General features: G+C 50.1%; 6 protein-coding genes across 18 annotated transcripts in view; 1 reads left to right on the top strand and 5 right to left on the bottom strand.

Annotated features, from left to right (window-relative positions):
• Window positions 1–3,769, bottom strand: part of Stx4 (syntaxin 4) — a 7,628-nt gene extending 3,859 nt beyond the window's left edge. The window contains exons 1-5 of one of the 2 annotated variants that reach the window (XM_075972407.1): window positions 3,379–3,769; window positions 3,082–3,183; window positions 2,903–3,002; window positions 2,687–2,761; window positions 1,746–1,816 (exon numbers count right to left, since the gene is read on the bottom strand). In XM_075972407.1, the coding sequence (XP_075828522.1) occupies window positions 1,746–1,816; window positions 2,687–2,761; window positions 2,903–3,002; window positions 3,082–3,183; window positions 3,379–3,408 (378 nt within the window). In that variant the 5' untranslated portion in view covers window positions 3,409–3,769. The remainder of the gene's footprint in view (window positions 1–1,745; window positions 1,817–2,686; window positions 2,762–2,902; window positions 3,003–3,081; window positions 3,184–3,378) is intronic. The other variant, XM_075972408.1, reaches the window with a different exon arrangement.
• A 13,189-nt stretch (window positions 3,770–16,958) lies between these two features.
• Window positions 16,959–39,427, top strand: Stx1b (syntaxin 1B). Its single transcript, XM_075972393.1, has 10 exons — window positions 16,959–17,750; window positions 26,343–26,417; window positions 26,608–26,707; window positions 26,784–26,858; window positions 30,146–30,219; window positions 30,406–30,514; window positions 30,690–30,763; window positions 35,547–35,684; window positions 35,781–35,891; window positions 36,114–39,427. The coding sequence occupies exons 1-10, from the start codon at window positions 17,721–17,723 to the stop codon at window positions 36,192–36,194; spliced, it is 867 nt and encodes a 288-aa protein (XP_075828508.1). The 5' UTR covers window positions 16,959–17,720; the 3' UTR covers window positions 36,195–39,427.
• Window positions 39,428–39,523: 96 nt separating this feature from the next.
• Hsd3b7 (hydroxy-delta-5-steroid dehydrogenase, 3 beta- and steroid delta-isomerase 7) lies at window positions 39,524–42,747 on the bottom strand. 5 transcript variants are annotated; one of them, XM_075972388.1, is made up of 7 exons: window positions 42,617–42,747; window positions 42,094–42,265; window positions 41,726–41,881; window positions 41,379–41,487; window positions 41,209–41,308; window positions 40,913–41,075; window positions 39,524–40,510 (listed from the first exon to the last, which is right to left on the bottom strand). In XM_075972388.1, the coding sequence occupies exons 2-7, from the start codon at window positions 42,257–42,259 to the stop codon at window positions 40,095–40,097; spliced, it is 1,110 nt and encodes a 369-aa protein (XP_075828503.1). In that variant the 5' UTR covers window positions 42,260–42,265; window positions 42,617–42,747; the 3' UTR covers window positions 39,524–40,094. The 5 variants fall into 5 exon arrangements, with proteins under 5 accessions (XP_075828503.1, XP_075828506.1, XP_075828504.1 ...); XM_075972391.1 differs by having other exon boundaries at window positions 42,094–42,213; window positions 42,617–42,725; XM_075972389.1 differs by lacking the exon at window positions 42,617–42,747 and adding an exon at window positions 42,427–42,506.
• Window positions 42,748–43,208: 461 nt separating this feature from the next.
• Setd1a (SET domain containing 1A, histone lysine methyltransferase) lies at window positions 43,209–67,462 on the bottom strand. 7 transcript variants are annotated; one of them, XM_075972384.1, is made up of 19 exons: window positions 67,414–67,462; window positions 66,019–66,183; window positions 65,699–65,794; window positions 63,534–63,804; window positions 60,347–60,468; window positions 59,885–60,114; window positions 58,439–59,297; window positions 57,503–58,294; window positions 56,873–57,049; window positions 56,636–56,723; window positions 55,826–55,983; window positions 55,616–55,703; window positions 51,483–51,815; window positions 46,569–47,630; window positions 46,019–46,191; window positions 45,827–45,937; window positions 45,563–45,682; window positions 44,100–44,237; window positions 43,209–44,023 (listed from the first exon to the last, which is right to left on the bottom strand). In XM_075972384.1, exons 2-19 carry the CDS (start codon window positions 66,166–66,168, stop codon window positions 43,850–43,852), a joined length of 5,142 nt encoding a protein of 1,713 aa, XP_075828499.1. In that variant the 5' UTR covers window positions 66,169–66,183; window positions 67,414–67,462; the 3' UTR covers window positions 43,209–43,849. The 7 variants fall into 7 exon arrangements, with proteins under 7 accessions (XP_075828499.1, XP_075828497.1, XP_075828502.1 ...); XM_075972382.1 differs by lacking the exon at window positions 67,414–67,462 and adding an exon at window positions 66,981–67,116; XM_075972387.1 differs by lacking the exon at window positions 67,414–67,462 and adding an exon at window positions 66,981–67,116 and having other exon boundaries at window positions 58,439–59,294.
• A 1,757-nt stretch (window positions 67,463–69,219) lies between these two features.
• Window positions 69,220–74,818, bottom strand: Orai3 (ORAI calcium release-activated calcium modulator 3). Its single transcript, XM_075972379.1, has 2 exons — window positions 74,428–74,818; window positions 69,220–70,556 (listed from the first exon to the last, which is right to left on the bottom strand). The coding sequence occupies exons 1-2, from the start codon at window positions 74,653–74,655 to the stop codon at window positions 69,918–69,920; spliced, it is 867 nt and encodes a 288-aa protein (XP_075828494.1). The 5' UTR covers window positions 74,656–74,818; the 3' UTR covers window positions 69,220–69,917.
• Window positions 74,819–75,149: 331 nt separating this feature from the next.
• Window positions 75,150–96,285, bottom strand: Fbxl19 (F-box and leucine rich repeat protein 19). Of its 2 annotated transcripts, none has more exons than XM_075972377.1 (11): window positions 95,958–96,285; window positions 94,614–94,814; window positions 93,110–93,253; window positions 92,915–93,001; window positions 92,618–92,836; window positions 91,954–92,115; window positions 90,267–90,778; window positions 81,909–82,072; window positions 81,655–81,816; window positions 76,975–77,193; window positions 75,150–76,874 (listed from the first exon to the last, which is right to left on the bottom strand). In XM_075972377.1, exons 2-11 carry the CDS (start codon window positions 94,788–94,790, stop codon window positions 76,696–76,698), a joined length of 2,025 nt encoding a protein of 674 aa, XP_075828492.1. In that variant the 5' UTR covers window positions 94,791–94,814; window positions 95,958–96,285; the 3' UTR covers window positions 75,150–76,695. The 2 variants fall into 2 exon arrangements, with proteins under 2 accessions (XP_075828492.1, XP_075828493.1); XM_075972378.1 differs by having other exon boundaries at window positions 92,083–92,115.
• Window positions 96,286–118,379: the final 22,094 nt, after the last annotated feature.

The raw sequence follows: 118,379 nt of genomic DNA, 5'->3' as shown, positions 1-118,379 counted from the left end.
GGTGGCTACACCTTCAATTCCAGCACTGGGAAGGCAGAATAGAGGAGACCTGCAGGTCTGAGCGCAGCCTTATCAACATAGTGAGCTCCAGTCCAGTGAGATCTATTTAGTGAGACCTTGACTCAAATAGTAAAAAATAAAACACTGATTTAGTGACTGGTTTGCCCCACTAGAATGTAAATGTCTCAAGGGTAGAATTTTTAGTTTAAAAGTCTGGCACACAGTCACTCGGTGTGCATTGTTGAAGGCTGACTGAATGCCACTGCCGCTGTTTCAGAGGCAGGTACCCTCACCAACTCAAGGGCACCATGCTATTACCGTGGGCAACAGGACCCTCTCACACCAATAACCACCACAGGTGCCCTCTTATGGGTCCTGCTTCTCCCGATTCCTTCATAAGCACTTCTGAACTCCCACTTCTGTGTCCTTTCAAGACGTGCAAACCTCCCTCCTACTCCAGTCTTGACCTCCACAAATCCCAACCGCTCTTCACTCTGCACCCAGAGGGGCCCTGTCAGGTTGCGTCAAATCTCCTCACTAAGACACTGCCTGATATGACTTCCACTTCATCGCTGCTCCACAACTCCTTCCTCTTAAAAGTGGTTTTTGAAATATATATTTTCATATTTTTAATTATGTGCATTCATCTGTGGGTAGTGCCGGCGCCTGAAGAGGTCAGAGGCCTTGCCCTAGAGCTGACAGATGGTTGGGAGCTACCTGACTTGGGTGCTGTGTCAGGGACCAGCAACAGCTGAACTGAGTTCCCCTGCGAAAGTGGTACAGTCCCTACATTATTCGTTAATATAGTCCTTTAGTGTGTGTGCACGGAGGAGGGCATGTGTGCCATGGCACGTATGTAGACGTCAGAGGACAACTTGCAGGAGTCAGTTCCCCTTCTGCCATGTGGATCAGTGACTGAATGAGGTTGTACGGCTTAGAAGCAGACACCTTTACTCACCGATCCACTTTGCCAGCCCCTCTTCATCTTCCGAATTCTATCTATGGAGTCAAGGATGTCCTTGCTTGTCATTTTTTCTTCTTTTTATTTATTTTTTGGTTTTCCAAGATAGGGTTTCTCTGTGCAACAGTACTGGCTATCCTGGAACTGGCTTTGTAGACCACGCTAGCCTCAAACTTACAGAGATCTGCCTACCTCTGCCACCACACCTGGCTCTTTTAATTATTATTACTTTTTTTAAATTTATGAGCATGGGTGTTTTGCCTATATGTATATTTGTGTGAGGTGTCAGATCCCCTAGATCTGGAGTTACAGATGGTTGTTAGCTGCCATGTGGGTGCTGGGAATTGAACCAGGTCCTCTGGAAGAGCAGTCAGTACTCTTAACCACTAAGCTATCTCTCCAGCCCTGCTTGCCAGTTTTTGTTTGTCTCTTCCCTGAAGAGAGCAATTAGGGACCAAGTCCTACACGAGAAATATCTTTGTTCCCTATTCAGTCCAAATTCCCCATTTCAGTTTTAGGAAAGTGTGTCTCCCATAGCCAGGCCTACGTCACGTCTGACACAGCGCATTCTCTTCGAAGGGAGGAGGCAGGGTGCTATAATGGACTGAGCATTGGAGACCGGGATCCTCTACCTATATACCAAGTTCCTTCTCTCTGTTAAGCATAAGCTTCTGCATATAGAAGATCATCAGGACAGACAGAGATCTAAGTGCAACACGGTTACCACTCTGAAACCTAAGAAACACCTGCTGGAATGCCCTAGCTCAAGGAAAGCGAAACCCACCTGGGTTTTTTTCATTCTTGTGTTGACTGAGTTATAATTCTCATCAGCTTCTTCCTTCGGGGGCTCTATGGCTGTGGGAGAAACACAAGGGTTGCTAGAAACCAGGTTTTGCCCTGAGACTTCTAAAACTTGTTTGGGAGGCCAGCTGATTTCTGTCTGGGCTAGCATGATCTACATATTGTGTCTCCCAAAAAACAATAAAAGGTTTAAAATATATAATACAAAAATTTAAATAAAATTTTAAAAATTGTTTGGGGACCAGAACATAGGGCCACATCCAACTTTCAGCTACATAATAAGGAGGCTCTTGTCTTCACAGAATTTTTATTACAAAGTGACTTATGAGCAGGGACGTATATTAGTAGTGACACATAATGATGGCAGAGGAAGAGAGAGGAGGAGGGAAGAAAAAAAGAAGGAACTAGGAGGAGGAGGAAGAAAGAAGGAAGTGAGATCAGTCAGTCAGCTGGCATGGTTGGGGCAGGCCTTTAATTTAGTCCCAGCACTCAAGAGGCAGAGACAGACGGATCTCTGTGAATTCGAGGCCTGCCTGGATTACATAGAAGGGAGAAGTGGGGGAGGAGGAGGCTAATTCTGAACTTCTAAGAGAAGTTTCTCTTTGTATTACACCAGTGGGTTCCCACAAGTGTGAAGAGGTCTCCTAAGAAATCCCTCACCTGTCTGCTCAAAGAATACACACTGGACCAAGAACTAAAACAGTAAGGAGCTTTGAATTTAAATTTAAAATAATAATAAAGGAATCTGAGAGACCAGCACGTGCAATGAAAACTATCATGGCTAGGATGCCACAGGGCAGAGATCCTAGACCCAGGCCTGCTGTGTGACCTGGATATATCACTTGACTGTGTAGGCAACAACGCCCCAGCAACAGGGCTGAATCACAGGGAATGACATGGCCGAGGCCCTTGAAATTCATTCACCTTTTAGCTGTGCCCGGACCTCTCTCCCCAGCTGTTTGATCTCCTCGCGCAGGTTCTGGAGGCCCTGCTTCATGCCTAAACGAGAGAAGGTCAACACTTCCAAACCACAGCCTCTACCACAAACCACAACCAAACCCACCCTGGCTAGCATCTAATATAGAACTACATCCCCCATAATCCACCGGGCTGACGTGCATGAGCCCGGATTTCGCTTACTCTCCTCGGGAAGGGGCGTGGCCAGAATGGTGACCTGCTGTTTCTCCAACTCCCGGACTTTACTCTCCAGTTTGGCCATAGTTTGCCGAATTGTCTGGACCTAGGGAGGATCACCAAGGGAACTGAAGACATAAGTGGTACTGTAATCCTCCCTACTCCTCGGTCCCCCGGACCCTTACCTTCTGGAAGAACTCGTCGTCCGGGCTGCCCAGCCGGGCGGTACCTGGGTGCACCACCAGCGCGACTCGAACCTCATCTTCATCGTCCGAGCTGTTGTCCCCCTGCCAGGGCCGGAGTCATTGGCACTGCTTGCCTGCTGCGGTTCTCGTCCCGCAGGAACCATGGGCTTCCGGGATTTTCCTTCCTGGCCACCAGCCACCTCTCCCGGACCCCAAACCAGGAGTCCTCAATCCAGGCGCGCCCGCCCGGCCCCAGCTTCTCATTCCAGCACCGCCCTCCCGGCCCCAGTTTCTCACCTGTCTCAGCTCATGGGTCCTGTCGCGCATGGCGGCCGGAGCGCCCCGTCCCCGGACCTGAGCCCCGAGGGCCTCAAGGTTCTAAGTTTGGAACTCCTGCACCTCTCTCTCACACTTGACACCCCCTTCTCACCCTGCGAACCCCAACACCCCCACGAGCCTCCAAAGGCTCCGCCTCTTTCACCATCCACAGCCGCCGGGAGGAACCCGACCATAGGACCCCCAAAGTTCTATAAGTTGGAATTCCCTTCTCTTCCCCCCATCCTGCTCCCGCAGTTGCGGCCCCGCCCCTCGGCGGATGATTCCGAGCATGCGCACGAAGTCCTGTCTCTTCCTCGCTAGAGGGAAAGGCGGAGGTCGGAAAGAGTCGCAGCCGAACGGAAGCCAGGCTGCCTGGATCGAGAGCCCGCCCCCCCCTTCACCGGAACATCTCATATTAGAACTGAAATCTAGTTGCCCAAAGGGTTGGGAATGCGTCATTTGCACGCAGTCTGAGAGCCTCGTATCTCACATCACCCCATGGCGCCCCCTCATCACGTGACAGACCAGGCCCAGCTCCGCGGGCTGCGCTCCCGACAGCCAGTCACGTGTTCCGGCGCTGTCAGCGACGTCTCGGACTTCAGTCTCGCGACGTCCCCGACACCCCTGTGCCTGAGCTGTACCCCTAAAGCTTCTTGGAGGTGGGGAGGGGTACACTTCCCACTCTCCGCCACCTACCGAGGATACCCTTGTAGAATTCACTTTTTGTTTTCATCTTGGGTCCTAGGGCGTGGGCAAACCGCTGACTTACATTTGGGGGCTGTCAGTATCATGGGACCTTGAGAGTCAGAAAATAATGAGATCCGAGTCTACCGCGTCAGAAGATTGCAGGGTTTTGTAGGCAGAGAATCTGGGGGTGGGAAGTGACCTCTGCCAAGGTGGAGCTCCCACACACACACCCTGCGTCCTCCTGGCACAGCCTCTGACAGGTGGGCGGCCTACGCCCTGCATGATCACTGCAGTCCCGCTGAGCTCACCACTGTCAGAGCAGCTAGGACCTAGAGAAATGGATTGTTACCTCCGCAGCCCTGCCTGCCTTACAACTGAAGATCGAGCATGACTTGCTCTTCTTTCACGGACTCCCCAGCACCAGATTCGGCGCTTGGCATATAATAGACCCTCACAGAAGACTTGATCCGAGTGCTAGCCCTTCATGTATCTGAAATTAAAGCCCGTGGCTTCCTGATCTTAGGCTTCGCTCACTGTGCCATTTTCCCAGTTTTGTCTCTCTGGACATACGTTCACGTGACATATTTATTGGGTACACGCTATGGAACAAATACTGTTTTAGGAGCCAGTGACACATCAGGGACCAACAGACTAAAACCCGATGCACTTGTGGGGCTTCCGTTGTCTATAAGCCCCCCCAAAGTCCCTCAGCAGGTGTCAGCACAGCCAAAAATAAGAATTATATTTCTTGAGAGGAGGTTCAACAAAGGAAGCAACAGTGTGTCCCCCTCTAGTACGTTCTGATCAAGAAGCCTAGATTTCTGAGCCCGAGTTGCTATGGACTTTTGGAGAGTCATATTATGTCTCTGGGCCTTGATCTTCCATCTCTGTACTACAAGTGACTGCATACGATGGGGTGCTCATCAAGACTGGAAACTGGCAAGTGCGCTCTGATCCCATGCATGGGTCCCGAGCTTTGATACTTAATGTGGCTTGCCTGGAGCTGGGAATGAGAGAGCAAGGACAATATGGCCCCGACCACCCCGCAGAGGGAATGCAGCGTTGGGTTTCTCAGGAGGCCCAGCTCCACCTGGTGTGGTCCGCTGAAGATGATGTGGAGAAAACTGACTGCTGGGGGTCTGACGTCAGGGTCTCATGATGTTGACAGCCCCCAAATGTAAGTCTTCAGTCTTCCCATGCCCCTGGTGCCCCCCCCCCAAAAAAAGATAAAAATGAATTCTGCAAGGGTATCCTTGCATATTGGCTGCCACCTCTCTACCTGACTGCTACTTGCCTCCTACTCATCCCCTCCCTCGGATTCTCTGGTTAGAATTACAAAGAGGTGGGGCCGAGGTGACTCTTGGATACCTGTCTTCTAGCCCTGTTCTGTCAGATTCAATTTCCCCCTTTGACATCTAGGTCTTACAGTTTCTTCCCTGCTAAGGTAAGAACCGGATGGCATAGAGAACGGTTAAGGTGAGGAAAGATATGGTAGGGTTTTGTAGATTGCTAAGGCTTTGCCACTTGCGTTTGTGAGTTCTGTCTCTCTCTGTGTCCTTCGGTCATCTCTGCCCATTTCCCAGCCTCTTGGTCTCCAGCTGCAGTGTCGAGTATTTGGGGCTTCTATTTCGAGTATCTCAGGGTTATAATACTCATTATTATTTCATTTGTGGTCTCTGGGTGCGATCACAGGTATTAAGGTTCCAGGAGGCTGGGACCTCATTATTTTCCTACTGTCAAGGTCTCATGATGCTGACAGCCCCCAAGTGGAGTGATGTTTGGAGCAAACAGGCAATTGGTGGAGCTCCCCACCGCTGAATGCTGTTCCTCCTAGGCCCTTCCTAGCCTTGAGTCTGGGTTTCTATAGTGGGTTTTGGATATGTAGGTATTAGTGGGCTATATATCCCATTTGTCTGTCTGAAACTCAAGCTCTAATGGTCCTCAGGCTTAGCAACCTGTCCTGTCCTGGAACCAGGTGACCTGGGCTGGGCTCCTTGCTCATTCATTTAACCTCTCTGCTTTAGTGCCCATCTGAAAAGAGAGAGAGAACAGTAGCATTAAACTCCTAGTGTTTGATCAGAACTGAATAAGAAACCTGCTATGGGCTGACGTTGTGTGTTTGCCATTCTGGATGGTGATGATGATGGAGACTATTTCTCTGGGGATTTCAGTAGCCCAATGCCACTGCCAGAGATTCCACTCTTCCTATCCTTGCCATCTCCTGAGCCCCACTGTGCACCAGGTGTTAGGCTAGCAGTCTTGCCTATCCTGTACATTTCTTCTGTCTCCACCTGCACCTCTCAGGCCCTATATTTTGCTTAGCACTAGAATATAAAGTCTCTGAGGACAGGAATTTCCATCTGCCCTATACACTGCTGGGTCTCCAGTACCCACCATGGTACCTGGCACATACTAGCTGGTCATTAATGAATGAAACCCTTTCTTTTGCATTTAATATTTGTGTAACACATTTAATATATGCATGGGACACCAATATAAACATTTTATAATTTTAATTCATTGAGCTGGGCATGGTAACACATGCCTGTAATCCCAGCACTTAAGAGGTAGAAGCAGGAGGATGAGGGGTTCAAGGCCAGCCTCAGTTACTTACCAACTTTGAGGCCAATAGAAGTTACATGAAAAGCAAAGGCTGTGCATAGAGCATGTGAGACAAGCATGAAGCCCTGGGTTTTACACTTAGCACCACATAAACCAGGACAGTGGTACTCACTTGTAATCCCAGCACTCAGGAGGTGGAGCTAGGAGAATCACAAGTTCAAGATCATCCTAAGCTACGTAATGAGTCTGAGGTCTGCCTGGGCTACAAGAAAATGTAGGGGGAAAAAGCATTGGAAGCCACATGACACTTCTGTGAGATGGGGGTGCTGTTGCTGTCTTTTCCAGAACAGGAAACTAGAGTTGGTGTGCCTAAGGTCACGTGGCTAGTAAGTGCCCTTGTTAGGATTTGAAGCCAGACACGGCTCTAGGGTCTGCCCTTCATGTGTTGGTTTTGTTATTGGAGTTTCTTGCTGAGAACTTGTACAGCAGACAGACCTGGAGGGGACTTTCGCCCGTCCTCCAGCAGGTGTTTGGTTTTTGAGGTAGGGTCTTGTGCAGGCCTGGAGCTTACTGTGCAATGGAGGGTGGTTAGAGTGGTGTGTTGGGGTTACAGAATTGTGCCACCATCCCAGGACTGCGCATTGCTAGGGACTGAACCCAGGACTTTGTGCATGTGGTAAGCCCTCTGCCTGTGAACTACACCCCTAGCTGCAGGGTCTGTGCTATAACTAAGATCACCAGCTAGGCACTGGGACTCGGTGTTAAAATAATTTCCTCACATGCCCAAGGTCCTGAGTTCAAGTCCCAGCATTCCCAGCAATTACAAGGAAAGGGGGAAGAGGAGAACGGGGAGAAAGGAAAGAAGAAGGGCTGTCCCAGCATCCAAGGGATTCCACCTGTTCATACCCTACTTGAGATGTCTCCGTGGAGGAAGGGGCAGACTGTGCTGGATTGACCCTCTTCTCTGTGTTATGGGTTCTCTCTGCCATGCTTGCTGTGTTGGCACTGAGGCAGACCTTAGTTCCCTCTCTCTACCTACTTCGTCCCCAGGAGCCAAGGATAACCTTGGCTCTGTTAATGGCCTCTGTTCCCTCTGCAGACAGCACTCAGCCTGTGGTTTTCTCAAGCCCATAGACCACAGAGATGAAGCTTCAGCCTCAGGAGTGTGTTTGAGAGTTAGCACTTGGCCACCTTCTAGAGTTCCACCCAGGACCTCCCATTCCTCAAACTACCGTTGCTTCCATGGCTTTATCTGACATACAAGTCGAGGCCTCCCAGGCTATAGTGCAAATGTTCTCCGGGTCTGGAATCAATAGGTCTCCTAGAGGTCTCAGCCTGGCTGTCCCCTCCTGGACATGTATCAGACAGCAAACATTGCCCACTCTGATAGCCTCCTAAACCCAATCCTCTTCATCGCATGCATACTGTTCTTGTGGGTGACACTGGGTCACCAGGCACTATTTCGTCCTTGAACTCTAGTCTAAGGTGATAGAGGGGTCAGGTGAGCTGTTCAGCTGTAGTAAATATACACAAAGATGATGATAAAGGGATCAGGTGAGCTGTTCAGTGGTAGTAAATATACACAAAGCCCTGGATTTCACCTCCCTGTTGCCCTGGGCACTGAAAAAACAAACAAGCCGCCATACAGATGGGTCAAGTAACTTGTTAGAATGTTACAAGAAAAATAACACTGGCAGGCATAGTGGCTTCACTCTTTGCTACCAGTACCTGGGAGGCAGAGGCTGACAGACCTCAGTGAGTTCAAGGCCAGCCTGGTCTACATGGTAAGTTTCAGAACAGCCAGCACCATTGCTATGTAGAGAGAGAGGCCCTGTCTCAAAAACAAAACAAAAAACACAAAATAAAAAGAAAAGAAAGAAAGAAAATAACAACTGTGGGCAAGCATGGGTTTGTAAGCTTGGAAGCTGAGTCCTGAGGTGGCTAAAGCAGAATGAACATTCACGTTTGAAACCAGCCTGTGTTATAGATCAACAATCTGAGCCAGGCTGTGGTGGCGCACACCTTTAATCCCAGCACTCGGGAGACAGAGGCAGGTGGATCTCTGTGAGTTTGAGGCCAGCCTGGTCTACAAGAGCTAGTTCCAGGACAGGCTCCAAAGCCACAGAGAAACCCTGTCTCGAAAATTTAAAAAAGAAAAGAAAAGAAAGAAATCTTGGGAAGTCTTCTAAGAAGAGTTCCAGGGCTCAAAAGTTAAGAGCACATTCAAAAAGATTCAAATCCTCAACACCTAGACTAGTCACAACTGTGGTTCCAGTCATCCATGATAGCATACATATGGTGCACACACAGAGAGACAGGCAAAGCACTCACACACGTAGAACAAGTCTACAGACAGACCCTACAACCACTGCCATGCACTAGAGAATAGGAGAAACCTCCCCTGCGGTGCTGCATGGTAGTTAGAAAATTTGTTAGAGTAAGAGTTTTAATCTACAGAGTTTCCATTTTATATGTATACATGTAAAGTATGTGTATTTGGTTTTTTTTTCTGTGTGTGTGGGGGGGGGGCGCGTGCGCCCTAAGAGGCTAGAAGGGCATTAGATCTTCTGGAACTGGAGTTCCTGACAGTTGCCAGCTGCCAAGTCTCAGTGCATGGAACTCAAGCCCTCTGGAAGAACAAGAAGCATTCTTCCCCACTGAGTCATCTCTCCATATCCTATATCTGCTTTTTAAGACTAAGTCTCACTGTACTGGGGATTACAGACGTGTGCCAGCTTGCATGCCTCCTATTAGTTTGATTTTTTTAAAAAAATAATTTACTTTATTTTATGTGCATTGGTATAAAGGTGTGAGCTCCCAGGGAGCTGGAGCTACAGGAAATTGTGAGCTGCCATATGGGTGCTGGGAATTGAACCCAGGTCCTCTGGAAGAACAGCCAGTGCACTTAACTGTTGAGCCATCTCTCCAGCCCCAGTTTGACTTTTGAACCCTATAAAAGTACCAAAAGATCCATGTGATTTGCGCAACAGTGTTGGCACACACCTTTAATGCCAGCACTAGGGAGGCAGAAAGAGGCAGGCAGATCTCTGTGAGTTCGAGGCCAGCCTGGTCTACAGAGTGAGTTCCAGGACAGCCAGGGCTACACAGGGAAACACAGTCTCAAAAAATAAAACATAAGATTTGTTCTTTGTTGTTGTTTGTTGTTAAGAGCAAGTGTTCTTACTTCTGAGCTATCTCTCCAGCCCCCATATATACTTTTTACATATGCACAATCTCACCAGGAACGTTCCTCGACTAGACAGTCACCTTCCCGAGACTCCGTCACAGGAGGGAAGTTAGGAGTCAGAGAGACACTGAGCCTGGGAGATGGAGATGAGCCTCCGCTAGAAGGATAGAGTCTGACAGACATGATTCCAGATGGAAGGGCAGGAGAAACCTGGGTCATGCCTGGGGCTCTCATCCTGCCTGTATGTTAAGTAAGTTTGCTAGTGTAAGAGGAAAACTTTAATCATGTTTATAAGTCATAGCAATAAACTATGATGGAAATGTAGAAAATCCTATTTATAGAAATATAATATTCATAAATATGGAGTGCCTAAGAGTAAACCTTTCAGGCCAGGAAAAGGCTTAGTAGACATTTGCCTAATATGTACAAAAGCCTAGGTTCAATCTTAGGTTTTTGTTTTGTTCTTGAGGACAGGGTTTCTCTGTGTAACAGTCCTGGCTGTCTTGGAACTCTCATTGTAGACCAGGCTGGCCTTGATCTTCCTGTCTCTGCCTCCTGAGTGTTGGGATTGGATTAAAGGCATGTGCCACTATGCTTGGTTATTATTTTTAATGTAACATTTCTTCTTAATATTTCATATGTATGTCTGTTTTTCCTGCATGCATGTCTATTCTAGCTGTATACCTAGTGCCCATGGAGGCCAGAAGAGAATGTTGGATCCCCTGTACCTGGATTTTCAACCACTTATGAGCCACTATGTTGGTTCTGGGAACTGAACCCATGTCCTCTGGAAGAGCAGCCAGTGCTCTCAATTGCTGAGCCATCTCTTCTTCCCTTCCTCCCCCCAGAAAGAATTATTTTAAAAATAAGGCCTAAAAACTGACTCTCGGTTAAGAGTCCTTGCTGCTATTCTAGAGAATTACATATGGTAGTGCATGCCTTTATCCCAGCACTCAGGAGGCAAAGGCAGATCTCTCAGTTTGAGGCCAGTCTGGACTACCTGGTGGGGTCAGTGAGGGGGCAGGGAGGTGATCTTGCTAGTAGTCAGCTAGCCTCGAACTCTTGAACTCTTGGGCCCAAGAGACCCTCCTATTCAGCCCCTCATGTGGCTGGGATGACAAGCCTGTTCTGCTGAGACTGACTATAATTGTTTGATTTGAGACGAGGTCTAACCTCACCAGGTAGCCCAGACTACTTTCTAATTTATGGACTCCTTCTGCCTTGGTGTCTTCCATGTTGAGATTACAGACATTAACTGCCACACTGGCTAAATATTGCAGTTCAAGAAGGACTGGAAGGAAGTCCTAAGTTGGAGCTGCAGGGTTGGCTCAGGAGTTGGCAGGGTCTGTTGCTCCTGCAGAGCTCTCGCCGGAGTTCAGTGCCAGTACCAGCACTGAGTGCCCACGCCCACCTGCAGCCCTGGGCTCCGAGGGCACCTGCACTCTCGTCCACGTGCCCACACACAAACACAGGTGTCTTAGGGTGAACACCGTGACCAAAAGGCAAGTTTGGTTTACACTTCCACACTGCTGTTCATCATTGAAGGCAGTCAGGGCAGGAACTAAAAAGGGCAGGAACTCGGAGACTGGAGCTGATGCAGAGCAGGGGAGCTGCTTACTGGCTTGGTCCCCATGGCTTGTTCAGTCATCTCTCTTAGAGAACCCAGGACCACCAGCCCAGGGATGGCACCACCCACAATGGGCTGCACCCTCCCCCATTGATCATCCAAAAAGAAAATACCCTATAGCCAGAGGGTTTTTTGTCTTTTTTTCTTTTTCTTTGTTTCTTTGTTTGTTTTTGTTTTTCGATACAGAGTTTCTCTGTGTAGCCCTAGCTGTCCTGAAACTTGCTCCGTAGATGAGGTTGGCCTCGAACTCACAGAGAAATCGCCTGTCTCTGCCTCCTGTTACTGAGATTAAAGGTGTGCACAACTACCACCTGGCCTACAGCCGGCCTACAACTGAGTTTCATGGAGGCATTTTCTCAGTTGAGGTTCCTCCTTTCAGAGAACTCTAGTTTGTGTGTCAAGCTAACATAAGACTAGCCAGCACACAGATATACACGTAATTAAGAACAAAATAACTTTAAGAAGACATCCTAATTAGTGGTATCTAGACCATGTGAGTGGATAGGGAAAGTGGTTGTTGCGAATGATCAGAACACATCTAGAAAGGCAGGGCCATAATCTAGTCTCTGCTGTGTAACGGGTTGGTTTTGCTGCAAAGAAAGGCTGGATGGGCCCCTTTGGAAGGAGAGACCAGGTGACTAGGGAAACATTTGGCTTTATCTGGGGATTGATGGTCAGCTCCTGCTTGAGCAAGCTACTTCAGCTCCTCATACTCCCATTTCCTAAGCTGTAAATGGGGATAATAGGAGTAACCTCAGACAGTCACTGGGAAGAGTAAATGCCTACAGCGTACTTAAACAGAGCTCGGGGGGCCTGGAGAGATGGCTCAGTGGTTAAGAGCACTGACTGCCCTTCTAGATGGACTCAGGTTCAATTCCCAGCACCTACATGGCAGCTCATAACTGTAATTCCAATTCCAGGGAACCCAACAAAACACCAATGCACATAAAATAAAAATAAACTTTAAAAACCCCACAATTTAAAAGCAAAAAATAGAGCTCAGTGCCTGATGAGCACTATAAGAATGCTATGTTGGCAGCATCATTACTGTTTTAATCAGTAAATATTCTTTATTAATATTTAGGTTAGCATAGAAAGACCATCACCATTGTGAATAATATTATAGTCACGTTCAGGTTCATAATGGTTTGATGAGGCAGTGAATGTGATGAGGAGAGAGAAATAAACCAAATTCCAAGACCCTCTGGAATAAACCTGGAAACAGGCTGAAACAGGAAGGGTGTGCCCCAGAGTCACGGGCTCTCTCGAGGCTGCTTCAGCAGAGAGCCTCTTGTTGCAGCTGATGATCATTTTCTCAACAAGGGCTTTCTCTGTGTCCGAACAAGATGGTATCAGAGCTGCCTTACAAGCTTAGAAACTGAAGACCAGAAGAGGCAGGCACTCACTCCACCAGGCAGTCCTGATGTCCGCTTCTCTCTCCACTGAAGCATGATGACCACGAAGCATCTAGCGAATGGATGGTTGGTGGTTGTTTATCTGTTCTCAAGCAAGCTGTGGCGGTACTGTGCTGTGGTGGGACAGAGATTTAACCAGAAAGAGTTCAGCAGGTGATCAGCTGTGTATGTGTGCTCCACCCACAGCGCCAAGTCTTCTTTAAGAACAGAATCTCTGCACACCTAATCCCACCACTCGGGAGGCAGAGGCATGTGGATCTCTGTGAATTAGAGGCCAACCTGTTCTGCAGAGAAAGAAAGAAAAGGAGACAATATCTTGAAAGTAACCAAATCTCCATAGTCTGTCTCCGAAGCAGGGTTTCTCTGTGTGGCCTTGACTGTCCTTGGAACTCTGTACACCAGGCTGTCCTCAAACTCAGTGTGTTGGAATTAAAGGCATGCTCCACCACACCCATCCTACAAACCTCTAGAGTCTTAAATCACTCGGAGTTGGAGGGTTTCTTTTTTGTTTTGTTTTTGTAGCATAACCTGGCTAACCTAATATCCAAAAGTTCTCAAACTTGACTGCAAATAAATCCTCAGAGGTAATTGCTAAGAACTCAGGTTCCTTAGTCCCAGGCCACATCCATGGAATCAGAATTTCTAGGAAAGAAGCTAGACAATCTAATGGGCTTTCCGTTGAACTCCATAGGAGTTAAGAAAAAACTGGAGGGGGCTGGAGAGATGGCTCAGTGGTTAAGAGCACTGGCTGCTCTTCCAGAGGACCAGGGTTCAATCCCAGCACCCACATGGCAGCTCACACATGTCTGTAACTCCAGTTCCAGGGCATCAAACACACACGTATATACACATATTAAAAATAATGATAAATCTGGGCCAGGTATGGTGGTGCATGTTTCTGGACAAGTGGATCTTTGTGAGCTCGAGACCAGCCTGGTCTACATATCGAGTTCCAGGCCAGCCAAGGCAAGAGCTTGTCTCAAATAATAATATGATGATAATAATTTAAAAATAAGGTTTGAAAGTGTAGCTCAATGCTAGATGGGCTGTCTATCATACCCAAGGTCCAGGTTCAGTCACCAGCACCACAAAAATAAATAACCTGCTGGACAGAGACAGGAATTACGGTTGTTGTCGTAGCCGGTGTGTGCCAGTGTCCCTCCTCTCTAGTCACCATTGCCTTAGCAGACGCTGTGAGCTCACAGTGTTCAAGGACCCACAAAACCCCAGGGAAATTAGCAGTGGGCCCAGTAGACAAAAGGTGTGAGTCAACATGCCCTTATTCAGATTTCTGGTGAGTGTCACTCTGCTTGGCCTGCGTCTGTTCGTGGGGAAACATAGACAGCAGTTAGGCCTGTGCTATTCTGGTGGGGTGGGAACTGGGCCTCACACGCTGTGGTGGTTTGGATAGGTATGGCCCTCATGGACTCGTGTTGAACACTTGGTCCATAGGGAGTGGCACTCTTTGGAGGTATGGCCTTGTGGGGCAGTCTCCTGCTGCCTGCTGATCAAGATGTAGAACTCTCAGCTCCCTCTCCAGCTCCATGTCTGCCTGCCTGCTGTCATGTTTCTCACCATGATGATAATGGACTAAACCTCTGAACTGTAAGCCAGCCCCAATTAAATATTTCCCTTTATAAAATTGCTGGCCAGGCAGTGATGACACCTTTAATCACAGCACTCAGGAGGCAGAGGCAGGCAGGCAAATCTCAGTGAGTTGGAGGCCAGCCTGGTCTACAAAGCAAGTTCCAACACACAGCCTCTTGCTCAGAGATGTGTGGAGGCTATGATTTCTTGGCATGAAGGGAGGTGATGGGAAAACGAGGCGATGGTTGGCACAACCAATGACACAATAGGCTCTGTTTGTGTCAGAGGCCTCTTTTTATTTTATATAATGAGTATTTTGCCTGCATATATGTATGTATATGTACCACATTTGTACCTGGTGCACGAGGGAGGCCAGAAGAGGGCATCAACCCCTCTGGGACCAGAGTCACAAGATGGTTGTGAGTGCCACATGGGTACTTGGAACTGAACCTGGGCCCTCTTCAAGAGCAGCAACTGTAGATTCATCTTTTCAGCTCCTAATGATTTGTATTTGTGTGATTGTTTTGCATGTGTGTGTGTGTGTGTGTGTGTGTGTGTGTGTGTGTAAATGCACCACCTGGGTACAGTGCCTGTGGGGGCCAGAAGAGGGCATCATATCCACTGGGACAGGAGATACAGGCAGACATCAATGCCATGGGGGACGCTGAGCTCCGAAGCTTGTCCTCCGTATGAACAAGCAGTGCCCTTAACTGCTGAACTCTCTCTATGGCCCATTTGTTGTCTTCAATCAAAGTCCCACTATATACGCAGACTGGCTTCCAGCTTGACATCTGCCTGTCTCTGCCTCCTGAGTGCTAGAATCACAGGCACGTGCCACCACACCAGGTCTTAGATTAGCTTCTGAGTGCAATCCTGGAAACCGTGGGAGGTGGTGGTATGACAAGTATCATTAGCATATCCAGACAGCTTGGTGACGATCATACCAGAATTCAGGGAGAGGGACATAAAGGAAAGGGCCTTCCAGAGGGAGGACCACTGAGGCAGCGCCCCTGGTGATGCAGGTGAAAGGAAGGTGATGAGAGCCCAGACTGACTTGAGGTGGTGGGGACAGGAGGAAGTTAGGACGTGGCAAACCAGGGCTGAGAGTAGCTCAGTGTAGAGCATTTACCCAGTATGTGACAAGCCAACTTTGGGGTCCAGTGTTAGGAGAGAGACACTGGCAAAAAGAGCTCTGCTTTGGAACACTGGACACTGTACTGAGTCCTCTGAAGCCCCAGCCTGCTGACCCACACACTCGGAAGAGCACGAGTGACCATCCAGCGAGTGGGTCATGGTGGACACTCTTAACAGCAACGCTGTGGTGGGGAGGGTGTCAGGACAGAGTCGGCCCCCAGTGAGTGGCTGGGTAGACAGTGATATCGCCTTTGATGGCAAACAGGAAGACGCACTTCTAGCTGCCAAGGCCGACCCTGTGTTTGGGGTCCCCTCACCACAGTGCAGGCCTCGCTCTCCACAGGTGACTGCATGTTTTGTCTCTGTCCTCTTGTAGGGCTCCAGTAGGCTTCCTCTGAGGAGCTGGTTCACAGGTACAGGTGGGAACCACAGGATGAGGGTACAGAAAGGTGTGGTAGAGCACAGGGAGAACCTGGGCTCCGTGCACGATGTGTCCCTAAGTGCGGAGCCCCAGCATCACAGGAAAGCTGAGCATGACAGCACACATCTGTAGCCCTGTAAGCCCCAGGGGGACAGAAACATGAAGGCTCCAGGGGCTCCTGGTCAACAGAATAGCTAAAATGGTAAACTGCCAGCAGTGCACGAGCCTGCCTCAGAAACAAAACGTAAGGTGGAGAGAATCAGAAGCCACCCGACACTGACCTCTGCCCTGCACGTGTGCACGTGTGCACGTGAGCACACCTGCACACACGTGTCTACATAAAGTCCAAGGATTCAAAAGGAAGGTGAGAGCCTAGCCTGGCACCCAGGAGCCTTGGCTGAGGGTCACGGTGCAGAAGAGGGTCCTGGCACACGGAGGTTCTGTGGTGGAACAGCAGGGAGGCAAGGACACCAGCAGGGGGGCGGGGGTTACAAGAAGGCCACTGGGTTTCGGAACTGTTGAAGGTCATGGATGTTAAGCCCTGCCTGGACACAGAGAAATGGTCTCAGGGTAGTCACCAGGTATTTGGCAAAAACAAGGTCCAAGTCACCCCATTGGGGGTCCAAAGCCCACTACAGAAGAAAGGAAGACTGGGTGTGTTTTTAAGTGATGAGATGGAGGGGGCAGAGTGGGGGTAAAGGGCTCACTGGACCATCTGCAGCACTAGATTCAAGATTTCAAGATTCAGCAGAGATCTTCCTTCACAACCCTGGTGTTGGGGGATGGAACCCAGGGCCTTGCAGGCATGCTAGGCAAGCATATGCCACTGAAATTCTTGATAGGGTAGGATAAATGCCATTTTAAACAGAGTCATCCAAAATGCCAGACCAGGAGGTCTCAGCAGGTAGTGACCACCCTGTTCTCGTGGGTAGACAAGCTGCAACCCATGGGCACCAGGGCATTCCCAGGTAGGGTGACGAAGGATGTATAGAAGAAGCCCCGCGTTCTTTTCAGCAAGCAATAGCCACATACAGGGTCAGGTTTGTTATTTCTGGTCCAAAGAGCCTCCTGCAGAGCCGAAGGGACGGGATAAAAGTGGTCCTGTGTAGGCTCACGGAGACACCCATGCATACACTCTACCTCTCCTAGGTTATTCCCTCAATTCACTGCCTTAGCCCTTCTTTCTGCTGGTCCACCCCAACCGCCTTTCACTCAGCATCCTTGTCCCTGCCTCTGCATCTCTCCCTGCTTCTTGGGCTCTGCCCCCCCCCCCCGACTTCTAGGCTTCCCCTGTGCCCCTCCCGTGGGTGCCCCTCCCTGGACTACAACCCCCAGGCGCCCCCAGCCCGGGGCGCTGCGCATGCCCCCTGCTCCCCGCCCCCTCCTGCTCCCCCTCCCTCCCTTCCTCCTCACCTCCCTCCGCCCCCCTCCCCCGCGCCTCGGCTCCCGCATCCCTCCATCCAACCCTGTGCCGCAGCCGCATCGCCACCGCAGCCCAGGCAGAGCCCAGTCGGCCCAGGCCCCTGTCTCTGCCTGGCCTCAGCTCCCGCCCTCACCCCTCACGCCGCGCACCTTATCCGCACATCCCTCGGAGGTCTAGTCCGGTGCCCCCAGACCCCCGGCCTCCAGCAAAGAGGCAGGAGGCAGAGAGAAGCAGCGGAGGCGGGAGGACGAAGAAGGGGAGGAGGAGCCCGTCGCAGGATGAAGGATCGGACTCAGGAGCTGCGGAGTGTGAGCTAGGGGGTGGGAGAGGTGGGGAGGCGGGACCCTGTATTTGGGGAGCGCGTTGGAATGAAGTGGGGGAGATCCTCTGACATGGGGGGCAAATGATAAGACTAGAGGTTAGAAGCCAGGAACCCGAGCATCTCCTGGCACCTGATATCCAGTTACCCTGCAATTGGAGGACAGTGGCTGGAAGGAGTTGAAGGCCATTGAGACACAAGGGGGCAGGAGAGGTCTCAGGGGCTTGGGCAGCCCATATGCCCAGGAGGGCCCTGGGTCTAACCTGGGGATGGGAGAGAGCGAATGTCAAGAGCAGACTGAGGGGACACCATCCTCCCCGGAGCTGGTTTGTTAAATTGGACGGATGGAGGTGGTTACTGGCCAGGCCGGGTCCAGGAGGACCCAGATTTGGGGTGCTATGGAGGACACAGGTTGAGACTAGATGCCAGCACCTAGCAGTGAATGAAGTGTGTCGTGGTGTTGGTGATGTGTGTGTGTGTGTGCACGCAAGCGCACTAGTGTGTTGCTCTGTGGGGAGAGGGCACTGCTTACAGGGGGGAGTGTAGGGGGGAACTGAGTTCCCCTGGGCCAGAGCCTCAGCTGAGGTGACCCCCAAAGGTGGGAGAGGAGAGGCAGATCCACCCACCAGGTCACCAAATTGGGTTGTGTGACATAGGCCACATAGTGTTCAGGGGAACTGGGGCATGGGAGCAGCCAGGGGCAGGCTGCTGGCGACCAGGGCCTAAGCTCCAGGAGGCCTGGAGGGCTGGGGGAGGATAGGTCAGGAGCTTGCAGGGGAGGCTGTTCTTTGGAGGGACTGCAATGGCCCCATGAAAATGATTTCGGGGCAGGGAGGGTTCGGAAACATTTGGAGAATGACATGGGCCCGAGGAGGCTGAGGTGGCAGTCTGCTGTGTGATGGTGGCCACTGGCCCCTGTGTCCTGATGGAGTGGGTTAGCCAGAATTCCAAGAGACTGTTACTCCATCTGACAGATGAGGAAACTGAGATTCAGGGATGGGAAGGGATTGCCCCAAGGTCATCAAGAAAGTGTTGTGTGTGGTGCAGGTCAAATGGCTCAGGGGCCTCCGGGCTGACATGACCTCTCGGCTTCTGCGATACAAGTTGGAGAGTGGAGACAAAGCTCTGTTGTCAGGAAGCCTCTAAACTGGGGGACTACAGTTTACAGGGAGTACAGGGAAAGAACACAGAGGCAGGAAACTGCTTGTGGAGGCAGGAGGAGCCGACAATAGAGGGAGGAGAGATGAGGAAGATGGTAGTAGCAATGGCAACTCTAGTCTGCGTGTTTTATAGGAAATCACCTCTGATTACTGGCAATACTATGTGAGTCTGGTTGTTAGCATGATCTCATCTCACAGAAAAGGGAGCAGAGGCTCAGAGACGTTAAGGAACTTGGCCAAAGTTACATAGCTAGAAAAAGGGCAGGATTCAAACCCAGACCAACAGCCTTAGTAGCCACTAAAGTAGTAGTCCAGGTGGTGCAGTTTGCAAAGCAGGTTGTCATGGCAATCCCATCAAATTCCAACCAACTTCCTGGTAAGGTAGACAGAGAGTCTGCTATGTCTAATATTTGGGAAAATGAAAGCCCAGAGGGTTTAAAGAATTTCCCAAGGCTTCACAGCTAAGCAAGGGAGAAAACAGAATTCAAACTCAGATCCCTAGCCGCCAAGACCATGCCATGATTCCTGAACCTAGAGAAATGTAATAAAGTGGGGGTACAACTGTGGTAAAATTGGAGGGAGAGGGAGATGAGAATGGGGAGCACTCCTCTGAGTCAGGGCTCCCTGCCCAGAGGTGAGAAAACCTGTGGCCAGCGCTGGGAGCGGGGACCAGGTGGCAGGGGCTGAGGGGGCTGGGCGAACACTGATGGTTTTGCTGTTAGTCACAGCTTAGGCAAAGTGGAGGTTTGGGGGGGTGCGGGTGGGGTGGGGTAGGTAGGAGCTCCAGATGTCTGGAGTGTAGGAGTCTCTGCCAGAGTTGAAAGCCAAGCTCTGAGAAGGCAGGGGAGACTCCGCAGGCCTAGGCCAGGAGGATGTGTTGAATGCAGGGCCTGGTTGTCTTGCCAGAGCTCTGTAGTCTTCTGAGGAGTTTTCAAAATCTGTTTATCCTACAGAGGGTAAGGACCCAGACTTGGAAGTGAGATTGTCTGGGCTTACGTCCTGGCTTAGTTCCTTCATGTGTGACCTTGGGCAAGTTATTGACCTGTCTGGTACTCAGGGTGGTTTGCTGGTGGTGGGTAGGTTTTTGTTTGTATCCTGAACTGTGTGTGTGCATCTGTGTCTCTGTATGTTTCTGTGTATGTCTCTCTCTGGTGTGTGTGTGTGTGTGTGTGTGTGTGGTGCTGGGATTGGACTGAGGTATTGAATACACCAGGCAGGTACTCTGTCATTGAGCTCCATCCCAGCCTCAGTCTCTTCCTGCGTAATTTGAGTGTAACGGTACTACCTGGTTTCACAGGATTATTTGGAGAATTGAAAGTTAATTAATCCAGGTGCCTAAGATGGCCTGCTGCACAGCAGCGCTGTGTGGTTGCTATTCCCAGGTGACTTTCCAGTTTCTCTGGAGCATCACGTAAACCCACGCGGATGACACCTAAGTGATTCTGGAATTGCCCGAGGGCTACAGAAAAAGAGACAGACTTGCCAGAGGTGCCACAGCTGGTGGAGCTGGTGTTGAACCAGGGCTTTCTGTCTCAGGTTGCCCAACACTTTGGGTTGGGCACTGGGAGGTAGTAGGCTGGACATAGCTCCTTGCAGTGGGGAGGCCTCAGTTGAGTAGGTGTCCCGGGTCCAAGGAGGAAGCCAGCCGAGACAGAGTGAGAGAAAAGAGGAGGACATGTGCCAGCTTGGGGTGGGAGGGCAGGGGGAGGAAAGAGGGAGGGGAAGCTTGTAAGAGCAGGAGGAGACTAACAGATTCATTCCCTCCCCTTGCCCGGGACTTTTCTCTGCCTTGCGTTCTTTGTGCTTGTTTCTTTTGCCTGTGAATACTGTTCCCATTGCCTTAAGTCCAATTTCTCCTGCATGGCAGCACGATTGGACTCAACTCAAATGTCACCTCCCCGGAAAGACCCTCCCTGGCCACCTGAATAAAGTGCCGCAAGCATGTTTCCATCACACACACACACACACAATATGTACATATATGCACACACATGCGCACAGACATATACACACATATATGCACACACATGCACGCACACACGCGTGCGTGCACACATATGCACACACGCACACAACACATGTGCACACACATGCATGCACACACATGCACACACATATGCACACATACACACATATGCACATACACGCAGACACTCGCGCGCACACATACACACACACACACTGTATATCTCCGTCTGCTATTTCACACTTAGGCACTGTCTTACTCATTTGTCACTGTTTGCCGGTCCCCCCCCCCCCCCCCGCCCCAACACGCACCTGCAGCTGCTTGGAGCCAAGCCCTTCCTTCCCAGGCCCAGGCTTCTTTACCCCTAGTGCCAATCATATATATTCGTTAGTTGAATGAGTGACTTGGGGACGCAGGAGGATCAGGAAGGGAGCAGGTGGGCTCGGTAGCCTGATAAGAGGAAAAGAAGGAGCGAAGAGTCAGGCTGGACCAGGGAAGGTGGGGGAGGAGAGGCCCAAGCCAAGGAAGCAGATGGGCAGAATCGTGAGGGTGCCGGAGGGGTCTGATGACGTAGGGCTTGCACCTTGAAGAGCCTGGGTAGGGAGTACATGGTGGTGTGTGTGAGCATGTGTGCATCTAGTCCCCTCAGCTCAATCTCCAAAACCACACACATGCACACACGCGTGTGCGCACACGTGTGAACACACACATACACACACCAGAATGCTCTCATTGCTGATGTGAACACTTTTGACTTTAAAGAGCCAGATGGAAGCTAGGGGATTGGATCAAATGCCCCACACAGCCAAGGAGACTTCGGAAGGTGGCAGGAGCTCTTCCTAATCTCCTGAATCCTCCCAGGTGCTCAGCAATTGGTGGACACTGACAAGCAATGCCCTGCCACCCACCAACACCTGATTGGCTGATCACCTTCGGGCAAGTTATGTAATCTTCCTGTGCCTCAGTTTCTTTATCTGTAAAATGGGAATAAGAACGTCTACTTTGTGGCGCAATTGTGAGATTAAATGTGAGGAACTGCTGGACACGGGCTTGCTCCTGTAATCCCAACACTTGAGAGGCTGAGGCAGGAGGATTGCTGCAAGTTTGAGGCTACTCTGGGCCACATAGTGAGACCCTGGAAAGAAGTGGGCGGAGGGACAGAGAAATAGAGGGAAAGAGAGCGAGTCCAACAGCTCTCTTTGTAGCCAGGTAGAAATAGAGGGACTGCCACCTGTCCATGGGATGGATGGAAAAAGCCTTGAGATCCGATGGGTCCCCTTTCCGGCTCCACCTCCAATCTTGTTTACTATGAAGCCTCAGGCAATAGCCACCTGTCTGAATTGTCTCCTCATCTGCCACACAGTAGGCTCAGTCCACCCTCACCAAATACTCCCCACTTGCAGCATCAGGCATCTCCCTGCCTGTCTCGTTGCTTCCCCTGCCCTCCGTGGGAGGAGACTGCCATCTGACAAAGGAAGGTACGAGGCCCAGAAGGCGGAAGCTCGCATGCCAGTGTCGCTGCAGAACCGGTGCTGTTCATTGGCCTCTCTGCCTAAAGTTTTCCCACTTGTAAAAGAGGGCTGTGATAAATCTGTCTCAGGAGACTGTTGTAAGAATTAAACGAGCCAGGCGGTGGTGGCGCACGCCTTTAATCCCAGCATTCGGGAGTCAGAGGCAGGCGGATCTCTGTGAGTTTGAGGCAAGCCTAGTCTACAGAGTGGGTTCCAGGACAGGCTCCAAAGCTATAGAGAAACCTTGTCTCGAAAAACCAAAAAAGAAAAAAAGAAAAAGAATTAAATGAGTAAGGATAGTGTTGATGCAGTTTGTAACCCAGCACTCGGGGAGCAGACACAGGAGAATTCCAGGTTAGAGGCTACTCTGAGCTACATACGACTGTCTCAGAAAATACCAGGTGGTGGTGGTGGCTCACGCCTTTATTTAATCCCAGCACTCGGGAGATAGAGACAGGCAGATCTCTGTGAGTTCGAGGCCAGCCTGTCTACAAGAGCTAGTTCCAGGACAGGCTCCAAAGCTACAGAGAAACCCTGTCTCGAAAAACAAAACAAAAAGACTGTCTCAGAAAACCAAGAGCTGGAATGGTCACTCAGCAACAGAGTGTTGCTCAGCATGCACGAGGCCGTGGGTTCCCCCATCCCCCAGATCCATACTGAATTAAATGGACGAGCGTGTGCAGGATATACAGACAAGCACCCGGAACTCTGTAAAGCTCTGCTTGGCTGTGTGTCAGAGCTGCAGTTGTGTCATTGCGTGTCATTGCAGACAGAGTGTGTTATATGTTTGTTTGTTTTAGATAGGGTCTCACTACGTAGTCCTGTCTGGCTTGGGGCTAGCTGTGCAGACCAGCCTGGCCTTGAACTCACAGAGATTCACCTCCCTCTACGTAATTAAAAGTGTGACCATGCCAGGTAAATGTCTGTTCTTGAGACAGGATCTTATTCTGTAGCCAGGCTGAGCTAGAACTCACTTGCTTCAAACTCATGGCAATCCTCCTGCCTCGGCTTTCCATGCTGGATTGTAGGTGTTTACCACCGTGTCTGTCACCTCACAGAGTTGTTTATTTATCTACTATGTGTGAGTGTTTTGTCTGCACCTTCACCACAGGCATGCCTGGTGCCCCCAGAGGCCAGAAGAGAATGTCTGGACTGTCTGGGGTTGTTGTTCCTGAGGGTTCTGAGCTGCCTCATGGGTGCTGGCTTGGAGCCTGGAGCCTATGGAAGGGCAGCCAGCTCTTCACCACCGAGACATCTCCCCAGACCCTGGTCTTGTTTTGTTTTCAAGATTTTTAAAGTAGATTTTATTTATTTTTGTTGTTGTTTTTGAGACAAGGTTTCTCTACTAGCCTTGGCTGTCCCGGAACTCACATGCTGTAGACCAGGCCAGCCTCGAACTACTGCATCACCACACCAGACTCTAAAAATATTGTGTCTGTGTGTGTTTGCCTGCACTCGTGAGTGCTGAGTGAAGGAGCCTGCAGAGACCAGAAGAGGGCATCAGATCCCTGGAGTGGAGTTATATACAGGTGGTTTTGTGAACTACCCAACATGGATGCTGGGTCCTCTGCAAGACCAACACACACTTTCAACAGCTGAGCCGTGGTTCCAGCCTCCTCTTACAGAGTTTTGAAGAAGGTCAGACGAGATGAGGAGAATGTGAGAGGCAGTGGCAGATGGCCCTGTGGTGGGGTTGCCGGGGTGCAGCAGGAGCCAGCCTGGGAGGGAAAGGAACCAATGGCAAACAGTGGCCTGGGCAGCAGCTCACTAGAGCCTTGGGGAAGCAGGCCGTGTTCCTGGATCATGGTGTCCTGTTCCTACTCGGCCTTGGGCAAATCACTGCCCTTTGCCCACCCTGGCCCCGTGCTCCTTCATCCATGAAATAGGAACAGTATTTGTTTAACTGATCTCACTGGGCTGTGGTGGTGAGGATCAAAGGGGATTATGATTGTGAACATGTTTGGACACCCAGAGGTGTAATTATTAGCCCAACCAATACTCAGGTCCTTCTCAAGGGCAAGTAGGGAGGTAACTTAGATACTCTAGAAAGAGTCTAAGGAAAGAGGTGCTGAAAACAGCAGGAGAAACTGAAATCAGACTCTAGGAAGGACTTCAGGTTGGCACAGGAAGGGAAATAGTCAGAGAAGAGGAAGGTTCCCGGGTACCTAGACCTGCATGAAGCTGGTGGAGGGTGGGCGGGTGGAGGACGGGAAGGTCAGCAGGAGTCTGTGACCCTGGAGGCTGGGAAGCTGGAAAGTTCCATAAGAAACTAGTGCATCCTAAAGATGAGTCCTTCTCTCAGAGGCCTGCAGGGCCAGCATCTGCCAGGGGCAGTCCTGGGGCAGAGAGAGACTGGAAAAGCCAGAAGTCTCAGAAGGGCCTTTGAGACCCTCAAGTTTGAATAGAGCAAGACCTGGGCAGAATCACGTGACTTTCTGGCCTACCACAGAAGGTGTCTTCTGGGTTGTGCTGGTCCCAGAGTTGCCCAGGATCTGTGGATCCCGAGTGATCTTGGTGTCTTGGTTGCATCTTGGTCCCATTTGGCTCTGTGCAGGTTCAGTCTGAACGGATGCATCTGAGCCAAGTGCTGTTCCTTCTTCTGTCGTCTGATCTGCTCCGGGCGGGTCAGTTCGCTGCTTCAGGTCCCAGAGGCTCCACTTCCAAGCAGCTGCTGCCTGGCTCCTGTTTTGATCTCATGCAGGCTCTCTTGGCTACATTCTGTCTGAACTCTGGCTCAACCTGTGTCAGGCTGACCCCCTTAACTTTCCACTGGGGTTGATTAGGGCTCCATACTTAATGTCTGTCGATGGCTAAGTTCAACTTTGCCTTTGGGAATTCTGTCCCAAGCAAAGAAGAGTGGGGATCCCAAGGGAGCCCTTTTGTGCCTTCTGCCTAACTGGGTGAGAATGCCGTCCTGGGGCTCAAAGAGGTTGGCTGAAAAGGCAGTACTGTCCTCCATGCCCCAGGGATGTGGCTGCAGGTCTGTGCGTCCACACGTCAGTAAAGCAGCTCTGCCTGGGTCTGTATGCGGTGGATGTCAGCGCGGCACTGAGGCTCCATGTGGGTGTTGGGAGCCTATTTCTGTGTGCCTGTGTGTCAGCTCTTCTGTCTGTGTCACCCGTCTGCCTGGAGATGGCAGTGTGGGTGGGTATATCCCTTTGTGTCTCTGAGCCCTGAGGGTGGAGGGTTGAGCAGCTGCAGGTTGCAACTGGGAAATCCAAGTCAGAGAGAGTTGGTGGGTGTGCGGCTGGAAGGGACTGGAAGAGAGCGAGCGAGTGAGAGAGCTAGCGACTGGTGTGGGGGAAGAGGGGGTCTCCAGCAGCAGAGTGCAGTGGGAGGAAGCAGGTCAGAGTGCTGCCGACCGGGCTCAGCCAGCCCTTGCTGGGCCTGGCTGTGCTCCCTCAGCTTGGCACCAGCTACTGGCAGTTTGGCAGCCATGTGACCTTCCATAAGGGAATGAATGGTCAGGTCGGGGCAGGAAAAGGGGAGACCGGAGCAGGCGCTGCTAAGGGATGGCAGAAGGGTTCAGAGCCCGGGAAAGCATTCTAGAATCCTCATCAGAGACCAGAGGCAACCATCACAAATGTGACAACTAGTTGGTTGCTGAAGTGTTGCCATTTGTGTCTAGCAGTGAATAGCGACACAGCCTCAACTAACTCTCTTTCAGAAAGACTGAACACCTGAGGCTGTTCCTATCTCAGGGAATGCCTTTAGCTGACTCCCTTTAAGGTACCCTGGCATCCGAGACATTGTTCTTCAAGTTACCCAGTGCTGGCTCTGACTGTTGTCCTTGCCAGCCCTCCTGACTAGGACCCTTCCTAGGCTCTGAGCCTAGAACTGGTGCCATCCGTGTGTGAGGCAGGTAGAGGACCAGAGGGCAGGCACATCAACCTTGGGGAGTGGGGTAGGACTGCTCAAGGGTCTGGCCTTGCTCTGCTCCGCAGGCAAAAGACAGCGATGATGAAGAGGAGGTGGTCCACGTGGATCGAGACCACTTTATGGATGAGTTCTTTGAACAGGTAGAGCTCCCAGTAGCCCTGGCCCAGAACCATGCCCCTCCCCAGCAACATCCTTTGCCCTGTGCACCCCTTTTCCTGCACACTCCTTGGCCTTCTGGATTTGGCCCATTTCACTGAGCACTGGCTAGTTGTCCTGATCCCCTCATCTGGCCCACCAACTTGGGTGAGGTGGCACTGAGTTCCTGCCCAGGTGGAAGAGATCCGAGGCTGCATCGAGAAACTGTCTGAGGACGTGGAGCAGGTGAAGAAACAGCACAGCGCCATCCTTGCAGCCCCCAACCCGGATGAGAGTGAGTGCCACTTCAGGGGGACTCGGGGGCTAGAGCCCCGTCCAGGTTCTCACTTCCCTGTTTGCCCTCCCCCCAGAGACCAAACAGGAGCTGGAGGACCTCACAGCAGACATCAAAAAGACTGCGAACAAGGTCCGGTCCAAGTTGAAAGGTGAGTGACTGAGTGACGCAAGCTTGAATCTGCGGAGAAAGATCTCCGCTGCACACTGGACAAAACAGGTCCCTGTAAGCAGTGCTCACAGGCTTCTGGGGACCAGATTCCTATTCAGGGAGCTGACAGGGAAGTGAGCTGGGTAGGGTTTCCGCCTGAACTGCACCTGAAAGCCATCAATCAGAGGAATGCAGATTTCCAGTCAGTCACGGTGGTGATGACCTATAATCCCAGCACTCAGGAGGCTGCCGCAGGAAAAGTCAGAGTTTCCGATGAATGTGGGCCCTATTTCAAAAAATCCAGGGAGAAGGGGCGGGGGGAATGAAAGAAACATCCTCCTCCAAGGTTTTAATTTTGTTCAGTCCTCATTTGTCCTGAAGAGGCTCTGAGCACGACACTGAGCACCCAGTAGGTGGCTCAGCAAATGCTTCTGAATTAGTATCCTCAGCTCAGGACAGATTGGACCATGTGGCTGACATCAGGGGCTGGCACGCTTTCAGGAGGGCCTTGCCAAAGGCTCATGCATCCACTCTAATTTAAGGACTTGGGTGCTGGTAATAATCACCTTCCCCCAAAGCACTGGGGCTGGGAACCTCCTCGTCGGCTGATGCCAGGGGAAGAGCAGTGTTAAGGAGCTGCCACTGGCGTGCCGTGGTCATTGAGCAGCAGAAGACAGTTACCAAGTGCCTGCAGCCCTGAGGCCCGTTGCTGAACTTTAGACAGGCTTTATCAAGGGCCTGTCCCCCAAACCATTAGCCTTCCCTGGGGCGATGAGGAAACAAGCTTCATGTCCTTTTGGACTCAAGGGGGGGCCTTCTGGGAACCTCTGATGCTGACCTGTAAAGATAAGCCCTTTGTGGGTGTGCTCTGGGGTCATGGTCATGTAATCTGCATGGGAGGAGTTCAGCCTGTGAGGTCCACTCACTGCGGACAGTCCCTGTCTGTGTCCGCAGTTTGCTCGTCAGTATAGTAGGAGAAACTGAAGCAATTATAAAATGTTTTTTTCCCTTATATTTTTGACAGCGAAATATTTTTCTCCAGATGAAGTCTTACCAAGAATCTCAAATAGAAAACATAAAAGTTGCCAGATGTGGTGGCGCACACCGTTAGGCTCAGCGCTAGGGAGGCAGAGGCAGGTAGATCTCTATGAGTTCGAGGCCAGCCTGGTCTACATAGTGAGTTCCAGGAGAGCCAGAGTTGTAAGGTGACATTTTCAAAACAAACTCCATAAAACTCAGGTTGCAGAGAGGCATAATAGTGTGCCCCTATAATTTTAGCACTCGGGCTGAGGTGGGTGGGAGGGTCACAGGTCCAGGACTCCATGGTTTCTTCAGACCCATTGTGTCCTGATCTAGAACACGTTCTAGAAGGCCACGAGGAAAACATTGTGGTCAGGGGTTCAGGAATAGTTCCAGACAGGGGACAGGAAAAGTGAAGATCGTTTAAGAAATTGACCAGACACAGAGAGGTGGTGGTGCATGCCTTTAATCCCAGCACTCAGGAGGCAGAGGCAGGCGGATCTCTGAGTTTGAGGCCAGCCTGGTCTACAAGAGCTAGTTCCAGGACAGGCTCCAAAGCTACAGAGAAACCCTGTCTTTAAAAAAAAAATTGACAAGGAAAAAAAAATTCCCATCTTTTCCATTTTTTTTCCAGTTGGTGGCAATAAGATGACCTTAAAAAGTCGTCTCAGGAATTCAAACCCCAGTTTCTAGAGTGAAATACCAACCAGTATCACTCAGTTCCCAGAATCATTGTAAAATACCCCTCTACAAAGAGTTGGCCCTAGCCCCAGGTCTTATAACATGGCCAGCAGGACGTAGGTCCCTGGATCCCTGGTGGTGTACGCCTGGTGCTTTCTCTGAGCTGGCCCAGCCAGCAATAGCACTCAGTCGTTCCTTCTTCTGCCTACAGGAGAGTCTTGAGGTGCCATCTAGCTCCATTCCTCCCGACTGCCAGGAGGATAGAGAGATGGCATTCTCAGGACTGGCCCAGAGGTCCCGAGTCTCAGCAGCCTGGGTGATTCATCCCTGCTGCACTTTCTGATCTTAATGTGAAGAAGCTGTTCCTGCAAGCTCTGCTCAGAAAATCTGAGTAATGGAGTCGGGAATCCACGGTCCAGAAGCAGTACAAAACATCCTTTACAAGTGGAAACTCAGCCGGGCAGTGGTGGCGTACACCTTTAATCCCAGCACTTGGGAGGCAGAGGCAGGCGGATCTCTGTGAGTTCAAGGCCAGCCTAGTCTACAGAGCTAGTTCCAGGACAGGCTTCAAAGTTACAGAAAGAAACCCTGTCTTGAAAAATCACAAATACCTACGTAGGTAGGTAGATAGATAGAAGTAGGAACTCAGCTAGGCAGTGGTGGTATATGCCTTTAATCCCAGCACTTAGAAGGCAGAGTTGGAGGCCAGCCTGGTCTACAGAGCAAGTTCCAGACAGCCAGGGCTACCTAGAGAAACCTTGTCTCAAAAAAACAAAAGATAAAACAAAAAAGAAGTGGGAACTGACAAGACAGGCAGGGCAGGAGAGCTATGTTTTCTCTGTTAGAACATCTACCTGTAAGCTACAGAATTCTCATGAAAGGATGGCCACCAAAAAGTCGGAAGGTAGTGGGGGTCTTGCCTGTAGGAGCAGCCACTCAGAAAGTTGAGGCAGAAGTGTCTTTGAGTCCACAAGTTTCAGGCAATGTAAAAACCACACCCTGCCTTTAAAAGCACACACGCACACAAAGTGCTGGTGGGTTTTGCTTTTTGTTTAGAGGTAAAAGGAACTGGAGACTACTTTGGGGGGTGTCCCCTCTAGCGAACGGACTATATTCCCTCCAAGGCAAAATTCTTCCATCAAAACAAAGCTTCTGTCTGGTGACCTTTTGACTCTGTCTCTTTCCCTACCTGCCTTAGGAAACTCCCTCAGATTCCTGCCTGTCTATTTGGCAGCCTGCAAAACTAGACCTCCCCACAGTCTGTTTCTTTCTTTCTTCCTTTTCATGGTTTTTTGGTTTTTGCTTTGTTTTGTTTTTGGTTTTTCGAGACAGGGTTTCTCTGCAGCTTTGAAGCCTGTCCAGGAACTTGCTCTGTAGACCAGGTTGGCCTCGAACTCACACAGATCTGCCTGTCTCTGCCTCCCAAGTGCTGGGATTAAAGGTGTGCGCAACCATCGCCCAGCAACCATAATTCCTTTCGTGGAGCATGGTGTCTCTTCCCTTAGCCTGGACCCTACCTCTTCCTACACTCCAGATCCTGGTCCCTTTCTCCATCTCCAGCCTGTAACTGTGCCTTTTCTCCCGTAGCGATCGAGCAAAGCATTGAGCAGGAAGAGGGGCTGAATCGTTCCTCCGCTGACCTGCGCATCCGCAAGACTCAGGTAAGCTCAGTGTGCAGGGGACCAGCCCAGGCAGGAGTGGTCTCTGTCGGGGGGCCTCTGGACGGGGTTGTGCCAGACAGCAGAGCGCAGGACGGAGATGCGGTTTTGAATTCGTGGGAAGCTGCTGCTGCATCCTTCTCAGCCTTCTGTTCATGACACCCTGCTGTGTCTTTCCCGATTCTCTAGCACTCCACTCTCTCGCGGAAGTTCGTGGAGGTAATGACCGAGTATAACGCAACCCAGTCCAAGTACCGGGACCGCTGCAAGGACCGCATCCAGCGGCAGCTGGAGATCAGTGCGTGTTCCCCTCCCCATCCCCAGACTCCCAGGACTTGACAGGCCCGCTCCACGGGTTCCTCCCTGGAGCCAGCACCTGGCCTGAGCCTGGAAGGGTGGGTCCTGGGTTCCTGTTTCCTTCACCCCACCACCTCAGACCTAGTTCCTGAGCAGGAAGTTCTTTTTCTCCACAGCTGGCAGGACTACTACCAATGAAGAACTGGAAGACATGTTGGAAAGCGGGAAGCTGGCCATCTTCACGGACGATGTGAGCCCCTGGGTCGGGTCAGGGTCTGTCGGGAAAACATTGGCCTCTCCTCCATGTCCACTCTGGAATCTTAGACAATGGACAACTTGGACTAAGAACTGGGAGATTCCATGGGGGCGGGGGCAGGAAGGCACCTCCGTGGAAAAGGGTCAATAGCGCTGCACGAGGCATTTTTTCACACTTGCAGGGTTTTTGTTTGTTTTTTGAGACAGGATTGTTTCAAAACTCACAATCCTCTTGGCCTCAGCAGGAAGTACAGGGATGCACCACTGTGTCTACCCTCATTTAATCGTCTCCAAAATCTTAAAGGTAGCTCCTTTCTCAGATGAAGAAACTTGAACCAGAAGGTGAAATAACTTGCGAAGAACTTGACTCCAGTCTTAATTTCTTTTGGTTTTTTTTTTTTGCATTTCTTTTTTTTTAATTGATATTTACTGAGCTCTACATTTTTCTCTGGTCCCCTCCCTGCTCTCCCCTCCCCCTTCAACCCTCCCCCAAGGTCCCCACACTCCCAATTTACTCAGGAGATCTTGTCTTTTTCTACTCCCATGTAGATTAGATCTATGTAAGTCTCTCTTAGTGTCCTCATTGTTGTCTAAGTTTTCTGGGATTGTGGTTTGTAGGCTGGCTTTCTTTGCTTTATGTTTAAAAACCACCTATGAGTGAGTACATATAATTGTCTTTCTGGGTCTGGGTTACCTCACTCAAATTTTCCTGCTCCATCCATTTTCCTGCAAAATTCAAGCTGTCGTTATTTTTTTCTGCTGTGTAGTAGTACTCCATTGTGTAAATATATCACGTTTTCCTTATCCATTCTTTGGTCGAGAGGCATTTAGGTTGTTTCTAGGTTCTGGCAATGACAAACAAAGCTGCTATGAACATAGTTGAGCACATGTCCTTGTGGCACGATGAGCATCCTTTGGATATATACCCAAAAGTGGTATTACTGGGTATTTATTTATTTATTATGTATGTAATATTCTGTCTGTGTGTCTGCCTGCAGGCCAGAAGAGGGCATCAGATCGCATTACAGATGGTTGTGAGCCATCATGTGGTTGCTGGGAACTGAACTCAGGACCTTTGGAAGAACAGGCAATGCTCTTACCCACTGAGCCATCTCTCCAGCCCCTTACTGGGTCTTGAGGAAGGTTGTTTCCTAGTTTTCTGAGAAATTGCCACACTGACATCCAAAGGGGTTGTACCAGCTTGCAATCCCAACAGTAATGCAGAAGTGTTCCCTTTTCCTCACAACCTCTCCAGCATAAGTTGTCATCAGTGTTTTTGATTTTGGCCGTTCTTACCTGTGTAAGATGGAATCTCAGAGTTGTTTTGATCTTCATTTCTCTGATGACTAAGGATGTTGAACATTTCCTTAAGTGTCTTTCAGCCATTTTAGATTCCTCTGTTGAGAGTTCTCTGTTTAGGTCTGTACTCAATTTTTTATTGGATTATGTGTTCTTTTGGTGTCCAATTTCTTGAGTTTTTTGTTTATTTTGGAGATCAGCCCTCTGTCTGATGTGGGGTTAGTGAAAAATCTTTTCCCATTCTGTAGGCTGTCGTTTTGTCTTGTTGACCATGTCCTTTGTTTTACAGAAGCTTTTCAGTTTCAGGAGTTCCCCTTATTGTTTCTCTCAGTGTTTGTGCTGCTGGGGTTATGTTTAGGAAGTGGTCTCCTGTGCCAATGCGTTCAAGTGTACTTCCCACTGTCTCTTCAATAAGGTTCAGTGTGGCTGGCTTTGTGTTGAGGTCTTTGATTTATTTGGACTTGAGTTTTGTGCATGGTGATAGATATGGGTCTATTTTCTTTCTTCTACATGTTGATATCCAGTTATGCTAGCACCAGTTGTTAAATATGCTTCTTTTTTCCATTTGATATTTTTTGCTTCTTTATCAAAGATCAGGTGTTCGAAGATGTGTGGATTGATATCTGGGTCTTCTATTCGGTTCCATTGGTCCTCCTGTCTGTTCTTATACCAATACCAGGCTGTTTTCAGTACTGTAGCTCTGTAGTAGAGTTTGAAGTCAGGGATTGTGATGCCTCCAGAAGTTCTTTTATTCTACAAAATTGTTGTGGCTGTCCTGGGTTTTTTGCTTTTCCATGTGAAGTTGAGTACCGTTCTTTTGAGTTCTGTGAAGAATTTTGCTGGGATTTTGATAGGCATTGCATTGAATCTGTAGATTGCTGTTGGTAAGAACACAGTCTTAATTTCTGAGTCAGAGCTCTTCAGTGTGGTGACTGAAGCAACAGCATTCTCCCCTCCCTGGGCCCACAGGACCCACAGCCCTTCCCCCTCCCGAAGCATGCCATTCTCTGTCGCTCATTTTTGGGGGCTTTTCATAGGGCCCTGTTCTGTTATATGTGAGCACAGGGGCTTCCCCCAAACCCAGGTTCTCTTTTTCTTTGTGGACGTGTGCTCTGGCCTGCCCCGTCCTGTGTCCATCTCTTCCTCTGTGGCCAGATGGATTTGAGAAATGGGTGTAAGCAGATATAAAGTGTTCACTGTGGTTGTCTAAGAGTTTGCAGTGAAATGTGATATTTGTTGAGTTGACCCTGGTGGGCCAGTGGGACACCCCTCCTCCTTCCAATACAGCTCTCCTCAGGCTGTCTTGTCTGGTGGGCAACTCCAAGAGGTCTTACTTTAGTGGCAAGAGCTGGCCTCTGGCCAGGCATGGTGGTACACACCTTTAATCCCAGTGCTTGGGAAGATCTCTGGGAGTTCAAGACCAGCCTGGACTACATAGCTTCCAGGGCAGCCAGGACTACATAGGGAGACCTGCCTCAAATAAATAAATAAATAAATAAATAAATAAATAAATAAATAAATAAATAAATGGGTTGATCTCTGCCCCCTGGCATTCCATTGTGGCCATGGAAACCACCTTTATGGAATTCACTCAGTTTCACAACGATGTCAGTGGGGTTGGGAACCTGGATGGGCTGAGGAAAAGGCAGATGAGCCCTGGATGGGCTGAGGAAAAGGTAGATGAGCCCTGGATGGGCTGAGGAAATGGCAGATGAGCCCTAAGTGTTGGCTAGGATTATTTTTTTTTAATATTTATTTATTATGTATACAATATTCTGTCTGTGTGTGCCTGCAGGCCCGAAGAGGGCACCAGACTTCATTACAGATGGTTGTGAGCCACCATGTGGTTGCTGGGAATTGAACTCTCCAGCCCGGCTAGGATTATTAATACTGGAGTCAAGGAAAATGTTAGGAGTTGTCATTGAGATGGATTTTAAGATCCAACAGGATGGGGCTGAAGAAGTAGCTCAGTGGTTAAGAGCACTGGCTGCTCTACCAGAGATCCTGAGTTCAGTTCCCAGCACCCACATAGTGACTCTCAACCATCTGTAACTGTAGTCCCATGGGACCCAATGCCCTCTTCTGGTGTGCAGATGATGTACATGCAGACAAAACACCCATATATGGAAATAAATAAGTCTTTAAAAAAGACAAAAAGAGCCGGGCACTTTAATCCCAGCACTTGGGAGGCAGAGGCAGGTGGATCTCTGTGAGTTCAAGACTAGCCTGGTCTACAAGAACTAGTTCCAGGACAGGCTCCAAAACCACAGAGAAACCCTGTCTCGAAAACAGCAGAAAAAAAAAAGACAAAAAGAGACACCAGGATCTGGGGAGAGATGGTTTAGTGGTTATGGCGCCAGAGTTTAACTGTGTTGGGCTCACAACGTCCTGCAATTCCAATTCACGTGGGCAGCTGGACTTACATTCTAGTGTAAACACGTACACATTTAAAAATCTAAGCTAAAGAGGAGAACCAAATGAGTGTTTAGATAATGAGAATATTGGTGAAGAGCAGTCAAAATGTAGACAGGAGACAGGGACACTTGCAGGACAGCTGCTGGGTGACCTTGGCGCTTACAATAGGGGCAGGAAATATGGGTAGAAAGGGTCTATTTTGGGAGTGAGCTTGGTGTAGGTACAGAGGGAAAGCAATTGCTCACTGTGTTCTAAACTCAGTAGGAGCCAATGTCTGGGTCAGGAGCTGAGGGGACGCTGTAGCTGTGAGCTGGAATTTCTCCTCCTGATCTCGAGACCGATGTGCATCTTGTTCTTATTTATCCCCTGCTTCATCTCACGAGGCTCCTGTTGACTTGCGGGCACACTGCCTCCACATCTGAGCCTCTGCCTTTGCTACTTTCCCACCTGCTGTATCTTGCCATTGCCCGTCAGCTTTGACCATCTCTCTTCCCTGGGCTTCCCTGGTGTGTGTTCCACTACAGGAAGCCCTGGGGCCAGATTGCCAGCCTTCTACAAGCTTTATTTCTTGTAATTCAACAAACTTCTTTTGATGCTTATGGTGTTCCAGGGATTGTCCAAAGTTACATACACAGACACATTCAATTTCACAACAGTCTTTTGAGATAGGTGCTATTATGATCCTTCTTCCTTCCTTCCTTTCCCTCCCTTCCTCCCTTCCTTTTCTTTTCTTTCTTTCTTTCTTTCTCTCCCTCTCCCTCTACCTCTTTTTCTCCAGATAGGGTTTCTCTGTGTAGCCTTGGTTGTCCTGGAACTCACTCTGTGGACCAGGCTGACCTCAAACTCACAGAGGTTTGCCTGCCTCTGCCTCCCGAGTGCTGGTATTAAAGGCATGCACCAGCACACCCAGCCTATGACCCATATTTTCTAGGTGGTGGCTAGCAAGGTCCAGAGAGGGTAAATAATTTGCCCAAGGACTTGTACCCAGCCCCTCTAGCTGTTAAGTTGAAACTGTTACATGGACAAAGGTTGGTCACAGCCCATTCTTCCTCGCACCGCCCTAGATCAAAATGGACTCGCAGATGACAAAGCAGGCACTAAATGAGATCGAGACCAGGCACAATGAGATCATCAAACTGGAGACCAGCATCCGGGAGCTGCACGACATGTTTGTGGACATGGCCATGCTCGTGGAGAGCCAGGTACAGGCTGCACCAGTCTGGGGGACCCCACGAGCCCCAAGGGTGCCTTTTCCAGCCGACCCTCATTCTCCCTTCTTCATATTCCCCCGTCTGCAGGGCGAGATGATTGACCGCATCGAATACAATGTGGAACATTCCGTGGACTATGTGGAACGAGCTGTGTCCGACACCAAGAAAGCTGTGAAATATCAGAGCAAGGCGAGGAGGGTAAGCCAGTGGAGGTGGCCTGACGGGGGTAGGAGATCAGTGGGCGGGGTGTGGCAGTTACGAAATGGGTGAGAGGCCTTATCTCTGGCTCTGACCTCTTCCTGTTTCTGTTTTCTCTCCCCTCTTTCCTCATGTCCTATATCCCAACTCTCCCTTCATTTGTCTGTCTGTGTATCTGTCTCTCTCTCTCTTCCTCTTCACCCCTCATCTTTGCACCTGCAGAAGAAAATCATGATCATCATTTGCTGTGTGGTGCTGGGGGTGGTCTTGGCGTCATCCATTGGGGGGACCCTGGGCTTGTAGGCCCCTACCCTTCTCTTCCCTCAGTCCCTCTCCACTCATCGGGAGCAATCCCCGTCCCTCACTTTCCCCTGCTCCGAGCTCACTCCCAAAACAGACCCAGGCAGTTTCAGCTCCTGCCACCCTCACGCACACCCTGGAATCCCTGGCTCTGACTTTGCCATGGATCCCCCCTCCACCTTGCCGCACATAGATAACAGCAGGCGTGATCACACATGCACACTAACATGCATGCCGCGGGCACATGCTCAAGACGTGTGGACACCCCAGCGTGTATGTACTTGTGTAGATGTATGTAGATCCCCTGAACCTCTTTCTGCCACCTCCATCCTGTGTGGTCTGAACTTCCCTCTCTCCCGTTGCTGTGCAGACTGTGGCCGAGTAGAACACAGCAGCCCGCCATACCCCAACCTGTCTTCTGTGAACAGACATGTGTAGTGCAGGTGTGTGTGTGTGTGTGTGTGTGTGTGTGTGCATAGATCTGTAGCCATACAATGTGTGTACATGGAGTTGTCTAAGTGTGAAAACCCAATGCAAAAGCAGCTCCTCCACTGACCTCTCTCCTATCTGCTCCATCTGGAGTGGGAGGTACGTGTGAGGGTAATTCCAGCCTCCGAGGATCCAGGGAGGCCCAGAGACCACTGCACATGTCTCCTGTGATGTAGAATTCACAAACTCTCCTGGCTCAGTTACTGCCAGGGGTTCACTTAATGTCCTGGGGACTCCCCCCACCCGTGTGTGTGTGTGTGTGTGTGTGTGTGTGTGTGTGTGTGTGTGTGTGTTGAGCCTTGAGTTCAGGGGAGGCAAGTGGAAGCCTGTGTGTAAATGATAAAGATCCTGACTTAGTTTGTATGAGTGTGTACTTCCTAATAGATGGTGATGTAAAGGGCTTGTGCACAGGACTCTCTCTCTCTCTCTCTGTCTCTCTGTCTGTCTGTCTCTGTCTCTCTCTCTGTGGTGTAGTGTTGATAATCTTCTCCTAGACAGAGCCATCCATGCTGTGAATCAGACACTAGTTTTGAATGGGTAGAGATAGCTGTCACTAAGCTACTGGAAGACAACTGTGTACGTGTGCACCCTTATGGACTTTCTACATGTTTCTGCTTCTGTGCATCACGCGCACACACGTTTCTCTTTAAGTTCATGCTCCCCAGGTTTGTTTCTCCAGACTTAGTTGCTCCCTCCCTTTCCTCAGAACAGCGGCTCACACTGCTCCATCAGGAGTGTGCCAGTGCCGTGTCCTCCCTCTCCAGACCATCTGACGGGAGCACACACCCAGACTCTTACCTTTCTCTTTCTGCCTGACAGCAGTACTGAGCCTTGAACAACTAGCATGTCCTAGTGTGTTCATAAATGCCAAGGCTGAGGAAGTTCCAGAAAGGTGGTCACACACAGGGGCTGGGGCCTCACACACAAACAGCATGGTGCCCATCCTGGGCCACACCAGTTTGCACACAAACTGTCTCCTGGAAGGAGTGTGGTAGGCCTAAGGAGGTAAGATGCCAAGGGTTGCTCCAGACAAGTGGGAAACCATGGCATTTACCCTTCCTGCCTCTCAGACTCACCTCGAAGCTCGTTTGTCCTCACTGCCTCAGCCAATGCTCTGAACTCTTCCTCGAGGAACTTGTGTTTGGGCAGCTGGATTTTACACACACTTGAGTGGCTACTTAGGGCCATCCTTGAATCTGTCCCTCAGACACATGTACTGCTGAAGCATCAGCCATGGCCACTACCACAGCCGGGTGACAGGGAGGTTGAGACAGGGAGCATCCTCCAGCGGTGAGGAATGGAGAAAGCCCTTCCACTGTGTGCACAGCTATGTGTGCACTTTGTGGGCTCTCTGGGAGCAGGCAGGATGTCAGCGGGATAAAGGACAGCACTGCAAGTCCTGTGAACGTGTAGGCACACAGAGGCACATGTGTCCTGGCCTGCAATCGGGTAGCCATGTGAAGTGTGTGTGAACACAGGTGCATGCAGGACGAGGGGAGAGGAGGAGTCCCTGAAAATATGGCTTTCTAGATGGAAATGTTCTGAGCAAGCCCTGACAGCTCATCTCTTTCCTGCCTGGCTGTTTGAGCTCTGCCCACCTGGTGTGTATGCGTGTGTGCATGTGTGCATCCACATGTGTGTAACCCCCAGGTTAGCTGTGCTGAGGAAGGAGCCTGACTATCCATTTCCAGAATACTCTTCGGCAGGACAGGAGTTCGCCCAGAGCTTCGTGCCCCCATCCTTGACTTCTCTGGAGATGCCAGAGGAGGCCCCAGCATCCTCCCACTTTTTCCTTCAGCCCAGCCAGAACCCCCTTCAACCTAGGTGTTTCTAGCAGCCTCTCTTGACACCCCAGTCACGGTGTTCCCAAGGACAGACTGTGGCTGGCATGCTGCTTTTGCCTCTTTGAATGGCACTGGGCTCAGGGCTGCCCACCACTGGGCCTCAAGTGGATTAGCAGTCCTGAGTCTGCTGTAACCCAGCTTTCTACAAGACCTACACATCACATGATGGACAAGCTTGTTGACCGTTGTCCATATGTGTGTCCTGGATGATTGTCTGGGGGCTGGTGTCTTTTGCATGTTCTCAGATAAGTGTGTGCCGCCTGCCCTCCACACACCTAAAACCATCAAGCCCAAATGTGCCCCCGTGGTGGTCCTAGGCCCAAGCCAGGACTCAATGCTTCCATTGTCCCTTCCTTGCCTCTTACAAAGCCCACTATGTGTCCGTCTCCTGTGCCCGTGGGTCATCACGCTCTTGTCATGCCTTGAGCGTGTACACATGATGTGTTCTGTGAACTCACCCTGCCCTGCCCACCTCACAGAGGACAAGATGGCTGGTCCCTAGCTCCCCTCTCCCCACCTCGCCTCTCCCCACGCCCCGCTGTGCAGCTGTGTGCGTTGGTGTGTTTCTGTGTTGCTGGCGTGTCACGTGATGTAGCCATGTTTGCTGACATGAGCCCCTGCCCCCTTTTTTTCTCCATTGGTTTCTAGAACTCTCTCCCTCCCCTCCCCTGAGGGGACAGGACTCCTGGGGCCTGGCTGGGGGCCCAGAGCCTGGCCACCCTCCTGTTAGCCCTCAGAGTCTTATTTCTCTCTATTGGTGATCAACTTGCAAATGGATCAAATACAGGAAATTTTGACCCCTGCCCCAGACCTGCATGTCCTGTCCCCAGAGTGCCCGAACCCCATCCTGGGCCAGGTTGGGCCTGGTGGGACGGGAGAAATAGCAACCAATCCAACAGCGGGCTTGCTGTGTGCTCACTTCCTTCTGTCCCCACATGGGACAGGCGCCGTGGTGACGGGAGACACTTGGGGGAGGGGAGACAACAGGTAGACACAGACTTGGAAAAGGATTTTAATCCAGGCTTGGCCTGATACTACATGGTTGGCCCCCTTGGCAGAAAGCTAACAATATCACAGGTACTGAATGTGGTTGGAGAAGACATGGAAACTCACTGATTTCTTCAGCTTTCTTTAAAGCAAATTAAAAGATAAATGTCTAATAGAGATACACATTTAAATAATGATAGAACTATAACCCCTTAAGGAGAGCCAGATGTGGCAGAAGCCAGGTCTGAAGACCACCTGGAGTAAGCAGACCAGCGTGAGCCCCTTCCTGCTTGAGAAACCAGAAGTGGGAAAGGTAGTGAGACCATTTAGAAATCAGTTTTGCCACTCAGCTGGCAGGCCTCAGGACCAAAGATAGGCCTGTTCCTAAACCCTGTTAGAACTTGGAGGCTGGGATAGCACCCAGGCTCAAGATCTATGTAGTTAAAACGTGGCACGGTTCCTACCACCCAGTCAGGCACCACAGCCCCTAGCTTCAGAAGGCAGTCGTTTCTCTCCATCCAGGCTCTGAAGGTTCAGGACCTTGAGTGTGTGCCACAGTGGCCTCCAGTCCCTGGCCCTGCTGTCACCAGGCCGAACCCTCCAAGGCCTGCACCCAGTGAATGGTGCGGGCCTTGCTCTCTTCCCATGAGAAGAGGGGCTTGTAGCCAAAATGGCGCTGTGCCTTGTTGGTGCTGACAGTAAAGGTGGTGTTGGCCACGGCCAGAGTGTAGGGATTCAGCAGGGGTGTGTACAGTACCAGTGGGCGAAGCAACCACTGCAGCAGGGCATTGAGAGTAGCCAGCAGCAGCAGCAGCCAGTAGGGCAGCAGTGGCTGGGTGCCTATCAGCCGAAGTCCACAGGGACCCAGAAACTCCATGTTGAAGTCCTCGTAGCTCTTATAAGGTGATTTATCATAGCAGAAATACACCTGGCCACCCATGAGTGCTGCCCGCTGCTCCAGCTCTCGGGCCACCAGCACGTGCATCCAAGCCACATTGCCTACCAGTAGGGAGGGAGGCAGATAAGCCCCTGAGGACCCTTGGTCCAGGCCCCTGTTTGGCCCAAACCTCACTACCAACTGGTCAAGGTGGCTCTCCCCCACCCCTGTAGCCACCCGCCCTCCCGGATATCCCGTAGCTACTCGGTTCCTGTCTGGATGCTGCCCTTGTCTTTCTCTGGAGAACTGTCCTCACCCTGCTTCAGTGCTCGGCATAACCCATGACATGTCAGCCCTCCCAGCTGGCGTGGAGACTTTCTCTTGCGATCCATGCAGAAAGTGCCCACATGATCACCGTCTGCCTGAGCCCTCACAGGGCCAGGGGGACACTCGTGACTCTGCCACCTTCAGAGCCAGCCCCCTTGCGCTGCTCTCGGGCTCCCTTTGCCTTGCTCTGTCCTTACCAACATAGACTCGACCGTGCTCCACAGAAGCCGGGACAACTCGAAAGAGCCGACCCCCAAAGCGCAGTCCTTGGTTGTAGAAATCTCTTATGACCTGATGACCTTCACCGTAGATGCCCGTGGGTCGAAGGGCACATGTCACCAGGGGTAGCCCTCCGTTGACCTGGTGGCAAAGGGAAAATGATGGAGCACACGCTTCTATCCTGGCCACCATGGGGCGGAGATGAATGCAAAGAAGCCTGGGGGTCAGGTTCTCCTCTACCTTCAGCACCCCAAGCCCTGTTTTTGCAGCCTACCTTCCTTCCGTTGGCCTCCAGGACCAGTTGCTCAGCAAGGGCTTTGCTGCAAGGGTAGGGGTGCCTGTGGACTGCTTCATATGGGGTGTCCTCATTGCCCCTAGAGGGGGAGAAAACAGATTCAATGCTGGAGGTAAAGGGCCTCTGACATTCGGTGGGGCTGAGCTCACCTGTAGAAGGGGTGGCCCTTGATATTAGGCCCCACAACTTCCATGCTGCTTGTGTAGACCAGGAACTGAGTTCCAGTCCGTATACAAGCCTCGATCACATTCTGCGTGCCTGTGAAGGGAAGGGACAAATGTAAGCTGTCTTCTTCCTGCCTCGACATCTTTTTTGGCTTCACCCTGTGTCCAGGGTGAACCACCACAGGTTAGGAAAGGGTGGGGGAGCAGTGACGGGGCCCCGTGATCAGCAGGACAGGCTATCACAAGAAAATCACAGGATGCCCATGCTAAGGTCAGGCCACATGCTAAGGAATGACGGTGTCACACGGAAGAACATGTAGGTAGCACCTCACCCTGCACGTTCACTTTGTGGATGGTCTTTGGACTGGCCTTCCCAAACACATCCACCAGCCCAGCTGTGTGGATGACCACATGAGATCCAGCCACAGCAGCTGCCACCTCGTGGGCCTGAGTCACATCCCCCTGGATGGCGGTCACCTGCACAGGCCCTGGTGGAGAAGCCCAAGGCAGTGTCAGAGCTGAGGACTTCGCCGGCTGCAGAGTTTGGCCTGCATGCCCCTAGGGGACCATGTGTTCCCTGTGACTCACCCATCCCGCCTGCGTGAGCTGGAGGACAGACATAGGAATCACCTTTTCCACAACTGCACAAATCCCAGTTTGGGGAGGTTGGGGCGCCACACCTACTGCCCCACTCAGTCACCTGTTTTCAGCTCCTCCAGCCAGGAACTGAGGTGCAGGTCAAAGACACGCAGCTCCCGAAGCCTGGGCTCCCGCTCCAGCAGCATTCGAACAATATGCTCCCCGAGGAAGCCACAACCACCTGTGACCAGGTAGACCAGTGTTGGCACCTGTGCAGATTCTGCCATGCCCAGCTGTGGGAAGAGAATTTAGCTCACTAGAATTGCCTGACACCACTTGCTTCAACTATGTGTTTTTCCTAGAAGGGATCTAGTAGGTGGGGCGATAATCTAGGTGGAAGAGGCTTAGTAGCTGTGGGTTGCAGTTGTGTGCTGGTAGCAATCAGACTGCCTACCCTCTTACCCTGCTAAATCACCCGGATTGGATGCAGAACGGGCTAGGGATTGAGGTGGATGGAAAAAATGACTGGGGATACTAAAGAAGGGAAAAAAGGTAAAGAGTCGTTTAGAAAGGGTGCAAGGAGGTGGTAAGGACTGAGCGAAGTAAGAGAAGGGCCCCTTGGGCTCAGTATTGTCTCTGCCTACCTGTAGCTAGTCCCAGGGAGTCCAAACTGGCCACTGGGAGAGGCTGTGTCCTGGGCTGGTGGGCCAGCTAGCTGCACACAGGCTTCCTTCCTTCCGTTTGCTCCTCCTCCCTGGCCCATTCCAGGAAGACCAGCCTAGCCTCCACCCCTAGGGGCGGGCAAGGGAGTTTGGAGGAGGAGGGAATTCTCTTGCCAGAGTGCCCCCTGGTGGCCATTCCACTCTCTGTGGCAGAGGACAGAACCTGCCCACTTGCTAAAGACGTATTTAGGGATAATGGGGTCGAGACAGGGTGACCTCATCACTGCTACGAGACCTTGCTTCTTCCCTCCTGCTGGGTTTCCCAAGAGGCTGGAGTCCCAGCACCAGCTGTGGTTCTGGGGAGAGAGAGGAGGGAAGCCTGATCTTGGTACAGCTCTGGCTAGCATCCCTGGGGAGATACGGGCTGGTTGTTGTAGTCCTTTAGGTGGTTGGTCCACAGCAATACTGCTGTCCGCAGGCCTATTCACCCCAAACTTCAGGCCACCCACTTTCGTCCTCTCACTTCACCCGCATCCCAGCCTGCTCTTCCCAAAGATATTGACCAAGCATTTTTGTACAATAAAGTTTAATCACAATTATAAAAATGTGGCGTTGGGTTTTCACTATTAACATTATATACAATCCAGCCCAACAAGAAGGGCCTGCCCCCCACCATCCTGGCCCACTGAGCCAGAGCTCTGAGACACCAGGGTGGGAGGGTGACCCACAGGGTCTGGCAGGAACAGATGAGGCAGGGTTCCAGGCACAGAGTTCCCAGGACTAGGGGCCAAAGGCCCCCCCAGGGGGAGAACATGGCCACTGCCCCAGAGACCCCTAAATTGGGGAGGGGTGCATATAGGACAGAAGGGGAAGTCCCCACTAACATGAAGCAGAGGGCTCTTCAGCCCCCAAGAATAGCATCTATACAGGCTGGTACCCCAGGTTTCCACAGGAAACAGCTGCTGGCAGCTACACAACATTTACAGCTTCTTCTCCGCAAAGAAAAAAAAATTAAGAGGGTGGTTGGGCAAAGGGTACGGGGAGTCAGAAGTTACCTCAAAGGACTGAGGCTCCCTTGCTGGGCTCAGGGCCCCTATCCCACATGTGGAGATGGGGACATGTGGGCCCTGCTGAGCCCACTAAGGCTGGGGGTGCTGGGAGCTTAGGGCACCAAGGGGGAATAAATAGGGGTGAGGGCACCAGTCCTGCCCCACCTCAGTTGAGGGAGCCACGGCAGCTTTCAGTGCCGCACAGACACGGGATCTTGTTGTCCTCTAGTGGGAACTTGTAGTCGTAGGTGATCTCCTCATCCACGCCAATGGGCTGCTTGGAGTAGATCACAATCTTCTTCTGAGACTCGATGGTGATCACTTTAGCGTAGCAGTTGGGCTGCAGGAGGGGCAGTGTAAGCCGCAGCCCCACCTCACCCTTGCCCAGCCCAGCCCTGGCCCAGCCCTGAGCGCACCGTGCAGCAGTGGTTGATGAACCTGGCGAGGTTGCCACACTTGGTGGCATCAATGATGGTATCGTGATCCACCCGGAAAAGGTAGCTGCTGCCAATGCCCTCCTGAACGTAGCGTTTCTCCCGCATGTCAGCTACCATCTGGGAGGATGAGATGCACACGTCATGGACATCAGCCACTGCACGGGCTAGACTTGCTCCCAGCAGCTACTGGGGTCACACTGATTGGATAAGCACCTGGGTCTACCTGCTCCCACCTATTCTGACCCAAAGTCAGCCACAGAAAGACTCTGGAGAAACCAGTATTGGCTCTTCGGAGAACCTGTGGCCACAGTGGAGCCAACAGTATGCTGTGGGCTTGGGGCAGCTTCTGAGATGACAGTGCCATGCCTTCAATTGAATCCTCTCCTAAGACTATCCTTCCCAAATAGACACCTATGGGCAGCTGGCAAGAGCAGATGGCAGATGGTCTGTGCCAGGACAAAGGCTTTCAGCAAGGGGCAGCCATTCCTAGGAAATAAGCAATGCATTCTCCATTCTCACTGGGTGACCTTACCCCTTTGCAGAGTTCTAACCAGCAGTTCTGTGGTGAGGACTCCTCCAGGCTTCAATCTCCAGCCAAGTCCACCTCAGTAGGACTGTGGGATGTCATCCCTACAACCCTAGGACCCTGAGCCTATGTCTACACTGGGACAATCCTGATCTTATTTCTGTTCCTTCTGCTGCTCCCAATCACATTCCTAGAAGCTAATGGGAATACCTTGAGAAAGACCTCAACACCTTACCTTCACCCTCTACGGCCAACTACCTGGTTCTGTCAACCACTCTGGACCCACAGGCTAGACTCCTGTCATCCCTGGGCCACTACCTCTTCCATACCTTGGCTTTGATCTGCCATTAAGCCCCACCGAGACCAGCCTACACAAGCTCTTTTCTACACAGCCAGAGGGAGCTTATTAGCTTCTCAAGTCCTTGCTTGCACAGCTTCCAGGACATTCCCCATCCATCCACAAGGTCACACTTGACTGATATGGTTCCAGCTCTGAGGAGTTGGCTCCTCTTGCATTTCCAGGCTCACATCTCTGTCACTAGCCCTGAACACATGCACTGGCCACATCTTCCTAAGAGGATGCAGCTTCTAAGCCTTTGCACATGCTGTCCCCAGAACTGGAGCACATGTATCCTGCTGCCCCAGGAGTTCACGGCCCTTTAGCTTCCAGGGCTCTGGGAGGCTCTGGGTCCCGACATCTACAACTCCCTGGTATCAACACCATTCTTGACTATCATTGCTGCCCAGTGTTCCTGGGAGGCTGGCCTACTAACGTCTACTTTACTAAGTAAGTCTCAAAGCTGAGCAGTGGCAGTAGCAGTAATGAGTGAGGCTTTGTAAAAGCCTCAGATGATGGCGTGAAATCTCATGCTGTTGTACAGTCAGCAGCTAGGCTGATGCTGGAGTGGAACCTTACCTGGCGGATGTTCTGGCCAACATATTCTATCACCATCTCATCAGCTGCGATGGGTTCCATGGCAAACAGACCCCACTCATGGATCCGGCTCCGGCCAAATCGGAGTTTCTTCTTCCGGAACTAAGAGACAGAAAGTAGCTTTAACGGTTTGATGCTCCCACAAACTTGCACCTTCTCCTGTCTCACAGGATCACATCAGGGGCAATCTCCTTGTTGTGTTTTTTTTCACTGGGTCTCCTCCCTCCTCCAGTTTCCCCTCCTGACCTTGAGCTGGTTTAGCTTTAGCAGATCACTATCCATGATGGCTGAGGTGCCAATGGCGCTCAGTAACCGCCGCTGCTCTGACCGTCGCTCAGAAAGCACCCGATTAGTCCCCTGTGAACAAGATTAAGGTGGTGGTGAGTGCTTGAAGGACTGGAAGGAGGAGGCAAGCTAGGGCTTGGGGCAGGGCTCTACCTGAGTGTCCACGCCTTCCAGCTGTCGGGCTGAGACAGGGCACACATCCAGGTACTTGTCCTTCTCCTTCTTGCTGATGGGATAGTAACCTTCGCTGCGTGCAGAGCCTGTCTGATGCTCCCGGGGCCCATCTTGGGGCCGTCGCTTGCGCTTTGGAGTGCTTAGGTTGGTGAGTGCAGGGTGTTAAGGAAGAGAACAGGTTCCCTACTGGCCAGTCCCTTGGGGCCCACACCTCCTGTCCATCCCAAACCCAGCCTATCCGGTAGCTGGTCCAACGGTGAGAACATTCAGGAGACAGACTGGATAAGGCAAGTCTAGACCTTACCTGTTCTGTCAGAAAAGACACTAGGCAGAGGGAAAAGAAAGCTGGCAGCTAGAGAACCCCAAAGCTAACCAAGGCACAGTGAGTTAGACAGATAGGAGACCAGTATACAATCCTAGGAGTGACCGGAGGATGACATTTCTGGCCACATGACCTCAAGGAAAGCTGTCCCCACCCCAACCCCGTGTCTTGCTCTAGGGAATAAGCAGGCTCTGTGGCTCAGGATATTTGTGTGATGGACCCAGTGGGTATCATTAAGCCAGTCGGCCCCACTGGTCTGCTGCAGCAGCCGCTCATATGTGAGTCGCAAGTAGCTCATGTCTTCCAAGTCCAGGCCTGAGTTCCAAATGTCATATAGGATGGTCATCTGCTCAAATTCACTCCTTGGTTCAAAGGATGGAGGCGGTGGGGGTGGGGGTGGGAGTGGTGGCCGTCTTCGTCGAGTGTGGGAGCGGAGGCTGCGCCTCCTGATAGCTCCTTCCTCGTCACTGCTGCTGCTGCTGCTGCTGCTTTCTGAAGACTCGGACTCCTCTTCCTCCTCATCTTCCTCCTCATCCTCCCCCTCCTGCTCTGGATGCTGCTGCTGCAACTGTTGCTTTGACTCCTCTGCCTCAGCCACCACCACCTCAGGGGCCTCCAAGACTTCATCAGCTGGGGAGCTGAAGAGTGCATCCAGGGCAGGAGCTGGCTCTAAGGGCCGAGGTGCTGGTGTGGCAGGTGGAGGCTTGATGGCCAGGGCATAGTTGTGTTCTAAGAGGATATGGCTGAGTAGAGGACTTGGGCGCTCAGCCTCGTCTGAGGTCTCTGTGGCCTCTGAGTCGTCACCAGTGGGTAGGATAGCTAACCCACGTCTGGCTGGGGTCAGGGCTAGATCGGCCAGCACTGCCAGGTCCACTTCTGTCCCTGACTCAGTGGCTTCTTCTTCTTCAGTAGAGCGGACACGACCTCCAGCCCGATTCCGACCCCCTCGGGTCACCTCCTCAGGCCAACTCTTAACCAGAGATGCATGGTCCAGGGGCAGGTTCCGAATGGTCCGCTCCACAACCCGGGGAACTTTTCGAGAGACTGGACCAGGAGACTTGGCCTGCAGTGGGGCAGCTGGGGGAGGCTCTGGGGTTGGTGTCTCCTCAGCGGCAGAGAAGGAGACAGTTTTCCGGCGTTTCTTAGGTGGGGGTAGGAGAGGGATAGGAGAAGAGGGACGCTCATCCAGGCGGGGGGCAGGGTCTGGAGGTCCAGCTGGTGGCTCTGGAGGAGGCTGTGGTATATTAGGAGGTGCTTCCTCAGCAGTACCTGGGGATGGAAGCACGTGGGCAAAGGCCAACTTCATTAGACAAAACTGTCAGGGCTGGAAACCTGGGCTCAGCTATACTAGCGTGAAGCAGCCTTACTTCATCAAGTTCTACTCTATTCTGCCTCAGCTTCCATATAAAGTTTTGTTTTGTTTTTTTTGGGGAAAGGGTTTCACTGTAGCTTTTGGAGTCTATCCTGGAACTAGCTCTTGTAGACCAGGCTGGCCTCGAACTCACAGAGATCCAGCTGCCTCTGCCTTCCAAGTGCTGGGATTAAAGGTGTGCGCCACCGCTGCCAGCCAGCTTCCATCTAATACACTCATGATGATAAATACACATACCTGCTTACACAGTGGACACTCCTGCCTGCCTCTCTCCTGCCCATATCACTCTCAGCCCTGTGTGCTCCCTGAACAGGATAGGGCTCTGTACCTATTCATTATTCCAGCTAACAAGCATCTACTCTGGTCATGTCAGGCATGGAGAAAACTCAGAGGAGACAGACAAGTGCAGGAAGCTTTCATTCAAATGGGATAACTGACCAAATCAAATGTCTAGTCAAACTAGAAAAACCAGGGAAGGAAGGGCTGCCACAAAAAAAAAATTGGGTTTCTAGATTATTTATAAGACCGTTGGAAAATAATGACTAGACACTTGTGGGTTTATAGCTTTTACATCTCACTGTACCATTTTCTTTCTCTCTTTTTTTTTAAAGATTTTTATTTTTATGTATACATGGTTCTACAGTACAGAAGAGGGCACCAGATCTTATTACAGATGGTTGTGAGCCACCATGTGGTTGCTGGGAATTGAACCCAGGACCTCTGGAAGAGTAGCCAGTGTTCTTTACCTCTGAGCCACCTCTCCAGCCACCGTCACTGTACCATTTTCAATACTAAGTGGCAGCCAGTACCACATCTGGCTGGGCAGGCAGCAATCAGCTGAGCATACTGCCTTAAACTGAGTGCTCCTTACTTGGGAACACTAAGTAAGGCCCTTCAATGTGTTGTGTCACGTGGGTATCACGTGGGTCTCAGACAATGGCAAAGTACACATCTTAGCATCCAACTCAGCTTCTTCACACAGGTTTCTTCGGTCCCTCACTTCCACAGGCTTTCATTTAGGATACAATTTTTGGGTTACCTGCTCAGGCAGTACAACTACTTTTTTTCTGGGAATTGCTCGTCCATGACCTCAATTCTTAAAGACAAGGCCCTAGAAGTCAGTGTCCCCCAGCTTTCTCCCTCAGAGCCATCACTAAGTGATACCACAAAGACTGCACCTGATCCAAGCTGGCCCAATCACAGACTTCTAAGAAGGTCTAAGATAGTAGGTTGGTTGGCCTATTGCTAGCCTGGTGGTTGGTGAGTATGAACACTGTACTGGAATGAAGAACCAAAGGAAACAAATTTCCCGGGGAAAGCAAAAATAAACCAAGCTAAAAGACAAAAGAAAGACAAGACCACTGGGCTGTGGTGGCACACACCTTTCATCCCAGCACTCAGGAGGCAGAGGCAGGCGGATCTCTGTGAGTTGGAGGCCAGCCTGGTCTACAGAGCACGTTCTAGGACAGGCTCCAAATATACACAAAGAAACCCTGTCTTGAAAAACCAAAAAAGAAAATAAAAAAGGCAAGACCAAGATGTTCTACTCGTCTCTGAATTCTCCCAGTAAGCATACCATGTAAGCATATCCACACCCACCCACTCCATCTTCTGCTTTTTGAATGAGGTCTCATGTAGCTCAGACTAGCCTGGAGCTCAGTGGAGTCCAGGATGAAGCTCATATCACCGGCTGCTATATAAACTGACTGAAATTGGCTGCTATATCTAGACCCTCAACGTCTTTTCTTTAATTAGGCTACTAGTTAGTTATTAAGCTGACAATTTCCAGAGGATCGTGTGAACTACCTTTTCAGGTCTTCCCCAATTTCCTGGTAAGCCACACAGCCCTCCTTGTATACCATACCCTTAGAGGAAACTAGCTATCGCTGTTACCTTCCCTTGTCCCTTATTACTTGCTTTCAGCCTCAACTATTCATCTGAAATTTGTAATTCTAATGACCTGTCACGTCCAAGGCACTTCTATCTTATTATAACTTCTCCTGTGCACAATAACATAGTCTAACCCCGCCTTTTCATTTTTTATTTATTCAGTCAGTTAGTATTGGACACTGTACCTAGGACTTTTGCATGCTAGTAAATACTACCACTGAGCTAGACAGCTGGACCTTTGTAAAATTCTATTTCGATAGAGGGTCTTGCTAAATTGCCTAGATTAGGCCTGAATAGTCTAAAATGGCCTCAAACTTTATATCTTCCTGCCTGACTCCAAAACCTCAGCTCTATAACCCAATTGCCAATGTTTTCAACTCAAAGTCCAGAGGCCACAACTCAACTCCAAATCATCTGTGCCTATAATCCTAGGTCACTTTACCATCTTTTTGTGGCATGTAGTATCACCAAGTTATTTATCCTCTTCTTCATCCTGATTTCCACTTATTTTCTGTCTCTGACCCACAACCTCAAGTGTAATTCTTCAACTGTCTACCCTGGTTTTTGAGATATGGTCTTTCACTGGGACAAGGAGCTCAACCCAGGGATCTGTCTCTGCTTCCCCAAACCTGGTATTATAAGTGCAAGCCACCACACCTTTATGTGGGTGCTAGGATCAAACCCAAAGGTTCTCTGGTTTGTGTAGGAGAAGCACTTTACCTGCTGGGCTCTATCCCCAATCCAGGAATTGCATTTTACCTGTGTCCCCTCTAATGCTACCCTTATATCTCCTTCCCCTTTTCCAAATCCCTCTTCCAGCCAGAATGGTCTTTTGGGAATGTAGATGTGGGCCCAGAAAAATCGAAGGAGAAAAATGCCTCCTAAGTGGTCTTTTCTTGCCCATAGATTCAGTATACAGTGTCAGAAGAAGTCTTCATCTTATGGATGTTGAAATTTTTTTAAAATTTAATTTTAGCCGGGCGGTGGTGGCGCATGCCTTTAATCCCAGCACTTGGGAGGCAGAGGCAGGCAGATCTCTGTGAGTTCGAGGCCAGCCTGGTCTACAAGAGCTAGTTCCAGGACAGGAACCAAAAAGCTATGGAGAAACCCTGTCCTCTTTGTAATGTATCCTTTCAAATCACTATTATCTAGTAATTTCCTTTCCATGGCAAAGAAAAAAATTTTTTACATAGATTCTGCAATTTGCATAGGAGGGCCTCAGTCACTTCTACAGTTTTGGCCACGCTTCACCCTAAATTTTCAATATACCATAGGGTGAGCTTTCTTACAGGTGTTCCAACTTGTATTCTGTGCCTTATGCAGAGCCTATATATCTGCTAGTTCCTCCTCAGTGTCTGCTATTCAGACCACTGTGCCTCAGCAGGATGATGTGCCCAGACCCAAAGACACTCTCAGGAATCTGAGTTCCTTGCATCTTCCCTTCATAATATTTAATGGTTTAAAATCATAGTTATTTTATGCACTTATTGCTTGACTGGTCTGTATCTCCCTGTAGACTGAAAGCTTTATGAGGATGAGAACAGCTTCTGTCAGACACACCATCATGTCTTTGTACTGCTACTGGTAGTAGTAGTGCTCAATAAACTTCTACTGTATGAACGCACAGTCCCTACCTACCACAGGACCATCATGTGCATGTGCTACAGAACAATAAGGACCATACACATCTGCAAAGGAAAGCAAAGGCAAAACTCAGACATGAGTTAGTGTTAGCACGTGACCATTTAACTGCCTCCACATACACACAGCACCTTAGGTACGAAGTGTAGGTAGACACCATTCTCCAAGACACTGACAAACATACATCTTAGTCACATGACCTGTCTGATGAAACCTACCTGTAGGCCGTGTGGGTGATGTCTCCTTTTCAGGGAGAGGCATAGCAGGGGAGTCTATCACCCTGTCTGTCTCAGGCTTCTCATCAGGTGCTGGAAGGGATTCTGGGACTTCTCTGGGGGTTGGTGACACTGGGGGAATGACTGCTGACTGTTCCTCTTCTTCAGAGGAAGACTCTGATGAGGAAGATGAGGAGGAGGAGGAGGAGGAGGAGGAAGAAGAGGATGAAGAGGAAGAGGAGCTGCTGCTCTCGGAGTCTGACGTGCTCCCGTTTTCACCATCTGAGTCAGCATACAGAGAGCACTGGGAAGATGAGTCGCTGTCCTCATCCTCACCTGGAAATCCAGAAGAGACAATCAATGGTCAAGCTGAGGGATCATTCACTAAATACTCTGGCTGTGTGGCTCTAGGCCTGGTGCTAAAAGTCCAAGAAGTCAAGAGGTTAAATAAGCAAGTGTCTGCTTACAGTGACTAACATTAGCCTAAGGGACTGAAGAACACAGGAAAGAAAGCCCTGGGTTCTGCTTAAAAGAACAAGTCTGGGAAGGCCTCCCTAAGGAGGTGCTAAAATCAAAAAGGAGGAAGAGGAGCTATCTGACCACAAAGAAATGGAGATAAATCAGGAGTATCAATAACAACAAAAAAGAGAGACCTAAAGACTGCCATGTAGTCAGTTTGGACCAAAGTAGGTTTGTAGAAGACGGACTCAAAGAATTCTGCAATAAACAGTATATGCGTTGAACATAGAAAGGACGCTGGGGGTGGAGGGGGAATAGAGAGAGGTTTAAAAGAGAACAAGAAAGGTCAATGAATGTATGTGGATTAAAGCAAAAGGAGGGACAATTCAGGAGAGGGTACCAGCAAACAGTAGGAAAGGTATGATTAGTGTATGGCATATAAATGTATAGCCATAATGAAAATCCTACATTGTATACTAAATTGAAGAAATTAATTAAAATAAAAAGTCAGGGGGCTGGAGAGATGGCTCAGCGGTTAAAATCACTGGCTGTTCTTCCAGAGGTCCTGAGTTCAATTCCCAGCAACCACATGGTGGCTCCATATAATGAGATTTGGTACCATCTTCTGCCCTGCAGGTGTACATGCGGACACTCTATACATAATAAATAAATATTAAAAAAAAAGTCAGTCAGCTGGGCGATGGTGGTGGGACGTCTTTAACCCTAGTACTCGGGAGACAGAGGCAACGGATCTCTAGGAGTTTGATGCTAGTCTGCTACACAGAGGGAGTTCCAGGACAGCCAGGGCTATACAGAGAAACCCTGTCTTGAAAAAACAAAAATTTGCTGGGCGGTGATGGCGCACGCCTTTAATCCCAGCACTCGGGAGGCAGAGGCAGGCAGATCTCTGTGAGTTCGAGACCAGCCTGGTCTACAAGAGCTAGTTCCAGGACAGGCTCCAAAACCACAGAGAAACCCTGTCTCGAAAAACCAAAAAAAAAAAAAAAAAAAAAAAAAAAAAGATTTAAAAATAAACAAAAAGCCAAATAAATTTAAAAAACATAGAGCTGGAGAGACGAATCAGGTGTTACAAGCACTGGCTATTCTTCCAGAGGACCAGGGTTCAATTCCCAGCACCCACATGCACATGAGCTCACAACTGTAACTCTAGTTCCAAGAGATCTGATACCGTCACACCAATGCACATAAAGTTAAATAAAAAGCTAGTCGTGGTGATAGGCACATTTGTTCTACAGGTGGAGGCAGGAAGACCAGAAGTTTAAGGTTTTGTTCATCTACATAAGTTAGAGGCCTGCCTGGGCTATGTGAGACTCTTCCTCAACAAAACAAAACAAGGGCCCAGCAAGATGGCTTTAGCAGGCACCTGTTGCCAAACTGATGACCTAACTTTGAACACTGAAATTTACATGGTGGAAGGAGAGAGCTGACATACATATATGTGATACACACATATATATAAATACCACACTTACAGAAGATCAGTACTGGATGAGAGAGAGCACTAAGAAATCCTGAAGAGGTATGATGGAAAATTCCTATAACCCCAGCACTTGAAAGGCAATGAGGTCAGGGAGAGAGGAAGCGAGAGCAAGCAATCAGATGCATTTATGAATTCCATAATGGAGTAAAATTAGAAGGTCGTAGTGGTAAACTGGAACATGGAGAGACAAAACTGAAAAGAACATATGAACAGGGGCTAGAATGACTGACTATACAAATGGCCTATAATGCCCACTTTGGTAGAAAATAGGGAGTCAGGCAAAGACCTTCTAGAGAAGTGAGTACATTTCCCAAAATGCATATTTTAGTAAAGAAATTACTATTAGCTGTTTGGAAAATGGATTGAAATAAAAGGAAGGGAGAGACACAGAAATCAGTCAAGATTGCAGCAGAGGAGTTGGGGGATGCAGGCCAACTGGTAGAGTACTGTTTGCTCCCTAGCACCGCACACACCAGGCATGCTGGCATGTTTGTAATCCTAGCACTTCACTTAGGTAGAGGCACAAGAGGACTACAAAAACAGTTGAGAAAGGCAAAACAGCAGGAACAAAGACAAATTCAAGATACACATTAAGAGATACAGCAGATAGACAGGAGCTGTCTTCATTCTTAGCAGGTCAACCAGTCCTTTGCTTCTTCAGCAAAGACCTCAGATCATTATTGCTACCAACCCCAGCCACTGCTGAAACAGTACCTTAGAGAAATTCCTGACTGACATCCAACAGTGGCTCTTTCCTAGGGTCCAGCACATTACCAGACTTGTTACCCTATTTCTATTTCATTGTTCCTTAAAAAGTAACAAGTGTGTCCCCATAACAAGTTGGGTTTTCTTTTCTTTTTTTTCTTCCCCTTTTGGTTTTTCGATACAGAGTTTCTGTGTTCTGCTCTGGCTGTTCTGAACTCATTCTGTAGACCAGACTGGCCTCAAACTTACAGAGATCCTCTTGCTTCTGCCTCCTGAATGCTGGGATTAAAAGCATGCATCACCACTGCCCAAACTTCAAACAAGCTCTTAAAAGCAGTAACTACATCTGTCTGAATCAAGACTTTGTCTAAACTTCATAAAACAAGTACAAGTATGCACAGATTTTCAATGCATGTTTCTTTTAAAAAAAAAAAAAACAGGCAGTGGTGGTCTACAGAGCAAGTTTCAGAACAGGCTCTAAAGCTACACAAAAAAATCCTGTCTCAAAAAAGAAAAGCAAAACAAAACAGTATATTTATGTGTATATACATACACCACATGCCTGTGGAGTTGGGAAGGCATTGGATCTCCTGGAACTGAAGTTACTAGCAGTTATGAACCACCCTAGGTGCTGGACCAAACATGGGTCCTCTGTAAGAGCAATAAGTGCTATTAATCACTGTGCTACCTCTGCAGGCCCTTCATACATACTTCTGAAGTATGTACAACCCATGGAAGATGTGTAAGTGGATAGAAAAGTGTCTGGTAATCGCACAGGAAGGGAAGAGAAAGGAAGTCTGGTGGCTGGGCCTCACAAGAAGAGCAGTGCTCGGCCGGGCGGTGGTGGCGCACGCCTTTAATCCCAGCACTCGGGAGGCAGAGGCAGGCGGATCTTGTAAGTTCGAGACTAGCCTGGTCTACAAGAGCTAGTTCCAGGACAGGCTCCAAAACCACAGAGAAACCCTGTCTCGAAAAAAAAAAAAAGAAGAGCATTGCTCTAAGATGAAAAGGTCTAGTCTGGTAGAATCAAGGTGCAAGAAGAGAATACAAACCGCTCACCTCTAGGACCTGAGAAAAGACACAGACTTTGCTGGACTGTCCAGAGGGAGACTAGCTTCAGAAGATAGAACAATCTGAACTAATGGGGTTAATGTTCCAAAGGACGCTGCTAAAACAACTGTCTTTGCTAAGGGCAAGACTGGCCAGAAGTAGGCCCGGCGGTGGTGGCGCACGCCTTTAATCCCAGCACTCGGGAGGCAGAGGCAGGTGGATCTCTGTGAGTTTGAGGCCAGCCTGGTCTACAAGAGCTAGTTCCAGGACAGGAACCAAAAGCTACGGAGAAACCCTGTCTTGAAAAATCAAAAAAAAAAAGACTGGCCAGAAGTCCAGCAGGAGAGCTCTATGAGGTCAGAAAAAGACAAACTAGATACTACAATCCCTTCTCCGCCAGACCTGAATCTACTTAACTTACCATCCGATGCCTCTGCCTCCTTCTTGGTGGCATCCACAGCTTCTTCCCGCTCTTCATCTTCCTCATCTTCGTCATCATCATCCTCATCCTTAAAGAAAAGGAAAAATTGAGATTAACAGGGAAAAAGACAAGTTTTCATTCTTGAAACCCTGCTAGCTGCTTGGGTTCCAGCTAAGTGAGAAGCTGGCTCTCTGGTGCCCAGCATCTTACCTTCTCTGAGGAAGACTCCTGGGATGCTTCTTCCCCTTCACTGTCCAGAGCAAAGGATTTCCGGTGCTTGCCTTGGGTCTTCCCTCGTTCTTCATCTCGCTTCGGAGGCTTGGTCCCTGGACGTCCTGGTTCCCCAGCTTCCTTCTCTCGCTCAGGATCTGCAAGAGAAGTCAGAGCAGTTGCAGTTTATCGGTAATTACTGCTCTCCTACGCCAGATGCAAGGAACTTTACACACACTATTGCCCACTTTACTAACAGGCCAAACTTACAGGCAGGAAAGTTGAAACTCAGCACACAGACGAACACACTAACATATTACACAACTTAAGCTACGTCCCACACATTTTCTTTCATCATCTTCTAAGCTGGGTGAAAGAGGATGCTAACTTATTTTATTTGGCTCAAGAAAACAATATAGGACTGAGGGTTCTCCAGAGAAGCAAATCTGACTCAATAAAGAAGCTTCAAATCACACAAGCTGCCAACCAACAACCCAGACTTCAACAGACTAGGAAGACTGTACCACAAAAGCATTAGGTGGTAAACTCCAGATGTGAATTCTTTCTTTGTAAGTGGAAAAACCAAAACACAGATTCATTGAAATCAGCATAGCCATAATTAAACCCTAACTCTGGGAGAGGTCTATCTGATGCTTCCGATGCCTTTTAGAATTCCTTTCATTTGTTTTAATTCTGCATAAAGGTCTCCAATTGGTGCCTGGTTCTCAGAAATACCTTGGCCCCTTCACTCCTCCTCTCCTATCAGACTCTGAACAGATCACCTTTCTCTTCTGCTGACTGTCTACTTACCATCCTCATCTTCCTCAGCTGGAGTAGAAGGCCTGGGCCTCTTTTCCTCACTGGCCTCGGAAATTTCTGATGGCTCTTTCCTCTTCACCTGGAAGATGCAGAAAAATGGGGCCCATTTACAACTCAATCAGGGAGAATGAGAGGGAGGGAAAATTTAAAAAACCCTCAACTCCCAAGCATCATTTCCCCAAGGAAGGGAGGCCCACCAGCTTTCCCCGCCACCACGTTTCTGGATACCTTAAATGAAGGCAACCGCAGGGCCCCTCGTAGCCCTGACCCAAAGGCAAAGGCCTCAATGCCCGTGATTCCGCCACTCTTGGCCCAGTCTACAAGGGACAGCATGCCAGGCTCTTTGAGTTTCATCTTTTCTTTATCTTCCTCCTTGGCTTGCTGTTTGGCTGCATTCTGGAAGGGCTGCAGATAGCAGGGAGACTTAGCTGCAGACTCCAGAGCACAGTTATTCCTTCCTGCCCAAGAACCAACAATGGGCCTCAAGAACACAGACATCCATTAACCGACACTATCTCTGGCCAGTTAAAGAGATTCTCAAGTCTGATACTTTAGGCCATCCACCCTTAGGAAACAGTTACTAATTTCTACCCTGTGACAATTGGTAGAACTGAAGACAAGCCCAGAAACACGTAAGAGTTCTGTCCACTGCAAGCAGCAGAGGCACCAGGACAAAGCTCTTGTGACCTAGGTCTGTGCTTACCTTTTGCTCTCTGTCTGATTCCCCTGCCCATAATGCCCACATTCACTTCATGTTCTCTTATCCCTACTTTGATCTGGGCAATCAGGGAAAGTCAAAGGTGTATCTCCTTCAGCAAGTACTCAAGTGCCCAGCGTCCCTGGACTAGACCTCCTCACCTTGGCCTTTTCTTCCTTGCTCTCCCACCACTGGTCAAAGGCTCCAAAGGCCACATTCTCCACCATCTTGCGGTTGAGGTCTCGCTGCATAATGCTCTTCATCTCTTGGACAAGGGTGGCTAGCACACGACCCACAGTGCCCGCTGAAGGCAGGGCCTTGCTTTCTGCCATCTCGGCTTCTTCCCTGTGAGGCAGGCGGGTTTCTTCTCCAGAGACTGAGGAAGAAGGCAGGGGCTCTGCTGCCATGGGCAAGGGCAGGTGATAGGCTTCCCGGGAGTATGCCCCACGACCTTCTTGCCCTTGTGTGTACAGAGCATAGGGCAAGCCATAGGCTGCCTCTTGTGGGGGTGGGAAAGGGAGGAAGGCCTCGCCAAAGGCCCCACCAGGAGGACCAGCTGAGGCAGCAGTCAATCCCTTGCCCTGCCGCAGCTGGTGGAGCCGAGTTAACATCTGGGTCTGCATCTGGAAGGACATGGGCATCCCTCCCCACTGTGCTCCAAGTCGATCCATAAGTTCCAGGGAGTTCACAAAGTCATAGATGTGGGGTGGTGGTGGTGGAGGCGGCGGAGGGTACTCAGGGGGGGGTGGTCCATCTGGGTGGGGTGGCAGGAGGTAGGCAGGTTGATGGGGAGGATAACCCAGAGGAAGGGAAGAAAGGTAGGGAGGAGGAGGGGGAGGTGGTGGTGGCGGCGGCGGTGGCGGTTGCTGGGGAGGCGTTGGGGCTGGAGGAGGCGAACCACCCCTGTCATCATCAGAGATCTCCATATCTTCTCCGGAAGAACATGGAGAAGCCTGTAGGGTATGGAGGAAAGTCACAGACAGCTCCTACCAGAGCTTCCTGAGCATCCCTCTCATTTGTTTCCTTGTCTGAGCACGTTCCCGCTCCCCTAAGACCTAAGCTTCCTTCCCCAATCCTATGGCTGGCGGCAGGCTCACCTGATTCTGTCCATTGGCCTTTGGTGACTCCCGGGCAGCCCCTGGCTCTCCACTCCCTGCAGGTGCTACATCTTCAAAGTTGGCTGGGGCAGGAGGGGGTGTGCAGGGCCCATGACCTGCCCCAGAAGGCACCTCACCCCCTGCATCTCTAGCCCCAGGGCCTGCACTGTTGCTCTCTTCTTCTTCCTCTGTATCAGAGGCCAGGAAAGAAAATTTGGAGCGCTGTTCCTTCAGCAGCATTTCAATGCGGGAGTCTAAGCTGCTGTGCTGAGCAAAGGGGACACTCTCATTGGTGGTCTCTGGGGCTGGGGAGCCAGAACGGGCAGGTGAAGGTGGGCGTGGGGAAGTCCGGGCTTCTTCTCTCTCAGGGCTGGGTGCCCCACCACCACTACCACTACCACCACCACCACCAGGTTCTGGAGGCTCTGGAGGTGGGGCCTCTGAGGCAGGGGGCCGGTAGTCTTGGTCAGTGGATCGGTTGGGATCAGGGGCCAAGTAGGAGGTATAGGAAGGTGGGAAGCGCTCAGGTGTATTTTCAGTAAATGGGGCCCCAGGAGGATCATCTCTAGTTGCCCGGCGAGGTGGGTAGGAACTGTGACGCTGGTAGCGATTCCAGCTTTCATAATATGCTGGGTAGCTAGAGTCAGAACCACGAAACTGAGAGGCTGAGGAAGATGAGGAGGAGGACGATGATGAAGAGGATGAAGATGTGGAAGAGGAGGCTGCAGTGGCTGCAGCAGTTGCTGAGGTGGTAGTAGAGGTGGTTACAGGGGCTGAAGATGTGGAGAAATGGCGGCGAGAAAAAGAATCTTGATAGCTGTTCTCTGACCGCCGGGGTTTGAAGGAAGTTGAAGTGCTGCTGAAGAAGTCAGGGAGTTAGCTAGGCTCCTCCCTGGGTAACCAAAGCCCCTCTAGACAGAGGTTCGATCCCAGCACCCACTTGGTGGCTCAAACCATCTTTCACTCCAGTTCCATGTGATCCACTGCATGAGTACTAAGAACACTGTATGCACACACATACATGCAGACAAAACACTCAGACACATAAATCTAAAGATGAGCTATAGAACAAAGTTTAGAGGTTAAGAGCACAGACTGCTCTTGCAGAAGTTCCAAGTTCAAGTCTCAACACCCAGATGATAGTGGACAACCATCTATAACTTCAGCTCCAAAGTATCTGTCTCCTTTTAGCCTGCTTGCATGCAATAAACATACACACATGCAGAGACACATACAAACACACATAAAAACAGACAAATCAAAACTCCCCAACATTTGCTTCTATGATCATGTCCCAAACTAGTATCCCTGAAAACAGCAATTTGTTAGTTGAAACTAAACACTAAAATAGTTTCTGACTCCTTCTCAGAGACCTAGGGCTCATTCTTCACAGCTATAGCTCCCAGAATCAAATGGCTCAGGCGAAAACAGGTGTGCCTTCCATACCTGCTGGAGTAGGCAGAGTCCTGAGAGTAAGGGGTGCTACCCCGAGGTGTGTAGGGTGTTCCTTGGGAGGACTGAGGGGTGAACTGGCCAAAGGAAGATGGGGTATCTTGTCGACTGCTGGAGAAATTTGTATCTTGGGAGCAGGGAGTGCCATTGCCAGGGGTGCCCCCCACAGCAGTGCCTGCGGGGTAGGCTGCCGTGTCTGAGGAAGATCGTCGGCGGGCTTCAGTCTGGAGAGAAAATGAAGCAAGGAGAAATAAAAAAAGATCAGGAATAATTTAAAAATGTGTCCTGCCCCAATCCAAGAATCCCAGTTTTTTGTTTCTGAAAGCATCTAGGCATCATTCCTTTGCCTTCCTATACTTAACAGTAAAGTTTAGGGCTTTCCCAGATGGCTCCTGCTCCTGGTGACTAGGCAATGTGTCCATATGCCTAATACCACAGCAGCCACAAGCTTCTCACCGTCTCAGTGGCTGCACCAGAGCTCTGGAACTTTTCACTCAGGGCCTTGCCTCCAGTGGGCACAGTCTGAGGAGTGTAGGAGCCATTGACAATCAATTCATAGTATTTCATTCGTTGTTGTCCTAGATGGAGAGAAATGGAAATCAACAGTCAGAAGGAAAAACAACCTCCCTGATTCGGCAGTCTTTTTTCTTCCTCAGGCTTCAAATTTCCTATAATTTTCCTAAATTGTACGTTTTAGAACATCAATCCCATACTTAACTCAATCCTTGGGAATGTCTACCTCATTTCTACCTGCCTATGGTTGCTTTGACTGGATCCTGTCTTTGTATTTTTTTGAGACAAGATCTCATATAGCCAGGTTGGCCAAACTTGCTATATAGAAAACAATGGTCTTGAATTCCTGATACTACTGCTCTACTTTCCAGGTTAGGGATTACCAGGTATGTGCTACCACATACTACTCTTTTACAGATTCATAGAACAAAGCCTGGCTCATCTTTACCTCCTAACTATTAGAAAAAAAAATTAATATGGGTAGGCCACAGTGCTTGGCTTGGCATGAGAGAGGCCCTGGGATCAATCCAAACACCCTGTTTCGTAAACTCATAGTTTATACACATATCTCAATTAGAGTATTTTATAAAGTTTAAGGAAAGTACTCTGCAAAGTAGAGATCTATCTGCTGCTAAGCCCATTACCCCTTTATGTTATAAACTAAAGACTGCAGAATTGCAGCTGCAAAGGTCAATCCAGCCAGGAGGTGGTGATGCATGCCTTTTCATCCCAGGACTCGAGAGGCAGAGGCAGGCAGATCTGTGAGTTCGAAGCCAGCCTGGTCTACAGAGTGAGATCCAGGAAAGGGTTCAAAGCTACAGAGAAATTCTGTCTCAAAAAACCAAAAATAAATAGAGAGATAAATCATTAATGAATAAAAACAAAGAAGTGCCAGTATAGTGGTACATGCCTGCAATCCTCATACTTGGGAGACTAAGTGAGGCCAAGGACCCATCCAGCTCAACATGAGCTGTACAGTGTACAGGTCAGTCAGAGACAGACAGCAAGGCTGACTAATACAGGAAACTGGAATGTAGAGCATCTTCACAGTATGCACAAAACCCTGGATTTCATCCCCAGCACCAGACAAGTCAAGCATAGTGGCACAAGCCTATGATCCAGGATGAAGGAGAAGTAGAAGTCAAGGTCATTCTTGGCTATAAAAGAAATTAAAGCCCAGGCTTCACAACAGGAGACCCTGTCTCAAAAAACAAAAACAAGGGCCTGGAGAGGTTCAGTGGTAAAGAGCATCTTGTGTTCTTGCAGAGGACCTAGGTTAGGTTCCTATGACTCCAATAACAGAGGATCCAGCATCCTTTTCTGCCCTCTGTAGGTGAATACGCACGCACGCACGTACAAAAATAAATCTTAAGGCAAGGCAGTGGTGGCACATGCCTTTAATCCCAGCACTTGGGAGGCAGAGACAGGTGGATCTCCGTGAGTTCAAGGCCAGCTGATCTACAAGAGCTAGTTCCAGGACAGCTAGAACTGTAACACAGATAAACCCTGTATCAAAAAAACAAAAAAAATAAATAAATAAAAAAATAAATCTTAAGAGGCAAAACAAAACAAAAAAAAAAACAAATCAAAAATAACACCTATGAGGTCAAGTGTAGAATTCAAGGACAGCCTAAGCTATAGAGTGAAACCTATAAAACAAACAAAAAAGTCACAGAAACTATCATATGCTCTTTAATCTCAGCACTCAGGCAGCAGAGGCAGGAAGATCTCTGTGAGTTCAAGGCCAGACAAAGTTACATAGTGAGATTCTATCTCAAAAACACAAAAAACAAACATAAAAGCTGTGCAATCACATACAGCAGTCTAAAGACAGAAGGACATGAGTCGTCCCCTCACCTGTAAACACCGACTAACAGCTGCTTCCCTTAGATGGCCCCTGTAACTAGTCTGCCATGGGTCTCATCTCTCCCTGCAATTCCTTGAAAGCGGTTCAAAATAGCCCCATCTTTTTAAATTTTGTTTATTTGTGTGTGATGAACTTGTGGCTATCCAAGTGCATACACATGGAGGCCAAAGGAAGACATGGATATCTCCAATTATTGCATTGCCTCGCTCCCTCAAGACAGGGTCATGCTTAAACTGAAGCTTGCCATTTCTTAGGCCGGTTGGTCAGCGAGTTTCTGGGATCTGCTTGTCTCTACCCACCATTACTGAAGCTACAGGCAAATACAAATATACCTGGACTTCATGAGTGACGGAGATTAAAATTCAAGACTTTATCATTACACAGTAAGTACTTTTATCCACTAAGTTTTCTCCCACCTCCTCTCTGGTTTTTTGAGACAGGATCTCATTATGTAGCCCCATTTGGCCTGGAATCATCTTTGTAGACAGGCTAACCTCAGTCTTCCCATCTCTGTCTCCAAACACTAGGATTATCAGCACATGGCACCATGAAACTCTGCTTTATTTATCTTTATCCTCATAGATATGTTTTTTTTTTTTTTTGGCAAGCCACGAGTATGCTAGGTATGTCCACCACTACTGATCCAAGACTCCAGTTCCTCAGTTATCTAAAATTTCAATCATACTATATGTGCTACTAAAGCAAGCATAAAATATCTATAATTTCAAAACAAAAAAAGAAAAACCCTCACTGAGCCGGAGAGATGACTCAGCAGTTAAGTGTACTGGCTGCTCTTCCAGGACTGAGTTCAGTTCTCAGCACCCACGTGATGGCTCACAACCAACAAAACTCCAGTTCATCCATGGGCATCAGGCATACATGCTGTACATAGATATACATGTAGACAAAACAGTCATACACAAAAACATAAATAATAGAACCCTCCTGAAATCTTAGTACTTTGGAGAAGCCAGTATTAAACTTACTACATATAGTTCAAGTCTTACCCTAAGTACAATTTCTTAGAAGCAGAAAAGTATGATTGACAGTGGGGTACTGCCATTACCATGCTATCAATAACATAAAATACCTTGCATGTACCTTAATTTTTCTCTAAAATTTAAAAATTTTAAGTTCAGAAACACACCTGGCCTCAAGAATTTGGGTAAAGAATCATGACCCTGATTACCTTGGCTGAGCCCAATAGGGCATTTACAGATATAATCTCTGCCAGAGAGCAAGCAAGAGACAAGAGAGCCTCACCTTTGATATCAAGCTGGGCATGGATGATATTGCCCATGACAGAGGTGAGGTGGAGGTTTTTGACAGTCTCCTTGGCACCCCGAGTGCTGGTGAAGAGCACACGGGCCAGGCCCAGGTGCTTGCGAGTGCGGGGATGAAGAAGGATCTCCACTTCTTCTACCTCACCATACTTCCGGCACATATCCTTCAGGAAGGTTTCCCGCACATTGTCATTGAGCCTTGCAAAAGTTACTTCCTTCAGTGGGATCTGTCCGATATAGAATTCATCCAGCTGTGGAAAGAGGAGTTAGTCTGGGGTTTCCATAATGAGCGTAGTTCCCTTACCATTTGGGAAACTTCAGACTCATGCGATCAAGACAGGACTGGGAGACTTTGTGATAGGCAAGTGAAGTGGGGATCATGAACCCTACTGTAGTACAGACCTCTCTCTTTGACTTCTGCTTATGACAAGACAACAATAAGGGAAAAAAGACACATAAAATATAAGAATCAACACACACAAGAGAAAGCAGTAGGAAGAAATAAATAATCTATTAGCTCAGGTCTGATGATCACAGGTTAGATAGTAGAAACACAAAGGTAGAAAAATTTTTTCCCATTCAGAAGAGACAAGACAGTTCTGAGTGTAGTGTGCACTTCTCTAATACTAGCACCTGGAGGCTATTGCACAAGGATCCTCAGTTCAAGGCCAGTCTGAGTTACCCAGGGAGACCATGCCTCAAAAAAGAGAAAAAGATAAGTCAGATATATATATAAAATCTGAAATGATGCAGTGGTAGCAGAGGTGTAGACAGGGTGCCTGGGAGCCAAGAAAAGGATCATTCACACAGAGAAAAGTCAGGAAAAGATTCACAAAGATGTTTCCTATCATTCTCAAGGGGCTTTGTAGAAAACTCAAAGTTTACCAAAACAACAGAACCCATCTTGACGTTTTCTAAACACTGAAAAGGATCTGGTCTGGTTTGGATATAACAAGGGTATAGAGTCAAGTAAGTGATTAGGCCTGCCCAGATCAATAACCACACATGCCAACGCTCCAAAACAGACCTAGCATGTCAACAAGATGGCTCAGTGGATATAGGCACTTGTCACCAAGCCTGACAAGCTTGAGTTTGATCCTTGGACCCCATGGTGAAAAATCAGTTTCTACAAGCTGTGCTCTAATTTCGACATGTGCACAATGGTGTGTGCAAGCTTGAGTGTGAACACATGTGGGTTCCAGGACAGTCAAGGCTACACAGAGAAACACTGTCTTGAAAAGAAAAATAAAAAAATTTAAAAAAAAAAAGAAAAGGGAAAATACATACTTGTAAAATAAGAACAGAACCTGAGACAAATAACAGCAAAGGAGCATAAAACTGAGGAGGAAGCCACAGACAGCAAGTGCAATAAACATAAGACTCCGCATGAAGAGAAAGATTAAGATGAACAGGAAAAAACTACCAGGTGACTCCTAGGCTTCTACGTTGTGAGCCCGGGTATCTGGTGTTGTAATTTATCAGCAGAGGAAGAATGAAAAGGACTGAGAGAATAAAGATAATGTGTTCAGGTCTCTGGAGTCTGGGTTTATGAGGCTGGAAGTAGGTATGGGAAGTAAACATTCAGGCCAATAGAGCTTAAATAAGACTGCTCAAGGAAAGGGAAAGAGGGGGAAACACCCCATAAATTACTTTAAAACTCAGTGGGAAATAAAACAAAGAAACAAAATTGGAAGGAAACAAAGATCCACCAACGTTTCTAGGCTCAGTGCAAAGCTTGCAGAGTATCTACCGTGGGAAAGGGAGCCACTCTTACAGACCAGCTGGGGGAGGACATACCCAAACGACAGTGAGAGACAGAGGACACCAAGCGGGCAGTGACCTTAGTGGTACCCTTAACTGCTTAAGAACTAGGGTATCCCAGTCACGATGTCTCTGAACATCCACCCATACCTCATGCCTCCAGACATCAACACTCTTGTCACCAGCGACATACTAGAGACACCTCAGCTATTTAAGTACACCTCCTGTCTCAGACATCTTAGCCTCACAGACTCAAAAGCAAGGAAATGTGGTTGCCAGTGTTGCACTGGGACAGCCACTCAGGGAGGCTACGCAAAGAGCAAGGTGCTAGGACCCTTGCCGCGCTCCAAGAACCAGCATGCTGAGAGAGTAGCAGACACGTACCTTAAACTTAGGGACTGGGAGGGAGAAGTCTCTGTTCTTGGACCTGACATGGCAGCGGGGATCTTGGAGGTCTTCCACTGGTGTGTACTTCGAGTCCTAGCACAGAAAAGAGAGCGATGTGACCAGGACGAAAACTTAGCAGGCTGTCGACTCCGGGAAGCCAGTGGAGACGCACATACGGAAGAGCTGCCATAACCTGCTCCTTCTCAAAGGACAAGCTACAGGTCCCGGAGGTCTAGGTGCTGAACACCGGGAAGGGCGGAGGGAGGAGGAGGGCAGCCCCGAGGTCCAGGGAAGTCCGGAAGCCATGAGGCACTCACGCTGACACTGAAGTGGACTCCATCGTAGCGGTACACCTTCTGGGAAGGCCTGCGCAAGGCAGGGTCCAAAGCCGGATCCACGATGAGCTTGTAGTTCCGCCACTGGAAGCTCGGGGCTTTCTGCCCATCTCCCCCACCTTCCTGGTCCATCCTCGCTCATTTACACTGTCAGGAAAAGAGGGATACGCAATGGGGGTCCAAGCCTCCGGCCTGACTCCCTTGCCGTCCCCCTCCACGGCTAGCCCGGATTCCAGGTCCCCCCCATCAGTCCAGTTCCCACACCTCGGCATGACCCACGGCTCCCTCAGATGGGGCCCTGAGGACCGGGTTCACTCTAACACTCCGTTCCCCCTCCACCCCCCAAGTCTACCCTCAGGGCCCAGGCCCAGCTCGCGCCCCCAGACCTTCCCGCTCTCCCTAGCGCGCCCCACTTGGCCTCCACGCAAGACCCCTCCCCCGTCCCCTGGCAGGCCCCGCCCCCTCCCGCCTCCTCACCGGCCAGCGGCCCGGGCCGAGCCCCGCTCCCGCTCCCACACGGCCGCTCGCGTCCCCGCGCCCCAGTCCTCTGGACCAGAGGTGGCACCTCTCCGGGGCGTTGGAAACACCGCGAGACCGAGCCTGAGCCCCGGCTTCGGTCCCTGAATTCAGGCGGGGGGGGGGGGTCGGGTAACGCGCGCCGCTGCCCTCTCCTCCCGCCCGGGCGCGTTCGGTGCCCCCCCACCCCGTCTCCGCGCACGCGCGTCAAGGCCCTACTCACCCGCTCGTGGCGAGCGGCTCACCCTCCCCCCACCGCGCGCAGCACCTCAGCGGCGTGAGGCGGCGGCGGCGGCGGCGGCAGCGCGAGACCCGGCCCCGCAGCGGTGGCGGCGGCGGCGCCCCCCCACCACCACCTCCCCGGCGCGCGCACCAAACACCACCGCCACCTGCACGAGGCCCAGCGGGCGCGGCGTCTGCATTCGCACTTTCGCTACAAGGACTGCGGAGCGATCCACGGGGCCGAGCGGAGCGGCTCTGCCTCGGCCGGGGCCCTGTAAGGCTCGGGAGTCGTAGCCCAGGAAGCCTGAAGATCGGCCGCATCCCCCGGAGAGTGGACTGTACCACCCTCATCCAGCTGCCCCGGCCTTGGGGTTCGTGACGAATCGGCGGCGACGAAAGCTGCGACGAGCCCCTGAGGAAAGAGGGGCGGAGCGAGGGGGAGGCGGCCAGCCGGAGCTCGGCAGATTTGAGTGGTGCGTCGAACGACGCAGATTCGCGAGGCGGGCGGGGCAAATGAGTGAACAGGATGCGCGCTCCTTTGCTGCTCTTCCCTGCCCCTTCCTTGCGCAGCTCGAATGCCTACGAGGCTGCAGTGCAGATTCGCCACCGTTCTGGGCTTTGGCCGTCACCTCCTCTCACCTGCGCTGGAGTCGAGAAAATGACGCCCGGTTAGCCAAGCCCCGTTGGCAGTGTCGACTGCTATTCCTGCCTCTTTCTTCCTAGCCCAACTCAAGTAGCAGCCCACTTCCGACTTAGGGCGAAATGGTTACAGAGGAGAAGTCTTCTCGGAGCTTCCTGAAAAATTTCAGACCAGGGAAGGTGCCCAAATAATCCTAATGTGTCGGGTAGCGAATCTGCGGATCCCGTTGTGGGTGGGGCTAGCGCGCCGCGCAGAGAGGCGTGGCCAGGCGTGCGGAGCCCGGCGTAACGGGCTGCTTCCCGTAGAATCCACCAAAACCTGGGCGGGATGGGAGGTGGAAAAATACAACCAGGAGCGGTGACTCAGGCACTTTCCCTGCCCGCGCACATGAGGTGATCGGTTTCTTGCCGCTCTTCTGCTCGGGCCCCTGTTATATTTCGGACAGCAAACCTGCTGTGCACCGGAGGATGGGCCCGAACTCCTGATCTTTTTGTCTCTTATCTCCTGAGGGCTGGGATTACAGGTGTGCGCCACCATAACCGGTTTATAGGATGCTGGAGAGCTAACCTAGGACTTCTTGCATGCTAGGCCAGCACCCTAGTTACACCTCCCTTGGGCCCGTTTTAAAATGTCCGTTTGACAAACGGGGACGAACAGGCCGAAGGGAAGTGTAACTAAATCTAAAACTGTGTTAGGGTTCACTCTGATAAGTTTAAGAGAGGCCTAAAGACCCTTAAGTGCGTCCTATGAAAGTAAAAGTCTCGAGGCAGGCAGATCTCTGTGAGTTCGGGGCCAGCCTGGTCTGTAAGAGCTAGTTCCAGGACAGGCTCCAAAGCTACAGAGAAACCCTGTCTCGAAAAACCAAAAGAAAAAAGAAAAGAAAGGAAAAGAAAGTGAAAGTCCTATAGCCCAGTTAACCATAGGCACTTCAGAAGCCTAACTAGGGCTTCACTTGGGAGCCTGGAGCTGAGATTGCCCCAAGGTTGAACACCCTGGCATTCCCACCGGGTCTACCTGGAGCTGAGGATGCCCTAAGTGGCCTCTCTACAGCAGTCCCTCATTAATTTGACCTCCCTTAGTGTCAAGTTATCCAAGAATGGATGTCTATTGATCATAAGACTGCAATCCTCACGATAGTGTAGGAAAACTATTGGAGTCTAGTTTTACACATTTTAATTAACCAAATAATAAAGACTGTCCAAGGTCTCTCACCGGAAGTCTGACAGGAATTGTGCTCTAAAATTATTGGGCTGCGGGGGGGGGGGGGATTTTTTGTTTGTTTTTTGAGACAGGATTTCTCTTTAATAGTCTTGGCTGTCCTGGAACTAGCTTTTGTAGATCAGGCTAGCCTTGAATTCACAAGCTATCCACCTGTCTCTGCCTCCCAAGTGCTGGGATAAAGGCGTGCACCACCACCGCCTGGCAAAGGAAATCTTTACATGAAAGCACAGGAGATGATGTTTCTTTTTTTGACCCAGTTGAAGGGTACCAAGTCCTTTTTCTCTTTTTTTTTTTTTACTTCTCATTTAGCAATCCCTATATAATGGTAATCAAGGCACAGACTATGTGACTAGCCTTCGCTGCCTCTCTGAAATGGGAAAGACAGACGTGTTTATTGAGATGGCTGTGAGGGCTAAACCAGATAATTTATGACTAGGCCCACAGGATTAGGTGATGACTGGAGTGTAGGAACCAGTTAGAGGCTTGGTCTCTGGGTGACTGTCCGCCCCTGATGGACCTGCACCTGGCCCTTAGGACACGCAACCTTACCCAAGGTTTCCCCTCCACCCATTCACAGCCACAGAAACACGTGAAACAGTTTATTAACAAAAGGTGCGTCAGAAATGCAGCATCTGGAGCGCTCTGCGTTCTAAGGGCTGAACTGTCTGCCTTACCCTTGTCAAGGAGTTGAGGCGGCAGCAGTCAATCTTCAAAGGTTCCTCCTCCCCCAGCTCTGGCCAAAGAGGGTGGGAACAGATGAGTCTAGGGCAGTGGGACAGGCACCACCACAAGTCACCAAGTGGGAAGTCCTAGGGACAGACACCCAGGTCACCTACAGCAGCCCAGTCGGGAAAGGGGAACCCATCAAAACCATGACCGGCAAAAACCCCTCCCAGGATGTCAACTGTGAAATAGATTATAATAGATTACACATAAGCAAGGGTTGACTGCCTTGGAGGACAGGTGTGCAGGCATGTCACCTTCCTGCAGAGGAGCAAGCAAATGCTCAGCACCACTGAAGACCCCACTAGGGCCTCCTCTACTGAGACCATTCTACTTCCTCTCTCCTTTCTCCAGCCAGGCAAGGTGCAGCTTACAAAATCCACTGGACCGTAGTAACGGGATATCCCTGGGAGTGTGGGACGCTGTGCAGGAATTTGGCCTCTTCCTGAGAGTAGTTTACAGTACGTGGCTCAAGTCTGGGGCAACGAATGAGGTCTGTAGATCCCTGGGATCCCTTGCAAATATGGGGCATTAATGTTTCCAAGAGTCTAAGCCAGGCTCACACAGCCTGCAGCTCCCCCTGCAGGCGACTGAGTTCCTCCAACTCCTGCTTGTGACGGTCTGTCTTGTGAGCCACCAAGGATCGGTAGAAATGCAGGGCAAAGGCCATAAACACAAGTCCCACAGGTACCATGATTGCTGTGGAGGCCATAGCTGCCTGCCAACCTGGCCCATGGGCACCACCACACACTTGTCGGGGTGCACAGGCTTTGGAAGGCTGCTGTGGTGTGGCTACAGAAGCAGAGGACGGAGTGAGGTTGGAAGGTAAACTAAGGGTCACCGGTGGCACCTGGGACATAGGTACCACAGGAGCTGGTTTGTTCATGGGTGCCCCAATGGGCATAAACTTGACCCAGCCCACCAGAACAACTTCAGCTAGGAAGAGAAAGGTGCCCAGGGCAGTGGAGAAGCCCCAGGCCAGCTCCACATATCGGTGGAGTCGCTGGTGCGGTGACTGATGGACAGAGTTGAGATTGTGGATGTTGCTCACGGCTTCGATGTGGGGCAGCAGGCACGTGGAGACCATGAGTGCAAAGAGGTGCACGGCTACCAGCACGGTGGTGCAGGCACTGAAGGCCACCAGCAGGCCTGGCGGGTATTCATGGTCACTCTCCAGCTGCACCTCCACCATGGCCACCTGTGGGCACAAGAGGGAGACATGAGTCCCTGTGACAACCTCGTCAGGTGTTCCCTTTTGCCTGGTGAGCAAACTTAGAACAGTGCCTAGAAGATACTCAGCTGCCCCTGCCCACCCCACCCCCTTCCTTTGAGTAGGGTCTTACTGGTTGTGTGTGTGTGTGCCTATGCGGGTTTTTGGTTTTGTTTCATTTTGTTTTTTGTTTTTTCAAAACAAGAGTATTTCTGTGTATCCTTGGCTGTTCTGGAACTCACTCTGTACAGCAGGAGGCTGGGCTCAAACTCAGAGATCCACCTGCTTCTGCCTTCCAAGTGCTGGGATTAAAGGCATGTGCCACCTCCGCCCACCTGTTTGAAATTTGCTAGGCAGGGCTGGAGAGATGGCTCAGAGGTTAAGAGAACTGACTGCTGTTCCAGAGGTCCTGAGTTCAATTCCCAGCAACCACATGATGGCTCACACCCATCTATAATGAGATCTGGTGTCCAGAACACTATATATGTAAAATAAATTTAAAAAAAAGAAATTTGCTAGGCAGCCCAAGTCAAGCTGAAACTGATCCTCCTGCCTCAGCTTTCCCAAGTGCTGGGATAAGCTACCATGCCTTTCAGTTACTCACAGCCCTAACTAAAAGGCTCTGCTGTGTCCTGTACTTTGAGCTCTCCACCTCACCATCAAGCTAACATTTTTCTGAGTTTTTACCTGGTTATAACATACGGGTTAAAAAAGCACAGATTCAGGTAGGAGAAATGGCTCATCGGTTACGAGCACTGGTTGCACCTCTAGGGGACCTGGGTTCAATCCCCAGCACCCACATAGCAGCTCACAACTGTAACTCCAGTTCCAGAGGATCCATGACATCACGCAAGCACATGGTGCAGGCAGACAAAACAGCCATACACATGAAAAAATCTTCAACAACAACAAATCATAGACTCAGAGGCTGGGGATGCACTTCAGTGGTAGGGCCTTGCTTAGCACTCACAAGACTCTAGGTTCTGTCCCCAACCCACAAAAACTGAATGAATGAATGAATGAATGAATGAACAAAGAAAGCGGACTCAGGCTGTGTGGTGACACATTTATTAGCTCACCATGTGGGAAGCTAAAACAGGCCGATCTCAGGCTTGAGCAGTCTGTGCTACATATTGAAACTTTGTTTCCAAAGAATCCAAAAATGCCTTTAAACTCAGAGCTAAAGAGGCGCACCTGGGGCTACTCAGAGACCCTATCTATATCAAATAAATAAATAAATCAGCCGGGCAGCGGTGGCACAGGCCTTTAATCCCAGCTCTCAGGAAGCAAAGGCAGAGAGTCAGAGGCCAGTCTGGTCTACAGCATGAGTTTTAGGATAGCCAGGGCTACACAGAGAAACCCTGTTTCAAAATCTCAAAAAGAAAAAAAAAAGTTACAAAAGCCCCAAACAAAACCTCTCTGGGCTGCTCGGATCCATTCTTAGCTCTACAATCTGTAATCCCCACATAGACTTGCCTCAAATTCACTATCTTCCTGCTTCAGTGAGTAGGATTACAGTTATGTGCTACCTTGGCCAGCTGTGTAATCTTTGAGCAAGTGCCTCCCTCAATTTCCTACATGGAAAAAAAAATGTGGCTAGTATGCTCGTTGAGAATGTTCAGATAATACACATTAGCTGCCACAGAGAGAGCCAGGCACGGACTGAGCTCTATTAGAGCTGATGCTAGCCTCCAAGGCATTCAGAAAAAAGTTACCAACTCCTAAAACTGACAAAGCTTCTTAAGTTTCCAAGTCAATCTAAAAACTTGGCAGATCCAGTGACATCAGGTCCACATTCAAAAATTTCAACTATCCAAACTGAATCACAGCTGCTCATTTCTGACAGGTCAGGGGTCGCCTGGCCGTGTGACTCCACCCAGCAGGCCTGGGCTTTACAAATATTAGAGCTGATGTACAAATTTGGGCTCTAAAGCCAGGCTGCTGAGTCCAAATCCTGTCCCTAGCTGGTTGGGTCCCAACATCTTGGACCTTGTGTCAGCTGAAAAGCTGGCAGTCTAGTCACACCTACTCCACACACATTGGACCTGCTAGAGTGTTGAATGCTTGTTGAAAAAGGATTTCGTGGAGCCCAGGTTAGCCTAGAAACTCTCTGTATAGCCCAAAGCCTTGCTTTTCCTCTCTACCTCAAGTGCAGGGATTATAGGTGTGTTCCACCATGTCTAGTTTCTGCTGGAGATTGAACCTAGGGTGCCCTGAAGGGTAAACACTCTACCACCTAGGCTACATCCGTAGCCTTTGGATACAATTTATATACTGTTAATCTATCTCAGGCCACCTGGGGGTTAAGAGGATTTCCCCTCATTTCTGTGTAAGGATCCGGAGATTTGTACTGGGCCTAGAAGAGAAGGTGCAGGACAGCAGTGGCGTTAAGAAAATAACGTGGAATATTTTGGGAAATTGGGCCATGGCAGACAGTAGGCAGGGGTTTTCACACACAGGGATCTGGGCCAGCCTTAGTTCTGGTTTCTCCCAGGGGTCTGACCCAGTCTTCTCTCCGCAGGACTTGGGCAAGTCCCTGCTCCCAAACCCACACATCCAGCCTGCTGATCCTCAGGGAAGGCCCTGACTCTTCGGCTGCCATCCCAGTGATCTGTAAGATCCGCAGACTGAACTGTTCTCTAGACAAGGGCTGGGCTCCCTCAAATTTTCCAGTAATGACGGGGAGTCGATTCCTTACGTCAAATGTCATCTTCACCAGACACAGTGGGCTTCTCTGGGGAGTCTGAGCCCCTCAGAAACAGCACAGACCAAGAACAACCTTTAGGTTAGATTTTTCATTCAGTTACCGAGGTTGCAGAACAAAGGGAGGTAGTAAGCCAAGTTACTTCTTACATGACCTCACCTGAACTCCCTCCAATGTCTTACACAAGGATACATTGAGGATGCCCTCCCTCCAGGCCGGCTCTCTCCTCCCCGCCCCTCCAATCCTGTGAAGAAAACCTAGAAGAGGTTCACTCTACACCTTTCCCCTGCTGAGTGCCCTGTCAAAACATCAGCTTCCCCCCAGGCCACTTAGCACGTGGCTCTGAAGTTCCTCTGATAAGTGGAGCTCGTCCCGACACACCTAGCTCTAGGGGGTCTCCAGAACACTTCCAGCTCCTCCTGGACAAGTTTGGCAAACCAGTGGCAGCAACCTCAATGATCTCACAACTTCCTACCGACTGCGACTGGAGTGGAGGTCGGCTCAGGGTCGCACAGCTGGCCCGAAGTAGGGAGGAACCAGGACACATCTGTGTTCTGCACCCTGGAATCTTCTTCAGTCCCACTTCCTGAGGCCGCTGCTGGGACCGTTAGTTGATATTATCCTCCCACACCTGCGGTTTATCAGACTCCATTCATCGTTAGCTCCCTGACCAGCTTCCTTCCCCAGCAGCTTCCTCGCCGGCTTCTTACTTTTCGGGGCAACTCTAGCATTCCTCGAGCCTTCTGAGAGGTGGGGGCACCTTCCATGCCCCAGCCCTCTTCCCCTGACCTGGCTGATAACAGCTCACATTCAGCTCGACTTGCCTTTCAACTCTCGCGGACTTGGTAACTAAGCGACTTCTGTGAGAACAGACCTTTTCCCCCACGTCTACTCTCGCAGACCTCTTCGTTCCCTTCTTCCGTGACACCCCTGGGATCGATCTTCCTCAGCCGTTTATATTCTTAAGGCCGTGCCTACAACCCTGTCCCTGACATAAAGGGCTTTTTCCAGTCTCTTGAGATTTCGCTCCTTCCATGACGCTAAAGAAACCCTTCTATTTCGTCCCGCACTCCCTTGGGATCCGTTCTCTTGGCTCCTCGACCGGGAGCCCACCCCGTGCCTCGCCCACCCCGTGTGCCCCTTCCCGCCCCTCACCATGGCGAAGCCCGACAGCAGAGCAGACGTGCGGCTGGAGGCTTTGAGTTTAGCCCGGCTGAGGTAGAGGCGGCGCCAGCTGAGCGCCCGCAGGGAGTGCTGGCTGGCCCCCATAAGATCCAGGTAGCCGCGGTGCACGAACTCCCGGTATGTGGCCGAGCCCGCGGGGCTGTCCACCTCCGGGTTCAACGGGGCCTGTTCGCCCGTGTCCCCCTCGCCGCCCTTCATCCTGAGAACGGCTTACTCCACCCGCGCCGACCGTCACGGAGGAGCCAAGGCGCCTTGGGACCCCAAGAAGGGCTGGTCCAAGCGCGGGCGGGACCCCATCTCTACCAGCCCCAGCGGGAGCAGAAGCGGGTGTCTATAAGGCCCTGGGACCGAAGCAGGAACTGGGGCAGGGGCGGAGTCCCACGACCACATGATTGGGTGGAGCCGAGACCGAACCCCAAGCAATCTGGCCCGTGGGCAGAGATCCCGAGGGAACCCCACGACCCAGGCCACCAAAAATAGCCCAGTGCCTTCGAGCTACCAGGGTGAACGCCCACAGCTTCCGTCTGGGAATTCGCCGACTTCAGACCACCCAAAGTACACCTGGGCAGTCCCAGGTTCCCAGACGTCCAGTCTTTCCTTGCACGGGCATCTCAGGGAAGCGAGCCCCTTCCGTCTTCCTAACCCACCAGACTCGACACCGCAGACAGACACAGGAAGTCAGCGGCCCCGGCTAGAAGATTTTGAGTTTTATAGCAAACCATATTGTACAGACTTGGGGGTTTAGGGGGGTCCAGCCCGGCTGGGTACCCCACTTGCCCCTTGCCGGGGTGCATCCTCCCCTCCCTCAAGCTGCCCCATCGTCAAGCCTTTCTCCAACCCCAGGCCCCCCTCCCTCCTGCCTTTGGTCCGCCCAGCCCCCGCCCCCAACCCGCGCACCTTCCTGTTACCTGAGGTATGTGGATAGATTCCCCTCCCCCCACCCCCATGTGGTACAATCCAGTTCCCCCTGGCCTAAGTTGAGTGGGACCTGGACCCGACTCCTCCCTCAGGCTCTTGAGACCCCACCCCCACACTGAAAGAAGAAAAGGGGTGGGGAGAGGGGAGGTGCCAAGGGTCTGTTACTAAGTTCCCACAGCAACTAAGAGGGACCAGTTCCAGTCTTAGCACTGATTTCCGGAGGTGTCCATTGGCTGCTATTTCCACGGCAACCAGGAGTGGCAGTTCCCTGGACAAATGGGACACAGTTTTCATGACGATGAAAGAATGGGAAGAGCCAAACTGGAGAAGTCCCATCTTGCCCATCTTTAAGCTGAAATCCCCCACCCCAACTCAGGTCGGAGGGGTGGAGCTGTTCAAGACAGTAAAGCAAGAGAGCTGGGGGTGGGAAGTCCAAACTCGGTACCCACTAGCTCAGTCTTGGTCAAGCCGGTCCCCTCACATCACACTCCCCCAGGTCCGAGGTTCCCCCGGTTCAAGTAACACTTCAGTACAGATGAATGTTCAAGTATTGTGTAGAGAGCCAGGCAGGGGTCTGGGCTACCCCTCGCCACTCCTCTGGGCCAGAGCAGAACAACAGGTAGCTCATGGCCCCTACTCCTTGCAATAGCTGCCATTTTCAGTGACGTTCAAGGAGTCAGGGCGAGGGAAAGAACTAAAATCTGGGTGGAAGGAAGGGGCGAGGGGTAACCCCACAGAGAGGGTACTATCCCCCTATCTGCTCCTCTCCCAGGCCCATGTCCTGGCCTTTCCTGGCTTCTAGAGCCCCCTATCCGATATCTGGATCCTCAATTGCTCCTCTGGTTCCCCTTTTTGGCCCCCCATCCCACCCAACTGGTCTTTGTTCCATGAACCATTGTTGGTCTGCTTTCTGCCCTCCCCACACCTATTCTTCACCTCCCCCAGCCCCCTGGCTCCCAGTATCCTGTGTGCAAGATACCATTTCCCTCATTCTTCCCTACTTGCGCCTTCACGGCCCCCCACACCATCCCTCTGGCTCAGCACCTCCCCAGTACCCCTTGACCCACTCCCCCAAGGGGACGGACAATGAAGCAGGTGGAAAGGAGAGATGGGAAGCAAAGACCCCCAGAGATATCAGTGCAGGTGGGAGAGAAGGGGAAGGCTGGCTCAAGTCCCTGGGCAGGAATCCCAAGTCATTAAACTTAGCGGAGAGCCAAGTCATGAAGAAAAATAACCTGGTCTCCCAACAGGGGGTGAAATGAAGGCGCCAGGTCCAGGCGCTCGTGTGGAGTCCTGGGGGAAGGGAATATAGGCACCCAACTAGCTGTCCTTGAGAAGTAGCTTCTCTTCTGGGCAGCGAAAGGGGCCAGGGGGTCCAGCAGCTGCCAACCGGGCACAAGCTTCAGGTGAGAGCTGGCGGCAGGAGCGTAGGTCCAGGCGGCGAAGACGTGGGCAGCGACGGAACAGTGGAAGGCAGTGGTCCGTGAGGCGGTGGCATCCTGGGATAAGGCGGTACCGCTGAGACTAGGGTCGGTAGTAGGCAATACACAGGGAACCCACACCGCCAGGCAAGCAAGGCGTACAGGGGATCCCCCTTACCAGCGAGATTGAGGTGCACCAGTGTCTCTCGGAGAGGGGAAGTGGGAGCCGTGAGGAGGTGGACACTTGGGTCCCCGACATGGGCGCAGTGACTCAAATCCAGAGCACTGAGCTGGGGAGCATGGCGCAGCAGGAGCCTCAGGGAGGCATCAGTGAGCTCCAGGCCAGCTAGGCGAAGTTCTGCCACTCCCTGCAGCCGACCTCGGCTCTCCGTTTGCCCTGGGCAGACAAAGTAGAATTTAGTGCCCAAGGTTCCTTCTGCCCTGGCCATTACCCTCATGCTCTCCACTGTCTGCCCCACACCTGCCCCCAGCATGAGCCCCCCCTGCTGCTCCGCGTGACCTGCTCTTCCCAACACCCACTGCACCCAACATCAGATGACCCGCTGCTCCTATCTCCCCAGGGAGCCTCCCGTGAGAGCTAAGTCTTAACATTCCTCTCATGACCCCCACCCCAGTATCTGATGCACTGAATACATTTTTTTCCTCAGGGATCTTTTTCTCCCTACATAAAAATGTCAGTTCCAAAAAAGCAAGAACTTTTGCCCACTGCTCTGTCCCCAGTAGGATGCTCAGCAACTTTATAATAATCCAACCAACAGCACCCCGCCACTCGCCCCATGACCAGTGAGGTCAGATTCTGGCTCAACAACAGTCGCGCTTCAACTCCTCTCATTTCTTCTCCACCAAGAACCAGGTCTGAGGGCAGACATCCTCCCACACCCTTGCTGTGTGTCACTCTGGCTGGCCGGACCTCCCTGGCCTCAAGCTAGCAAGATTCTCCCGCCTCTACCTCCCGGATGCTACTATGCCTGATTTACTTTCTGGTATCAAGGAACCACTCTCAAACACAAAAGGGGTAATATTGCTCTCTCCTCTACTCGAAATCTTCTTGGAGGTATGTGCTGGTGAGGTTTTTTTGTTTTTATCTTTGTCAGCTTGACACAAGCTAGAATCGTCTTCAAAGAGAGACTGTCAACTGAAGAAAGCTAGAATCGTCTTCAAAGAGAGACTGTCAGCTGAAGAATGGCCTCCATCAGACTGTGTGGTGTGTTCCTGTGAATGGCTGATGTGGAAGGACCCAGCTCACTGTGGGCGACACCACCTGGGCAAGCAGACCTGGGTATAACAGATGCAGGCTGAGCAAGCCATGGAGAGCAAGCCAGTAAGCAGTATACTTCCAGCGGCTCTGCTTTAGTTTCTGCCGTGAATTCCTACTCTGACTTTATAATGAAAAGAAATGAACCCTTTCCTCTTCAAGTTCCTTTGGTCATGATGTTTTATCACAGCGATAGGAAACTAAGTAGGACAGGATAACTTCCTGATAGAACACTGATTCCTATCTTTGCTTCCGCTTTGAACCTAACTCTATTACCGCACTCAGAAGCTACATTCCAAAAATGGCTCTGTCTACAAACCCTGATGAAATGACCTATGCTCAAAAGACTGCAGGCCACTGCAGAAAGAGCCCAGAGGCCTCCTGTTCTTCTGTCTCCAGGGGAGAGGTTAGTGTTCTCCCACTCCACACGGCTGCTGGCCCCACCCCAGAACTGCTGCAGGTCTAGCATGAGGCCCAAGATTTCAGGTTTACTTTTCTTTCAAATTCTCTTGTGGTAACACTGCTGGGCCTGAAACTACACTCTAAGAAGTCAAGCCCTGGTCAGGCGGTGGTGGCACAGGCCTTTAGTCCCCAGCACTGGGGAGGCAGAGGCTGGCAGATCTCTGTGAGTTCAAGGCTAGCCTGGTCTACAGAGAGAGTTCCAGAGCAGGTTCCAAAACTACAGAGAAATCTTGTCTCAAAAAACCAAACCAAAACCAAAACCAAACAAACAAATGAAGAAGCCAAGCCTTGGGACTTCAGAGGTGGCTCAGTGGTTAGGCATACACACTGTTCTTCCAGAGGACCTGAGTTCAATTCGTAGCACCCACATCAGAAGGCTCCCAGCCACCTGTATCTGAAGCTCTGGGGGCACCTGACACCCCTGACCTATATGAGCGTCTGCACTCATGTGCATATACCCATAAACATATATATACATATAATTTTAAAGAAGAAAAATGAAAAAGCTTTAAAAAGGAAGCCAAGTCCCTATTTTGATCACCTCTATCACCAGGTGAGAACCGTAGGGCTCGGATCACAACATCACCTGTCCAAGAGCACATGCTTAAGAAGTCACACGGCCAGGACCCTGATCACAAGGCCATCACCTGCCAGGCACCAGCCTGACTCTGAAAAAAACATCTTATGTCGCAGACTAACAAGGCAAGTTTCCAAAACTGTCCTGTGGCATCTGCACACTGCTGAAAATTGTGTGTGTGTGTGTGGGGGGGGAATCAGAATCAAACCTACAGCCTCATGTAAGCTAGGTGAACATTCTCCGCTAAGCAGTGGGGGGGGGGGATGTCAGGGTCGAACCTACGGCCTCATGCACACTAGGTGAACGTTCTCCGATAAGCAGTGTCCTTATTTACTTTCTAAGACCACTTTCTAAGCTGCCTAGGCTTGCCCTGAATTCCTGATACTCCTGCCTCAAATTCCTGAGTAGCTCAAATCACAGGAATGGACTACTAGGCTTCAGTTAGAATTATTACTCTTTATTTAAAATTTATTTTTAAGATAGAATCTTAATTTTAGCTTAGGCTGGCTTCAAGGGTACATTATTCCCTGCTTCTGTCTCAGAAGCTAGGACTACAAGGTGGGCCAACACACCCAGCCTGGCTTAAAGCTGTCAGAAAATGACTAACAATACGAAAAGGATATTTTTTGTTGTTGCTGTGTTGTTTTTCAGACAGGGTTTCTCCACGTAGCCCTGGCTGTCCTGGAACTCACTCTATAGACCAGGCTGGCTTGTCTCTGCCTCCCGGTTGCTGGGATTAAAGGTATGCACCACCACTGTTCAGCTAAATGGTTTAATAAATGTATGGGTATTTTGCTTGCAGGTATGCTATCTGTGTACAGTGCCAAAGGAAGTCAGAAAAGGGTACTAGATGCCCTGGGACTTGAGTCACAGATGGTTGTGAGCGACTATGTGGGTACCAGGATCCAAAGTTCCTGTGGAAAAGCAGTCACCGAGCCATCTCTTCAGCCCCTAAAAGTAACATTTCAGTATAGATCAGAGGGTTTTTTTTTTTTTTTTGTGAAAACCCACGCTTACTTCACCCTGACAATGAACGGCAGCATTAAGGCTGTTGGTGCCACTAAGGTCTGGCACCCAAACATTGCTTCCATTACTTCCTCTGTGGGCATTCAACTCAGCAAGCCCTGAGTTCTCCCCTCCAAATAGCTCACAGCCTAGAGAAGGAGCACATTTACAGACTGGCCACAGGCCAAGTCCGCCAGAGGGAAGAAAGGTCATTTAGAACTTGTGGGGAAAAGGGCAGGGCCCATTAGTGTATGTCATAGAAGTGAGCCTGTTAAGTAGCTAAGACAGCTCCTGAAATGGAAGAAATGATCAGAAAAAGAAGGAAGACGAAGATTAAAGAATCTGGGTTCCAGGCTGGAAAGATGGCTCAGAAGTTCAGAGCACTCACTGGCTGCTCTTTCAGAGATCCTGAGTTCAATTCCCTACAACCTCATGATGGCTCACAACTATCTGTAATGAGATTTGGTACTCTCTTCTGGTTGCAGGAATACATGCAGAGAGAACACTGTATACATAAGTAAGTAAATCTTTTAAAAAAAAAAAAAAAAGGAATTTAGGTTCCATTGAAGACCCAGCCTGCCCTGCTCTGCTGAGAGTCAATAGAAAGAACCTGTGTGTGCTGAAACCTCTTCCCCATGAATTCATGGCTTCAGAGATGTAAAATGTAAAACAAAAATCATGTCTTCTCCTCTAAAGAATTTTGAAAAGACGCTGTTAATTAGATGAAGAACGGTCCGGCATAAGAGGTGAAGATGACAGGGGAAGGAAAAGGCCCCAGGATTGGAGAGAACTTGGCCAGGCTGAAGTAGCCAACATACAGGGATGGTATGAGGCAGGAGATCAGCTGAGCCAGCCCTCAGCTACCACAGTGAAAATACTGGTTTTATGCAAGGATGGTGATCCACGTGTATGAACCCAGTACTCAGGGGGCAGAGTATCACAGGTCCAGGCCAGTCTAGGCTACAGAACAAAACCTGTCTCAAAACCAAAAACCAAGAAATGGCCAAGTGTGGTGGCTCACACTAATTCCATCATGGGAGACAGAAGCAAGCTGGTCCCTTGTGAGTTTGAGGCCAGCCTGGTCTACATAATAAGACACTGTGTAAAACCACAGTAACAACAAAAGCTGTAAGCTCAGTGGTAGAGTGATGGCTTAACATGCACAGGGTGTTGTGTGCCCTAGGCATGGAAAGCAAAAAAGTGGTCTTTATTCAGAGCCAGAGAAAACGAGTTAGAGCATGGGACACAAACAGATGCCCCTCTGGGTGGTCTTCTTGGCTCTGGTATGAAGAGTACTGGGGCGGGAGGATGTCTGAGCACCACTACTCTCATTGGGCCTTTCCTTCCCTGTGCTTTTGAGACTTAGCTCCTGGCACACAGCAGCATCTCGAGGGAATGAAAATGGGAAGACAGGCCTTCCTATTCAAAGTCCTCTTTCCTTCCATTCCTGTGCTAAGGCTTGGCATGTCACAAGGGCCTTCAGAGCTACCCCTCCACTTTACCTAAGCCATCTACAAAGGAACACGTGCTGGTCAAACCTGGTTTAGTGTCTGGTGGAGGCAGCAGCAGCTCACGAAGCTGGGAGTCCTTGACATCTTCAATCCAACGGAGATCCAAGAGCCGCAATGCCGGCAGTGGGGCTGAGCCCAGGGCAGAGACGGAAAGCCAGGAGCACCCAGAAAGCACCAACTCTTGCAGGCCTAGAAACAAGGTCAGGAAGCAGGTGCTGGAACTCCATGGGCCACCCCGCTTTGTACTCACCCCGTCCTGACTCACCACCAGCCCTCCCTACCTTGCAGTCGGTTCAGAAGCCACATGAGCTGCTTTTTGGAGACACCTGTCCAGCTGAGGTCCAGAGCTCGGGGCTGGCGGCGGACAACCCCACTAAGCATGGGTGGGGTCAGCGACTTCCTCCTGCTTAGGTCCATCCTAGGCCACAGACGCTTGTCATAGCACCTGCCAGCCACAGGGAGGAGACAGAGTCCTCAGCCACAATTATCAAGGAACCCACAATGTCAACACTCACCAGAGTTAGTCCCATGGATGACAAGAATCTTCTGGCTCCAGCCAAAGGACTGGACTTAGGACCCCACCTCATTGCTAACTGGAAGCAAGACCCTGGGCAAGTCCACTCCTCTCCCTGAGTTAGGAAGACTTCAGTTACAAACTGAAGATAGTGATTCAGGCTGCTTGCAGGGCTGAGATCAAATGAAGTAATTACAGTTCATGGACTAGCTACAAATTCCATACACATTATTTGATGTAATTAATGCCAAAGAGATCTGAGAGCAGCCCCCAGACTCTACCTCTGGGCTCCTTGACTTCTCTCCCTAAGTTATGATAGCTCATAGGAACTTGGCAGCTCACTCTGTCTGGACTTACAGCCCCGATATTTTCCGTCTGTTGGATTATGGAGTTTGCCTCACTAGGATGTCAAGGCACAGATTTGGCCTTTTTCACCTCTGGACCCTAGCATCCAACGCACTAAAGGCAGGTGTGAAGTCCAGGTTAGTTACTGCACGTGTTGACATCAAGCCAGGCTGCACTTCGTGCGCTCCCGCAACAACTCATCCGCCATTCTGCATTTATTCACTGTTTATGGAAGGCCTGGTGGGTCCCAGGCACCGGGAAACAACCGCAAACACACAGACTCCGAAGGCAAACAAGTCCGACTCCAGCATTGCAAAGACTCGACGAGTCCACCACACAGCGAGTGGAAGGCTCGCCAATTAAGTAACCTTCCTCAGCTCTCCTGAAGCTCCTCCACGAGACTCCACTGTCTTCTGTAGTATTCAAAGGCAAGCCAGGGAATTCCCACTGAACTAGATATGCAGGCAGAGCCGCAGGCTGGGGATGAGCATTGGGAGCCTTAGGCTGGAAGAGGGATTACTATGTCCTTGATCTATCTTGCTATCTGTCTATTTCTGTGTATAACATGGGTTTACCTTTTTAGGTTTGTTGAGAAAAGATATCACACTGTAGCCCAGGCTGGTCTGAACTCACTTTGTAGCCCAAACTGGTTTGGAACCCACTAGTCTAGGCTACTTTAGAACTAGAGGTGGGCCAGGCATGATGGTGCATGCCTTTAAGCACTCAGGAGGTACAGACCGGTGGACCTCTGTGAGTTTGGTCTATATAATGAGTTCCAGGACAGACAGGGCTTTGTAGAGAGACCCTGCCTCCAAAAACAAAAGAACATCCAGGCAGTGGTGGCATACACCTTTAATCCCAGCACTCAGGAGGCAGAAGCAGGTGGATCTATGAGTTCGAGGCCAGCCTGGCCTACAGAGTCAGTTCCAAAACAGCCAGAATATAAAGAAACCCTGTCTCGAAAAACAAAAACAAAACCAACCAATGTTGTGCTGGGAGTAGAGATGCAATTCTAGCACTTAAGGTAGGAGACAAGACTCAGGAATTCAAGGCTGGCCTCAGCTAAACGAGACCCTGTCTTAAACAAAACGCAAACAAAAAACAAACAGCAGACAACAGTGGCTCACAGAAATGTGTAACTTAAAATAGACACAAAGGTTACAGCTGCTTGGTCAGTAAAATGCTCGCCACCCAAGCCGGGTGACCTGCTGAGTTCTGTCCCCAGAACCCACGTGAAGGTGCAGAGAGCTGACTTCAGTCATCCTCTGAAACCACGCCTCTTCCCAAATAAGAAAACATTTAAAGGCCAGTGGGACACTGTCACCAACCAGTGACTCAGAAGGTAAAGATGCTGGTGTCAGGCCTGATGACAGAATTTGGGTCCCAGCATGCCACCTCGTCTACTTCACCCACCTCCAGCCCCTCAAGAGACAGACACACCAAACACACACACACACACACCAACAGATAAATAAATATTATGAAAAAGTCAGTAAAGAAATGAAATTTAAATAAATACAATGAAAACTATTACATTCCAGTCAGGAGTTGCTATGACTGTAAAGTACTTAAAAACTATAGCCAGTTAGCAAGCAGGTGTTGAAGGATGCAGCGGCACCCAACAGACTTCCTTTGGAAAACCCAACCGATTTAGTTTTGCTTTACTTAAAGGGTCAGATAACTGGGCACAAAGCACATGCTGGTAGCCCTAGCTGCTCAGGAGGCTGAGGCAGGAGGATCACTCAGCTAAGGAGTTTGCGGTCACACTGAGCAGTGGAGCCAGAGCCTGACTCAAAACAATAAAAACAGAAAACAAAACCTTGCCAGCAATCCACAGCAACTGCATTTCAGCAAAGGCTCCAGTCGGTCCTCCACCTCCCAGTCTTTCCTCTCCTCCCCAGCCTCAGCCACGAAGCACACCCCTCCAGTTCTAAGAAGAAACCAACAGCACATCCATCTTCTAGCCAGCCTCTTCCCCTGCTGCTCTGCCCTCCTGCTATACCCGAAGCCTTGAGTCCTAGCTCAACAGCTCCTCTCCTTGAAGGCCTCCTGGACTGACAATGCTTGGAAAGAAAATCCCAATTTGAGGGTACTCAGAGGTCCCCAGTTTTGGTTCTGTATTATATTCCACAAAAGCCAGCCAGCTAGGGCCAGCATACTCTGGCACCTTCTTTGTTGCTAGAAAGCCAACTCTCCCAGGCCCTTCAAGGCTCAACTCTGAACTTCAGGAAGTCTCTTGGCTGGAGTCAACTCATCCCCCTGCAGTAAGGCCCAGGGCACTGAGACTAGACCTCAGTGTGGCAGCCAACAACTGCTGAGGACCTATTGATAGGAGTATCCACTGGGGAAGACCAAGATGGTAAGGACATATGGCACCTCAGCCCAGAGACCAGGAGCAGGGAACATCCCGTAAAGACAATGCTGGAGCTGAGGCTGTGAAGAAATATTCTCACTCCAGAAAGGGGAAGGTGGACAAAGGCAGGACGACACGGCAGCTCTGGAAAACTCCAGAATGAAGAAAATTCCCCCTAACATAATGGTGCTGCTGACTACAGGCCTGACAGCAGGTGTTTATTCAAGGATTACTATGTATCACCTTCTGTTCTTTGCACTATGCATCTAAGTCCACACCATCCCTGGGAGATGATTATCACCCCCTTTGTTCTGTTAAGAAAAATAAGTCCCAGAGAGGTTAATAAATGTACTCCAGAGCCAGAAAGAGGGCTTAGCAGTAAAGAGCACTTCCCGCTCTTGCAGAGGACCTGGGTTTGGTTCTCAGAATCCACATGGCAGCTTACAACTGCCTGAAGCTCTGGTTCCAGGGGATCCAACACGCTCACGCATGCCTTTAGAGCATATAAAGGCACACAAGCACACACATACACATAAATAAATTAAAAACAAAAACAAAACCTCGTTCAAGGACTCACAGGTATTAAGTGAATGGAGCCTGGATCCTGAATGGAAAAAGTCAGGATGGAGGCCACCAAGGAAGCCAGGGTGGCAGTAGGGAAGTCACAGGCACAGAACCAGAGGTGAAGTGTTTAAGCTGGGGAGGGCTAAACCCCGGGCCTTCCACCTCCACACTTGGGAAGACCTCTCTGGGCCTCTATTTCCCAAGCCATAAAATGGGGTAAGAGTTCTGACTTCAAAGGCTTGTTACAGCAACAAAGGGAGCAGCACAGGAAGGGTTCCCTGGGGCCCGGCATGTGTCCAGTGGAACTGTGGGCTGGTTGAAGGTGACGGACAGCCATGGATGTCTTTCACGCTGGGGAGGTGGCACTGAGAAAGGTGACACTTAAGAGACGAGGCGCACACACATTCTACTTCTTTCTCCTTCTCTTCTTTGAGACAGGGTTTCTCCGTGTAGCTCTGGCTGTCCTGGAACTCACTTTGTAGACCAGGCTGGCCTCGAACTCAGAGATCCACCTGTCTCTGCCTCTGGGATTAAGATTAAAGGTGTGTGCCACCACCGCTCAGCTGAGGACTCTTGAATAGGTAAGCATGGATATCCCTGTTTTGACTCCAGCCCAGCCCACACCCCCCTGTCCTCCACTGCAGTTTCAAACTTCATCTTGCAGAAGGTCCTGGGGATAGTGCTGGGCCAGCCCCAAGTGCTCTCTCAGGGGACACAGGCCACAGCTAGCTTTCCCTTTCTAAGAGCTTTCTGGGATTCCTAAACTCCACTGTCCTCCAGTCTCCCACCAGCCAGCCTTGACCACGAGCCAGTCCTTCCTACTTCCTTCTCTGCCCACGTCCTTGAAAACTGCAATGTCTACCTGGTACATCAACACCTCCTCCACAACTCCCCTGCCCGCCCCTTTGCCTCCCAGTTCTAAATAATCAAAGCCACCAGACAGGAAAGCCTGCAACTGCCTGCTCTCCCGCTTACAACCCTCTCCAGCTACACCCTCTCTACTTCTTCCCACACCCGTTCTTCCTTTATGCTCATTCACTCCGTGCTGCCTTAGCAGCTAGGGAATGCCAGATGCCTTCTGGGAAGCCAGGGGCTAAGCAGGATCACTAGACCAAGTCCCTCACTTGAAGCTAATGGCAGACTCTGGCTTTGGCTCTTCCGCTTCTAAGCACAGTCAGGAATAGCAAGGTTTTGTGTGTGTGTGTGTGTGTATGTGTGTGTGTGTGTATGGCTGGAGACATCCAGATCTTTTGCATATTAGGCAAGCAGTCCACTAGCCCTTCTGATAGCAAAGCCAATTGTCACCTTTGGTCACGGATCTCCCGTGACCTCCCATTAACACCCACCACTGCTCGGCATCCCTTCCTTCCTGGGTCTCCCTTTCTGTAGGACCCACCTTGATCTCCCAAATTCTTGGGTTGTTTTCTCTAGCTCACACTCATGTCCCGCCTCTTGCTCCCTATCACAGCAGATCTCAACCTGTGGGCTGAGACCCTTTCGCAGGGGTTGCTTAAGACCACTGGAAAACAGATATTTACATTGTTTCATAACAGTAGCAAACCTACAGTTACGAAGTAGCAGCAGACATAATTTTATGGTTGGGGGTCTGCAGCTTCAGGAAGGTGGAGAACACACTGCTCTATCTAAACTCTCATGGCAGCACCAGACCTTACTTCCTCAGCAGTGGCCTCTGACTGGTTCACAAGTTTTTCAACCAAAGAGATCAAATCTGAGTTCACTCTCCACTGAGATACCAAGCTTCAGGAATCCCACTGCCTCCTGCCCAGGCTTCTGGGTCACACTGAGTTGGCACTCACAATGGCGTCTTCACAGCCAATGAGTCAGCACGTCCAAGCCGCTCTTCTGCAGTATGAAGGCTTGATCCAGGACCGCGATAAGCAAGCGCTCTACCCTAAGTCACAACTCCACACTGCTGTCCTCTGCCAGAGCCATGCACGCTCTTAACTCAGGAGCCATCTCTCCAGCTGCTCCCCCACCCCCCTTGTTTTTCTGATACAGGGTCTCTTCCCAGAACCAGGGCTTGTTGATCAGGTTATGCTGGCTGGCCAGGAAGCCCCAGGAATTCTCTTGTCTCATGCTGGCCTTTTACATGGGTTCTGGGGATGGAACTTTGGTCTTCACAACAAATACTTTACTAACTGAACTATCTCCCCAGCCCCCACCCTTTCCTCCCCACCCCTCTCTCCCCCTCTCTTAAACGTAGGCTGTTCTGGAACTCACTGGGTAAACCAAGCTTGCCTCAAGTTACAGAGATCTACCTGCCTCTGCCTCTGCCTCCCGAGGAGTACCCCACCACACTCGGCTTTTCTAGTCTTTTTATCTTGAGAAATGTCTGATAAATTGCCAGGGCTGGCCTGGACATTAGTCTTTCTGCCTCAATCATCCAAGCAGTGGAATTACAGACCTGCACCCCCAAGCCCAGGTGCCATTCCTTCTCACTTAGGTCAGGCATGTTGGTGCAATACAGAGGCAGGAGGATTCTGAATTGACGACAAAACTCTGTCTCCTCACCTCTTCCCCAAAGTCTCAATCTGTACCCCTCTCCCTACTGCTCCTGCTTCAGAGCCCGGATCTGGCAGAGCTTCCTGATAAGGCCCCCACTGTGGTCCCCACAGGCCTCTGCTCTGTCCTTACAGGTTTTTCTCACCTGAAGGCACCATTTGCTAAGGCTCAGTCCCCTCAGGCACTCTGCTGAGCGGTCTGCAGGAACTGCCTCATTAAGTCCCACAGGGTAAGCAGGACTTGGCTTCTGTATCTGAGGTTCCGCATCTAAGGAGTCAACCACCCACAGATGGAAACATTCAAAACAGAAATTGCTTATGTATCGAAGGAGACATGTTTTGTTATTCCCTAAACGACACAGTAAAGTAACTATCTATATATTATTCGCTTTGTATTAGATACTGTAAGTCATCCAGAGATTGAATAGATTATATACAAAGAGGGAGCTGTTTGGATTTTGGTATCCTGAATCACAAGGGCATCTTGAAGCTGATCCTTCTTGGGACCTGAGCTCCAACTACGTTAAAATATACTTCCCAGACTACAAGTGAGAAATAGAGGCCATAAGACATATAAGTCACCATGGACCAAAGCCATGGGCTAGGCTGCAGGGCCCAAGATGGGAAACACTATGACCTCAATGGCCCCCCTGCTTTTGTCCATTTCCAGCTACAGGTCTCTTTATGGATCCCATGTCAGCATAGATTCAGTCAAAAAGGCACGACAAGCAAGTACCACCCCAGTAACTACATCTCAGAGGGTGTGGGTACCTTCAGCAACTCCTGTGTCTGCCTGTAAGCAGTCTATGGACTCTTCCCGAGCAATGTTTTTTTTTGTTGTTGGTTTTTTTTTGGGGGGGGGGGAATGTTGAGACAATGTTTCTCTGTGTAACCCTGGCTGTCCTGGAACTCAACTCTATAGACCAGGCTGGCCTCAAACTCACAGAATTCACCTACCTCTGCTCCCCGAGTGCTGGGACTAAGGGCGTATGCCGCCACCACCCAGTTATCCTGGTTTTATACAAAAAAGTGAAGAAAACGACGCCAGGCCTGGTGGTGCAGCCTGGTAATACTAGCTACTTGGGAGTAAAGGATCATAAGGCCAGTCTATGCAGTTTGGAGAGCTCGTCTCAAAAATAAAAAACAGGATGGCTCAGCGTATAATTTGGTGGTGGAGGACTGACCTATGAGCCAGTCCCTGGGTTCAATTCCTGCTGCAGAGAAAGGAGGGAAGATAAAAACAGAAAACGAGGCAGGCAGGCATGAGGAAGTTAAAGAACTAGCCCGAGGGCATAAACTCAGTGGAGCAAACAGTCGACCAGAGACATTTGCCTCGGGCTCTTGCATACCAGCCTCTCTGGCTCCACAGACACCAGAAGGCAAAGTCCTAGCTCTCCAGATCCTGCCCTAAAGGAAGAGGGTGGGATTTTTAATTTAGCCCCTGACTTAACTTACAAGCCTCAGTGAGCCTCAAAACGCCAGGTTTGAGGTTTGGTGCTGCCTGGCCACGCTTTTTTTTTTTTTTTTTTTGAGACAAAGTATTATTATGTAGCCAAGACTGGCCTCCAACTCAGGCTCCTCCTGCCTCAGCCTCCCAGGGCTGGAGATGCAACATTGTTGAAGCCCCGACAGGAATCCGAGTCCTGGGAAAAAGTTTGAACTTACTCACTTTGTAAAACATCTCTTGAACATCAATCTATACAGCCTTTTTGTACTGTGCTGGGGATATGGAGATAAAAATCAATATTCAGTATGTGTCCCCACCCCCAGAAACTGATGGGAACATGAAAATAAATAATGAAAGGTTGTCCACTTGCCAAAGGTCTCTTTGTGTTCTATTAGGGAACAGCACGCTGTGGGAGCCTGACGGAGGAGGAAGCTTGTTGAGAGAGGGTCAGAAGGGGGGTCAGGTTTTGGAGGATGGGGGGGCTTAAGAGGGAAGGGATGGGCTGGTTCAAGAGGCCCAAGTGTGGCTGCTTTAGAAGGCAAGGGCTACCTTAGTAAAGCTGGGAACAAATTAAACTGTTCTCAGGAGACGGATCTCAAATCGTGAGAAGTGGACACCGCTGGACACCACACTTGCACATACTAACTCTCAACGTATGTAAAAGCTAAAGGGAAACAATTGGAGTCACAAGGTCCAGATTCACACTAGGGCTCCACTATCTCTTCTCCATTAAGTCACTGGGGGAGGGTTAAAGGAGCTCAGTCCCGGTGAAAGGATCACATTACAACAGACACCAAGGAAGGGCAAGATTCAGAGAGAATCAGACCTATTATAGGACACCCAGCAAGCAAGACGCATGGCAGCAAAGGAACTCAGGCCTGTCTGGACACTCACCAGCGGCTCCAAGTCCGGCAGACTCGCATGCAGACACACAGCTCTCGGGGTCCCAGGTGCTGGAAGACACGAAGCCAGGCAGCCCGAGGCAGGGGGTGGTCGGATCCAGCAGCCAAAGGCAGAGTGTCAGGCTCAGGACTTCGAGGAGGGGGGCGTACCACATGCCGCTCCAATTGTGGAGGCCGTGGTGGTGGAGCAGGACCCAGGGGCCAGCTGAGTAGTGGTCCCCCACTGCCAGGGCGTATAGCTCGCCGACCCCCACGGTTCTCCTTTTCTCCGGAGCTACCCCGGGCTGGCCTCCGCCCGTTCCGGGCCTCCCCCGGAGCTTCATCCTCACTCAGCGAGGTGCCAGATGAGTCTGAGTCAGAATCCGAGTCCGAGGAGGAAGAGGAGGTATCAGGCACCCGCTCCAGCAGCTGGCACATTCGCTTAAAACGCTCCAGTTTCTCCCTCTGTGGTGATGGGGATGGCGCTGCGGGTCCCTCAGTCGAGGCCATAGGTGGCTTTGGTTTCTGCAGAGAGACAGGTTAGGCTGTACAAGGGCCCAGAATGATTCTCCCAACCACTCACCCAGAAGGAGTCACCAGAGGATAAGGAGCCCGGGAGACAGCCCTGAGTTCCTAATTGTTCCCAAACAGTCCCTCTCTGGACTTCAGTTTCCTTATCTACAGTGGGGATTCAAAGTCCAGGCAGCCTGGTGGGTTAGTCAATGGCACATGAACCTCCCAGAGGAGACCCTGTGTGGAGTGCTGGCTTGCCTTCCCATTCTGTGACATGGAAAGTCAGTCCTGCTGCACCATCTACAGCACAGAACAGCTAGACTAGACAAGTCCACAGTAATTCTTTCTTAGTGTAGAGTCTCCTTGCTCTCTGAGTCAGGTCCTCACGGTGACCTAGTACAGAGACGACTTATACTACTCCTTTTAGACAGGAGGAAACGGAATGAGGTTCAAAAAGACTAAGTAGCCGAGCAGTGGTGGCAAGTACCTTTAATCCCAGCACTCGGGAGGCAGAGGCAGGTGGATCTCTGTAAACTCAAGGCCAGCCTGGTCTAGAGGGAGTTCCAGGACAAGCTCCAAAGCAACAGAGAAACCCTGTCTCGAACCTCCCCGCCACAAAAAAAGACTAAGTGACTTGTCCATGGTTACAAACTGATGTTTGGTAGAGGACCTGGACAGTCAGGCAGAACCTTATGTTCAGATTACCAGAGCAGAGTAGTATCAGAATTTTAGCTTTGCCGTGTGACCTTAGGCCCATCTTTTAACTTCTCTGGGCCCCATTACTTTTATTTGGATTTATCTAGTGCTGAGGGATGGGAGAAGAGGCAAGGTAAGTAACTGTCTTCATCTCACAAATTAGAAAACTCATTTGTTAGCCTAGAGCAGCTAACGAATTGCCAAGACCATATAAAGAATCAGTGATCTGATAGAAATATAAATTCAGTTCTTTACACTTAGGCTTAGAAAACTGAGAAAAATGGGTCAGATGCCAGTCCAATGGCTGCTGGAAACCAGGGGTTCCTATGACCTGGACCCAGTCTATTTTCCCACCACCTCTTTCCAGGGGTCCATAGGGACCATGTGGGGTTCGGGCAAGAGAAAGTGAGTAGGAAGGGACAGATCTTAGTCTCCTACAGAGAGTGGGGCAAGGAAGGGTGGGAGGGGGAAGGAGGAGGTCCCCGGCACACCTCCCAGTTCTCGGGAGGGAGCCCAGGGTGGCAGGATGAGAATGCCTGGCTCGGATTCAGAACCCTGGGGGGCAGAAGGCCGGGGCTGCCTGGGTCCGCTCCTCGGAGGAGGCAGGCATCTCCACCCACCTTCTTCAAGTGCCTCTCTCGGCCTCCTTTCACCTACCAGGGCAAGGAGAGAGACACGGGGAAGAAAGAAACTCCATTAGAAACCATTACTGACTACCAAACTAAGGTCCATGACCTCTTCTTGGACCACAAATCCCAGAAGCCCCCATCCCAGGAAGACTGCTCAGCACACTAACCTTGTAATCAGTGTGTTAGCTTACTGAGCATGCTCCTCAGCTCCTTTCTTCCCCCTCAGGCTCTTTCGGGCCCTTCCCTCCGCCTCTGTAGTAGTTTGAGCATGCTCTGTAGCTCCTCCCTAATCCTGCAGGTCTCTCAGATTCCTGGCCTGTACCAGTTACCCCATCTAAACTTGCGTTTCTTCTTCATAGTGAACATGTTCCACCCACAGCTCCCACTACAACTCCCAAACATCTCTGGGGGAACCCACAAAGCCTCGCTTCCTGGTCAATCAGGGCCTGGCTCCAGAACCAAAGCACATACCAGACTACAGCTCGTAGAATCCCATGTGCTGGACGGACCTCACCCTTCCGCTCACCTTTTTCCTTGGGGTTGGGGGCTCATTCCCCACCTCCCTCTCCTTCCGTTTGGGGGGCCCAGGCACATCGTCAGCGGGAGGGCCAGCAGGTAAAGGTCCCTTTCTTCTGGGCACAGGTGGTGGCGGTGGTGGCTCCTCTGTCAGCTTCCATCCACCCCCTAGGTTTGCGCCTTCCTCACCATTGTCAGCCCTACGGCGCCCTGGCCCCTCACCTGCATCCTGGAAGGTGTAAGCTGGGGATGAGGCCCCACCTAGCTCCCGATCCCCCACCTGCCCTTATCCCAGCCCCTGCTTTACCTTGCTTGTCCGTCCTTCCTGGGTACATCGGGGGCACTCCCAGCAGTTGGGAATTTCTGAATTGATAACACCCTCAGCCTTTCCCATCTATAGGCAAGAGATCAAACAATGAACAGAAGGTGCCAATATACGCCCAGAGATATACTGGCCTACCTCTTTGCTCCCCGATAGTTCAGCCCACCCCAGAGTTATCACCTTCAGGCAGCCAGGGTGGACGATCTCGTTGCAAATTGTACACTCCATGAGGCTCAAAGCAAATTTCTCTTCCTCTCCCTCCACTGTATCCTCCTTTCCTGCCTCCCCACACAAGAGGCATACAGCTGTGTGTGGGAGCACGGGCTGTTGGGAAAGAGGAGGCATCAGAGACCCCAAAACCAAGCCACAGGGTAAACTTTCTTTGGTGTCAGCTGTAGGTAGGTTCAGATCCTACAGCCAAATCCTTAACTTGGTCCTATTGCCAGGATGACCTTTAGCATCTTTAATATGAAGTGAGGGAATCTTTCCTTTGTAGCTCATTGTAAAAAAACAAGACAAAGCATGAGGGGGTTGGAGACACAGCTACAGCCATTATTGGAATTTTCAGCACAGGAGCCAGACCAAGTGTGATCCTGAAACTTAACTGGCCTGGAGCAGAAGAGGCCACAGGCAAATGACGATGCTGGGAATGGGTTACAGAAAACAGAACAGTAGCCTGGGGGTAATTCTAAGGTTGTTCAGTGGGCAGTCCAAAGAGTGATCTGGAGCCCACAGTGAGACCAGATCAGGAATGAAGGGGAAAAGGCGGCAGTCTCTAGATAATGTAACTTCAGGGCGGACACTGGGAACATTGAGGCCTATCAGGGATGCTGAAGGCGGTGGATCCAGATCAAGGAAGAAGGATGAGAAAGTGGGGCAAAGGCTTGGGGGACAAAGGAAGAAAAGGGTGAGAGTGCAAGCCGGAAGCGGCTGGACCAGGAAGAGAAGGAGCAGGGATGTGTGCCGAGGATGAAGCCTGTTCTCGTGGCTCCTGAGGTATGGCCATTCTGGTGCCCAGGGCTGCTTCAAAGGTGAGGGAGGCATGGAAGACACCACGTTTCCCAGATAACTGCTGTGTCGTGGGCCTTTCAATAGGGCATTCACAGCACACTACGGTCTAATCTGTACAACTGGGCAAAAGAAACATTTTACAGAGAAGGTACTTGAAGTTCAGTGATTTGCTCAAGGTCACAAGAAGGGGGTCCTGGCCTCAAGTTCAAGAAACTTGCGGTGTGTGAAAGAGGCCAGACAAAGGCAAGAGCTATTCTCTGGCGGTAGAGATGGGTTCCTCTTGCACAGATACCCAGGCAGGGGTTTACAGCAGAGGTTCAGCTTTCTATAGACCTGAGGCAGATTTTTCCGGGTACCTCACTTTGTGAAAAAGACAAAATCAGACATTTAAATAAATTGGTGAAGGAAGACAGGAAGTGGCTGAATGAGCAAATGGCGCCTCTAAGGTACATTCAGAGATGCAGCCCAGTAGACCACCTCTGGGTCTATATCTGGGCTCCAAGATACCAGGAATGGGGGGCAAGACTCACCGCGTGTACTGTACATCCCGGGGGGCAGTCACCAGACACCCCAAGAGTACTCGGACCAATACTACTAATGGCGCTCTGGGGAAGTATGCCTGGGGTTCGAGGTACCCGGCACGGGGTGGGGTGAGGGTGGGGGCAATACTCACCGCAGTGCACTGCCGAAGCAGGCACGACTGCTTCATGCGCCCGGGCCCCCCAAACTTCTTCATGTCTCGGCAGAAGTGGCAATCCCCGCACTCAGTTCGCACACAGGCCCGGCAGCGACGGCAGCGGGTTCGGCGTCGGCGCGCTCCGGCCCCCGGCCCCCGGCTGCTCGACGACATTGGGGGCGTCAGCAACGCCGAGGGCTGTGGGCAGATGAGGGTAAGGTCAGACAGGCCCGCTTAAGCTGGCCTGAGAGAATCCTGGACGCAAGCTCCCTGCACTTCTGGAGGGGCAGAGCTTCTATTTCTACCCTCCAAGAAGGTCAGCCCTCTAGTGCGTGTCCTGAGCAGAGGGCCCTCCCACTCCTCAAGACCTCCCTCCTCTAACATTCCCTCGGCCTTACTATTCCCAAGCCCTGGAAGGAGACACACTGGGGCCCCTCCTCTAACCTCCCAAGCCCAGGTTCCCGGAAAAGGCTTTCCGTCTGCAGCATGACCTCAGGGAGCTTCCAACTCATACCTGTTAGCCACACATCCCATGCTGTCACAGATTTACCTCCAGATGGCAGGGGGCAAAGACCACACTTTTCTTTCTCCCTCTCCTTTCTCTTTCTCATGGGTCCCAGTCATTCAAACCTTTCAAATCTCGGTACTCTAACGAGATTCTCTTCATTTCTAATGACCCACTGTGTTCTCAACTTCCCAGGGCTGGCACCCCAAGATGCTTAAGTGAACCTCAGCCAGCACAGAAAGCCTTCTGCTCCAAGATATCCAAGAGGATCCCTCAAGCAGCCTGGGTAATCTCCCGGGTTCCCTGGGATTCTACGAGCCAGCCTAACATCTCAACAAAATTCAAGGTGGGTTCGGTTTTAGATACCCCCCCACACACACATCTTACCAGGCTGCTTTTCATCCCTAATTGTCTGGAATCCCTGGGGCTCTCCTGCCCATGGAAACCAGATCCTCTGAAATCCCACATGGACTCTGCAAGCCTGGAGGGGTCTCTTCCCAACCAGTCTTAGACCTGCTTCCCCCAGGCTTCTCCCTTTCCAAGGACTTCCAGACCATCCACAGGGTAAGGGGCCCTCCAGCACTCCAGGGGAGGGGCCTAGAGGGCGGCGATGGGAGGCGGGGATGGAGGGGGGAGGTCTGCAAGGGGCAGCAGGGTCGGGGAAGGAAGGCCAGTTCCCTAGGGTTGGGAGGTTATAAGGAAGAAGGTTGGAGAAGAGTTTGGAGCAAAGGGAGGGTGAGGCTGGGGGCGGGGAAGGCAGGGAGAGGCCAGGCTGAGGATGAATGGGAGTGGGAGCTGCCCAGGTCTGGGGGTGAGGAGGAGCCGCATGAACCCACCTCACACGTGTCCCGGGAGCCATCTCTCCCTTCTCGGCAGCTCCCGGCGGGTCGGCGGCCATCGGCGGCGGGGGGGCCGGGCGGCGCGGGGCGCGGAACGCTCAGAACGCCGGGGTCCACGGCCCCCCGAGGGCGCTCGGCCCCTCCCTCCGGCGGAGGCCGGGACAGCAGCGAGTGGAGATGGGGAGCGCCGGGGGCGAGGCCCTCCCACGGACTGCGGCGCGGCCCTTCCAGGGGGAGGTCCTGCTCTGGGGGGCTCAGTCCCTCAGCCCCCCCAGGCCAACGGGGGCTCCTCGGGCGCAGGGTGCTCAGCTTCTGCCCGGGCCCCACTCAGTCCCGGGTACGAGTCTCAGCTCCCCACCCCCACCTCTCCCCAAAGCCCCCGACCCTTAACTGGCCCCTTCCCAGCTCCAACTGACCAGGGGTCCAGGGACAGACCCGGGGCCCCCCACCGTTTCCGGGGTTCAAACCCCGCCCACCGCCGGTTCCCGGGGAGGGGGGGGTCGCTGCAACCTGCCCCCCTCCCCTGGGTCCGCCCCTGTACTGCGGCCCCCTGACCTACAGAGACAGGGCACGCAGAGGGGGGGGTGAAGGAAGCTGCTCCGGCCCCGCCCCCCCAGCTTGCGCGCGCCCCCGCCCTCCCCCCTTCAAACGCGCGACCCTCAAGATATAGGGATTTAAATAAAATTTGAATAAATCCTCTCCTAAAATGGGAGGGTGTAAGGAAAGGATGAGACAGAGACAGAAAAGGGGTGGGGGCAGTTGGGGTGTCTCAGCACCCCTAGTCCCCTAGCCTCGCGCTGCTTCGGCCCCAGGCCCTGGTCGCCGCTCTCATCCCTCCTCAGCTCCTTCCTCCTTCCTCCTCTCCTCCCTCTCCCCTCCCTTCTTCCCACCTCCTCCTTTTTACTCCCTCCTTCTCCCAAAGGAACCCCGCCCCCTTCTCCCTCCTTCCTCCACCAGCTCTACTTTCCAGGACAAGCACGTGCAAAGCACGACGGGAGATGTAGTCCTGTAAATTCTGGCGCTATCGTGGGAAAAATAGGATATTGGGGCTAGCCGGCACTACAACTAAGATGGCGAAAGGCATGCCATGCTGGGAGCCGAGCATGGCGGGAATTATAGTCCAGTTGACCAGAGACTCCCCGTGGCAGGACATAGAGAAGGAGCGGGAACGATGACTACAAACAAGATGGCCTTTTCTCCCGACCCGACCTCCTTTCCAGGCACTCACACGCCCTCTGGTCCACAACCCTCCGCGTGTGTGGTACCTGACGGGAGTCGCAGTCCATCTGCTGCCTTCCCGCTGCCATTTCTACTCGTCAGGAACAATGGAAAGGTGAAAAGGAACAAGGACTACAAGCAAGATGGCGAACGAGGGGCGTACACCTAATAAGTCGGTTTTTATGAAGTGGGATGGGAATAGTAGTTTTCTAGCCTTCCTGTATTCCTTAAGAGTGCCAGAACCAGGAGGATAAAGAGACTACCATAAAGATGGCAGGCTACCTAACCTTTCCTGGTCGCTTCATTCTACCACTTGGAGCGCCTCGCCTGCCTGAACTATCAAAATCCCGCACTCGGTAGTGCAAAGCCTGCCGGGAATTGTAGTCGTCCCCGCTCCCCTCTTTTATCTTCTGTCGAGACAATGGAAGCGAGAGGGGCGGGGACTACCGCAAAGATGGCCGGTGTAGGAGCCGACGATGCTATGGGACTTGTAGTCCAACCGCTAAGGCTAGTCTCTGCCGATAAGTAGGAAAGGACTGCTGTAGAGATGGCAACCTAGTCACTTTCCCTCGGTGCCAGTACCTGCTGGGGTATGAAGTCTCTTCTTTAGCTGTACAGAGAAAGGACTCTAGCTGTTGAAATATGTATCACCGTGAACACGCCAAATTGCAAGCGAACGGAAACGGAAAGTCTTATTTCCTTCTGGCTTTCTTTTCCAAAGGCTTGCAGGGAAATGTAGTCTCAGGCTTTCATTCTCCCGTGGAGAATTGATGTCACCTGTGGGAATCAGTGCGGGTGAGAGAGAAACATCGGGGTGATCAGGGAGTCTAGAATGTCGGCCTTCTCGGATAGTGAGGATTTCAGGTTTTAAAAGAAAGCAACCGTAACCAATATTGTTGCGCCAAGGGAGGCGTGGTTCTCCCCGGAAAGTACACCCACGCTGTTGTCCCTTAGAAGCCTGGGCTTCTCACACACGATGCTCCTTCTCCCAGACCTTTGCAAATCAATACCTTACACGTCAGGCGGACCAAAGGAAGAAGACTTTGGAATGTACAAAATCTCCTTCCTGCCTTAGGAAGTCAACAAACCTCAGTTTTTTACCCGAAAGGGGGTATGATAATACTCACCTCCAAGCAGAGTTAGCGTTAAAAGTGTTCAAGAAAGTAACCAGCTCTGGTACGGAGCATGTGACGGCACTTATTTCTTCGAGGCCCCTTCCATCCCCGTCGTTTAGGAAGCCCAGGAATCCACCATGCCGGACAGTTAGCTTCTGTGGGAAGAAAACTGACGAGTAGATTACCCCCATCTTAACCCCCACCCCTCTCCTGTCCTCGGCTGGGTCTTCCCACCATCTCTACCCAGCACTGTTCCCAGGGGGCGCCCTCTCTCCTTTTAACAGAGGACGCGCACACTGACCAAATTTCCTCAACCCGAACTGGTAGCGTTTGTGTGCTGTAAAGCCTCGTCTTTTCAGCCTGGGAGCCTCCTCTGAACTCTCAACTGCCAATGGGTCTGCTTTATGCCATCCTGATCTTCCTCCTGCGCCCTGGAAAATTCGCTACGACGAACCCACGCCAGTCCCACCGCTTCCTTGTCTCCTCCGACTTTCCAGTCCTGCTGAAGACTTGGTGGGTGTGGTTTTTCTGGCTGGGAAGTTAACTCTGGCCAAAACTGTGTGAAGTAGCAGTTAGCCAGGACTACTAGCCTTAGGGTAAAAAGGCTCCTTGAAGCTCACGCTTTGCTCACTGTTCCCTTGGAAGTGTCCGTCCAAAATCTACTCTGCTTTTACTTCCGCTGGCAAGGACTACTGTCTGGTATTTTTCTAGTCCACACAGGCTGCAAAGTTGCACTTTTTCACCATCCCGCGTCTCTATCCCGCTGTTTATCCTTCGAGTTCCTACTAAAATCCCACTGCCCCAATAAATAAAGCCTTCCAGTAATTCCCAAATGAGATTTCATTTATTGTCCTTTCCACTAACTTGTAAACTGAATCCACCTCACAGGTTTTGTTTGGTTTTGCTGTGCTAGGAATCAAAGCAGGGATCACCGGTGCGAGGCAAGCATTCCACCACAAGCTACATCTCAGTTCTGCCTCAAATACTGCTAAATGCTTTCAGCGTCTCATTTGATCCTCTGAGAATCCTGTAATAGTCGAACCTGGCAGCCCGTACCTTTAATCTCAGCACTCCTGAGGTGGAGGCAGGCAGATTTCAGAGTTTGAGTCCAGCTTGGTCTACAGAGTGAGTTCCAGGACAGTCAGGGCTACACAGAGAAACCCTGTCTCAAAAAAACAAGAAAAAGAATCTTCTAAGAACTCTTATGGGTGTGGTAGTGCAAACCTGATCCCCCAGTATTGGGGAGATTGAAATAAGAGGATCTCACATTCAAAACCAACCCTTGCTACATATGAAGACATTGTCTCAAAAATAAACAATGTGAGTTATGGGGCTCAAACCTTTAGTTCCAGCACTTCCGAGGTGGAAGCAGGAGAATCAAAAGTTCAAGGCCATCCTAAACAGCGTGAGACTCTTAAAACAAAACCACTAAGTGAGAATCCCACTTTATAGATGGAGGTTCTCAGTGTTGGAAATAAGCTCAGAGTCACAAGGAAAGGCAAACCTTGTTATTTTCACTCGCCACCCAGTCCCCAAATAAATACAGAGTCTTATTATTACTTATAAATGCAGGATCTTAGCTTGGCTTATTTTTAGCCAGCTTTTCTTAAGCTATGCCGTCTACCTTTTTTCCTCCGGGCTTTTTTTTTTTAAAGATTTATTTATTTATTTATTTATTATGTATACAATATTCTGTCTGTGTGTATGCCTGTAGGCCAGAAGAGGGCACTAGATCTCATTATAGGTGGTTGTGAGCCACCACGTGGTTGCTGGGAATTGAACTCAGGACCTCTGGAAGAGCAGTCAGTGTTCTTATCCTCTGAGCCATCTCTCCAGCTCCTCGTTCTCTATTTCTGAATACCTTACTTTCACTCTTACTTCGTGGCTGGCTGGGTGACTGGCCCCTAATGCCCTTCTCCCCTTCCTCTCTTGCTTCTTGATCCCTGCTTCCTCTTACTCTCTCTTTTTCTCCTTCTGTCTATTCTCCCTACCCACAAGCCTTTCCTATCCTTGCTCCTTCCTGCCTTGCTATTGACCGTTCAGCGCTTTGTTAGATCAATCAGGTGTTTTAGACAGGCACAGTAGCACAGCTTCACAGAGTTAAACAAATGCAACATAAAAGAATGCAACATGGGCTGGAGAGATGGCTCAGAGGTTAAACGCACTGGCTGCTCTTTCAGAGGTCCTAAGTTCAATTCCTAGCAACCACATGGTGATGTACAACTATCTATAATGAGATCTGGTGCCCTCTTCTGGTGTGCAGGTATTCATACCAGCAGAACACTGTATACGTAATAAATAAATAAATTTAAAAAAAGAATGCAACACATCTTTGCATCACTACACAAATGTTCCACAGCATAAACAAATGTAACTCATCTTAAAATAGTATTCTACAACAGCTCGGGCCTTTAAACCCAGCACTCGGGGCAGAGGCGGGCAAATCTCTGAGTTCCAGGTCAGCCTGGTCTACAGAACAAGTTCCAGGGCAGCCAGGGCTAACAGAGAAACCCTGTCTCCAAGGAGGGGCGGGGAGTATGGGGTAGGACTTGAAAGTGCAAACAAACACAAAAAGAAAGGTTTGGGTTTTTATTCTAGTGCATATGGTGACTGTGTCTTCCCCATTGGCTGGGATCTGGCCTCACAATCATATTCAGTTAGCTAGTCTGAAAAGAATTGGAGCACAGGAAATGGGGGGCAGGGAGGAATCACTGCTTCAGGCTATCAAATTCCTAGACTAGAGTAGTGGGCCTTTGTGTGAACAAAGGTTTTACAGGGGAGGGGCAATGAAAACATTTTGCATAAATATCTTTCTTGGAGAGAGAAATTAAAAGTATTTTAATTCCTTGTCCTAAACACATTTTATAGTAGTTGATAGAGAAAAATCACATTTGGTATTTCTTTTTGTTTTGAGTTTGTTTTGTTTTTGTTTTTGTTTTTGTTTTTTTTTTGAGACTGTATTTCTCTGTAGCTTTGGAGCCTGTCCTGGAATTTCTCTGTAGACCAGGCTGGCCTCGAACTCACAGAGATCCGCTTGCCTCTGCATTCCGAGTGCTGGGACTAAAGGCATGCGCCTTACTGCCCGACTCATTTGATATTTCTTTTTTTTCTTTTTTTTCTTTTTTTTTTTGGTTTTTCGAGACAGGGTTTCTCTGTGGCTTTGGAGCCTGTCCTGGAACTAGCTCTGTAGACCAGGCTGGTCTCAAACTCACAGAGATCCGCCTGCCTCTGCCTCCCGAGTGCTGGGATTAAAGGCGTGCGCCACCATCGCCCGGCTCATTTGATATTTCTTACACTCAACTATACACAACAGATAAATAATAGAGTGGAATTCAAACTCAAGTCCAGAGCCCAAGTTCAGAACTACTGAAACATCCTCGGCTGATCAAAACCCAGGTCTGTGCGTGTGACATAAGTACAGGAAAACTCATGCAAACAGACTTCTTCGAAAATTCTCAAGTCTGGAATTCCGAGTTAGTTTGTGTTATTTGACAAAGGAACTGCTAGAGTCAAGTACCTGCTTCCTCTTTTGAACAAAACAAGGGCTGGAGAGATGAATCAGCAGTTAGAAGCACTTGTTGCTTTTGGGGAAGACGGGGATTCAATTCCCAGCACCCTCATGAGGCAGCTCATAACTGCCTATAATTCAACTTCAGTGAATCTGACACTTCTGACCTGAGGGAACCTCTGAGCAGAGCAACACAGAAGGAAAGAAAGAGAGAGAGAGAAGATCTCAAATACCAGAATTTAGGTTTCAGATACAAAAAGCACTGTATTTCCCCCTGGTTCTCCAGTCTTCACATGGAAACATCACAGGCCTCATTCTATTAGCTCTGAAAACTAGAACAAAATCTCTCTCACACACACACAGATTCTCAGCGCGTAGCTTCAGGTAACCTTAAACCTACTCGCCATGTCGTCCAGGCTGGCCTCAAAACCATAAGATCCTCCTGCCTTTGCCTCCTGAGTGCGCCATGACACCCAGCCACTACTCCTATATAGTCCCTCAGCGCTGAGTGCGCCATGACACCCAGCCACTACTCCTATATAGTCCCTCAGCGCTGAGTGCGCCATGACACCCAGCCACTACTCCTATATAGTCCCTCAGCGCTGAGTGTGTTTTTGCTCTCTAACCTACAGGCGTATAGGAGACTGCATAGGAAAACACAGGAAAAGTCAGGTGGGGGCTCAGCCTTAGCGGTGGGACAGCGCTGGACTACCGAGCATCAAACTCTGAGCTCCACCCCCACCACTGAAAAGGAAAAAAGGAAGGTGTTTGGGTGTAAGCTGCACCCCAGGCCCTGGCATCCACAAACCCAAAGAGTATTCCAAGCCCTCACCCCTGGGAGTTGCCTCAGTCCAGACTCCATCCCCAAGAAAGCCTGCCAAAGAATGACCCCACCCCAGAGATACTCAAGACCACTCCCAAAGGGTATCTAAACTAACCCCCAGAGAACAAACAAACACGTGGTTTTTCCATGTTCCTTTCTGGTCTCCTCACTGGGGGTGGGAGTGGGGGGCTGGAGAGCCATCCCGGAACATTGGTATCCTTTAAGCCTGGGCGTTTTCTAATTCAGTTTGATTTAGTCTGATTTGGATTATTGCGACGATGGAGAGGCTTATGGGGTGCAGAAACTTTTCAGAAGGAAAGAAGAAAAAAACACTTACCTTTACCTTTGCAGTTAAAGCCTGAGTTAGGAGCTGGAGGGACAACTCAGCGGTTAAGAACACTGGCTGCTCTTCCAGAAGTCCTGAGTTCAATTCCCAGCAACCACCTGGTGTCTCACAACCACCTATAAATGAGATCTGGTGCCCTCTTCTGGCCCGCAGGTATACATGCAGGTAGTACACGGTATACATAATAAATAAATCTTAAAAACAAAAACAAAAAACGCAGTAAATTGAGCCAAGGAAACCAAGGAGGAAGCATGTCCTGAGCCCAAGAATTTAAAAACCAGCCTGAGTAACACAGCAACAATCCCATCTCAAAATAAATGAATAAAAAAAACAAAGAAAAACAAAACGTGAATTAAAAGTCAGTAATTTACCTAGACTAGCCTGGTACCTGTTCTAACAGCCCGGCAGTTTGAAGACTTCAGTGAGAATGGTCCCACTTTTAGGATGTGTGGACTTATTGGGGGAGGAGTGTCACTGGGAGCAGGCTTGAGGTTTCAAGAGATTCCCACCATTCCCAGTGAGTTTTCTTAGCCTCCTGCTTATGGATCAAGATGTGCGGCTCAGCCACCATGGACGCTGGCCTCTGAACCTGTAAGCCTATAACCCTTTCTGTAAGGCACACTGGTCATGCTTTTAGCACAACAGGAAAGGAACTAAGACAAGTTGGTGCTCCTCCTGGGCAGTCGGTGGGGTCACAAGTGTGTGTTCCCTGCTGCCATGGCTTGTGAGGCCTTTAATCTTCTCTTCCTCTTTCCCTTGAGACAGTTTTACAATGAAGCCCAGGCTGGCTTCGAACTCATGACCTCTTGCCTCCGCCCCTTGAATGCCAGCAGTACAGAAGTGTGGTGCCAGTGAGCACCTTCGCATGTGCCCTCACGCTCTCAACCAAGAAGCTATCTCCTGGAGCCCTGTTGTGCTGGAGACGAAACCCAGGGAGTTCAGCATGTCACATCCCACCTCCTTTCTGCTTTTCTGTAAAGTGAGATACGTGGCCATAATTCTAGTTGGGATGATTTTGAGCAGAAAGGGTAAGTGAAAAAGTAATATAATGACCGGGTGGTGGTGGCACAGGCCTTTAATCCCAGCACTTGGGAGGCAGAGGCAGGAAGATCTCTGTGAGTTCGAAGCCAGCCTGGTCTACAAGAGCTAGTTCCAGGACAGGCATCAAACCCCACAGAGAAACCCTGTCTTGAAAATCCAAAACAGAAAAAAAAAATTAAAATAATTTACAGAACAATGTAAATGGTCTTCCATCACTGCTTCAGAAAGAAAAAAAAACAAACCTAACAACAAAAAAATCAAATATACATAAAGTATACATAATTAAATATACATAAAATCTCCCCGAAGTATTCAGGAAAAACAAGTAAGCATGAAGGCCACCTTGGCTGAACAGTTAGACCTGTTAAAAAGAAGATTTCAAGTGTGTGTGTATCTGTGTGTGTTGGTGTGAATTTATGTGCTTGCAGGCCCATGGAGGGCAGAGAGCAGCAGATGGCCTGGCCCTGGGGCTATGCTGTCGCCACCTGCTGTGAGAGCAGGGAACTACACCCTGGTCAGTGCTCTTTCCCATCCAAGTCTCTCCAGCCCTCCAGTACGGCAGGCTTTCTTGTCAGACTGTCTTTGGACCACCAGCCTGCAAATAATGACCCAGAGACTTATTATTAATTATGAAAGCTTAGCCTTAGGTTAGGCTTTCTCCCAGCTAGCCCTTAGAACTTCATTAGCCCATATTTAAATCTCTGTTCTGTCACTAACTGACCCAGGCTCACTATGTAGCCTAGACAGATCTTGAACTTAATATTCCCCTGCCTCAGCTTCTCTAGTAACTAGGATTACAGCCCTGCGCCACTAGGCCCAAACTGTATTTGTTTTGGGGTTGTTTGTTTTGAGACAGGGTCTCATGTAGCCCAGGCGGTCCTTGAATTCACTGTTGTCTGAAGGGTGACTTTAAACTCTAGATCTTTCCCCCAAGGGCTTGAGAGGTAGAAGCAGATGCTCTAATGAAGAGCTGAACAGGATAGCAAGGCAGAGGAACTGCTGAAATTTCTGGGCCAGCCTCTGCTACAGAATGACTTCTGGGCCAGCTCAGGCTACAGATAAGCCCTTGTTTCAAAGTAAAAAAGACATTTAGCAACTTTAGAATTTATATACCCTTTCACCTTTGTTTCAATTCTCAGAAGTGTTTTGGATTGTTATGATTCAGAGAGAGCGATGGATTCGCTTATGCAAATCTAGTCTATGCATAATTCATGTTATGTAACAGGTTTTTCGCCGCACACATGTCTGTTGGTACACACAGAGACTAGTCCAGAGCACTGGTCTAGAACACACAGGTCCGTGTGCACACATGTCTGTTAGTACACACAGAGACTAGTCCAGAGCACTGGTCTGAGAATGTGCAGGTCTGTGTGAACACATGTCTGTTAGTACCCACAGACTGGTCTGAGAACACGCAGGTCCGTGTGCACACACGTCTGTTAGTACACACGGACTGGTCTGAGAACACGCAGGTCCGTGTCCAGAGCACTGGTCTGAGAACACACAGGTCCGTGTCCAGAGCACTGGTCTGAGAACACACAGGTCCGTGTGCACGCATGTCTGTTAGTACACACAGACTGGTCTGAGAACACGCAGGTCCGTGTGCACACACGTCTGTTAGTACACACGGACTGGTCTGAGAACACGCAGGTCCGTGTCCAGAGCACTGGTCTGAGAACACACAGGTCCGTGTGCACGCATGTCTGTTAGTACCCACAGACTGGTCTGAGAACACGCAGGTCCGTGTGCACACATGTCTGTTAGTACCCACAGACTGGTCTGAGAACACGCAGGTCCGTGTGCACACACGTCTGTTAGTACACACGGACTGGTCCAGAGCACTGGTCTGAGAACACGCAGGTCCATGTGCACACATGTCTGTTAGTACACACAGACTGGTCTGAGAACACGCAGGTCTGTGTGCACACGTCTGTTAGTACACACGGACTGGTCCAGAGCACTGGTCTGAGAACACGCAGGTCCATGTGCCTTCAGCCTGTACACACCTTCTCCAGTCATCTCTGTTACAGGGAATGCCTGATAAATGTAAACTTTACATAAATAGCTGTTGCACAACATCTAAGAATAATGACAAGAAAAATGTCTATGCATATGCTTTTACTCCTGAATATGATTTTTCATTTAAATTTTTTTTTTATTTTTTATTTTTGGTTTTTCGAGCCTGTCCTGGAACTATCTCTTGTAGACCAGGCTGGTCTCGAACTCACAGAGATCCGCCTGCCTCTGCCTCCTGAGTGCTGGGATTAAAGGCGTGCACCACCACCGCGCGGCCTTTATTTAAATTTTTAAATTTCCTTTTAAAGATTTGTTTATTTATTATGTACAGTGTTCTGCCTGCACGTATGCCTGTGTGACAGAAGAGGGCGCCAGATCTCAGTACAGATGGTCGGAGCCTCAAGGTGATTTCTGGGAATTGAACTCAGGACCTCTGGAAGAGCAGCCAGTGCTCTTAACCACTGAGCCATCTCTCCAGTCCTTAAATTTTGAAATGTTTTGAGACTTTCATATATAAGCACTACTGATACAGTGTTTTTAGTCTAATTTTGTTGTTGTTGTCTGAAGTCAATACCATGGAATCCACAAATATGGAAAGCTAGATGTGTTTACCCATTCACAAATAAAACTCAGCCTGGGTATCTGGCAATGCCCCAATGGCTTACCCAGACACCAAAGGTATCCCTTCACTGTTGATGCCCAGGACCAATACCCTTGCCAGTATATACAAGACCTGTCTTCATAGGATGCTCACGAGGCCGCCCAAGAGACAAGGAAGCAGCTACAGCTGGAGATCTAATGAAGACAAGCAGTATGAGCTTCCTTTGAGTCGGACCTCAAAAGTGTATAACTTCCACTTTGTCTTTGTCTTTTCCTATGAGGCAGGGTCTCCCTTTTATGTAGCTCTGGCTGTGCTAGAACTCACTATGTTGCCAGGCTGCCCTCAGACTCACAAAGGGGCCACTGCCCCTCCCAGTGCCGGGATTAAAGACGTGCTCCAAAGCATTGATTTATCACATCTCCAGTGTTTATGCGCATGAGTCTGTTCTTCCATAGACTTAGTTGGTATTTATTGAACAGTGTTCTGCTTTGTGTGTGTTGTGTTTTGTGGAACCCGTTGTCTATTTCTATATACCTTTCTTCACTTCTTACTCCGTGAATGGCTGTGTAACTGGGTGGCTGGTCCCTTGAGTCCTCCTCCTTCTCCTGCTCATTGATCTTTTCTCTCTCTTTTTCTCCTTCTACTTATTCTCTCTGCCTGCCAGCCCCTCCTACCCTTTCTCCTGCCTGGCTGTTGGTCACTCAACTCTTTATTAGACCAATCAGGTGTTAATTTAGTTAGGAAAAGCATCACAACTTTACATTGTTAAACAAATATATAAACAGTTTAACAAAGAGTTAAGGTAGTAGTCTACAACAGAGTGAACTGGGTGCCCCCTTATTATTCCCTTTGCCCTACTACTCCACTGAGAGGAGGCACTGGCAGCCTGGAAGTCTTCCCAGAGCTCAGACTCTTGGGTGCAGCTTGCTTTAGCCCCAACAAAAACAGTTCATTCTGTCCAGAGTCATGCTTGGTTTTTGTTTGTTGGTTTAAGACAGGGTCTCAAAAGCCAGGTGGTTGTAACACAGGCCTTTAATCCCAGCACTTGGCAGGCAGAGGCAGGCAGATCTCAAATGAGTTCAAGGCCAGCCTGGTCTACAAAGTGAGTTCGGGACAGCCAGGACTGTTACACAGAGAAACCCTGTCTCAAAAAACAAACAAACAAATAAATAAATGGACAGAGTCTCAAAACAGGCTACTAGCCTGATTCCAGGGTAACCTTGAACACAACTAGCATATGTAGCCAGAGCTGGCTTTGAAATTTATATACTAAGCATTTTTTAATAATTTATTTTTGTTTTATGTACATATGTACAGTTTTTTGCCTGCAGGTATGTCTATATGAGGGCATTGGATCCCCTGGAACAGGAATTACAGACAACTGTGAGCTGCCATGAGGGTACTGGGAATTGAACTCGGGTCCTCTGGAAGAACAGTCAGTGCTCTTAACCATCTCTCCAGCTCCTCTTCCCCCGCATTACTCCTTTTTATTTCCAGTTGCCACAGGTGAACAGTTTTTCTCCACTATGCCTTTCCACCTGGAGCTCCCACCTTGCCATAAGTCTAAGCGCAACAGAGGCACTGAAACCATAGGTAAACATCCATCTTTCAGCAGGGCAGTGGTGGCACACGCCTTTAATCCCAGCAGTCAGGAGACAGAGGCAGGTGGATCTCTGTTCAAGGCCAGCCTGGTCTACAGAGTAAGTTCTCCAGGACAGCCAAGGCTACACAGATAAACCCTGTCTTGAAAAACCAAAAACTGGAGAAAAAAAGAAAGAAAAGGGGAGGGGGAAGCACCTCTGAAAGTTTTTTCCCTGAAATAAAAGTGTAACTCACAGGCAGTGAAGCCTCTCTGTCTCTCTATTGTGCATGGCCCAGTGGCAAGATGCAGAGATGGCAGGGGGCATCAGAGACAGGGCGATAAGGAAGAGTGAACAATAGACGAGGGGCCTCCAGGGCTGAGAGTCCAAAGCAGCTACAGCATCCGGCAAGGTTAAAGGTTGAGAAGCTTCTCCGGGGAGGCAGAACTCAAGGGGAGGTTTCGGTGTGAGAAAGGCTGAGTCAGAAGGAGGATGCGCTGGAGGGCAAAGGTGTGGGGTGTGAGGTCAGGCAGGACTGCAGAGACAAAGCCCAGGGACTTAGGCAGAAGGATGGAAACATTGTCCTGGGGACACGGGAGTCACAGAAAGAAAGGTGTGGGATAGGAGACAGAAAGACCCTTGTGGTCCCCTACGTGTAGCCACCAATATCCGTGTTTTCTCCTATGGCCTTGCTCATTTCTGAAGCCTGCCACCCTGCCCCCATCATACAGAGTAATGATGGTTTATAGTCAGGAATAGAACTGGGGTAAATATTGGCCCTCACAATGCATCTGGATGATTCTTTTTTTTTAAATAAATGTTTATTTATTATGTATACAAAATTCTTTCTGCGTGTATGCCTGAAGGCCAGAAGAGGGCACCAGACCCCACCACAGATGGTTGTGAGCCACCATGTGGTTGCTGGGAATTGAACTCAGGAAGAGCAAGCAATGCTCTTAACCGCTGAGCCATCTCTCCAGCCCCATCTGGATGATTCTAGGATGGGGCTTGGGTGTCTTGGGGGATGAGCGGCCATCAGATCTCTGAGCACATTTGTGATTGGGACAGAGGTTAGGCTCAGAAGTAACATGATGAGACCTTAAGTCGTTATCATTGGGGGAACTGAGGAAACAGCTCAGAGAGTTAAAAGCTTTCTACACCAGCACAGGAACCTGAGTGTGATCCCAGCACCCACATAAAAGTCTAGGTGGAGCTGGCAGTGTGGTGCATGACTTTAGTGCCAGGACCCAGGAGGCAGAAACAGGTGGATCTGTGTGAGTGTGAGGCCAGCCTGGGCTACAGAGTGAGTTCCAGGAAAGTCAGGGATACACAGAGAAACCCCGTCTCAAAAAAAAAAAAAAACCCGAAAAACAACAACAACAAAAAAAAAAACCCGTAAATGTAGGGTTTGGGATTTCGTTCAGTTTTAGTCCAATGGTAGAACACTTGTCTAATAAGTCCGCGGTTCAATTCAAGAACTTGGGGGAAAAAGACAAAATCAAGTTATTAAGATTAAGATACTTAATTTAGTCAGGCAGTGGTGGCACATTCCTTTAATCCCAGCACTTGGGAGGCAGAGGCAAGTGGACCTTTGTGAGTTCGAGGCCAGCCTGGTCTACAGAATGAGTTCCAGGAAGGCCAGAGCTACACAGAGAAACCCTGTCTTAAAAAATGAAAAAAAAGGGGGCTGGAGAGATGGCTCAGTGGTTAAGAGCATTGCCTACTCTTCCAAAGGTCCTGAGTTCAATTCCCAGCAACCATATGGTGGCTCACAACCATCTGTGATGGGGTCTGGTGCCCTCTTCTGGCCTACAGGCACACAGACAGAATATTGTATACATAATAAGTAAATAAATAAATATTTTTAAAAAAATGAAAAAAAATAATTTCAAGGTCTAGAGATGGCTCAATGGTTAAGAGTACTGGTTGCTCTTGTGGGGGACACAGGTCAGTTCCCAGCACCCACACGTTGGCTTACAACTGTCTGGAATTCCAGTTCCAGGAACTTTGACATCCTCTTTGGCCTCCATGATTCCCGGGCATACATATGGTATATACACACATACTTGTCTATACACACATACTTGCAAGCAAACACTTACAAAATAAAAACAAATACATCTTAAAACAAACCGAAAAGACTAGGGTCAGCTATGATGGCATGTGTCATTAGCCCCAGGCCTTGGGAGGCAGAGGCAGGAGGATCTTGTGAGTTCCAGACTAGCCTGGTCTACATAGTGATTTCAGGATAGCCAGAGCTACATAGTGAGACCTGCTTAAATCAGCAATCCCCTGATAAAAGAGACACTGGCACAGAATGCAGGGTCTTTCATATCTGAAGGACTCAGACTCAACATGAGACATACTTCCTCATTGATGTCATGACATCAATTTAGGTGAATGTGAACAGAGGAACACTCACACGTTGTATCTATCTGTCTGTCTATCTATCTATCTATCTATCTATCTATCTATCTATCTATCTATCTATCTATCTATCTTCTATCATCTATCTATCTATACACACATATCGTGTGTGTGTGTGTGTGTGTGTGTGTGATGGAATTTTATTCAGCCATAAGGAAGGATGAAATTATTCTGTTTGAAGGAAAATGGATGCAACTGGAGATTATCATTTAAAAACATTGAATGTGGCAAGTATGGTGGTGTCGAAGGTAAGACAGGACATGCTACCGCGAGGGAGCTACAGGCCCCCTCAGCTACAGGCGCAACCTGCCCCGCCCACCCCGCCTGCCCCGCCCGCCCCTGCTGGGGACGGTTGGGCTACAGTGTTTGCTCTGCTCTGGGCATCCCAGCTTTGCTTTCTGGCTACTGGAGAATAATGAAGCGGAACGTGAGCACAGGCTCCTGCAGACTGAGGATTTGGAGATCCGGATCACCCCCAGGTCGCTTTTCCATGCAGAGAAGGACCCTGCAGAGTCTTTGGAAGGACCCGGAGGAGGAGGCCATTCATCATCATGAAAGATGATGGCTCAGCGGTTAAGAGCATTGCGTGTTCTTCCAAAGGACCCGAGTTCAATTCCCAGCAACCACATGGTGGCACACAACCATCTGTAATGAGGTCTGCTGTCCTCTTCTAGCAGGCATATATGCAAACAGAATATTGTATCCATAATAAATAAATAAATATTTAAAAAAAAAGATGTGCCCGTCCGGAAGATGGACGAGTTTGTGTTCAGCACCGTGCACTGGGTGCTGCCTCTCCTCGGCGAGTTGGAGCGGTCGCTCTACGGGAAGAGATGCACAGTGCCAACTTGGGCCTCACCTGCCACGTGTTGGGCCCCAGCCGACACCCACATTAAAAAATAGTCAAATAACAGGGCAGTCAGACCGCATGCCTTTAATCCCAGCACTCAGGAGGCAGAAGCAGTCTGGAGTTTGAGGCCAATCTGGTCTACAGAGGGGAGTTCCAGGACTGCCAGGGTTACACAGAGAAACGATGTCTTGAAGGAAAACGGATTGTCAAATAACCGCCAGGGAAAAAATTAATTGTGTGTGGGGGTCTATGCTCACATGCACACGCAAGTGGAAGCCAGCGCACAACTTTCATGAGGTGCTGGGATGTTGCACAATTGGTAGAGTGTTTGTCTAGTGTTGAAAAAGTCCTGGGTTAAATCCGTAGTCCTATATAAACCACACCCATAATCCCAGCCCTGGAGAGGCTATGGCAGAGACTCTTAATTTGGAGACTAGTCTAAACTATCGGATGAATCCCTGTCTTTGAAAAAAATCTAAATAGAGGGCTGGAGAGATGGCTCTGAGGTTAAGAGCACCAATTGCTCTTCCAAAGGACCCTGGCTCAATTCCCAGCACCCACACGGCAGCACACAACTGTTTGCAATTCCAGTTCCAGGAGACATGACACCCTCACACAGACATACATGCAAGCAAAACATTGATGTTCATAAAATACGAATAAACAAAAATTAAAAAAACTGATAGGTCTCCTATTAAAAAAACAACAACAACCAAACAAAAACCTAAGTAGGGCTGGAGAGCCAGCTCAAAAGATGCTCACAGCCACCTGCAACTCTAGCTGTAGGAGGATTTAAGGCCATCTTCTGGCCTCGCCAGGCGTTTCCACCCACGTCTAGACACACATCCGTACATGTACACAAACAATAAAATTAAATATTTAAAAACGAACGACCAAGTGGAGTGCCAGGAGCGAAACTTGTGAAAGAGCTTTTGACTAGCTTAGGAAGGGGCCTGAGTTGAGTTTCTCTCTCTCTCTCTCTCTCTCTCTCTCTCTCTCTCTCTCTCTCTCTCTCAATCTGTCGCTCTCTCTCTCTGTCGCTCTCTCTCTCGCTCTCTCACTCTCTCCTCTCTCACTCTCTCGGTGTTTGAGACAGTATCATTCTATGCTGCACCTAGAACTTACTATCACTACCAGGCTGGCCTCTGCCTCCCAGAGATCTGTCTGCCTCTGCCTCCCTAGTGCTAGGATTAAAGGCGTGCGCCACCAAGCTTGGCACAAGTTCTGTTCTTAATACCACAGACAAGGAAGGAAGGAAAGAACAAATCTCAGAGAGATTATCTTTCTCAAGCCTGTGATGAGCACAGGCAGGACTTTGAACCTGCTGACTTCTAAACTGCTGGGATCCCCCAGGGATTGGCTTCCAGTGAGACCAGACCACCATCGAGACAGTGAGACCCACAGGGCAGGGTAGAAGGGGGAGGCAGATCTGTTGATCTCCCCAACACCAAGACAGTCACTTTGGACAAAAAGAGCTGGGCCTAGGATGGGAGGCAAACCCTCCAGCTCAGAGGGGAAAATGAGCCCTTTGATGGGGGCAGGCAGCGGCGAGGCTGGTGGGGGCTGGCCTTCCCTCCTGGGTGAGGCCCACGTCCACCTTCACCTGTGAGCAGTGCAGATCGTGTATCTGTTCCCCTCCCCCCTCCCTCTATTCCACTGCCATGGCCCTGGCCCACGCCTCAGTGCACCCACTCAATGGGCCTTTCCTAATCCCCTGACATCATCGCCTGCCTATCATTGGCCCTACTTGCCGATCTAGCGGCCCCCATCCTTGGAGATGCTGTTTAGAAACCCCCTACCCAGAACTGTCTGTGGCCTCTTCCTCTTTCCTATCTGAGACTACAGTTCAGCTCTGGAGACCCACTTCCATCCCCAAGCCTGGGACAGGGCCTAGGATTTGCCCCGGCTATGCTGTGTGATTCTAGGTAAGCCGCTAACCCTTTCTGGACTGGGGCTCCTTCGTTGACTGTGCCTCACTCCCCACCCCCAACTAATCACTCTGAACCCTTTTGGCTTCTCAGCCACTTGTCACTTGAGGAAACCTTGGATTGTTTTGTTTTACTTGATTTTATTTTGAGACAGGGTCTCATTCTATAGTCCAGGCTGACCCCCCCCCCCCCAAAATCAAGATTTCCCCTTGCCTTGGCTCCCTTAGTCCTGGGGTTACAAATATGTACTGTCAAACCTGTCTGAAACGTTAGCTCTTGTCAGCTTATGTTTATTGTTGGCCTTCTCCACCGGGGGGAGCTGCCGTTCACCCCAGGTCCATACACAGTGGGTGCTGTACTGTATCTGTTGTGAACGAATTTGAGTTCCTCTCCCACATTACCCTCTGCCGGAGAGGAGCGTGGACTGTCCCCCAACCCTGTGGGGAGTAAGGACGAGCATCTGGCTGACAGACAGTCTGACACAGAGGGAACACAGCATCATCACCCCTTGGTGAGCAAGTTCCCAAACCGAGGGGGCGCCAGAGCTAGCCTTTCTGCCATCCACCCCCCCACTTCTCCAGGTGGGAAGAGGGTCTCGGGAGAATGCACGTGTGTCCATGTGTACTGTACCTGGGCCGAGGGACAGGCTGAGATGCGGCCCAATGAGGACCCCGGACAGCTGCGCATGAGTGTGTGACCAGCTTTAAGCGCACATTCGCACCTATGTAAGTGCGTCAGCTGGGATTTCAGGTGTTTGGGGTGTGTTTGTGTGTCTGTGTGCACCTGTACAGATGAGTTCTTATCTGTCTAGGACTCTGGGTATGTGACATGTGCAAGTCTAACATGATACGTGCATATAGAAATGCCCGAGAGAGTCCGCTCCACGTGGGCAGGGATTCTACACCAAGCACCTGGAATAGGGACCGGCATTCAGTCCACGAGTACTTGAACAAACGGCCATGTGAAATTGCCAGCACAGGGCATGCTCCTGTATTCAGGGGTCACACCTGGGTCCACTCCTCCGGCTCCTTTTCCAAACTCCTTGAAAGCCAGGGCCCAGTGCCTGGGTCCCCATGGGCGGAGCAGGGGGCGGCCTCCTCCTGGGAAATTGGATCCCAAGACGTGCAGAGCAGCAGGGAGCAGGGCTGCCCCTTTGTCCCCCATAATCCTGTCCCCGCCCTTGCCCCCTCCTTTTCAACCACCAGGGTTTAAGGTCAAGGTTGGGGGCTGTGGGGGTCCAGGTTGTCACCTTAGGGTCCCCTTCACTGACTGTTCCATGTTCTGAGGCTTCTGGTTGACCTGGAATATATACCCTCATCTTGGTTTGTCTCAAAGCTCTCTATCCTGTCCCCTGGCTGGGTCTGTCTCATTTTCTGTCAGGGCACTGTCCGCTGCCTGCCCTCCTTTCCTAGGGAGTAGCTCCCCTCCCTACTGGGCGGCCCTAGGGCTCAGTCCCAGGTATAAAGCTACCCAAGGGACAGGAAGGCAGGTGCCCTGGAAAGACCCAGAGACTGCAGAGGAAAGAGCCGAGGAGGGAGAATGTACTGCCTGCTGGGTGAGTGAGGGTACAGGGCAGCAGGGCCAGAAATCAGGACGGAAGGAGGCTCTGCCAGTGCCTCCCGCTGCTCAGTCTCAGGGCCCCGTGCACATCCTTACACATAGAAGGATCTACTCACCATCCATCCAAGGAGTATTTATTGAAGCCCCACTACGTGCTGGTACAGCTGTCTCTTGGTATCCACAGAGGATTGATTCCAGGACTTCCTCAGCGGAGACCAAACTCCAATGTGGCTTCATTCCCTTATATACAATGTGATATTAAAGATGTGGCCTATGCACATCTTTCTGTATGCTTTATACCCCCTCTGGATGATTATAACAGCTGAGGCAACGTCAATACTGTCTAAGTAGTTGGTATGTTATATTGTTTAGGAAATAAGGCAAGGAAAAAAAAACCTTTGTATGCCCAGTACGAAAGTAAATTTCCAGACCCAGGTGGTGGTGGTGCACGCCTTTAATACTAGCACTCGGGAGGCAGAGGCGGGTGGATCTCTGTGAGTTTGAGGCCAGCCTGGTTTACAGATTGAGTTCCAGAATAGGCTCCAAAACTACACAGAGAAACCCTGTCTTGATAAAACAAAAAACAAAGAAAGAAACAAAAGTAATTTTCCCTCTGCAGTTGCATGAATATGGGGGTGCAGACACAGTGAACTAACTATATAGTTCAGAGATTTGGGACAGGCAGGAGGGGACTGACAGCGTCTACAGTGGCATGGTGATTACCTGGTCAGATTTGTGCTGCAAAGAAATGAATCACACTGGGGATACTGGTACATGCCTGTGATTCCAACACTTGGGAGGTTGAGGCTGGAGGATGCTGAGTTTGAGGCTGGAGGATGGTGAGTTTGAGGCTAGCTTGGAATACATAGCAAGTTCCATCCTAGGCTCCAAAACAAGACCCCGTCTACAAACAAACAAGTGAAATATAACGGTGCGTGAGAAGAGATGAGCTCACTCAAACTTCCTGAATAGGTGATGAAAGCTTTCTACTCTCAGTCTTCTTGTCTTACCTGCTCATTCATTTGTTGTTGTGTTTTTTTGTTTTTGTTTTTGTTTTTTTGAGAAAGGGGTTCACTGTGTAACAGACCTAGCTGTCCTAAAACTTGCTCTATAGACCTGGCTGGCCTCAACTCACAGAGATCCGCCTGCCTCTGCCTCCCAAGTGCTGGAATTAAAGGTGTGCACCACCACCAGCACTCAGAGATCTGTCCCCCTCTGCCTGCCCCCAGTTCTGGGATTGAAAGCTTACACTGCACCTGTCCCCTTACTTTCAGTTCTCTCCCACTGGTTCTGAGTTTGGGGACCTAAATGAACTAAGGGGACCATGTGCACTTACCTTCCTCCTACCGGGTGGGTGAGCCTCTCACACTGTTGAGGGGAGCACAAGCTCCATCAGGGATTTGGGAGGATGATGATTGTCAGCACGTATTCAATGGGAAACAATCAGCACAGATGCCTGCACTCAGGAGAATGAAGCAGGAGGATGGAAAGAAAGCTTGGGGCCAGCCTGAGAATTTAGTGAGACTGCATGTGAAAACCAAGCATGAAAGGCATGCTGGGGCCAGGGCTGTCAGGCTCAGTGGGAGAATATTCATACTGCATGCACGTAGCTTTGGGGTTGTCTCTAGCCCCGCAGAGATTGGGTGTGGTTCTGCACAGAGACCCTGTCTCAAATGAACAAGAAGGCTGGACTACCACAGAGATAGCTGCACATCATATTGCAGGACTAGTCACAATGGCCAGGGCCTGGAACTCGCGAAGGTGCCCATCAACGTATGAATGGAAAAAAGGAAATGGGATACTTACACACAATGAAATTTCATTCATCTATAGAAGTGTGAAATTATAACATTTTCAAGCAAAATGAAGAGAAGCAAGATCATGGTGTTAGGCAAAATAAGCCAGATTCAAACAAATATTGCATGTAAACCTGTTTATACACATGTGCAGGACATAAATGTAAAACGGGGACTATGAGAGGGGACAAGAGGGGGCAATGGACATGTGATATGAAAACAGAGGGGGTACTCTTTGGGGGAAGAAACCTTAAAAAGGGGGAGAAGGATAGGAGAGGGTAAGAATAAAGTGTGTGTGTGTGCATGTGTGTGCACGTGCGCAATGCATGCATGTTACAATGAAACCCTTCCTTTGTCTGGTAGTCAAGATATTAAGTAAATAAATACTCGCTGTAGAACTCAATAGAGAGAGAGAGAGGGAGAGAGCGAGAACCTGGAAATAAGACTGTTGCTACATTCACTCAGCAAATGCTGATTGTATGGGAGGCAGCACTGAACCACGTAAGGGTTCTCTTTCCTAGGCGACATTAGGGAGCTATAGTAACAAATTGTAAATAAGCAAACAACCAAATGAATGAATGAATGAATACATAAATAAATAAAACCAGGCAGTGGTGGCACACACCTTTAATCCCAGTCCTTGGGAGGCAGGGGTAGGGGGATCTCGGTGAGTTCGAGGCTAGCTTGGTCTACAGACAGAGTTCCAGGACAGGAACCAGAGTTCCAGTTCCAAGGCTACACAGAGAAATTCTGTCTTGAAAAAAACAAACAAACAAAAACGAAAACAAAATGGGCTGGAGAGATGGCTCAGTGATTAAGAGCATTGGTTGCTCTTCCAGAGGACCCAGGTTCAATTCCCAGCACCCACATGTCAGCTCACAACTGTCTGTAATTCCAGTTCCAGGGCATCTGACACCCTCACACCAATGCACATAAAATAACGTTGTTTTAAAACAAAACAAACACATAACTGTAGGCAGCATGGTCTCTAAAGATGATAAATCAGGAGAGGGACACTGTTTTCTAATACTGTATTACTGTCGTGTGAGCCATGTGTGATGTGTGTGCAGATATGAAGAGGCCAGAGGAGGAATTTCAGAACTTGTTTCTCTCCTTTCCACTGTGTGTTCTGAGGATCAAACTCAGCTTGCCAGCCTTGCTTGGAAGTTCTTTTGATATGGGGGCCAGGCTTTGCTGAGCTGAGACCCAAAGAAAAGGAAGGACACAGCCTTGGAAATGTTTTGGGGGTTCCTGTGGTCCTCCTTCATGCAAGGATGAGGTCATGAAGGAGGAAATGTGGGCGAATATAAAGAGAGAAAATTCTGAGGGAACAGAGTCTTTGCAGTCCACCTGGGGACTTTTGTCTACACTGGATGAGGAGGGAACCATGGGGATGCTAGAATAGTAGAGGGACATGCTTGGATGGGAGGGACCATGAGGATGCTGGAATAGTAGAGGGACATGCTTGGGTGGGAGGGACCATGGGGATGCTGGAATAGTAGAGGGACATGCTTGGGTGGGAAAGACTGCACAGGAGGCCATCAGGTGGGACCAGAGACCAGAGGAGAGAGGAGGTGACAGGTCTCAACCCGAGACGCTACAGGCAATAA

Source organism: Microtus pennsylvanicus, chromosome 5 (assembly GCF_037038515.1).
Source record: "Microtus pennsylvanicus isolate mMicPen1 chromosome 5, mMicPen1.hap1, whole genome shotgun sequence".
Lineage (NCBI taxonomy): Eukaryota > Metazoa > Chordata > Mammalia > Rodentia > Cricetidae > Microtus > Microtus pennsylvanicus.
The sequence above is the reverse complement of the archived record's forward strand: the minus strand, read 5'-3'. Positions and strand labels throughout refer to the sequence as shown.

Coding starts and splice junctions, on each gene's coding strand:
- Stx1b (XM_075972393.1), top strand. CDS start 17,721: ATGAAGGATCGGACTCAGGAGCTGCGGAGT. Junction 26,859..30,145: donor GGTCCGGTCCAAGTTGAAAG/GTGAGTGACTGA, acceptor TTTCTCCCGTAG/CGATCGAGCAAAGCATTGAG. Junction 35,685..35,780: donor CCATGCTCGTGGAGAGCCAG/GTACAGGCTGCA, acceptor CCCCGTCTGCAG/GGCGAGATGATTGACCGCAT.
- Hsd3b7 (XM_075972388.1), bottom strand. CDS start 42,259: ATGGCAGAATCTGCACAGGTGCCAACACTGGTCTACCTGGTCACAGGT. Junction 41,309..41,378: donor AAGGGCCACCCCTTCTACAG/GTGAGCTCAGCC, acceptor CTCCCCCTCTAG/GGGCAATGAGGACACCCCAT. Junction 41,076..41,208: donor TGGAGGCCAACGGAAGGAAG/GTAGGCTGCAAA, acceptor CTTTGCCACCAG/GTCAACGGAGGGCTACCCCT.
- Setd1a (XM_075972384.1), bottom strand. CDS start 66,168: ATGGACCAGGAAGGTGGGGGAGATGGGCAGAAAGCCCCGAGCTTCCAG. Junction 60,469..63,533: donor TGCCCAGCTTGATATCAAAG/GTGAGGCTCTCT, acceptor CTCTCCATCTAG/GACAACAACGAATGAAATAC. Junction 51,816..55,615: donor GGAGGCAGAGGCATCGGATG/GTAAGTTAAGTA, acceptor CTGGATTTCCAG/GTGAGGATGAGGACAGCGAC.
- Orai3 (XM_075972379.1), bottom strand. CDS start 74,655: ATGAAGGGCGGCGAGGGGGACACGGGCGAACAGGCCCCGTTGAACCCG. Junction 70,557..74,427: donor TGCTGTCGGGCTTCGCCATG/GTGAGGGGCGGG, acceptor TTGTGCCCACAG/GTGGCCATGGTGGAGGTGCA.
- Fbxl19 (XM_075972377.1), bottom strand. CDS start 94,790: ATGTCGTCGAGCAGCCGGGGGCCGGGGGCCGGAGCGCGCCGACGCCGA. Junction 93,254..94,613: donor TGCTTCGGCAGTGCACTGCG/GTGAGTATTGCC, acceptor CTTTCCCAACAG/CCCGTGCTCCCACACACAGC. Junction 92,837..92,914: donor AGGAAGGACGGACAAGCAAG/GTAAAGCAGGGG, acceptor TACACCTTCCAG/GATGCAGGTGAGGGGCCAGG.